This window comes from Erinaceus europaeus, chromosome 6 (genome assembly GCF_950295315.1).
Source record: "Erinaceus europaeus chromosome 6, mEriEur2.1, whole genome shotgun sequence".
NCBI classification, from domain to species: Eukaryota; Metazoa; Chordata; class Mammalia; order Eulipotyphla; family Erinaceidae; genus Erinaceus; species Erinaceus europaeus.
In genome coordinates this window covers 26,042,152-26,186,330 of record NC_080167.1, presented here as the reverse complement: position 1 = coordinate 26,186,330, position 144,179 = coordinate 26,042,152, and the positions used below count along the sequence as shown (strand labels likewise).

At 41.5% G+C, this 144,179-nt stretch overlaps 2 protein-coding genes and 1 pseudogene across 3 annotated transcripts in view; 2 read left to right on the top strand and 1 right to left on the bottom strand.

Annotated features, from left to right (window-relative positions):
- Positions 1–19,581, top strand: part of ACTN2 (actinin alpha 2) — a 109,925-nt gene extending 90,344 nt beyond the window's left edge. Inside the window, exons 16-21 of the mRNA XM_007527894.3 lie at positions 4,622–4,756; positions 5,832–6,011; positions 6,571–6,717; positions 11,134–11,199; positions 13,111–13,269; positions 19,367–19,581. Of these exons, the coding sequence (XP_007527956.1) occupies positions 4,622–4,756; positions 5,832–6,011; positions 6,571–6,717; positions 11,134–11,199; positions 13,111–13,269; positions 19,367–19,525 (846 nt within the window). The 3' untranslated portion in view covers positions 19,526–19,581. The remainder of the gene's footprint in view (positions 1–4,621; positions 4,757–5,831; positions 6,012–6,570; positions 6,718–11,133; positions 11,200–13,110; positions 13,270–19,366) is intronic.
- A 30,935-nt stretch (positions 19,582–50,516) lies between these two features.
- Positions 50,517–128,514, top strand: MTR (5-methyltetrahydrofolate-homocysteine methyltransferase). Of its 2 annotated transcripts, XM_060191941.1 has the most exons (22): positions 50,517–50,650; positions 57,727–57,953; positions 61,637–61,726; positions 65,825–65,894; positions 70,625–70,717; positions 72,374–72,480; positions 76,994–77,053; positions 78,477–78,571; positions 80,674–80,774; positions 82,530–82,591; positions 85,032–85,099; positions 86,790–86,869; positions 91,561–91,673; positions 95,865–96,005; positions 99,368–99,553; positions 111,267–111,446; positions 114,519–114,635; positions 115,922–116,062; positions 120,734–120,823; positions 123,469–123,621; positions 125,225–125,332; positions 128,410–128,514. In XM_060191941.1, the coding sequence occupies exons 2-22, from the start codon at positions 57,744–57,746 to the stop codon at positions 128,512–128,514; spliced, it is 2,370 nt and encodes a 789-aa protein (XP_060047924.1). In that variant the 5' UTR covers positions 50,517–50,650; positions 57,727–57,743. The 2 variants fall into 2 exon arrangements, with proteins under 2 accessions (XP_060047924.1, XP_060047925.1); XM_060191942.1 differs by lacking the exon at positions 128,410–128,514 and having other exon boundaries at positions 124,287–125,332.
- Positions 112,483–112,591, bottom strand: LOC132539114 (small nucleolar RNA U3; annotated as a pseudogene).
- Positions 128,515–144,179: the final 15,665 nt, after the last annotated feature.

Here is a 144,179-nt window from a genome sequence, read left to right as displayed (position 1 = left end):
CTGGATTTTGCTTGATAGTAAGGGCTTTTAATTGTCCCAGATTTTGCATGTGAGCTGTGTGAAACTCTGAAACGCTACTCAGCAATCTGTATGGTTTATAAGGAAAGAAAGTAGAGGTGGTGGTCTGGGAGGTGGCTCAGTGGATAAAGCGTGGGACTCTCAAGCATGAGGTCCTGAGTTCAATCCCTGGCAGCACATGTACCAGAGTGATGTCTTGCTCTTTCTCTCTCTTCCTATGTTTCTCATTAATAAATAAATAAAAATCTTAAAAGAGAAAGAAAGAAAGAAAGAAAGAAAGTAGAGGTGGTTTGCATTACGGAATTTTTTTAAATTTTTTAATTTTCTTTATTTATTTATTGGATAGAGACAGCCAGAAATCGAGAGGGAAGGAAGTAATATTGAGGAAGATTGACAGAGAGACACCTGCAGCACTGTTTCACCACTCACAAAGCTTTCCCCCTGCAGGTGGGGACTAGGGACTCGAACCTGGGTCCTTGTGCATTGTAACATGTGCGCTCAACCAGGTGCACCACCTAGCCCCCACATTAAGGGAAATTATGTCAAGGGGCCAGGTGGTGACACACCTGATTGAGCACACATATTACAATGTGCAAGGACCTGGGTTTGAGCCCCTGGTCCCCATCTACAAGGGAAAAGCAGCACTGCAGGTGTGTCTCTGTCTCTCTTCCTCTCTGTCTCCCCTTTCCCTCTTGACTTCTGGCTGTCTCTATCCAATAAATAAATAAAGATAATTAAGAAAAGGAAAATGATGTCAATATTCACAAGATCAGTACAGGTACTGAAACATAGTAATAAAATCCACAAAGAGGGGCTGTGTGGTGGTACACCTGGTTAAGTGCACATATTATAGTGTGCAAGGACCCAGATTCAAGCTCTCGGTCCCCACCTGTAGGGGGAAAGTTGCACAAGTAATGAAGCAGGGCTGCAGGTATCTCTCTGCTTCTCTCACTCTGTCTACCCCTTCCTCTCAAATTCTGGCTGTCTCTATCCTATAAATAAATAAAGATAATAATAATAATAAACCCACAGAGAAACTATTTTTAAAACCACAATTGAAAGTTTGGTGGGAAAAGCTTACTTGTAGTACTTCATTAAGAATTTTTAGCCTGTAGGACAGGCATGTCCCAAATGTGAATTTTAAATGCAAAAAAAAAAAAAAAAAAAAAAGCTTAGAAAACTATCTGAGGAAGGAATTTCTTTTTAAAATTATGTTTGTTTATTTATTGGATAGAGACAACCAGAAATTGAGAGGGAAGAGAGAGAGAGAGAGACCTGAAAACCTGCTTTACCATTTGTGAAGCTTTCCCCCTGTAGGTGCGGAATGGGGGCTCAAACCCAGGTCCTTGCGCATTGTGACATGTATACTCAAACAGGTGCACCACCACCCAGTCCCCAAAGAAAGTATTTCTACTAACTTGCTGCCTTTTCAGTTTTAAGAAATATTGAATACATGGGTTAGAAGTACACACTTCTATAAAAATGGGATCACTTGATTTTTTTGCTCTCATTTTTAAAACTCATTTTCATGGTTTAAATTATAGCACAGTATCTCAGTATAAGTATTAGCACAGTGAGCATGTGTATTTGTAGATATATATTGGGTTGTTAGAAAAGTTATAAAACATTTTTCTATGGTTTTCAATGCAAAAATGAGTCATGACTTTTCTGACAAATCAATAATATAGACTCTTTTTTTTTCTTTTTTTTTAATTTTTTTTTTTATTAAAGAAAGGATTAATTAACAAAACCATAGGGTAGGAGGGGTACAACTCCACACAATTCCCACCGCCCAATCTCCATATCCCACCCCCTCCCCCGATAGCTTTCCCATTCTCTATCCCTCTGGGAGCATAATAATATAGACTCTTTAAGGAATAAGTTCTCATGTGTCTTTGAAGTGACTTGCTATAAATACACACATGCGGGAGTCAGTGGTAGTAAAGTGGGTTAAGGGCACATAGTGCAAAGTGCAAGGACTGGTGTAAGGATCACGGTTCAAGCCCCTGGCTCCCCACCTGCAGGGGAGTCGCTTCACAAACAGTGAAGCAGGTCTACAGGCGTCTGTCTTTCTCTCCCCCTCTCTGTCTTCCCCTTCTCTCTCCATTTCTCTCTGTCCCATCTAACAATGATAATAACTATAACAACAATGAAAAAGCAACAAGGGCAACAAAAAAGGAATATATATATATATATATATATATATATGCATAGGGGCTGGGTAACCATGTACAAGGACCCAGGTTTGAGTCCCCCTCCCCACCTGCACGGAGGACACTTTGACAAGCAGTAAAGCACGTCTGTAGATGTCTATATTTCTCTTTCCCTATCTCCCGCTCTCTGTCCTAACAAACAAAATAGAAAGAAAAAAGAAAAGAAAAAAAGAAAAGGTGGCCACTGGGAATGGTAGATTCATAGTGCCAGCGCTGAGCCCCAGCAATAACCTTGGTGGCATGCACACACACAAACACATTGTTTTTGTTACAAACCAGGGGTGGAGAATGTCTGTTTGTCATTTGGTCTGGTCCTGCCAAAGCAGCCACAGGCAGGACACAAAATTCCACAAATTTTGGAACACTTTTCATAGTGACATTAAATGCTAAATCTTAAGTTTTATGACCCATTGATGATATTATAAATATCCAAACAGTCCTTAACAGAAAAAGTCTTCACCCCTGTTATAAACAAAGTAAAAGATATTGGAAAACAGTTAATAGGAAGAAAAATGATTTTCACCTAAGAGACACTAGTTAGTGATTGCATTTCAGCTTTAAATTTAGCACTATTCTTTTTTTAATTTTTATTTATTTATTTATTTTTACTCAGCTCTGGTTTATGGTGGTGTGGGGGATTGAACCGCAGACTTTGGAGCCTCAGGCATGAGAATCTCTTTGCATAACCATTATGCTATCTACCCCCACTCTGCACTATAGTGAAAAAGAGAAACATACTCAGCTAAGTAGTTTCCTCTGCAGGGGAAAGGGGAGTCTGTTATTTTTTTTAAATGAAACAGATTTTTTTCTGCCACCATGTTATAAAGCATATTGACCACATGCATTTCTGTGAAAGAAACATTGAGTAATAATATCTTTAGCCGTAGTTTTGCAGAAGAGACAAAAAAGACTTCTCAGTTACCTCTTTTGTCTGTTGATTCAAAGAGAGCTAGCATTAAGATGTAAGTTGCATTTTTAAAAGAAGATACTGTGTCCTTTGGGACAAAAACCAGTGGATCTAGAGTAGATTCTGCTTAGTGAAATAAGTAAGAAAGTGAAAAACACCTTGTACATGGTTTCACTTATGTGCGGAATTGAAGCTCATAAACTTGCAAGAAAATAAATAAATAAATAAATGTAACCAAACTATTTCTAAGACTTTCTGAGAACTATGGTGATGGTACCTAACTGTTGTGGCGGGTAGGATGTGGAACTATACCCCTGTAATATTATGATCTTATATTATAATCTTAATGCTACCATTAAATCATCAATAAAAATTTTAAGACATGAAACCGCAGAGCACAGATGCAGTAGAAGACATATAGGCCACATACAATCCTTTGCTGTGGTCCGATGTTATATAAAGTTGAGCTCATGAACTTAATAGAGTTTCTTAGTCTTAGGGTCTGTTTGGCAGTGTGGGCAGTCCTTTGAATCCCTTTTGATAATAATATTTGTATACTCATACATGTATTTTGAAGTTATGAAGGAAGCATAGTGTTAAAATGTAGATAATCAATTTTTCCCCCTATTGCCCTGACGAGGCTTTTATTAGTAATATTATGTTGAGTCATCATGGTGAGAGTAGACATCTTTGTCTTGTGCTTGATGTCAGAGGGCTAGGTGGCACCCAGTTGAGCATATATATTCGAGTGCTTAAGGACCCAGGCTCAAAGCCCTGGTCTATATACGTCTGTGAATCTGCTGTCCACATTTATAACTAGAGGAAATACTAACTTTCTTTTTTTTTTTTTTTTTTTTTTGCCTCCAAGGTTATCGCTGGGGGCTGCACTATGAATCCACTGCTTTTGTGGCTTTTTTTTTTTTTTTTGGATAGGACAGAGAGAAATTGAGAGGGGAGAAGATAGAGAAGGATAGACACCTGCAGACCTGCTTCACTGCTTTGTGAAATGACCCGCACACACACACACAGGTGGGGAGCCAGGGGCTCAAACCAGGACCCTTGCACTTTTTACTACGTGCGCTTAACCCAGTGTGCCACCGCCCGGTCCCCAGAAATGCTAACTTCCAATTAGAGATAATGAAGACAAAGGTGTTCGTTTTCTTCCTCTGCACTCTGGATGTAGTGCTTGAGTTTAGTACTACTGGCCCAGAGACTCTGACTGAAAGAAAGGTCAGTGTCCCTGATGCCACAGTACCTGGTCTTTGGCAGTACTCGCTGGCACTGAGTCGTGATAAAGGCTAAACTGAACTCCCCCTTTAGTCCCTAGAGTAGGAATTTTCTCTCCTCTTCCCACTTTGCCTTCATCCCCTCTTCTCCCTCTCTCCACCCCTCTGTCTCTGTTTGCACTCCTTGAGGTGCTAACTGGGTCATGTCACCTGGACCAAAGCTGTCCACTAACCTTGTTAACCTTGATCCCTGGTAGGTGAAGCAGCTGGTGCCCATCCGGGATCAATCCCTGCAGGAGGAACTAGCCCGCCAGCACACCAATGAGCGTCTGCGGCGCCAATTTGCTGCACAGGCAAATGCTGTGGGGCCTTGGATCCAGAACAAGATGGAGGTAGGTTGGTGCCTTTTAGAGAGCTTTTCACCAACCTCAGAATTGGTGCCTGAGGTGACCGAATAATAATACTGTTTGAAACAGGTTGACTTCTTACTCCTTGTTTAGCCTCTGCAGAACCTAGATTTTTAATCTCCCATCCCTGGGGAACACACGTGAAGCATTACAAATACTTTGTATTATTAGAAGATTTAAGGAGAAGTGATCTTTGAGTGACACTAATATCTGGGTTCACTTCATCACCGAGAACAACCAAGAGCCGCTTATGGATTTATCTGTTTATTTGTTTGTTTGTTTCAAATTTCCTTTTGGAAATAATATGTTAATGATAAGGAGAGAAAACCTAGAGATATACAAAATTATTTTGCCCTCAATTGGAGTTGCCAGTGGTCTGAGGCCTATCTGGCAGCTTTATTCATGCAGTTCATACCTTCCAGGACATGGCAGTTCTAACCCAGCTCCATCCTCACAGGAAGAAGACTGACATTCTCATTTTTTTTTTAAATCCCCTCCAAAAAAAATTTCCCTTTTGTTGCCCTTTTTTTCAATTGTTGTCATAGTTCGTAGTTATTGTTGTTGTTGTTGATGCCATCATTGTTGGATAGGACAAAGAGAGAAATGGAGAGAGGAGGGGAAGACAGAGATGGGGAGATAAAGACTGACACCTGCAGACCTGCTTCACTGCGTTGTGAAGTGACCTCCCTGCAGGTGGGGAGTTGGGGGCTCGAACCAGGATCCTTAACACCAGTCCTTGCACTTTGCACCATGTGCAATTAACCCACTATGTTATGGCCCAACCCCCATGACATTCTCATTTCTTATCCCCTTTTATTAGTTGTTTTGGATCTTGGTTGATTCCTCCTCACCCCTATTCTCTAGACAGAGTCGAACTAGAACTTGTCTCATCTGTGGTACTGCCCTTTTCTCCCCTTTCACCTGAGACAATCAGTTGTCACCTTACCTGCCAACTAATGCCAGTAGAGCATCTGAAGCAGATTCAGGAGTGATGGCTTCCAGGTAGTTACCTAAGAGGCTGACCTGCCTTATTTCTCTCCCCTGTCCTTGCCTCCATCAGGAGATTGCCCGGAGCTCCATCCAGATCACAGGAGCCCTGGAAGACCAGATGAATCAGCTGAAACAGTATGAACACAACATCATTAACTACAAGAACAACATCGACAAGCTGGAAGGAGATCACCAGCTCATCCAGGAGGCCCTGGTCTTTGACAACAAGCACACTAACTACACCATGGAGGTACAGGGCCAGGCCGCCAGCCCTGTGCTGCTATTACTTCAAGGACTATGTCACCTTCTCAGGCTGTCTCCTGATAAGTTGTACAAGTACAAAAGTTAGGGATTACTGTGATCTTTTTTCCCCCTGTCAGTCAACCTGAAAAATTATAACAGGCACTATGTAATTCTTAGTGCACATCATCATTTTCATAATCCGAACAATGATTTGTACTGCTCCAGAAATTGGACTGTTACATTTCTACCAGTTGGGTTCCACTTGGCTATAATTAAGTGTAATCTGTGGCCCATTCTGCTACTTGGTAAATGGAAAGATATCTCTAGTGACAAATTGATGAGGCATTGTACAGGCCATCTACAAAGTGCCAGTTGTCACTATAAAGAGAACTCAGCACTATCGAATTTGGCAACAACAACAACAAAAAAGTCAGGATTCAGGAATGCTTAGAGAATAAGCCCTAATTATCTCCCTTTGGACTGACTGACCTTTTTATGACTATGAGGAAGCAAGGCTGATGTGGTCAAAAAGCCTAGAGCTGATCGTTTCCCTCTTTCCTTGGTAGCACATTCGTGTCGGATGGGAGCTGCTGCTGACAACTATCGCTAGAACCATCAATGAAGTGGAGACCCAGATCCTGACGAGGGACGCAAAGGGCATCACCCAGGAGCAGATGAATGAGTTCAGGGCCTCCTTCAACCACTTTGACAGGGTACTTCTCTCCCTCTGGCTACCTGAAAGGCAATGCTGGGGATATTTTCAAATGTATTTGTGCTCCTGGAGGCCATTTTTTTTCCCTTTTGCTACCCTTGTTGTAGCCTTGTTATGGTTATCATTGTTGTCATTGATGTCATTCATTGTTGGATAGGACAGAGAGAAATCGAGAGAGGAGGGGAAAACAGAGAGGAGGAGAGAAAGATAGACACCTGCAGACCTGCCTCATAGTCTGTGAAGTGACTCCCCTGCAGGTGGGGAGCCAGGGGCTCAAATTAGGATCCCCACGGCTGGTCCCGGCGCTTTGCATCAAGTGCACTTTAACCTGATATGCTACTGCCCAACCCCCGTATTTTGCTTTAAATAATATTGCATGCAATCAAGTATTTATATGAAAAATTCCCAATGTATTTGTCATATGACTAAAGTGGTTTTTAAGACCACATTCCATTTGCTGAAGATTCACAAAATAGATAATCCCATCACTTTATATCAGACCCTATTAAGACTTACAGATATATTACTTTTGACATGCCTTGGGCTAGGCCAACCGGATCTGAGTTCAGGTACATTTTTAGACAGAAAACTAAGGCATAAGTAAAGAATTATATGTTGATATTAGCATAACTTTTTTTTTTTTTTTAACCAGAGCACTGTTCAGCTCTGGTTTATGGTGGTGAAGGGGATTGAACCTGGACTTTAGAGCCTCAGGCATGAGAGTCTGTTTGCATAACCATTATGCTATCTACCCTTCGCCCCTTGACATTAGCATAACTTCAACACACGTTTTTTTTTTCCCTGTGGGGGTAAAAAAAAAAAAAAAAAAAGCTCTTATATAGCCCAGATTTCATTCATTGAATTTCAAGTCAATTTTTTTTACCCTATAGAGTAAAATAACTGATCCTTGTCTCTATAACTGATCACTGTCCCTTCAGGCTTTCTTAGAGAACATTTCTCACAAAAAGCACATTTATTTCAATCCAAGATAATGACTAAATTTTGTAGGGGAAAAAAAAAAGTCTAGAGGAGGACTGTGTGAAACATGCCAAGTTTAAACACTTGCTTAAATATTAGGTATTCGATATCAAGAGGGGGGACAAAGTTTGTTTGAGAAAGTGGGGGAGAGGTGTGAAGGCTATGGATCCACTTTGTCTTATCATCTCATGAAAAAGTAAAAATAGAAACAGCTGGGAGCAGAGGCTATGACCTGAGGAGTACTTACTGAATGTTCTAGAACACAAGTGTAACATGATCAAAGCTGTGCTTTTAAAAAAAAAAAAAATGTGACTGGCAGCTGTGGGTAAAATGGAGCGGGGAGAGAGGGAAAGGGAAAGGGAACCTAAAGGTCAGACTGGAGACTCATGGAGAAGTGAGAATAGGAAAGTATGAACCTCTGGGCTGTGGGCCAGGAGCTGCAGGCATGAAGAAAAGAGGCTAGAGCTGAGGTGGATTGAGATAGACATCTGGCCGCCGACTGTAGCATGATTTAAGAGCTAGAGGAAAGGGAAGATGAAAATTGATCTGAGGGCTAGGGAGATAGCATAATGGTTATGCAAGAAGACCCTCATGTCTGAGGTTCCAAGATCCCAGGTTCAATCCCCAGAACCATCATAAGCCATGAGTGGTGAAGCAAGTACTGCAGGTGTCTGTCTCTCTCTCTCACTCCTTTTCTCTATCAAACTCCCCCTAGTTTTTCCATTTCTCTCTGGCCTATCAAATAAAGGAAAGGGGAAAAGTGGCCACCAGGAATGCTAGGCACCAAGGCCCAGTGATAACTCTGGTGTCAATAAAATAATAATGAAGGAAGGAAGAGAGAAATAACTTTGTAGTGCTAGGGAGATAGCATATGGTTATGTGAAAAGACTTTCATGCCTGAGGCTGAAAAAGTCCCCCATTTCAGACCCTAGCATGCTGATGCCAGAGCTCAGCAGTGCTTTGATAAAATAACAACAATAATAATAATGATCTTCTATTTAACTATTAGCTTCCTCAATAGCTTTTTGGTAGTGGACATGCTAAGGATATCAAATTCAGGGCCTCGTCTATGTAAAGTTCTGCCACTGAACAGTATCCCAAGCTCTAAAGCATTTTTTTTCCTTCCCAGAGCACTGCTTATCTCTAGCTTGTGGTAGTGCTGGGGATTGAACCTGGGGCTTGGAGCCTTAGGTATGAGAGTCTCTTTGCATAATCATTATGCTATCTACCTGCTAAAGTATTTTCTTATCTTTAATTTTTGATACTTTTTATTATATTTATTGGATAAAGACAAAGAGATATTGGGAGGGAATGGGGAGATAGAGAGGCCAAGTGGTGGGGCCTCTGGTTGAGTGCACATGCTACAGTGCACAACGACCTGAGTTCAAGCCGTTGGTCCCCAGCTGCAGGGAGGAAGGTTGCAAAGGGTAAAGGAGTAATGCAGGTGTCTCTCTTTTCTCCCTATCTCTCCTTTCCCTCTCAATTTCTGTTTCTATCCAATAAATAAATAAATATTTAAAAATAACAAAAAATTAAATGAAAAGAGAGGGAGACACCTACAGCACTGCTTCACTGCTCTTGAAACTTTTCCCCCTGTAGGTGGGGACTTGGGGTTTGAACCTGGATCTTTGCACATTGTAACACATGCACTTATCCAGGTACACCACTGCCCAGCCCCCTTTAAATTTGCAGTGATGAGGAGTCGGGTGATAGCGCAATGGGTTAAGCGCACGTGGTGCAAAGTGCAAGGACCCGCGTAAGGATCCCGGTTCGAGTCCCCGGCTCCCCAGCTGTAGGGGAGTCACTTCACAAGTGGCGAAGCAGGTCTGCTGGTGTCTGTCTTTCTCTTCCCCTCTCTGTCTTCCCCTCCTCTCTCTATTTCTCTCTGCCCTATCCAACAACAGTGACATCAGCAACAACAATAAAAACTACAACAATAAAAAAAAACAAGGGCAACAAAAGGAAAAATAAATAAATAAATATTTTTTTAAAATTGCAGTGATGCTTGAATCTGAGTTGTCCTCTCAGAGCCTTCAGGAAAATCTTCAGTGCTGCCTTATACTTTTTTCATATCTATGGCCTTATGTGAAAAAACATTATTTTCAGTAGAATTTGGGTCTCTGCCCCTCACCTGACATTTTCTTGACTGGGTAGCAGCATTCTCTCAGACCATCTTCTCGGGAAGGCTGAGTTTATGTTAGGATGAGTCATTCTGCAGGCCTGAGAGTCTGTGAGGGTGACTTTCCATTTGTTTGAATTCTAGGAATGCTGAGGTCTTTCTTCTTTAATTATTTCTTCACTGGGGGATTAATGTTTTACGGTCGACAGTAAATACAATAGTTTGTACATGCATAACATTTTCCAGTTTTCCACATGACAGTACAACCCCTACTAGGTCTTCTGCCAACCTGTTCCAGGACCTGAACTCTCTTCCCTACCCACCCCAGAGTCTTTTATTTTGGTGCATTACACTAGGAATGCTGACACCTTTAAGGGGATTTTAGTAAAGATTTATTTACCAATGAGAAGGAACCAGAGCATTGCTCTGGGACAAGTGATGCTGGGGATTGAAGTCAGGATTTCATGCTTGCTGGTCCAAAACTTTATCTACTGTACCACCTCCCAGGTCACACACTCTACTTTGTTCTTTTTTTTTTATTATTACTGTTTTTTTCCCCCTTTTTGTTGCCCTTGCTTATCATTGTCTTTGTTGTTGTCGTCGTCGTTCCTGTCGTTGTTGTTGGAAAGGATAGAGAGAAATCAAGAGAGCTGAGGAAGACAGAGAGGGAGAGAGAAAGATAAACACCTGCAGACCTGCTTCACCACCTGTGAAGCGACTCCCCTGCAGGTGGGAGCCGGGGGTTCAAACTGGGATCCTTACGCTGGTCCTTGTGCTTTGCGCCACGTGCACTCAACTGGCTGCGCCACCGCCTGGCTCCCTCTATTTTATTCTTAAGAAATCATTTTGGGGGAGTCAGGTGGTAGCGCAGCAGGTTAAGCGCATGTGGTGCAAAGCTCAAGGACCGGCATAAGGATCCCGGTTCGAGTCCTTGGCTCCCCACCTGCAGGGCATCACAAGTGGTGAAGCAGGTCTGCAGGTGTCTTTCTCTCCCCCTCTCTGGCTTCCCCTCCCCTCTCCATTTCTCTCTGTCCTGTCCAACAACGACGACATCAGTAACAACCACAATAATAACTACAACAATAAAAGAACAAGGGCAACAAATGGGGATAAATAAATATTAGTAAAAAAATCTTTTTGGTTGTCACCTGTTGTTATACTGTCCTTTTCTAAACCCCAAGGGAGAACTTTCACTGTCTTCTTGGCAGAGCTCCAAGTGGCCTTTTTCTTACTGGATTTAGTTTACTTTGGTAGAGTTGCTTACCTTGCCTGATTCTCACCTTCTCTCTCTCTTTCTCTCACTTTTGTATTTATTGGCAGAGGAAGAATGGCCTGATGGATCATGAGGATTTCAGAGCCTGCTTGATTTCCATGGGTTATGATTTGGTAAGATAGAAGCTGACATTTTACTGGGATGGGATTTGTCTGATAAGGATGACTGACTTAAAGTATGAGAGCACACTTGGGATTGGTTCACTTTTCACCATGTAGAATAATATTTTTGAAGCGTTGCCTGCTACTGTCTAAAAGTAGCGGAGCCAGGTGGTGGTGCATCTGGTGAGCGTGTGTGTGTTACAGTGCAAAAGGGCCCAGGTTCAAGCCCCCAGTCCCCACCTGCAGAGGAAAAGTTTTGCAAGTGGTGAAGCAGTATGACAGGTGTCTCTCTGTCTCTCACCCTCTTTATCTCCCCCTTCCCTCTCGATTTATGGCTGTGCCTATCCAGTGAATAAAGATTTAAAAATGTACACATCAGGGCTGGGAATGGCATACCCGGTAGAGCACACAAGTTACCTTTGGGTGGCCCAAGGCTCTGGTGTTCATCTGTACGAGGGGTGGTGGAGCACAAGGGGTGGAGCAGTGTTGCAAGTGTCTCTCCTGCTCTCTGTCTCTCCCTCTATCTCTCATCCTCTGTCAAGAAAAAAACGTGGGGGGGGGGGGGTCGAATGGTCACCAGGAACGGTGGTGTCACATAGGCAACAAACCCCATCAGTAACAAAGGGAGAAAGGAAAAAGAAATTAAAGTGTACAGTTCAATATCTTTTAATATGTTGGTGATTTTTTAAAATAATTTCTCCTGGACTGGAGAGATGATTTTTTTATTATATTTTATTTTTTTATATTTCTTTATTGGGGGATTAATGTTTTACAGTCAACAGTAAATACAATAGTTTTTACATGCATAACATTTCTCAGTTTTCCACATAACAATACAACCCCCACTAGGTCATCTGTCAGCCTTTTCCAGGACCTGTACTCTCACCCTACCCCCACCCACCCTAGAGTCTTTTACTTTGGTGTATAATACATCAACTCCAGTTCAGGTTCTACTTGTGTTTTCTCTTCTGATCTTGTTTTTCAACTTCTACCTGTGAGTGAGATCATCCCATATTCATCCTTCTGTTTCTGACTTATTTCATGTAACATGATTTCTTTAAACTTCATCCAAGATGGGCTGAAAACAGTGAAATCACCATTTTTAATAGCTGAGTAGTATTCCATTATGTTTATATACCACAACTTGCTCAGCCACTCATCTGTTGTTGGACACCTGGGTTGCTTCCAGGTTTTGGCTATTACAAATTGTGCTGCTATGAACAAAGTTATACACATGAATTTTTATTTATTCTCATGAATAAATAAAACTAAAGAAAAAAAGAAAAATTCATATAAACATAGATAAATAGTTGTAGAAATAATAGTTAACCCATATCTGCAACCTTAGAAAAACTGTTATGGATTATAAGGGAGGAGTAGCCCTTGTTTTATTGTTGTAGATATTATTGTTATTGATGTTGTCATTATTGGATAGGACAGAGAGAAATGGAGAGAGGAGGGGGACAGAGGGGGAGAGGAAGATAGACACCTGCAGACCTGCTTCACTGCTTGTGAAGTGACTCCACTGCAGGTGGAGAGCCAGGGGCTTGAACCAGGATCCTTAAGCTGGTCCTTGCACTTTGCACCACGTGCGCTTAACCCGCTGCTCTACCGCCCAACTCCCAGCTTTCCTGTTCTTTATCCCTCTGGGAGCATAGACCCAGGATCATTAAGTTCTTTTTTTTAAATAAATATTTTTTAATATTTTTATTTATTCATTTATGAGAAAGGTAGGAGAGAAAGAAAGAACTAGACATCACTCTGGTACACATGCTTTTTGAGATTGAACTCAAGACCTCATGCTTGAGAGTCCAATGCTTTATCCACGGTGCCACCTTCCGGACCACATCATTAAGGTCTTAAACAGGAAGGAACTTGTCTGTTTATTGTTGAAGTAAAAGTTTCTTTGTCACTTTTCCTCAGGGTGAAGCCGAGTTCGCCCGAATTATGACCCTGGTGGATCCCAACGGACAGGGCACAGTCACCTTCCAGTCCTTCATCGATTTCATGACCAGAGAAACGGCCGACACAGACACAGCTGAGCAGGTCATCGCCTCCTTCCGCATCCTGGCTTCCGATAAGGTCTGCACTGACAGATTGTCTTCTGCTTGTGCAATAGTCCAATCCATTCTTCTAAGACAAGCAAATAAAAAAATGACTTTTCAAATCCAATAGGAATGCAGGGGAAATAGCTTAATGGTTATGTTGATACTCTAATGCCTGAAGCTCCAGAGTCCTGGGTTCAATCCCTTGCACCACCATAAGCCACAGTTGAGCAGTGCTTTGGTAAATAAATAAATAAATAATAATAATAATAAAGCAAACAGCAAGAGGCTTTGGAGATAAGCATAATAGGGGGCCAGGTGGTAGTAGACGCGGTTAAGCACAAATGCTACCAAGCTCAAGGACCCAGGTTTGAGCCTCCTCCCCCAATTTCTCTCTGTCCTAGCAAATAAATAATAAATAAATAAATAAATAGCATAATGGATATGCAAAAAGACTTTCATACCTGATCCTGCAAGATCCTAGGCTTAAATCCTTGTAGGGAAGGGGAAGAAGAGAGAGAGCAGAAAGTAAAAAAAAAAAAAAAAAAAAAAAATGCGGGGGAGGGAACCAGGGGCCAGATGGTGATGCACCTAGTTAAGCAATCACATTACAGTACACAAGGACCCAGGTTCAAGCCTCTGGTCCCCTGCTTCATGAGTGGTGAAGCAGGCCTGCAGGTGTCTCTCTCCTTCCCCTCAATTTCTCTGTCTCTATCTAATAAATAAATAATTTTTAAAACATTAAAAAAAAGAAACCATATTCCAAGTGAAAGCCAGTTTGCTACTAACCACATTGTGCCACATGGGGATTGAATTCAGAGAACAGTGCATAAACGTTACTATGTTAAAATGTCCTGTGCAGACATTTTATGCCTGGCATTTGCACTTGGGACTTCTAGAAGGAAGCAAGAGTGTGATTTTATAGAATTTTTGTGTGATTTTTTTTTTTTTTTTTTTTACTGGTTCAACATCATTTTGCATTCCAGGTTGGTAGGTTTGGTTCAAAAAGAAGAAACCAAAAACTACAACAATAAAAAACAACAAGGGCAACAAAAGGGAAAATAGATAGATAGATAGATAGATAGATAGATACAAAGGAAGGAGGAGGAGAAGGAGAAGGAGAAGAAGAAACCATAGTGGTCCAGCAGGTGGCGCAGTGAATACAGCATTGAACATTGTGAGGTCCTGAGTTCAGTCCCCAGCATTTTCCAGAGTGTTATCTGGTTCTTTTTCTTTCTCTCTCCTCCTATGCTTTTCATGAATAAATCTTAGGAAGGAAAGAAGGAAGGAAGGAAGGAAAGAGAAAGGGAGAGAAAAAGAGCACACCGGAAAAAAAAAAGAAAAGAAAAGAAAGATAGAGAGAAAGGAAGAAAGAATCTTTCTTGGGGCTTGGCACTACAAGATGCATTGGATCGACCTTCCCGTGGTGCATCCCGTGAGTACCCATTCATTGGGGAAACTGACGATCCTTCCTAGCCGACTGAATCCACATGGATCCCAGTCACTTTCAAAGCCAGTAACAAGCAGCTCCTGACAGCTTTCAACCTGACCTGTTGACTGGCAACGCTAGAAGAAGAAGGCACTACAACTTTTGGAGACTTTTTTTTTTTTTTTTTTAAGTTAGGACAGAAATTGAAAGAGGAAGGGAAGATAGAGGGAGAGAAAGATATACACCTGCAGACCTGCTTCACTACCTGTGAAGCAACCCCCCTGCAGGTGGGAAGCTGGGGGCTCAAACCAGGATCTGTGCCTACCCTTGTGGTTCGTACTGTGTGCACTTAACCAGGTGCATCACTGCCCAGCCCCCAGCCAAGAACTTTCTGTGCTTGATGGTACTGACTTCTGCTCCCTGTCCCTGAAGCAAGGTTCATTGTAGCTACTCAGTTACTTCAAAAATCGAAGCTTTCTATTTATTACATGTAGACTAGAAATGTAAAAGTTTGATTGCAAATTTAGATTTTTTTTTTCAGAGCCAGGGCCTCATGCATACATGACAGAAAGAGAAAGATAGGGAAGGAGAGATAAAGACCACAGCGCTGGAACTTCTTCCAATGCCATAGCGCCTCCCATGTGGCACCAGGACTCCAGACTGAGCAGCATGCACAGAGAGGCATATACCTGACCTACTGGGCTACCTCTCTGGCCCCAAGTTCAACACTTTTGAATCTCATTCCTCACACAATAAAAATACCTCAGCCTACATAAATTTGGGTCTGGGACATCATTAATTTATTCTGTGCTCTAAGAAGAGAAAGGAAGTCAGGGTGCATATATCAACAAAGCCTTGCTTATTACCTTAAAACAGACAAGATGGGAGTTGAGCGGTAACACAGCGGGTTAAGCACAGGTGGTGCAAAGTGCAAGAAGCAGCATAAGGATCCCAGTTCAAGCCCCCAGCTCCCCACCTACAGGGGAATCACTTCACAGGCCGTGAAGCAGGTCTGCAGGTGTTTCTCTCCCTCTCTCTTCCCCTCCTCTCTCCATTTCTCTTTGTCCTATCCAACAACAATGACAATAATAGTAATTACAATAATAAAACAATAAGGGCCACAAAAGGGAATAAAAAAAAAATCAGACAGGATTATCTTAAAAGGAATGTTTGTTTTTAAAAGGAAGCTTTTATTATGGGGGTGGAGGGGAAAGGGAGGTAGCCCAACAGATGTGAGGAGATAGTCAACCATGACTAATCAACACCCCCACCCCCAATCCCTACCCTAAATTGCAGCATGTTTTGATAAACTGAATACGAAAAAATTAACCCATTTCCTCTCCCCCCATCCCCTCCCACCAGGAAGTTTACACTGTCAGCAGATTTTTTTTTTTAAATCCTTTTAATTTCAGATAAAAACAGGAGAGAGACAGTAAGGAAACACATGGCACAGTGAATAAAGTGTTGGACTCTCAAACATGAGGTCCTGAGTTCGATCCCCAGAAGCACATGTAGCTGAGTGATGTCTGGCTCTTTCTCTCTCTCTGTCCTCCTATCCCTCTCATTAATAAGTAACTTAATTAATTTTAAAAAAGAAAGTAAGGAGACACTACAGTACCTGCGATAGTGCAGGTGTTCCCATGTGGTGCTGGATCCTTGCACATGGCTATTTCTGTTTTCTACCTGGTGAAATATCACCTAGTCCTGACTCTATTTTCTTAAAGCATGTGTCACATATCTTAAAAACAAAACAAGGGTGGGAGTAGATAGCATAATGGTTACGCAAACAGACTCTCATGCCTGAGGCTCCACAGTCCCAGGTTCACTGCCCCGCACCACCATAAGCCAGAGCTGAGCAGGGCTCTGGTGTTTCTCTCTGTGTCTTTCTCTCTCTGCATCTGTCACAAAAATAAATAAATAAATAAATACTTTAAAATTAAAAAAAAAAGTTTAAAGCAAACAGAAGAACAAGGGAGGCAGATAGTGACTCACATGTTACCATGTGAAAAAACTTAAGGTCAAACTCTTGGTCCCTACCTGCAGGCAGAGAGTTTTATGAGCAGTAGAATAGTACTGGAGCTATCTCTCTTTCTCTCTTAGCCTCTCTATGTCTCACCCTCTGACAAAAGAAAAAAAAAAAGTTGATTATACCATGTTAAATATCCCTATGTTCTCAAGTGAATTATTTAAGCCAAGTTCCCCCTCACCTTTCTTTTTATTTTTTCATATTTTATTTATTAATGAGAAACATAGGAAGAGAGAGAGAAAAAGAACTAGACATCATTCTGGTACATGTGCTGCCAGGGATTAAACTCAGGACCTCCTGCTTAAGAGTCCAGTGCTGTGGTCCAGGAGGTGGCACAGTGTATAAAGCATCAGACTTTCAAGCATGAGGTCCTGAGTTCAGTCCCCAGCAGCACATGTACCAGAGTGATATCTGGCTCTTTCTCTCTCCTCCTATGTTTCTCATTAATAAATAAATAAAAATCTTAAAAAAAAAAAAAAAAAAAGCCCAGTGCTTTATCCACTGTGCCACGTCCCAGACCACTCCCCTCACCTTTCTGATATGAAATTTATCATCATCATCATCATTATTAGCACTGATCAATTATGAGTCGTAGTGCGGTGGGATTGAAAAAAGATAGTGGGGAGTCCGGTGGTAGTGCAGCAGGTTAAGCACACATGGCGCAAAGCACAAAGACCAGCTTAAGGATCCCGGTTCAAGCCCCCACCTCCCCACCTGCAGGGGAGTCGCTTCACAAGCGGTGAAGCAGGTCCGTAGGTGTCTATCTTTCTCTCGCCCTCTCTATCTTTCCCTGCTCTTTCCATTTCTCTCTGTCCTATCTAACAAGGATGACATCAATAACAACAACAATAATAACTACAACAACAGTAAAAACCAAGGGCAACAAAAGGGAAAATAAATAATTTAAAAAATTTAAAATAAAACAATAATGCACTTTTTTTTTTGTTAGCAGAGCACTGCTCAGCTCTGGCTTTTGGTGGTGCAGGGGACTGAACCTGGGACTTTGGAATCTCAGGCATGAGAGTCTCTTTGCATAATCATTATGCTATCTACCCCTGACAAATGTTTATTTATTCCTTTTTGTTGCTTTTTATTGTTGGATAGGACAGAGAGAAATGGAGAGAGGGGGAGAGAAAGATAGACACCTGCAGACTTGCTTCACCACCTGTGAAGTGACTCCCCTGCAGGTGGGGAGCTGGGGGGCTTGAACCGGGATCCTTACGTCGGTCCTTGCTCTTTATGCCACCTGCGCTTAACCCTTTGCGCTACTGCCCAACTCCCATATAGATTTTGTTTTAATTATCTTCATTGGTTAGACACAGCCAGAAATTGAAAGCAGATGGGGGAGACTGTGAGAGGGAGAGGAAAAGAGACACCTACAAACCTGCTTCACCACTCGCAAAACTTTCCCTCTGCAGGTGGGGACCGGGGGGCTCGAACCCGGGTCCTTACACATTGTAACATGTGCACTCAACCAGGTATTCCACCACTTAGTCCCTCCATTATGAAATTAAACCTGGAAATTCATAGCCTCAGGAATGAAAGTCTTTTGCGTAACTGTTAAGCTATCTCCTCAGCACACAGGTTGTTATGAGTAAACCTCAGTGTTTTGTGCGTTACTTATACTAAAGTCTACTTGATGCTCTGCTCTTTATCCTTTTTAAATTTAAGCAAGTAGATTAGAGGCAGCTAAGCCTACTAGAGCACAGAACTTGCATGCCTGAAGCCCTAAACTTTATTCTTTTCTCACAATAAATAAGTATATAAAAAAAAAACGTAAACAAGATTCAAGCAACATGTATTTAAAACTTTTTTTAATTTAAAAAAAAAATTTTATTTATTTATTTTATTTATTCCCTTTTGTTGCCCTTGTTGTTTTATTGTTGTAGTTATTATTGTTGTTGTCGTTGTTGGATAGGACAGAGAGAAATGGAGAGAGGAGGGGAAGACAGAGAGGAGGAGAGAAAGATAGACACCTGCAGACCTGCTTCACTGCCTGTGAAGCGACTCCCCTGCAGGTGGGGAGCCAGGGTTCGAACCGGGATCCTTATGCCGGTCCTTGTGCTTTGCACCACATGTGCTTAACCCGCTGCGCTACAGCCCGACTCCCAACATGTATTTGAAACTTATATGGAGGTCAGGCAGTGGCACAATGGGTTAAGTGCACATAGTACAAAGTACAACGACTGCAGAGGGGCTCACTTCATAAGTGGTGATGCAGGTCTGCAGGTGTTTTTCTCCCTTCCTTCCATCTTTCCTTCTTTCCTTCCTTCCTTCCTTCCTTCCTTCCTTCCTCCCTCCCTCCCTCCCTCCCTCCCTCCCTCCCTTCCTTCCTTTCTTTCTTCCTTCCTATCTCTTCCTCCTCTCTCAATTTCTCTGTCCTATCTAATAATAATAAAATTAAAGGGGCCGGGTGGTAGCGCACCAGTTACAATGCACAAGGACCCAGGTTCAAGCCCCCAGCCCCCACCTGCAGGGGGAAAGCTTTGTGAATGGTGAAGCAGTGCTGCAGGTGTCTCTCTCTCTCTCCCTCTCTATCTCCCCTATCCCTCTTGACTTCTGACTGTGTATCCAAATAAAGATAATTAAAAAGAATTTTTTTTAATTAAATTGAAAAATAAACTTCTGTGTTCTCCTGTTTGCTGCAACTGATTTTGTGACCATCTGTGTATTTTCCAGCCTTACATCCTGGCTGAAGAGCTGCGCCGAGAGCTGCCCCCAGACCAGGCTCAGTACTGTATCAAGAGGATGCCCGCCTACTCGGGCCCAGGCAGCGTGCCCGGCGCCCTGGATTATACCGCATTCTCCTCTGCGCTCTATGGGGAGAGTGATCTGTGATGCCGAGGTTCTGTAACCATTTACCGCCAACAGAATACAATAAAAGGCTGAAGTCAGTTTGTTTCTTGAGAACTTAAACAAAATTTATTATGTTACAAGAAAGGGGGGAGGATCACAGCTCATTAACTGCCAGCAGCATCACCAAAGTTTCTGTCACGTGTAACTATGTGCTTCAAAAACTGGGTTCTTCTAAATTTTTGGCTGATTGTGATGAAACATCAGATGGCCATTTTTTTTGTAATTTGAGAAAGCAAGTTACTTGTGGTAGTATGAAATTAGAAAGGACGACAGGTGAATGGTAGCACAGCGGGTTAAGCACACATGGCACGAAGCACAAGGACTTGAGTAAGGATCCCGAGCCAAGCCCCCAGGTCGCTTCACAGGAAGTGAAGCAGGTCTGCAGGTGTCTATCTTTCTTCCTCCCTCTCTTCCTCTCCTTTCTCGATTTCTTTCTGTCCTATCCAGCAACAACAACAACAACAATAATAACAACAACAATAAACAACAAGGGCAACAAAAGGGGAAAAATGGCCTCCAGGAGCAGTGGATTTGTAGCAGCGATAACCTCGGAGGCAAAAAAAAAAGAAAGAAATTATAAAGGACAGAATCAGGAACAAGTGGTGGGGCATCTGGTTGAGCATAACTGTGAGAATGTGCAAGAACCCAGGTTCAAATCCCCAGTCCCCACCTGCAGGGGGAAGCTTCATGAGTGGTGAAGCAGGGCTGCAGGTGTCTCTCTGTCTCTCCTTCTCTGTCACCTACTTCCCTCTCGATTTCTGGCTGTCTCTAGCCAATAAATAAATAAGTAAATATCAAAAAAAAATTAAATATCTAATAGAATCCAAAAGAAAAGAAAAACAGTCCTAAAATAGCCAAGATTCAAGACCAGGAAAGAGAAATCACAAATTTGCTAAATGTTTGCTATATTAAAAATTCTCTCCATATTTAATATACTTCTGTGATTATCCCAGGCTGTGTATGCTTGAAATATTAGTATTTTACTTTATTAATTTTGCAAAAATTGACTATATTTTAAAGTATAAATGGTACTATAATTGCTGGGGGGTTTTAAATTTTTTATATTTTATTTATTTATTTTTCCCTTTTGTTGACCTTGTTTTTTATTGTTGATTTATAGTTATTATTGTTGTTGTTATTGATGTTGTCATTGTTGGATAGGACAGAGAGAAGTGGAGCGAGGAGGGGAAGACAGAGAGGGGGAGAGAAAGACACCTACAGACCTACTTCACTGCCTGTGAAGCATCTCCCCTGCAGGTGCGGAGCCGAGGGCTCGAACCGGGATCCTTACACATGTCCTTATGCACTACCGCTCAACTTCCTATAATTGCTGTTTTTAATTTAGCAGTTTAAGACTAATAAATGGTAGCATGATAGTTATACCAAACAACATTCGTGCCTGAGGCTATGAGCTTCTAGATTCTTTCTCCAGTACCATCACAAACCAAAGTCAAGTGGTGCTGGTGGTTGTGGAGGAGTGGAACCTTCCAGAAAATATACAAAAACTACTTGAAGTAACTTTATTTTTTAAAGATTTTATTTATTTATTAATGAAAAAGATAGGAGGAGAGAGAGAAAGAAACAGACATCACTCTGGTACATGTGCTGTCAGGGATCGAACTCAGGACCTCATGCTTGAGAGTCCAATGCTTTATCCACTGCACCACCTCCCTGACCACTTGAAGTAACTTTAATACATACATAAAATTTGGGCTGGGGAAACTGTTGTTAAAATTCGGTGGCTCTAGCGACTGAGCTAGCCGGGCTAGCTTCACGGGCGGGTAACAGAGACAACCAGACACACGGCTGGGCAGGGAAGCTGTATTTCTTTATTCAGGAACAAAGATTCATAAACTAAGACAAACTAATCACCAAACAGAACTCTGCTGCCTCTTTCCCCCCGCGGCGGCGCCAAGCACTCTCTAACTCTGCAACTCTCCAACTCTCCAACTCTGGAACTCTGGAACCCTCCCGGGGTTCTTTTGGGGTGGGGCCAAGCGGGCCCACGAAATTAGCAAGACTGATCCAATTTTCTTGGCGGGGGAGAGCTAGAACAACCCAATGTGAAGCATACAACAATTCCCCCTTTTCTTTTTAACTAAATGACTACAGTATCAAGGGTGTGGGGTGAACAGAAACCTATATCGTACAGGCATTTTTAAAAAAAGAAACTGGCACAAACATGGAGAAACATGTAAGCAAGTAACAAGAACCAGTGTGCTGCCAAGGGAAGGCCTGAGGGGGCCATATTTTGCCTCTGTGGGCAAAGCTTTATCAGCTTAAAAAAACATTTCTTGCCTCTGGCGGGCGTACTTGTCTCGACAGGCATTTGTATGGGGGCGGGGAACAGCCTAGAGTTCCAAAGGCAGCTGGCTGCAATTACTTACTATGAAACAAAACTTCTTATTAGCATAACCACAGCACAATCTAAAATTTATAATAGAGAAGGAATTTGAGACTTTTACATATCAACAACGTCTTTTTAACCTTTTGTTACACCCATTCAAGATGGAGACACACCCAACGTGTGCTCAGGAAAGAAAACCTCAGGCATGAGAATAATTAGCATAGCCATTGTGCGATCTACCATTTCTAATAGAGAAGGTAATGGAGAGTTTTACATATCAACAAGTCTATTTAACCTTTTGTTTAGACCAACTTAGTTAAAATATATTGATTGTTAACTAATTTTTACCTCAGACTTTAAATGTAAGTTAATTTTATCTTTATGAGAATTACGTTGAAAGCCTTTTTCATTTAACTTTGACTAGTAAGAATTTAGCCTTAAAGTTACTGTTTACCAAACTTTAAACATACACATAAACATGGTCATTAATGTACAAGGAGAGAAACCTTTGTTACGAAGACATGTCATTTCAAACACGAATTTAGATATGTACTGTCTTAGTTGTTGGGGGGGGGGTGCGTTGTCCAGTGGTGGTCTCTTGGGCAGCTTCACTTCTAGGAATTGCAGGTTGCGATCTCTGCACAAATCTCTGCGTACTCCAGCTTGTCTGCCTTCAGACCGGACCGGCAGCTGGAGATCTCGTGTGCCCAGTTTCGGCAGGGAGCCCGGGGGTCCGGGAGGTCCAGAATCGTTCCAGAATTCATAGCATGAGGGCGGGCAGGCCAGCCTTGTAGAAGGCGCGGGCAGAGGTGCCCAGGGGTGGCGACCATGATAGGCCGCCGCGGCCCTGCCCCATGGCCCTGCCATGTCTGCTGCCCTGTTCCATGGCCCTGTCATATCTGCTGCCCTGCTCGCAGTGGCCAAGCAGCGTGGAGGGATCACGCGTCCAGTGCCCTGCGCCACGCAGTGGAGAGCCGGCTCCTGTGGGCTGGCCTGCGTGCTGGCATTGGGCTCCTGCGTGGTGGCATCAGGCTCCTGCGTGTTGGCATTGGGCTCCAGCGTGTTGGCATCGGGCTCCTGTGTGGTGGCATCGGCCTCCTGCGGGCTGCAGGGCTGCGGGGATGCGGGCGCGGTGCACGGGGTTGTCTGGGCGCAGCCGGCTGGCTGGCTGTTTAACCAGGTGGAAACAGCAGCTCCGCGCCTTGCCTCCCACCCGCTGGCTCTTCCCGCTGGCTGTTCTGAGTGTGCCCGAGTGAGTGGAAACCACAGAGTGGTCAAGAGATAAATGTTCCAGAAACAGCAAAACAGTCTCGTGAAGAAAGAGCAGAGGCCTTTGGAGATCTCTTCACAAGCAGAAGAGAAGGCCATAGTACATAGGTAGCCAAATTATCTTCACTTATCTGAGAGATGCGCAGGTCAGCCCCACGTTGGGCGCTATTTGTTGTTAAAATTCGGTGGCTCTAGCGACTGAGCTAGCCGGGCTAGCTTCACGGGCGGGTAACAGAGACGACCAGACACACGGCTGGGCAGGGAAGCTGTATTTCTTTATTCAGGAACAACGATTCATAAACTAAGACAAACTAATCACCAAACAGAACTCTGCTGCCTCTTTCCCCCCGCGGCGGCGCCAAGCACTCTCTAACTCTGCAACTCTCCAACTCTCCAACTCTGGAACTCTGGAACCCTCCCGGGGTTCTTTTGGGGTGGGGCCAAGCGGGCCCACGAAATTAGCAAGACTGATCCAATTTTCTTGGCGGGGGAGAGCTAGAACAACCCAATGTAAAGTATACAACAGGAAACAATATAATGGTATGCAAAAGATTTTCATGCTTGAGGCTCTGAGGTCACAGGTTCAACCCATAGCACCACCATAAGTTATAGAGTTGATCAGTAACCTAGTTGCAAAAAAAAAAAAAAAAAACTGAATGAATTTTAAGCAGAGACTGTAGTCAGCTCTTCATTGCTTAGTACTCTGTAGTCCTATTAGAGGATGTGGATTTCAGTGTCTTCCTCCAGTGTAGGGATCTCAGCAAACACAAAATCAGTTCAATTGCTAGAATAGAAGGGGGAATCTCTAGGTAAAATAAGCCTTTCAAAATATTTTCTTGATTTCAGATTCCTGTGCTTTTTCTAGAGCTTATTAGTACAGGTTCCCAAGACTTGACTTTCCATGGTCTGTTTTTCTGTTTGTTTTTTGTTTTGGTTTTGACTCCAGGGTTACCGCTGGGGCTTTGTGCCTGCACTACAAATCCACTGGTCTTGGCGGTCATCTTTTTTTCCACTGTTGTTGATGCTACTATTGTTATTATTGGGTAGGACAGAGAGAAATTGAGAGAGGAGGGGAAGACAGAGAAGGGGAGAGATGATAGATAACTGTAGACCTGCTTCACCACTTGTGAATCAACCCCTCTATAGGTGGAGAGCCAAGGGCTGGAACTGGAATCCTTGTGCTTTGCACTATGTGCACTTTACCCAGTGCGCTACTACCCAGAACCTCATGGCCTGTTTTTTAATAAAAAATTGTCTGTAGTAAAAGTTCTTAAGAAGAGACAAATCAAGAGCGCATAGCTCTCCAAGTAGAGGTCCTCCTTCATGCCTTTAGTTTTATGAAGTAGGAAAGTAGGAGGAGTTAATAGAAAAGGACTAATACCCAGAAACAGTTGAGGTAAGTTCTCCCAGTGCAGAACATTTACATATTTTTGGATTCACTTTGTCTTGTGGCGATTGCTTGATGTTTTTGCTGGCACAGGGCATGGGCATATGTTCACCACTGTGATTTGGTAACTTGTTCTAACAAACCTGAGTTCTGCTCTGTCCACATCTAAAGCCCCATTATACTTCATGAAGCCTGAGCTAATGCCGTCACCTGGGTCTTAAGCAGCTTTGCAACAGTACAGAAGGACTGGTGAGAGAGAGAATGGCCAAGAACAAACGAAGAGTACAAAAGCCCAAGAGTATATTTCACATAGCCAGCCAAAAAAAAAAAAAAAAACTAAAAGCTAAAACAAATCAAAACCAGTTACCACTAATCTTAAAGGGATAATGAATAATGAAAAGGTTGACAAGAGTGTTTCTAGATAAACAAAAGGAACTTGCACATTTCTCAACATTTCTTTTCTTTTGAACCTCAGCAGAAACAGTTGGTTCCATAGAAGTGTCACAAAAATGAGCTAGCTAATATTGACGAAGCCACAAGATTAATGGTTCAGTTGTAGTACACTGCTGATGAATCTAATTCTTTCCCCAAAAGACCAATAAATGAAGTGTTTTATAAAAAAATAATAATAGGGAGTTGGGTGGTAGCACAGCGGGTTAAGCACACGTGGCGCAAAGCGCAAGGACTGGTGTAAGGATCCCCAGTTCAAGCCACCGGCTCCCCAACTGCAGGGGAGTCGCTTCATAGGCGGTGAAGCAGGTCTGCAGGTGTCTTATCTTTCTCTCCCCCTCTCTATCTTCCCCTCTCTCCATTTCTCTCTGTCTTATCCAATGACAGCAACAACAACAACAATAATAATAACCACAACAATGATTTAAAAAAAAGGGCAACAAAAGGGGGAAAAAATGGTCTCCAGGAGCAGTGGATTCATGGTGCAGGCACCGAGCCGGGCAATGACCCTGGTGGCAAAATAATAATAATAATAATAATAATAATAATAATAATAATGGGACTGGGCGATGGTGCACTGGGTTAGGTGCACATAGTACAAAGCTCAAGGACTGCACAGGGATGCCAGTTCAAGTCCCCAGCTCCCCATCTGCAGGGGAATCACTTCACAAGTGCTGAAGCAGGTTTGTTGGTGTCTCTCTGTCTCTCTCCCTCTCTATTTCCCCTCCCCTCTCAATTTCTCTCCTATCACAAAAAAAAAAAGAATCAAAAACATGGCCACAGGAGCAGTGGATTCCTAGAGTAGGCCCTGAGCCCCTGCGATATCCCTGGAGGCAAAATAAATAAGAAAGCCCCATTACAGAAGACACCATGTGTAAATCTCAGATTGGAGCCCAGCTCTTAAAAAACCTACCAACCTAAAGGAAGCTTCAGGGCTTGGAAGACAGCATAATGGTTGTGTAAAATACTTTTATACTTTGAGGCTTCAAGGTCCCAGGTTTAATCCCCAGCACCACCAGACCTGAGCAGAGCTGTGGTTAAAGAAGGGAAAAAAGGAGCTTCAATGCTGTTAATATATATTAATATATTATATAATATATTTATATATAATAATATGTATTTCATTATTGGATAAGAGACAGAGAAACTGAAAGGGGAGGGGGAAGTAAGTAGAGAGGGAGAAAGACACCTGCAGCACTGCTTAACCATCCATGAAGCTTTCCCCTGCAGGTGGGGACCAAGGCCTTGAACCTGGATCCTTGTGTACTTTAATGTGTGAGCTTAACCAAGTGCACCACCACCAACAGCTGGCCCCTTAGTATTATCTCTTTCACTTCTCTCTGCATCTCTGTCTCAAAATAAAAATCCTAAAATAGATCAAAAAGCTTGCACTGGAAAGGTTAATAGTAGGGCCATGTGATTAGGCAAACTCTTGCATCCTCTGGATAACAGAAATGCTTGGTGATAACTTTAATTTATTGGCTAAAGACAGAAATTGAGGGGCCGTGTGGTGGTGCATTTGGTTGAGCACACATGTTACAATATGCAAGGACCCAGGTTCGAAAACCCTAGTCCCCACCTTCAGGTAGAAAGCTTTGCGAATGGTGAAGCAGTGTTGCAAGTGTCTCTCTGTCTTTCTCCCTCTCTCTATCATCTCCTTCCCTTTCAGTTTCTAGTTGTCTCTATCCACTAAATAAAGATAATAAATTTCTGTAAAAAACCAAATACTTTCAAGAAAAAAATAAACTTAGAAATATGTATATTAGAAGAAGCTAATAATTACCAAGCTCACAAAGATTTCACTCAGTTTCACAGAATTACTTGAGAAGATAGCATTGTCAACCATTTCCTTGAACTTTCCCAAATACCTCAGAGTCAAAATAGTGACGCATATTAAATTTTAAGGAAAAAAAAGAAAGATGGGCAGAAGAAATGCTTGGGGGTCCATGAAGACACACTTCAATTCTTTTTTTATTATTTATTTATTTATTTGTTTATTGGGGAATTAATGTTTTACATTCAACAGTAAATACAATAGTTTGTACATGCATAACATTCCCCAGGACACACTTCAATTCTGAAACCACAGTGGCAGATCTACATTAACCAATCACGATGTTTCTTTCTAATACTATCTTCCAATGTAGCAAAGGAGGTGGCACAGTGGCTAAAGTGTCTTGACTTATACAGTAATGAGTGAGGTCCCAAGTTCTATCCCCTGCATTGCGTGGGGCAGAATGATACTCTGGTTCTTTCTTTTTCTCTTTAATCAAAAAATTAAATCTTTGGTGTGGGCCAACCTGCCAACGTCCAGGTCCAGAGGAGAAAGCAATTACAGAAGCCAGAATTCCCACCTCTGCACCCCCAAAACAAATTTTGGTTCTGGTCCCTTCTTGGGGGTCATGATGAGCAGCAAGATGCCAGCAGAGTCTTTCAGATAGTCAAGCCACAGACTCCATTAATAAGGTTTCCTGGGAGTCAGACAGTAGTGCAGCGGGTTAAGCGCACATGGCACAAAGAGCAAGGACCAGCTTAAGGATCCCGGTTCGAGCTCCCAGCTCCCCACCTGCAGGGGAGTCGCTTCATAGGCGGTGAAGCAGGTCTGCAGGTGTCTCTCCCCCTCTCTGTCTTCCCCTCCTCTCTCCATTTCTCTCTGTCCTATCCAACAACAACAACAATAATAACTACAACAATAACAACAACAAGGGCAACAAAAGGGAATAAATAAATATTTAAAAAATAATAAGGTTTCCTGATAGAAGAGACCATCCTAAACCCACTTTATCAGAAGCTTTGGGAGCAGCAGGACTGCCATCTCACTCTTTAATTTCACAGTATATATGTATATATATAATTTATTTTATTTTTGAGAAAGATGCAGAGAGAGAGAGAGATACACAGAGATCAACATCAGAGCACTGCTCAGCTCTGGCTTATAGTGGTGCAGGGGATTGAACCTGGGACTTTAGAGCCTCAGGCATGAGAGTCTGTTTGCATAACCATTATGCTATTTCCCCCAACCAATTTCACAGCATTCTAAGAGAAGTAAAACATCTAACAGGTTGATACATCAGGGTCTACCAGACACTGCAGAAATACTAAAAACAATACCTCAGAAATAAAGAAGAAAACTTATGTCTCAAGATGAAATGGAATATACCCTTGCACTCGCCATGTGACGTGAGCTTAACCCGCTGTGCTACCGCCCGACTCCCTAAATGGAATATACCCAACATGGAGGTCTGGAATAATCACGGACAGTATGGCTGCTGTTTGTCATCAAATGAAATAACAGTCTTTCTAATGAGCTTCCAAAACGGTGGTGCAGGAGGTGACACAATCGATAAAGCATCAGAACCTCAAGCTTGAGGTCCCGAATTCAATCCCCAGCAGCACATGCACCAGAGTGATATCTGGTTCTTTCTCTCTCTCTTCCTAACTTTATCATTCATAAATAAATAAATAAATAAATACCTTTTTTTAAAAAAAAACTTACAAAATGGAAAAAATATTTTTTGGTCTATATTCCCAGAGGGAAAGAAATGTTTAGGGAAGATGACTAGAGGAATCTGAAACCCAATTCCATCAGATCGCAGACAGAAAAAAGACAAAAGGAAAGACATTTGGAAGTAGTGATAGGTGTAGGTGTGGTTTAGAAAGGAAGAGAAAGTAGAACCATAGAAACATGGGCAAAAGGCAGGGCTAGTAGATAGCATAATAGCTATCTATTATCATATTATAATTATCTATCATAATAGCCTCATGCCTGAAGCTCCAAAGCCCCAGGTTCAATCCCCTAAACCACCATAAGTCAAAGTTGAGCAGTTCTCTGGTAAAAAAATTAATAAAAACAATAATAGTAATAACTCAAAAAAAGAAAACGATACTTCACAGTCAATAGCTATCTCACTCATATCATGTTCAAAGTTTAAGCCCCCACTCCCCAGTTGTGTGTGTGTGTGTGTGTGTGTGTGTGAAGCTTCATAAACTGTGGTAGTACTACATGTGTTTCTCCTCTCTTTCACCCTGTGCAAAAGAAAGAAAAGAAAGAAAGAAAGAAGGAAGGAAGGAAGGAAGGAAAGAAAGAAGGAAAGAATTCATTCATTCATTCATTCATTCATTCATTCCTGGGAGCAATGAAGGCACTGCACCCCAGCAATAACCCTGGAGGTAAAACAAAAACAAACAAACAGGATATTTCACATAGATACAACCCTGTAGAGCTTGGAGTGAGATTTGTTCTTTAAAAAAAAAAAAAAAGTCTTGCTTGACGATTTTATGATTGTGTGCAACATCAGCAGAGGTTTTTATACAACTAGGGTCCACGACTAATAAAACGTGAAATTAAATCAAGTACAGGAAAAAATGACGTGAATCAAGAGATGCATAGATGTGAATTACATGAAGCTGTAGCCATAATAAAAAGCTGCAATGGTAGACCAGCTGTGATGTCACTATGCAACAGAAATTTGGGGGACAAACTGGGTGGTGGTGCACCTGGTTGAGCGCACACATTACAGTGCACAAGGACCTGGGTTCAAGCTCTGGGTCCCCACCTGCTGGGGGAAAGCAGTGTTGCAGGACTCTCTCTCCCACCACCACCCCCCATCTCTTCTGTCTTCTCTTCTCTCCTCCTCCTCCTTCTCCCCCTCCCCTCCTCCTCCTCCTCTTCCCCCTCCTCTTCCTCCTCTTCCCCCTCCTCCTCCTCCTCCTCCTCCTCCTTCTTCTTCTTCTTCTCTCTCTCTCTCTCTTTTTCTGTCTCATATACACACTTTTGTTTTATATTGTTTACCAGAGCACTGCTCAGCTCTGGTTTATGGTGGTATGGAGGATTGATCCTGAGACTATGAAGCCTCAGGCATAAGAATTTATTTGCGGGAGTCAGGCGGTAGCGCAGCAGGTTAAGCGCATGTGGCGCAAAGCACAAGGACCGGTGTAAGGATCCCCGGTTCGAGCCCGGCTCCCCACCCGCAGGGGAGTCGCTTCACAGGCGGTGAAGCAGGTCTGCTGGTGTCTGTCTCTCCCCCTCTCTGTCTTCCCCTCCTCTCTCCATTTCTCTCTGTCCTGTCCTGTTGTTTTCGACGGGTTATGTTGTTTTCACCGGGCGGGTAACAGACGACCAGGGATTCATGGTTGAGCTGTAGGCAGTATTTCTTTATTCATGCAGGACGCAGCACAATCTAAGCCGAGCTAAGCTAAACTAAAGGTACCCTAAAACTCACAATGCTGTCGTTATATATACTTGCCAAGTAGGGTGGAAACAGAATGTGACATAGAGAGGGTGGAGAGAAAAGTGACTGGTGAAAATCAGAGTGTGACAAGGAGGGGGTGGAACAGGCGAGAATCCTATCACTGAACCACCAATGCCCTGGAGGGAGTGCTTTATGTAAATGTAAAAGTGATTTATGTAAATAGACCAAAGCTTTGAATGGGATCAGTAAATCCCTATATAGGCATATGGTTAAGCAGAAGCCAGGGGGAGGTGGCATACTACCCAACACTGTCCAACAACGACATCAATAACAACAATAACTATAACAATAAAACAACAAGGGCAACAAAAAGGGAATAAGTAAATAAATAAATATTTTAAAAAAGAATTTATTTGCATAAAAATTATGTTATCTACCCAGACCCTTTCTCTTTCTCTGTCTCCCTCTTCCCTCTCAATTTCTATCTGCCTCTATCCAAAAATAAATAAATTAAATATTTTAAAAAATAGGAGGCCAAGAGATGGCAGCACACCTGGTTAAGTGTACATCCTACAGTACACAAGGACCTAGGTTCAAGCCCCTGGTCCCCACCTACAGGGGGGGAAGCTTCACAAGTGGTGAAGCATGGCTTCAGGTGTCTCTTTGTCTCTTTCTCTCTCTATCTCCTCCTCCCATCTCAATTTCTCTCTTTCTGTCCAATAATAAATAAATAAATATATTTTTAAAAAATATATTAAAAATAAATACATTTGGGGAGTGTCCATGGTTTTCACTGAATGAATTACTGCCATACATAACTATAGGAACCAAAGAAGTACTGAAGTAACTGTTACTGTCTTACCAAACAATTTAATGAAAACAAGCTTATAAAAGGTAAAGGAAACCTGCAAAACTTAAAAGATTATACAGTAAGAAAATATAGCAGATAAAAACCCCACAGCTGACTCCATAAGTACATAAAGCAAAAATAGACAGGATTTAGGACAGAACTAGATAATTATATAATAATATTTACACACACACACACACACACACACACACACCCTCTTTCTTGAGAGCTTGTTTGGAGGTTCTAGCAGGGGAGCACAGCTACCCTCAACCTAAGACCGGTCTGTCTCTATTCCGGGAAGGCCGTCCTCTTCAACAGAGCGTGCAGCTTCGGAAGGGATGCACATGGAGCGGTGAGGGAGGAAGGGGACACCCGCCTAGCCAGCCAGATCAGCCGAATCAACCCTGGCAATCAATGGGGTGATAGATGTCTCAGCTGGATCGCCCTCACATCCAAACACCCCCTCTTTCTTTCCCCCTCAGAGCACTGCTCAGCTCTGGCTCATAGTAGTATGGGTGATTGAACCTGGAACCCTTGAATTGGTGATTGAACCTGGTGCCTCAGGCATGAGAGTCTTTTTGCATAACCATTATGCTGTCTCCCCAGCCCTAAGTCCCCTTTCATGGTCTGGAAGGTGGCACAGTGGAAAAAGCATTAGACTTTCAAGTGTGGGGTCCTGAGTTCAATCCCCAGAAGCACACGTACCAGAATGATAGCTGTTTCTCTCTCCCTCTCTCTGTCTCTCTGTCTCTCTGTCTCTCTCTCTCTCTCTCTTTCCCCTTGCAGGTGAGGACCAGGGGCTCGAACCCGGGTCCTTGAGCAATGTAACATGTAAGTTCAACCAAGTGTGCCACCACCCAGCCCCTGAAGTACAGCATTTTTTCATGTATTATGAACACTGGGTAGTAGTATAACCTTTTGTACCATTTTTCTTTTATTTTGACACAACTATCTCTTCTACTTGACAGGCTTTGGGACTCAGTCTGATTGTCTAGATAGGGCAAGCAAGAACTGTAGACTAATATTAATTAAACCTAAAGAATATCTGTGAGGGGGCCAGGTGTTGGCACACCTGGTTGAGTGCACATGTTGCAGTGTGCAAGGATCTGGGTTCAAGCCCCTGGTCCCCACCTGCAGGGGGAAATCTTTGCAACTGGTGAAGCAGTTCTGCAGGTGTCTCTCTGTCTCTCTATATAAATAACTCTCTTCCCTCTTGCTTTTTGTATCTAACAAATAAATAAGATAAAAATTAATATATGTGAGAACTATTAAAATGGATAATAAAACTTTAAAACTGGGTTATATAAAAAAGAGTGGCTCTCAAATTGAAACTATATATATATATATATATATAAATTTTTTTTTCAATCAGAACATTGATCAACTCTGGTTTATGTTGGTATGGAAGGTTGAACTTGGGACTTTGGAGCCTCAGGCTTGAGAGTCTCTTTGCATAACTATTATGCTATCTACCCCTGCCCCAATAATTTTTTTTTTTTTTGCCTCCAGGGTTATTGCTGGGGCTCAGTGCCTGCACCATGAATCCACTGCTCCTGGAGGCCATTTTCCCCCCTTTTTGTTGCCCTTGTTAGCCTTGTTGTGGCTATTATTGTTGTTGTTGATGTCATTCATTGTTCTACAGGACAGAGAGAAATGGAGAGAGGAGGGGAAGACAGAGAGGGGGAGAGAAAGATAGACACCTGCAGACCTGCTTCACCGCTTGTGAAGTGACTCTCCTACAGGTGGGGAGCTGAGGACTCGAACCGAGATCCTTAAGCCGGTCCTTGCACTTTGCACCAGGTGCCCTTAACCCACTGTGCTACCTACCAAACCCCCCCCCCTTTTCTTTTCTTTCTTTCTTTTTTCTTTTCTTTCTTTCTTTTTTCTTTTCTTTTCTTTCTTTCTTTTTTTTTTTTTTTTTACCAGAGCACTGCTCAGCTCTGGCTTATAGTGGTGCAAAGGATTGAACTTGAGACTTTGGAACCTCAGGCATGAGAATCTCTGCATAATCATTATGCTCTCTACCTCTGCCCCAGATCTAACCTTGAGTTAAGAAAGAAATATATTTAAGTTTGTAGAGGGATCTAAATTAACTTCAGGTTTTAATATTAATTTGTTTAATAATTATAATAGTGGGTTTCTTAAGGACAGCAATTGTCTAAGGCTAAATAATAAATACTTAGGGGAGGGATTTATAGTTTTATTAGGCTGCTTATTAGGTCTGATTTAGTTATAGGAGACCACTAGTCACTCTGAAAGCATAGAAATGCCCGTAACATAAAGATGAGGGCAGTCCCCACTCATGAAAACATTATTTGAAAGCACAAGTGGACCTAAAGAATGGGCCCATGGAATATATCTAAAATGGACTGCATAGCTTTCTCCCACACCAAGACCCTTAGTTCCATCTGCTCTATTCTTACCTTTAGGGTCCTGATTATTAAGCAAATTGTCCTGCTTTATATTGTTAAAGAATTTTGCTGTAAATCAAGAAAACTGGAGCCAAAGTGGGTGAAGGGAGAAAGGAAGTTTATTACATATGGGGCAAGAGTTCAGATCTCTCTGAGAACTCCAGCCTTGAACAAAGGAACAGTACAAGCTTATGTAGGAGCTGCAGGCTTGAGAGCAAAAAGCATCATTACAGAAGCAGAGGCTGCAAGGTTTTTGTTTGTCTGTTTGTTTTTTGCCTCCAGGGTTATTGCTGGAGCTTGGTGCCTGCACCATGAATCCACTGCTCCAAATGGAGAGAGGAAGGGAAGATAGAGAGGGGGAGAGAAAGATACCTGCAGACCTGCTTCACCGCCTGTGAAATGACTCCCCTGCAGGTGGGGGCGGGGGTCGGACAGGGATCCTTACGCGGGTCCTTGCAAGGGTCCTTGCCCTTTGTGCCACGTGCATTTAACCCGCTGTGTTACCGCCAACCCGGCTGCAAGGTTAAGGAGGTGGGACTTGGACCCATTGCTCAGGATCTGGTTGCCTTAGTTATTGCTATGGTTCCTGCATAGCTATGTCTGGGAAACTTTAGCCTTAGCATAAGATACACTACTGCGGGGTGGGTACCTTTTAGGAGGGCAGAAGCTAGCCAGGGTTACGGAAGCTGATGTGACAAGCAATTAAAGACAATACGACTGAGGTAGGGGTGGTGTGGGGTAGCGCAGTGGGTTAAGTGCATGTGGCGCCAAGCACAAGGACAGGAGTAAGGATCCGGGTTTGAGTCTTCCCCCTCCCTCCCACCTGCAGAGGTGTTTCTTCACAGGCGGTGAAGCAGGTCTGCAGGTGTGTCTATCTTTCTCTCGCCCTCTCTGCCTTCGCCTCCTCTCTCCATTTCTCTTTGTCCTATCCAACAACAACAACAACAATAACAACAACAATAATAACCACAACAACGATATAAAAAAAAAAAGACAATACAACAGTAACCTTGGTTACTATAGATACAGGTTGGAACATTTGCTTTCCTTATATCAAACTTCTTAACTTTCTTGGCCCTCTGCTGTGAGTTGGGGCCTTCTCAGTAAAAGTTCAGTCTGACCTTCATCATCTCAATTTTGTTTTCCCTTACTTCAGCCTTCCACTTTTACACAACTACCTGCTCTATCTCAAAGTTTCTGCCTCAGTCTTTCTACACATTCCTAATGCTTTATTCTCAGTTATTCTGTTCTGTGTTGAGGCCTTCTTACAAACAGACCACAGTCATATTATAAGCACATATTCTGAGGCTAAAATTTTGGATTTTTTTTTCTTTTTTTGCCTCCAGGGTTATCGCTGGGGTTCAGTGCCTGCACTATGAATCCATTGTTCCTGGAGGCCATTTTTCCCATTTTGTTGCCCTTATTGTTGTTGGATAGGACAGAGAGAAACAGAGAGAGGAGAGGAAGACAGACCTGCAGACCTGCAGACCTGCTTTACCTCCCGTGAAGCCAACCCCCCCACCCCGTGCATGTGTGGGTTGGGAGGCTACAACCAGGATCCTTGCGGGTTCTCGGTGCTTTGCGCCATGTGGCTTAACCTGCTGCACTACTGCAGCGCCTTGAATGTACCCCTCTTATCGTACTACCTTGTTAATTATTATTTAGACTTTTAAAATTATCTTTATTTTTTTATTGGCTAGAGACAGTCAGAAATTGAGAGCGTACAGGAGAGAGAGAGGGAAAGAGACAGAGAGATACCTGCAACTGTGATTCACCACTTGCAAAGCTTTTCCCTTACAGGAGGAAACTGGGGGCTCAAACCTGGGTCTTTGTGCATTGTAACATGTGCACTCAATCAGGTGTACCACCGCTCAGCCTCTTGTTAATCATTATTAAATCACTAATAATAATAATTAAAAGAATGGGGGTGGGTAGATAGCATAATGGTTATGCAAAGAGACCTTCATGCCTGAAGCTCCAAAGTCCCAGGTTCAATCCCCTACACCACCATAAGCCAGAGCTGAGCAGTGGTCTGGTAAAAAAAAAAAAAAAAAAAAAAGCACTAATGTATCCACCTAAAAAATTTATTGTTATTTTTGTAAAGGTTTTATTTATTTATTCATGAAGAAGATAGGTGGAGAGAAAAAGAACCAGAGATCACTCTGGTACATATGTTGCTGGGGACTGAACTCAGGATCTCAAGCTTGAGAGTCCAGTGTTTTATCCACTACACCACCTCCTGGATTACACAATAAATAAATAAATAAATAAATAAATAAATAGTAAATTTTCAGGTACAACTTTGATTTCTTGGCTATGACAATCAAAAATATAATACTTTAAAACTTAGACTTCAGCAAAATTTCAAAGTTTTGTGAATCAAAGTGTATCATCAGAAAGTGAAATGACAGTCCCTTGATAGAACTTAAGAAGTCACATTTAATAAGGAGTAAGATCAGAATATATAAGAAATTGACAGAATGTTAAAAGAAATAGACAAAGACTATAAGTAGAATATGATCAATCAACACGGGAAACTTGTTCAACATCACAAACGTCATTTAGAATAAAGCAACTAAAAATCACAAAGAGCTATCATTTTACTTCTATTGGCAATACGCTTAAACAACACTGGCAAGCATAAGTAATTTTTGGAAAAATGCAAAGACAATGAGACAAAATTAAGTAAAGAAAAATGAACTAGAGTCAGGGCCAGGTGGTGGCACAACTGGTTAAGTGCCTGTATTATCATGCACAAGGGCCCAGGTTCAAGCCCCAGGTCCCCACCTGCAGCGCTTCGTGATCAATGAAGTAGCACTACAGGTGTTTCTCTCTCTCTCTCTCTCTCTCTCTCTCAGTTTCTCTCTGTTCTATCAAACAGTAAAGTTAAAAAAAAATAATAATAAATGTTAAAAATAATGAAAATATTTTTTCAGGTTTTTGCTAGATCCAGTCCTTGTGTTAATCCCCCTCCCCCCCCAGAAGTGGAGCATCAAGGAGCAAGCTCAGTGGCCATTCACAGAAAGGAATTTGTTACTGTTTATTCTTTCTACCTTTTTTTTTTTTTTTTTCTATTTTATTGGTTAGGCCAGAGAGAAAAAGAGAGGGGAGATAGAAAGGGAGAAAGGGTCAGGGGGTAGGTAGCATAATGGTTATACAAAGAAATTCTCATTCCTGAGTCCAAAGCCCCAGGTTCAAACCTGCACCACCATAAACCAGAGCTGAGCAGTGCTCTGGTAAACAAAACAACAAAAACCTACATGTGACACGAAGCGCAAGGACCGGTGTAAGGATCCCAGTTCAATCCCCTGGCTCCTCACCTGTGGGGGGTGGGGGAGTCGCTTCACAATCAGTGAAGCAGGTCTGCAGGTGTCTGTCTTTCTCTCCCCCTCTCTGTCTCTTCCCCTCCCCTTTCGATTTCTCTGTCCTATCCAACAACAATGACAGCAATAATAATAATAATGATAAATAACCAGGGCAACAAAAGGGAAAAAAATAGCCTCCAGGAGCAGTGGATTTGTAGTGCAGGCACAGAGCCCCAGCGATAACCCCGGAGGCAACAACAACAACAACAAAATCAGTGGGGTAAACAGTTAATGTTATCTGTACATTATATATTTTCCTCATCTTTGGGAGCTACTTTCTGACCTAACCTAATCCAGTTTCCTAGCCCTATTCTCAACTCTGACACCATCTTCCCAGACAATATTTTTAGTCCGCTGGCATGTGAGCTATCAGGCCTCAGGCAAAAATTACTAAAGTTGTGGGCCCTTGAGACATACCTAAACTAAACTCCCTAGCTTTTTCCCACCCAAAGACCCCTAATTTCATCTGCTCTAGTCCTACCTTTGGGTTCCTGTTGATTAAACAATTTGTCTTGCTTTATATCTTACTGCCTTTCAGCCACCAAGTTGCAAACAACCCCCACCCCGCCCAACCTGTAATAACTTTACTACGTCATGGATTTTTAGGAGTTTCTGCGGTTAGGGATTTGGCATTTCTGCTTCTTGAACACCCTCATTCTGGCAGCAGTAGCACATCTCTTGAACTTTCCCTTCTCCTCTTCCCAGTGAACTTGTGTCATCCACCGTCAGACAATGATGCTTTTTTCTTTTCCAGGAATCCCATCTGTGCTCAGATGAAGTTCGCTGTAGTATTTCTTTTCTTTTTTTTAAAACATTTTATCTGTTACTTTTAAACATTTATTTATTTATTTTTACCAGAGCACTGCTTAGCTCTGGCTTATGGTGGTAGAAGGATTGAACTGCACAACCGTTAGGCTTTCTCTCCTGCCCTACCGATTACTTGTTGGATAAAGACAGAGAATTGGTAGGAAAGGGGGAGATAGAGAGAGAGACACCTGCAGCACTGCTTCACTGCTCATGAAGTTTACCCCCCTGCAGGTGGGGACCACAGGCTTGAACTAAGGTCCTTGCACACTGTAATAAGTACACTTAACCAAATGCACCACTGTCCAGCCCCAAATCAACATCTCTCCTACTGTCTCTCTCTCTTTGCATTTTCTTTTAAGTGAAAGATCAGAGCACATTGTACATCAATATTAAATCACTAATAAAATAAAAATTAAAAATTAAATAATGTTATGAATCTATTAAAATATTTGAAGTTTTGTGTTTAAAAAAAAAAAAAAGAAAAATCAGAGCACTGTCCAGCTCAGGTTTATGGTGGGTGCTGGGTATTGAAGCCTCAGGCATGAGAATCTTTTATATAGCTACTATGTTGTCACCTCAGCCCTGTTGTGATATTTGTCTTTTTTTCCTTCATTTTTTAATTTATTTATTGGGGAATTAATATTTTACATTCAACAGTAAATACAATAGTTTGTACATGCATAACATTCCCCAGTTTCCCATATAACAATACAACCCCCACCAGGTCCTCTGTCATCCTTCTTGGACCTGTATTCTCTTCACCCACCCACCCCAGAGTCTTTTACTTTGGTGTGATACACCAGTTCCAGTTCAGGTTCTACTTCTGTTTTCTTTTCTGATCTTGTTTTTAAACTTCTACCTGAGAGTGAGATCATCCCATATTCATCCTTCTGTTTCTAACTTATTTCACTTAACATGAATTTTTCAAGGTCCATCCAAGATTGGCTGAAAACAGTGAAGTCACCATTTTTTTAAAAAATAATTTATTTCTTTATTGGGGAATTAATGCTTTACATTCAACAGTAAATACAATAGTTTGAACATGCCTAACATTCCCCAGATTCCCATTTAACAATACAACCCCCACTATTTCATTCATCATTTTTCATGGACCTGTATTCTCCCCACCCACCCCAGAGTCTTTTACTTTGGTGTAATACTCCAATTCCATTTCAGGTTCGACTTGTGTTTTCTTTTCTGGTCTTGTTTTTCAACTTCGGCCTGAGAGTGAGATCATCCCATATTCATCCTTCTGTTTCTGACTTATTACACTCAACATGATTTTTTCAAGGTCCATCCAAGATGGGCTGAAAACGGTGAAGTCACCATTTTTTATAGCTGAGTAGTATTCCATTGTGTATATATACCACAACTTGCTCAGCCACTCATCTGTTGTTGGACACGTGGGTTGCTTCCAGGTTTTTGGCTATTACAAACTGTGCTGCCAAGAACATATGTGTACACAGATCTTTTTGGATGGATGTGTTGGGTTCCTTAGGATATATCCCTAGGAGAGGAATTGCAGGATCATAGGGTAGGTCCATTTCTAGCCTTCTGAGAGTTCTCCAGACTGTTCTCCACAGAGGTTGGACCAATTGACATTCCCACCAGCAGTGTAGGAGGGTTCCTTTGACCCCACACCCTCTCCAGCATTTGCTGCTGTTACCTTTTCTGATGTATGACATTCTCACAGGAGTGAAGTGGTATCTCATTGTTGTCTTTATTTGCATTTCTCTGACAATCAGAGACTTGGAGCATTTTTTCATGTGTTTCTCAGACTTTTGGATCTCTCCCAAGGTGAATATTCTGTCCAAGTCCTCCCCCCCATTTTTGGATGGGTTATTTGTTTTCTTGTGGTTGAGTTTGGCAAGCTCTTTATATATTCTGATTACTAGCCTCATGTCTGATGTAAAGATCTTCTCCCATTCTGTGAGGGGTCTCTTGGTTTGGGTAGTGGTTTCTTTTGCTGTGAAGAAGCTTTTTAATTTGATGTAGTCCCATAGGTTTATACTTGCCTTAGTCTTCTTTGTAATTGGATTCGTTTCATTGAAGATGTCTTTAAAATTTATGCGGAAAAGAGTTCTGCCAGTATTTTCCTCTAAGTATCTGATAGTTTGTGGTCTAACATCCAAGTCCTTGATCCACTTGGAATTTACTTTTGTATTTGGTGAAATACAGTGATTCAGTTTCATTCTTCTGCATGTTTCAACCCATTGTTTCCAACACCATTTGTTGAAGAGATTCTGCTTTCCCCATTTAATAGTCTGGGCCCCTTTGTCAAAGATTAGATGTCCATAGGTGTGGGGGCTCACTTCTGGGATCTCAGTTATATTCCACTGGTCAGTGTGTCTGTTCATGTTCCAGTACCAAGCAGTTTTGATGACAATGGCCCTATAATACAATTTGAGGTCTGGGAGTGTGATGCCTCCGGTTCTGTTCTTTTTTCTCAAGATTGTTTTGGCAATTCTAGGTCTTTTCTGGTTCCAGATAAACATTTGTATCATTTGTTCTATTCTCCTAAAAATGTGCTTGGAATCTTGATGGGGATAGCATTAAATTTGTATATGGCTCTGGGTAGTATATTCATTTTGATGATGTTAATTCTTCCAACCCGCCACTTCTTTGTGTCTTTTTCAATTTCCTTCAGTAGTGACTCATAATTTTCAGTATACAAGTCTTTCATTTCTTTGGTTAGGTTTACTCCTGGATATTTCATTGTTTTTGTTGCTATAGTAAAAGGAATTGATTTCTGGATTTCAATTTCTTCTAACTTAGTGTTTGCATAGAGGAATGCCACTGACTTTTGAATGTTAATTTTGTAGTCTGACACCGTACTGTATTGCCTGATGATTTCCAAAAGCTTCTTGCTGGATTCCTTAGGTTTTTCTGTGTATACTATCATGTCATCTGAAAATAGGGAGAGTTTGACTTCTTCTCTTCCAATCTGTAAGCCTTTAATTCCTTGCTCCTGCCTGATCCTTATGGCAAGAACTTCCAACACTATGTTGAATAGTAATGGTGATAGTGGGCAGCCCTGTCTAGTACCTGATCTGAGTGGAAATGCTTCTAGTTTTTCACCATTGAGTATGATGTTGGCTGTAGGTTTGCTATATATAAACTCCACTATCTTGAGGAAATTTCCATCTATTCCCATTTTTTGTAGTGTTCTGATCATAAAGGGATGTTGGAATTTGTCAAAGGCTTTTTCTGCATCTATTTGTTGTGATATTTCATTGTAATATTTGTTTTGTTAGGGGAGTAAAGTTCACAGTAGCAGGGGCACCTGGTTGAGGGCACATATCACAATGCACAAGGGCCCAGGTTCAAACCCTTGGTCTTCACCTGCAGAGGGAAGCTTCATGAGCAGTCAAACACTGCCGCATATGTCTTTATCTCTCTCCTTTTTTATCACCCGCGTCTCCTATCACCCGCGTGGAGGAGAAGGAGGAGTACACAATTGCTCTTCTAACTGAAAATCCACGGTTCTTCATATTTTAAATGAACTTCATTTCATTTATTTATTTTTCACTTTTATTATCTTTATTTATTTATTGGATAGAGACAGCTAGAAATCAAGAGGGAAGGGGGAGGTAGAGGGGCAGAGAGAAAGGCCCCTGCAGCACTGCTTCACCACTCACAAAGCTTCCCCCCTGCAGGTGGGGATGGGGGCTTGAACCCACCCAGCTCCTTGTGCATTGTAACATGTTTGTTCAACCAGGTGTGCCCCCACCTGTCCCCAATTTCATTTTATTTATTAGGCTGTGTTTTGTCTAATCTATTTATAATCTCTTGACCTATACTGAAAGATATTTGGGGGAGGAATCCTATTTGTTATTATTATCATTTCTTTATTGGAAGGGGTTAATGGTTTACAGTTGACAGTAGTTTGTACATGTATAACATTTCCACATAACAATACAACCCCTAACAGGCCTTCCTCTGCCATCATGTTCCAGGATCTGAACCCTCCCCCCAGCCCATCCCAGAATCTTTTACTTTGGTGCAGTACACCAAGGAATCGTAATTCAAATACCTTTTTTTAAATGTATTATTATTATTATTATTTATTGGATACAGAGAGATATATCAAGAAAGGAGGGTTAGAAAGTGAGGGAGAGAGAAAGAGAGACACCTGTTCACTGCTTCACAGCTCAAGCTTTCCCCCTGTAGGGGGAAAAGGACCCTGAGCGCTTGAACCTGGGTCCTGGTGCATAGTAACATGTGTACTCCACTAGGTTTGACACTGCCAGGCCCTGTATATCTAACATCTTTGTATATTTCAAAGAACCTGGTACAAAGCTTATGCAGTTCAGGTGTTTAACTGACACTTTTATTAAACTTTCTAAAGTTCTGATGTCAATATTAATTATGCATTTTGATAATCTGAACAATGACACTGGTTTCGATTTCCTTGAAATAATTAGTCCCTAATAAAAAAAAATCCAGGATTTTAACATAAGCAGAACTAACCCTACAGTGTAAATTAATGGTGTTTGACAAATCAAATGAATAACTGGAAATTAAATATTTACCTACAGAAAAACACACATCATTTACCTTTCATGTTTTCAGGCAACATTTTATCTCTGTGAAACATCTCAATGAAAGGTTTTCATAAGACATCCTATACTTATTAAGTATATTAAGTTTTTTTTTGTTACAGTGATTTATAATAGTATAAGTTAACAGGAGTGTATATTAACATCATTCCCACCACCAAAGGTCTGTGTCTCTACCCTACCCTTCCCATAGTGAAGCTGAAAATCTACCCTCACCCTCCACCCAGAGTTTTTTACTTTGGTGAAATACTCCAAACTCAGTCAAATTTTACTTTCCTATAATTCTGCTTTATATCAAGTTTTTAATAACAATTGGTCATCCAAGTGTAAAAGTTACTTAAAATACTATTCGAAGCACATGGTACTTGATGTTGAATGGAGTCAACTCCTATATTCTTATTTTCATGGAGGCAAAGATTTCAGCAGAGAGAAATATGGTTGCAGTCAGTAAAGATTTATTGATGAAGTCCAGGTGCAGATTAATTTATTACAGATAGTGCATCCCAAAGAAATGTAGAGTGGGGTTGGGACTGGGTGGTGAACATTAGGTGGAATGCACACATTACTATGCTCAAGGACCCAGGTTCAAGTCCCTGGTCTGTCCTGACCTGTAGGGGGAAAGATTCACAAGTGATGAAAAAGTGCTATGGTTCTTTGTTATTTATTTATTTATTTTCCCTTTTGTTGCCCTTGTTTTTTATTGTTGTAGTAGTTGTTGTTATTGTTACTGATGTTGTCGTTCTTAGGACAGAGAGAAATGGAGAACAGAGAGAGAGGAGAGACAGACACCTGCAGACCTGCTTCACTGCCTGTGAAGTGATTCCCCTGCAGGTGGGGAGCTGGGAGCTCAAACCCGGATCTTTATGCCGGTTGTGCTTTGTGCCATGTGCACTTAACCCGCTGTGCTACCACCTGACTCCCAGGGCTATGCTTCTCTCTCTCTTTCTCCACCCCCCCATCTGTCCCTTCCCTCTCAATTTCTGTCTCTTGTCAACAAAAGAAAGAAAAAAGAAAAGAAAAATGAACACATATCTATGGCCAACTGATTTCATTCATTCACCACTTGTGATGCTTTCTCCTTGTAGGTGGGGACCAGGGCCTTGAACCTGAGTTCTGGCACTCTGTAATGTAGCTCTGAACAAAGTGTCCCACCACCTGGCCCCGGCCAACTTTTTATTTTTTCTAAAAAGAGTATCAATGTCATCTAATGGGGGAAAGAATAGTCTTTTCAACAAATGGTGATGAAACAATTGATTATACAAGAACAAAGAAGAAAGTTGAACTATACTCACACCATAAAACAAAATGAACTCGAATTGGAGTCGGGTGTTAGCTCAGCGGGTTAAGCGCATGTGGTGTGAAGTGCAAGGACCCCTGGAATGATCCCGGTTCGAGCCCCCAGCTCCCCACCTGCAGGGGGGGTCGCTTCACAGGCGGTGAAACAGGCCTGAGGTGTCTTATCTTTCTCTCTCCCTCTCTGTCTTCCCCTCCTCTCTCCATTTCTCTCTGTCCTAACAACAACGACATTAATAACAACAACAATAAAAAACAACAAGGGCGGGAGTCAGGCGGTAGCACAGCGGGTTAAGTGCAGGTGGCGCGAAGTACAAGGATCAGCGGAAAGATCCTGGTTCAAGCCCTGGCTCCCCACCTGCATGGAGGTCGCTTCACAGCTGGTGAAGCAGGTCTGCAAGTGTCTATCTTTTTTTGCTCCCCCTCTCTGTCTTCCCCTCCTCTCACCATTTCTCTCTGTCCTACCCAACAATGACGACATCAATAACAACAACAATAAAAAAAAGAAGGGCAACAAAAGGGAAAATAAATATTAAAAAATATACTTAAAAAATAGGGGATCGGGTGGTAGCGTGGCGGGTTAAGCGCACGTGGCGCAAAGACAAGGGCTGGTGTAAGGAACCCGGTTCGAGCCCGGCTCCCCACCTGCAGGGGCGTCACTTTACAAGCGGTGAAGCAGGTCTGCAGGTGTCTATCTTTCTCTCCCCCTCTCTGTCTTCCCCTCCTCTCTTCGTTTCTCTCTGTCCTATCCAACAATGTCGTCAATAACAACAATAATAACTACAACAATAAAGTAACATGGGCAACAAAAGGGAAAATAAATAAATAAATATAAAAAATGTTTTTAAAAATGAACTTGAAACAGGTCAAAGACCCAAACGAGAGGACTAAAATCATAAAACTGTTCAAGCAGAGGAGTAAGTCCTCATGACTTTGGGTTCACTAATAGATTTTTAAATAGAACGTTTAGAAAAAAAAAAGAAAGGAAACAATGTGGAATAGGCTGTTTCTGAGGGAGGAAACAGCTGAGAGCTCTGGATGGTTTTCAAAGGATTTTGGTGCTGGTGGTGGTACCACTGCTGCTCTTGGTGGAGGGAGGTAGGGGTGAGGCAGGTTTGCTGTTACATATAAAGCACTGAACTTGCAATTACGAGTTAGATCCCTGGCAATGCATATGCCAGAGGGATGCCCCCCCATTAATAAATAAATGAGTCATAGAAAATGAGACTTTCTTGAGCTGAATAAAAAAAAAAAAGCATGTAAGGTAGCAGAGTACACAGTGTAGGAGGTTAGTTACCTAGGCCTGTGAAAACTCAGGAACTTTGGTGTACTGCACCAAATTAAAAGACTCTGGGGGGAGGGGGAGGGTTCAGGTCCTGGAACATGATGGCACAAGAGGACCTAGTGGGTTTGAATTGTTATGCGGAAAACTGGCAAATGTGGGGGCTGGGCGGTGGCACACCTGGCTCAGTGCACATGTGACAATGCACGAGGACCTGGGTTCGAGACCCCTGTCCCCACCTGCATGGGGAAAGCTTCACAAGTGGTGAAGCAGGGCTGCAGGTGTCTCTCTGTCTCTCTTTATCTTTCACTTCCCTCTTGATTTCTGGCTATCTCTATCCAATAAATAAAGATAATAAAAAAATAAAATTAAGGGAGTCGGGGCAGTAGCGCAGCATATGCATGTGGTGCAAACTGCAAGGACTGGAGTAAGGATCCCGGTTCAAGCCTCTGGCTTCCCACCTGCAGGGGAGTTGCTTCACAAGCAGTGAAGCAGGTCTGCAGGTCTCTATCTTTCTCTGCCCCTCTCTGTCTTACCCTCCTCTCTCCATTTCTCTCTGTCCTATCTAACAACAACATTAACAACAATAATAACTACAACTACAATAAAAAAGCAACAAGGGTAACAAAAAGGGGAAATATATATATACAAGGGCAACAAAAGGGAAAATAAATAAATATAAAAAATAAAAATAAAACTGTGAAATGTTATGCTTGTACAAACTACTATATTATACTATCAACTGTATTATACTATCAATCCCCCCAATAAAGAAATTAATAACAAAGAAACACTGGTCAAATCATTAAGAAATAAAGAATTTTTGGGAGTTGGGTGGTAGCGCAGCAGGTTAAGCACATGTGGCGCAAAGCGTAGGGACTGGTGTAAGGATCCCGGTTTGAGCCCCCGGCTCCCCACATACAGAGGAGTCGCTTCACAGGCGGTGAAGCAGGTCTGCAGGTGTCTATCTTTCTCTCCCCTCTCTCTCTGTCTTCCCCTCCTCTCTCCATTTCTCTCTGTCCTATCCAACAACAACATCAATATAACTATAACAATAAAAAACAGCAAGGGCAACAAAAGGGAATAAATAAATAAATAAATATTTTTAAAAAAAGAAATAAAGAATTTTTATTGCTTCAAAACAAGGAATTCTGGGGGGGAGGGGGATAGGGAGGAGAGGAAGAGAACTGTGGGGGCCGGGTGCATAATACAATTATATGCATGTGACAATGACTGCACTGTAAAGCATTAACTCCCTCAATAAAAAAATTCAGTTAATTAAAAAAATGAAAGTTCTTTGTATGCAGAGATCTACAGATCCAAGTGTTGGAATCCTATGAATTGTTACTGGATAAATGTTTGTTGACACTGTTGTGAGTCAGGTACAAGAGCTAAAATGAGACAGACAAGATCCAACTCCTGCAGGTTGAAGAGAACGAACAACATAATTAACAATAATTAAATGAATTAATATGGGGGTCGGGCAGCAGTGCAGCGGGTTAAGTGCATGTGGCACAAAGCGCAAGGACCTGTGTTAGGATCCCGGTTCAAACACCCGGCTCCCCACCTGCAGGGGAGTCACTTCACAGGCAGTGAAGCAGGTCTGCAGGTGTCCATCTTTCTCTCCCCCTCTCTGTCTTCCCCTCCTCTCTCCATTTCTCTCTGTCCTATCCAACAACGACAACAACAACATCAATAGCAACAATAATAATAACTACAGCAATAAACAATAATAATAAGACCTTTTTATATCCCCCATGATCTGGATTTTCAACCCTCCCTCCTCCAAGCTTCTGCAGAGGTCACAAAAGCTGGCATCCTACCCCCCAAAACCTGCCTCTGATCCTGTGGGTTATTGAGGGAGCACAGCTAGAGGGAACCCCTAAAAATAAGAAAAAATGTATTAATATAACCAATGTACTAATAGAGAGCCTCAAAAGAGTTCATTGGCTCCTGTGCTGTGAAGTGTGCTATTTTGCCATGTGAATGGCCCAGGTTCGAAACCAGCCCCCACTGCACTAAAGAAAGCCTTGGTGCTGGCCTCTTCCTCTCTGCAACTGTCTCATCTAAACAAAAAGGTAAATGATGTTATCAGTATAGTGCAAAAATGGTTCTATGGTGGAGGAGTTGTGTCATCTTGGTACCCGCCTCCCTCTCCCCTCTCAGTTTCTCTCTGTTTGGAACTCCAGTGGTGCAATCGTTTAGCTCGAGGTACTTATATGGCAGTTGCTCTCTGTTCTATCTAAAGAAAAAAAGGGGGAAAAAAAAAAAAAGGACACCAGGAACAGTGGGTTGTCATGCAGGCACTGAGCCCCAGTGTAACCCTCCTGGCAATAATAAATGAACAAACACTGAGTGGTCCAGGAAGTGGTACAGTGGATAAAGCTTATTCCCTTTTGTTGCCCTTGTTGTTTTATTGTTGTAGTTATTATTGTTGTCGTCATTGTTGGATAGGACAGAGAAAAATGGAGAGAGGAGGGGAAGACAGAGGGGGAGAGAAAGACAGACACCTGCAGACCTGCTTCACAGCCTGTTGAGGACTCCCCTGCAGGTGGGGAGCCGGGGCTCAAACTGGGATCCTTAAGCTGGTCCTTGCACTTGTCACATGTGATTAACCCGCTGCGCTACCGCCCGACTCCCTTGATGTGTCCTTTTTTAAAAGTCAAGAATCCTCTTTCAACAGCAATTTAAACAGAAGTATTAACTTAGTGCTTAGCGAGCCAGGCAGTGGCACACCTGGTTAAGCGCTCACATTAAAGTGCACAAGGACCCAGGATTAAGCCCCTGGTCCGCACCTGCAGAGGGAAAGCTTTGCAAGTGGTGAAGCAGGGGCTGCAGGTCTCTATCTATCTATCTTTCTATCTCCTCCTCCCTCAATTTCTTTCTGTCTCTGCCCACTAATAAATAAGTAAAACAAAACAAAACAAACAAAAAAACAACCTAGTGCTTAGGGAGTATGCATGAAGAACCAGTTTTCCCAGATTTGAGACAAAGTTGTAGCATTCATTAGAAGTGTGACCTTGGAAAGTTAACTTTGTCTTTTCTTTTTTCTTCTAGGTTGGTCAAGGGAAGCAGTGTGAGTGAAGAAGAAACAATGAAATCTATAGTTGACTGTGATCAGTTAACTGTAACACTATTGTGCTGGGACCAGCCAACTTCTTTTTAACTTGCTTTTCTGAAGGGGTAAAAAAAAATGCTTTTTATTTTATTTTTATGTTTTTTTAAGTATTCATTTATTTACTCCATTTTGCTGCCCCTGTTGTTTTATTGTTGTAGTTATTATTGTTGTTGTTGTTGTTGGCTAGGAGAGAAATGGAGAGAGGAGGGGAAGACAGAGAGGGGGGAGAGAAAGGTAGACACCTACAGACCTGCTTCACCACTTGTGAAGCCACCCCCCTGCAGGTGGGGATCCGGGGGCTCGAACCATATTTTATTTTATTTTATTGCCTCCAGGATTATCTCTGGGGCTTGGTGCTGGCACTACAAATCCACTACTCTCGGCAGCTATTTTTTCCCCCTAATTTTTTTTAAAACTTTTAAAAAAGAAATCTTTATCTGTTTATTTGATAGAGACAGCCAGAAATTGAGAAGGAAAGGGGAAATAGAGAGAAAGAGAAACAGAGAGACACCTGCAGCCCTGCTTCACCACTTGTGAAGCTTTACCCCTACAGGTGGGGACCAGGAGCTTGAACCAGGGTCCTTGTGTACTGTAGCATGTGCACTCAACCAGGTACACCACCAACCAGCCCCTCTAAATCTCTATACGAAAAAGAAAAAGAAACAAGTAAAAATGAAAGAAAAAGAGAAGAAAAGAATGAAGAAAGAAAGAGGAAAATGGCTACTGGGAATGCTGGAGTTGTGCAGGCGCTCAGCCCTCAACCTTAACCCTTGTAATAAAAACCAACAATGAAAACGGAAACTAAAGCAAAATATTTACTGGGTTTAGACTGCCAAATTCATTTTATTGTGGGGGGGGTAATGGATTACAGTACAGTTGCTGACACGTGTACAATTTCTTTTCTTTCTTTCTTTTTTTTTTTAGTATTTATTTCCTTTTTGTTGCCCTTGTTTCCATTGTTGTAGTTATTATTGTTGTTGATGTCATCGTTGTTGGATAGGACAGAGAGAAATGGAAAGAAGAGAGGAAGACAGAGAGGGGGCGAGAAAGATAGACACCTGCAGACCTGCTTCACCGCCTGTGAAGCGACTCCCCTGCAGGTGGGGAGCCGGGGGCTCGAACCGGGATCCTTACTCTGGTTCTTGTGCTTTGCGCCACGTGCGCTTAACCCGCTGAGCTACCGCCAGACTCCTCCCAATTTTTTTTTGTGTGGGCATTTCCCCTCCCCCCACACTTAAAAAAAAGTTTTTTTTTTTTTTTTTGGGAGTTGGGCAGTAGTGCAATGGGTTAAGCGCACGTGGTGCCAAGTGCAAGGACCAGAGCAAGGATCCCCGTTCGAGCCCCTGGCTCCCCACCTGCAGGGGAGTCGCTTCACAGGCGGTGAAGCAGGTCTGCAGGTGTCTATCTTTCTCTCTCCCTCTCTGTCTTCCCCTCCTCTCTCCATTTCTCCCTGTCCTATCCAACAACAACTACATCATCAACAACAGTAATAACTACAACAATAAAACAAGGGCAACAAAAGGGAATAAATAAATAAATATTAAAGTTTTTTTTTAATTGGGTAGGGGTAGATAGCACAATCAATAGTTATGCAAATAGACTCTCAAACCTGGGTCTCTGAAGTCTCAGCTTCAATCACCCACACCATTACAAGCCAGAGCTGAGCAATGCTCTAAAAAAAAAAAAAAAAAAAAAGAAAAAGAAAAGAAAAAATAATTTTTTAAAAATCTGTGATTAATAGTAGATTACAGCGTATAACATACCACCCCCACCCTCAAAGTTCTGTGTCCCATCTTCCTACCTCCCCAAATCTACGTTCTGGGTTTTTGACACCCTAGAAGTTGAAACCAGAGCCGACTTAGTACTGTTGTAGTTAGCATTGTTGTTGTTATTAATGTTGTCCTTGTTGGGTAGGACAGAGAGAAATGGGGACAGGAGGGGAAGAAGGGGGGGGAGGGGAGACACCTGTAGACCTGCTTGTGAAGCTACTCTCGTGCAGGTGGTGATCGGGGACTCGAACGGGGAGCCTTACGCTGGTCCTTGTGCTTTGTGTCACGTGCGCTCAACCCACTGCACTATGGCCCGAATCCCAGTACCAAGTCTTAAACTTGAAGAAGCTACCCGGGTCGCACTTCCGGATATTGGGCGCAGAGATGCCCAAAGGAAACCTGGGAGCCTGGACTACTTCTCCCAGAGAGCCCTGCGACAAAGCCGTAGGTGATTGGTTGAGATCGATCAGCCAATACAGTCACGAGGAGCTCTCACTAGCACAGGCTGGGAGCGAAGGGCCCGCCCCCTCCGTCGCTAGATTGCGCGCTGATCTAAGTTGTCCCCAAGCCCTCAGGACTGAGAGCCGTGGTCCTTCTTCCAGGACGCCACGTTGTCCTCCTCTGCTAGTCCACTCTCGCGTCCTTCACGCGGGTCGGCTTCTGGTGACACGTGCCCGGTCGCCAGGCCCGAGGGCAGCGCGGGCGAGGGGGACCGGGAAGCAAGCACGTGCTTGAGCGTCAGTCGCGGAGGAGGGTCCCGCTGTCGTCCCCGCGCCGCGCGCAGGCTCGCGGCGGACTCCGCGCACGGAAACCTCGGCGTCTCTGGGGAGTGGGGCCGCCGGGAGGCGTCGCGAGACCGGCTCCTGCAGTGGCCGCTCGCGGGGCGCCGGCTGCCGTCCGTCGCTCTGGGCGGCCACAGTGGCGACCGCGTGGGCCCCGCCGCGCCCCGTCCCGAGGAGGAGACTCGGCAGCCCGTCGCCTGCGCCCCAGGAGCACACACGCCCTCCGGTAACGCGGCGACTCTGCGGGTGGCTTGTTGATGGCTCGCTGCGGCCTTTCCGAGCCCCGGGGCGACTCTGCAGCTCTGGGAGAAGCCGGGGCACGTCTCCCCCGTGGGTGGTGGCGTCTTTGCACTTGATCGGGAGCCCCGAGGTCCCACTTTTTGTTGTTGTTGTTGTTACTGTCTTTTTCTCTTTCTCTCTCTTTCTTTCACTCCCGCCCCCATTTCATGCTTTTCTCCACCATCTCTCTTCGCTTCCTGTGCACACAAAGCCGCAAAAGCCCATTCGAGCGCTATACTCGCACTTAACACGTCAAAGGGGCTCAACTTTGTAGTTGGGCGGAGCAGGTTCCAGCAAAGTTGTCAGAATGTGACGCTCTAAATACAGAGAGTGGAGCTGCTGAGAGACAGATAAGGAAACCCAGAAAGCTGCTGAAAACTCGGGTGAACTTTACACTTTTTTTCCTTGTCACAGGTGCAGCCGCGGTGCATTGAGTGTTCAGATAGGTTCGCAGATACCGAGCAGGTCGGAGTGGGGAGTGGTGATCTCAGCCGATGGTGATGTGGGTGATTCTGGGATCAGCGTTGAGGAAAAACCAACAAACAAAAAACTTGATTACGTTCAGTAACAGAAATTCAGTTTTGTAATGAATGCGCTTTGGGCCCCCTAAGGTGATCCTGCTTAAAATTGTTGGACAAACACACCCACGAAAGCATGTGAGATGTGAGGTAGGAAGTGAGAAATTAGGGCAAGGGCAGATAGCATAGTGGTTATGCAAACTGAGGCTCCAGAGTCCCAAGTTCAGGCCCCCGCACCACTGGAAACCAGAGTAACTCTGGTGATTTAAAAAAAAAAAAAAATTGAGATGCGAGTATTCTGACAAAACGAGGGTGTTCAACTCTGAGACAAGAGTCGATACTACATTCATAACTAAGAAAGAAATTTAGAGAGTTGACCTAGTGACCCTCTTAGTTTTAGGGTTCTGACAGATGGGAGACTTGAGTTCATGAAACAGGTGGCGCAGGGAAAGAGACAGAGAGACACCTGCAGCCTTGCTTCACCACATGTGAAGATTTCCCCCTGCAGGTGGGGGCCAGGCGCTTTAGCCCCGGTGCTTGTGTGCGCCTAACCAGGTGCGCCGCTGCCTGGCCCCCTCATCCTGACTTTTTTTTTTTTGCCTCCGGGGTTACTGCTGGGGCTCAGTGCCTGCACCCTGAATCCACTGCTCCTAGAGGCCTTTTTTTTTTCTTTTCCCCCTTTTGTTGCCGTTGTTGTAGCCTTGTGGTTATTGTTGTTGACGTTGTTCGTTGTTGGATAGGACAGAGAGAAATGGAGACAGGAGGGGAAGACAGAGAGGGGGAGAGAAAGACCTCTTGTGAAGTGACTCCCCCGCAGCCCGCAGGTGGGGAGCCGGACGCTCAAACCGGGATCCTTAACACCTGTCCTTGCGCTTTGCGCCACGTGCGCTCAACTCGCAGTGCTACTGCCTGACCCCCCATCCTGACTCTTTTAAGATAAGACTTATTCCTCTCATAGGAATACCATGATTATTTGATTAATATATCTCTGTACTCATGACTTGAAACTTACCCCCACTGGGTTAATTAAAATAAGGAAATATGTGACTTCCCTTTCACCCAAATGTATTAGCAAAAATGCCTCTGAAGATTTGTAATATTTAAGAGTGAGAACTCTTTTTTTACAGAAAACGAAAGGAAAATTGCCTGTTTGGATCTAGAACTGACTCCTTCTTCTTCTAGCGTTTGCCCTTCTTCCGTAGCCAGTCAACAGCATCAGGTTGAGCTTGATGTAAAATTTCGAGACCTCCTTTGAATCTGGAGAGGTGGCAGTCGTATTCCAAGTCTCACCTCCACCCTTGGACCCCAAGCCAACTTTAATTAAGTCTAGAAGCATCTGCAGAAACACTGAACCTGGGTCTTGGATTTAGTTAAGACTTTAGATTTACTTGTGCTTATATGCTTGAAAGAGGAGTCAAGATTATTTTATTTCTGTCATTATGGGTCTTCACTCTGGGCTGGCTTTGCCGAATAGAAAAGATAGAGGGGAAAATACATCGTAGCTCTAAAGCCTCCTCTAATGGGGCAGGGGAATTCCATTTCAATTTAAGTCTTATGGAGGCTTGGTGCACACATCACAGTAGCAAGGGCCCGAGTTTGAGCCCCTGCTCCCCACCTGCGAGGGCTGGGAGCTTGGGGGTACTTCACAATTGGTAAAGCAGGTCTGTAGGTGTTTGTCTGTCTGTCTCTCTTTTTCCCTCCAGGGTTATCGCTGGGTTAAGTCCTGGAGGCCATTTTTTCCGTTTTATTGAGTAGGACAGAAAACAGTTGAGATGGGAGGGGCAGATTGAAAGGGAGAGAGAAAGACAGATACCTGCAGACTTGCTTTGCTGCTTGTGAAGCATCCCCCCTGTAGGTGGGGTGCCAGGACTGGAACCCAGATCCTTCCATGGGTCCTTGCACTTAGTACTAAGTGCACTTAATGAAGTATGCTTAAGAGGCTTTGCCAGCATACCACCTGTGTTTATCTTTCTCCCTCACTATCTCCTCTTCCCCTCTTAATTTCTCTTTGTCCTACCAAATTTAATTTTTTTTTTTAAAGGAAAGGTAGGGGGTTGGGTGGTGGCGCAGTGGGTTAAGCGCATGTGGTGTAAGGCGCAAGGACTGGCGTAAGGATCCCGGTTCGGGCGGGGCTCCCCACCTGCAGGGGAGTCGCTTCACCGCCAGGCGGTGAAGCAGGTCTGCAGGTGTCTATCTTTTTCTCCCCCTGTCTGTCTTCCCCTCCTCTCTCCATTTTCTCTCTGTCCTATCCAACAACAATGGCGATGGTGATGGCCACAATGAGGCTACAACAACAAGGGCAACAAAAAGGGGGAAAAATGGCCTCCAGGAGCGGTGGATTCATGGTGCAGGCACCGAGCCCAGCAATAACCCTGGAGGAAAAAAAAAAAAGGAAAGGAAGAAAAGTGGCCACTGGGAGTGGTGGATTTGTAGGCACCTAGCCGTGATGATAACTCTGGTGACAATAAAAAGAAAAGTCTTGCTGTGGAGCTGGGGGATTGGGAGTAGGTGAGAAGGAACAGGACAGTCAGGAAGGATGAGAGAAAGGGTGAAGATAATCCTATCAAGTGAGATACTTGGAGGCAATCTTGTGTAGAAAGAGACTCGGCTCACGACCAGTCAGTCACTTGATGATAAAAGACCTCAGTTCTGCCTTCCTATCCTTCCCTCCTTTCTGTTCTCCCTGTGAGATTGGGGTATGCACCCATCACCCCTCACCTGGCTACCAAGGGATAAATATGACCCATGGGCTTGAATTTTTACTTTGATTGGAAACTAAAGCTGCTGGGAAGTGTCTAAAAAATACAGATGGGGAGTCAGGCGGTAGTGCAGCAGGTGAAGCACAGGTGGCGCAAAGCGCAAGGACCAGTGTAAGCATCCCGGTTCGAGCCCCTGGCTTCCCACCTGGAGGGGAGCCGCTCCACAAGTGGTGAAGCAGGTCTTTCTCTCCCCCTCTCTGTCTTCCCCATCTCTCTCCATTTCTCTCTGTCCTATCCAACAACGACAACAATAATAACTACAACAATAAAACAACAAGGGCAACAAAAGGGAATAAACAAATAAATAAATACGGGTGTGTGGGGGCCTGGTGGTAACATACCTGGTTGAGTGCATGTTACCACGTGCAAGCACCTGGGTTTGAGCCCCTGCTCCCTACCTGCAGGGTGGACTGCTTCATGAGCCGTGAAGGAAATGCTACAGGTGTCTGTCTCTCTCCTTCTCTCTCTCCTGTTCCTCTCTCAATTTCTATCTTTCCTATAAAAAATAAAAAAGGAAAAAAAAAGTCCTTTGTCTGGGGACTAGGGGGAGAACTCACACATTATTACTGTGCTTGCGGACCTGGCCACCACCTGGGAGCACCGTGCAAAAGGAAAGCTTTACAAGTGCTAGAGCAGCGCTGTAGTAACTCTCTCTCTCTGCCTTTCCCTTTTTCTCCGAAAAAAAGCAGGCAAGCAAAAATACAGTCCACTGGGTGCAGTGGGGTGTGCAGGCATAAATCTTCAGTGAAACCAAGCAGGGGAAAAAAAAAAAGGAAAAGATAATCCCTTAATAAATAGTACCCTGTCTTAGTGATTTTTTTTTTTTTAAATTTAACAAGGAACTAGTAGCTAACTTCAGCATCCCAAAGTTGGACATAAGTCTAGATGTAGATCTCCTTAGAAAGGGGACTAAGTGAGCTAGCAAGTACATATATATATATATATATATATATATATATATATATGTATATATATATATTTATTCCCTTTTGTAATAGTCATTTTCCCTTTTTGTTGCCGTTGTTATTTTTATTGTTGTTGTTATTGATGTCATCATTGTTGGATAGGACAGAGAGAAATGGAGAGAGGAGGGGAGACGGGGGGAGAGAAAGACAGACAACTGCAGAGAAAGACAGACGCCTGTGAAGTGACTCTCCTGCAGGTGGGGAGCTGGGGGCTTGAACTGGGATCCTTATGCCAGTCCTTGCACTTTGGGCCACCTGCGCTTAACCCACTGCGCTACAGCCTGACTCCCTAGCAAGTACCTCTTGTGAGAATTTATTAACTACAGCTAAAATATGCTTATTTTTCATTCTTGCTCGGTCATCTGTAGCTTAGTTAATGAATGACTAATGAGTGAATGCATATTTTTATTTATTTATTTATTCCCTTTTACTACCCTTGTTTTATTGTTGTAATTATTGTTGTTGTTGGATAGGACAGAGAGAAATGGAGAGAGGAGGGGGAAGACAGTGAGGGAGAGAGAAAGATAGACACCTGCAGGCCTGCTTCACCTCTTGTGATGCGACTCCCCTGCAGGTGTTGCTCGAACCGGGATCCTTATGCCAGTCCTTGTGCTTTGCGCCACCTGCACTTAACCCGCTGCGCTACAGCCTGACTCCCGCATATTTTTATTTATTTATCAGAGAAAGAAAAATTGAGGAGGGAGAGCTAGAGGGAAAGAGACGGAGAGACACCGGTAGCCTTAGTTCTCTCTTGAAACTTTCCCCCTGCAGGTGGGGGTCCAGGGCCTTGAGCTTGGTGAAAGAGTGAATGAATGTATCTGGACTGATAAATTATCTCTAAGCCTTCCCTGTTTAATTAAAATCAAAGGGGAAGTAGTATGTTTCAGAAATGAAATTATGAACAAGCAAAGAGACGCTTATAATGCGTTCCAAATTGGTAGAAATCAGAGATTCAAAAACCAATGTGAGAAGTATTTTGCAAGGACCTTGGAGGTCAGCAATAAGGCATCTTTAACAGAGTGAAAGCAACACACTACTGAGAAAGCACTGGGGTCATTTGCTTATGTTACAGAAAATGAACTTTATTTTCATTGGTCTCTGTGTTCCCCATTTAGTGCAGTGGGAATGAAAATTTAAATCTTCTGGGCTTACGTGGGGTGATTATATCTCCTGAGGAGATGTGTTCTTGACGTTAATTTATTACTTATTTATTACACATTAGGGTTTATGTCTTTATATCATTCTTATTCTTATTTCTACCTTTTTTTTAAAAAAAAATTTTTTTTAACCAGAGCACTGCTCAGCTCTGGCTTATGGTGGTGTGGGGGATTGAACCTGGGACTTTGGAGCCTCAGGCATGAGAGTCTCTGCATAACTATTATGCTATCTAACCTCACCCCTCCATCTTCTTTTGCTACATCTTTTAAATACATTTTTAAAAATTTCCCCTTTTGTTGCCCTTGTTTTTTATTGTTGTTGTTATTGATGTCGTCGTCGTTGGATAGGACAGAGAGAAATGGAGAGAGGAGGGGAAGACAGAGGGGGAGAGAAAGATAGACACCTGCAGACCTGCTTCACCGCTTGTGAAGCGCCTCCCCTGCAGGTGGGGAGCCGGGGGTTTGAACCGGGATCCTTACGCTGGTCCTTGTGCTTTGCGCCACGTGCACTTAACCCATTGCGCTACCACCGACCCCCTGGAGCTTACGTTTTCAAATCAAACATTCTAGCCACTGTAAATAAATAAATTCCCTTAGGAATTTAATTTTTTTTTCCTGTGCACTGTGCAGCTCTGGTTTACAGTGGTGCTGGGGATTGAGCCTGGGGCTTCGGAGCCTCAGTCATGAAAGTTTCTTTGCATAATCATTAGTACTTGTCCACTCTCACAATACCACTTATTAAAGAGAATTTCCTTTCTCCATTGTATGTTCTTGGCATTGTTGTTGTAAATTTGGACTGTCTGTCTGGACTGTCTTTTCTGTTCCATTGATCTCTATCTTTTTAAAATTTCTCCTCCTCTTCTCCCTATTCTCTCTCTCTCTCTCCCTCCCTATTCTCATTCTTCTTCCTCTTTCTCTTCTTATTTATTTTAGAGACAGAAAAGAAAAAGGAATGAAAGGGAGAAGGCAGGGGGTGGGGGGGGAGAGAGACCACAACACTGAAACTTCCTTCAACACCTTGGGGGCTGGGATTGTAATCGGGTCACAAACATGATAAAGCTGCCTCCTATACAAGTGAACTAGTCCCCCATTCGTTTGTTTGTTTGTTTCCCCCACCTCAACTACCAAACTGCTTTGAGAATGCTGAAGGCAGCCCAGAAGAGGTAGCCTAAAGAAAATTAGGAATTTTCAGTGCCTGCAATCAGCATAGCTTTGTGCTTTGCCATAGTTGTGGAAACCAGCAATAGATCTGAAAGGAGTAGGCACTGGGGACTTCATAGGCCTGAGAATGAGGAGGAGAAGTCAGGGACATCAAGAGAACTGGGAAGTTTCAGGGTATTTGCAGGTTTTTTTTATTATGTAGATGGAATAAAGATGTCAGTAAATAAAGATGTCAGTAAATCTCTTGTCAGTTCTGGCAGCGGGTGTGGGAGATTGTCCATATTAACAGTTCAAATGGAAGATTGGAATTACTGATGATTTTAGTCATCTCTGCCACGTATCCCTAATAGTGAAATATGTGTATATTTAACAGTGAGCCCCGAAGACTTTTTTCTACAGCCTGACTCACTTCTCCTCCTATCATTTGGCTCACTGCTGTTTGCTTTCCATATCTCTGAATCAGGAATAACTACAGCCAACATGAAGAAAACCCAGCAGGATGAGATCGAAGCCATTCTGCGGGAGAGGATTATGGTTCTAGATGGAGGGATGGGGACCATGATCCAGCGGTACAGGCTAAGTGAAGAAGACTTCCGAGGTCAAGAATTTAAAGATCACACCAGACCACTGAAAGGCAACAATGACATTCTAAGTATAACTCAGCCTGACGTTATCTACCAGATCCATAAGGTAAATATCCACAACTCCTATTTTCATCACTCCATTATTCTTTAATTGATTTTGCACATCAAAGACAGATGTGTTCTTTGTTTTTGCCTCCAGGGTTATTGCTGGGTTCGATGCCTGCACTATGAATCCACTGCTCCTGGAGGCTATTTTTTCCCTTTTGTTGCCCTTGTTGTTTATCGTTGTTATTATTATTGTCGTCATTATTGTTGGGTAGGACAGAGAGGGGAGGGAAGACAGAAAGGGGGAGAGAAAGATAGACACCTACAGACCTGCTTCACCGCCTGTGAAGTGATCCCCCCCGCCACACACACACACAGGTGAGTAGCTGGGGGCTTATGCTGATCCTTGCGCTTCACACCATGTGCGCTTTACCCTCAGTGCTACTGCCTGGCCCCCAGACAGCGTGTTCTGAAAGATAATGGAGAGCTTGGTGATTTGATCAGAAGGCCAGTGTTGGATACTAAATCATAGCTAGGCACTATGTTGAATATTCAGGATAAGCTTGATAAGGAAAATAAACTTTTTGCTGTTGAGGCATTTCAACTCTACTAAAACCCCTGAAATCTTGGGCTAATAAATTAGGGGTTTTGAATATGCCATTTTATCAGAGTCACCATCACAACCCTGATAAAGCAAAGCCAAAAGGTAAAAGTTATTTTTCCCATTTTGTAAATTTGGAAACAGAATTGCAGATGATAAATTACTTGACTGGTGTTACCAAGATTGAAAGTCCCATTATTTTTGAAATTGCATTTTTCTGTTTCCAATAGAACTGATTAGCCAATAGAGAATAAAACCTAAGTCAATATTGCTAAGCAGGCTTATAAAATTTAAAAATAAGCACAAGGATAAATTGCTTTACAAGTTATCATTAAAATTTCATACACACACGAGCAGAAGAAATAATCAGGTGATTTGATCTGCTTTGTTGGTCTGAATTACATTAAATGGGCAAAGCTTGGAGCTGGGCAGTGGCTCGTGCAGCTGTGCAGTGGCTCGTGCGGTTGAGTGCACCCATTGCTAAGTTCAAAGACCAAGGTTCAAGCCCCAGTTTCCCACCTGCGGGGTGGGGAGAGCTTCAGAAGTGGAGAACAGAGAGCTACAACTGTCTCTCTTTATCTCTACTTCTCTCCCTTTTAATATTTGTATCTATTTTATTGGTTACAGACAGAGAGATCAAGAGAGAAAGGGGAGATAGAGAGGGAGAAAGGGACATCTACAGCACTGTTTTCACCACGTGTGAAGCTTCCCCCCTGCAGGTGGGACTTGGGGTTTGAATCCAAGTCCTTCTGCATTGTAGTGTGTTCACTCAACCTGGTGGACCACCACTGGGCCTTTATTTATCTTTCCTTTTCTATCTCACCCTCTTCTCTCAATTTTCTCTGTCCTATATATTTAAAAAAAAAAAAAGCCCTTGGGAGCAGTAGATTTGTCATGTAGGAAATGAGTCCCAGCTCTTAACCCTGGTGACAATTGAAAAAAAAGGGGGTGAGGGGCAGGTGAGTTAGTTTTATATATGTATCTTTTAAAATATTTATTTATTTATTTATTACTGAGAAAGATAGAAGGAGAGCGAACCAGACATCACTCCGGTATGTGTGCTGCCGGGGATTGAACTTAGGACCTCACACTTGAGAGTCTAGTGCCTTAGCCACTGCACCACCTCCCGGACCACTCTTTTTTAAATATTTATTTATTTTCCCTTTTGTTGCCCTTGTTGGTTTTCATTGTTGTTGTAGTTGTTATTGTTGTTGATGTCGTTGTTGTTACATAGGACAGAGAGAAATGGAGAGAGGAGGGGAAGACAGAGAGGGGGAGAGAAAGATAGACACCTGCAGACCTGCTTCACCTCCTGTGAAGTGATCCCCCTTTCCGCCGCAGGTGGGGATCTGGGGGCTCGAACCGGGATCCTTACTCTGGTTCTTGCACTTGGCACCATGTGCGCTTTACCTGCTGCAATACCGCCCAACTCCCAGTTTTATCTTTTATTATTATTATTATTATTAATTATTATTATTATTATTTACTCTTGGGTAGATACAGAGAGAAACTAATATGGGAGGGGGAAGACAGAGATGAAGAGAGACAGAGAAACACCTGCAGACTTACTTCACTGCTTGTGAAACTTTCTCCCCTGCAGGTGGGGACCAGGGACTTGAACCTGGGTCTTTGTGTACTGTAATGTTTGTGCTTAACCAGGTGCGCCACCACTTGGCCCTCAGTTTTATCTTCTAGAGAGTGGCATTATTATAAATGTTTCAGACTCTTTTGTTTTGTCATTGTGGGGACTGTGTTGCTCTGGGCTGACTTGGTCAGATAGAGATGTGTACACAGGGCCTGGTGAGTTCATATGCATATGTTATAATGCACAAGGACCTGGGCTCAAGCCCTCATTCCCACCTGCAGGGAGAAAGCTTCACAAGTGGCGAAGCAGTGCTGCAGGTGTCCCTCTGACTCTCTCCCTCTCTCCCTCCTTCCTCTTGATTTCTGGCTGTCTCTCAAAGATAATAAAAAAATTTTAATTTTTTTTTTAAACATACACACACACACACACACACACACACACACACACACACACACTCTCACACCAACAGCACTAAAGCTTCTCCTGGCGCTATGGGGGTATAGAGACTCAAACCCAGATCATGTGTATTGCCAAGTAGGCACCTTCCCACGTGAACTGTCTCACTGGCCTCAGATCCTTAAAGAAACAGTTGCCTCAACAAGTCACAATGATTGATTCATTGAGAATGTAAGCATGATTCTGCTGGAGTGGTTAAAACGGAGATGAGCCGTAGAATGGGGGTTTGGCTAGGCAACTTGCCTGGGATGGTGCTTGTTTTGCCATGTGCGACCCAACTTCAAGCCCCAGGTATACCACCTGGGAGTACAGTTGCACTGGAGATTTGTCTCGGTCTCTCTCATCATCATCTCTCTCTCTCTGTCTCTTTTCTCTGTCTCTTTCTGAAAAACATTGACTCTGAGTGAAGCCCTGGTAGTGACTTAAGAAGAATATCATAGCTTTCATTTGGAGAAAAACTAAGAATACCTTTCTTTTGGTCAGATTGGGAACGGTACTACTGGAAGACTGAAAATTGACCTTGAAGAGGTTTGGTTATACTGGAAGAATATTATCACCTTCAGTTTTCCTATCGGGGGCCAGCAAAGTAACTCACTTGTTTAGTGTGCTGCTTTGCCATATGCACAGCCCAGGTTTGAGCCTGGCCCCCACCACACTGATAAAACCTTCATGATTATGGACTCTTTCTCACTCTCTCTGCCTCTCTGTCTCTATCTTAGAAAAAGAAAAAAAGGAGTCGGGTGGTAGCTTAGTGGGTTAAGCGCAGGTGGCACAGAGTGCAAGGACTGGCGTAGAATCCCAGTTCGGGCACCCAGCTCCCCACCTACAGGAGAGTCACTTCACAAGTGGTGAAGCAGGTCTGCAGGTGTCTGTCTTTCTCTCCCCTCTCTTCCCCTCCTCTCTCCATTTCTCTCTGTCCTATCCAACAACAACGATGTTATATATATATATATATATATATTTATTTGCATCTCTGGCCTCTTGAGCAGTGCTTGATGTTTAGTAAATGATCAAAAGAAGTTGAAGATGAAATGACACATTTATTGTTGGGACAGCTAATCTAAAATACTTAACCTTCAGCCTTACCATTTCTTCATTGCAGGATTACTTGTTGGCTGGAGCAGATATTATTGAAACAAATACTTTTAGCAGCACTAGTATTGCTCAAGCTGACTATGGCCTTGAACACCTGGTAAGAATTTAATTTTTCAGGGGGCTGGGTAGTGGTACACCTGGTTGAGCAGTTACCTTACCATATGCAGGAAGATCTAGGTATAAGCCATCTTGCTACCTCGCAGGGGGAAGCTTCCCAAGTAGTAAAGCACTGACGTAGATGTCTCTCTTTAGCTCTCTTCCTATCTTCCCATCCTTCTTAGGTTTTCTCTGTCCTAGCAAATTATAACACAATATATATTTAGATTTTATTTATTTTTTTTCCAGGGAGGTGACTTAGTGGGTAGCTTTTGGACTCTCAAGCATGAGGCCCTGAGTTCAATCTCTGGCATCCCCTGTGCCATACGAATGCTCTGATATTCTCTTCCCCCGTCCCCCATCAATATACAAATGAGTATTAACAAAAAAAAAAAAAAGTTAACTTTTCCTTATATCTTGACATATTCTTGAACATTTGATGTATTGGAAATTGCTAGTAAGAGAACCACCGAACAACTCTTTTTTTTTTTTTTTTTTTTTTGCCTCCAGGGTTATCACTGGGGCTTAGTGCCTGCACCACAAATCCACTGCTCCTGGAGGCTATTTTTTCCATTTTGTTGCCGTTGTTGTTGTTGTTGGCTAGGACAGAGAGAAATCGAGAGAGGAAGGCAGAAAGGGGGCCCGGCCCCCTTAAATCTTTGAAAAAAAATTTAAATATATTTATTTATTTATTTATTCCCTTTTGTTGCCCTTGTTGTTTTATTGTTGTAGTTATCGTTGTTGTTGTTGTTGGATAGGACCGGGAGAAATGGAGAGAGATAGGGAAGACGGGGAGAGAAAGATACCTGCAGACCTGCTTCACCACCTGTGAAGTGACTCCCCTGCAAGTGGGGAGCGGGGAGCTTGAACTGGGATCCTTATGCCGGTCCTTGAGCTTTGCACCACCTGTGCTTAACTCGCTGCGCTACCGCCCAACTCCACCCCCCCATTTTTTTTATTACCTTTATTTATTTATTGGATAGAGGCAGCCAGAAGTCAAGAGGGAAGGGTTCAATAGAGAGGACGAGAGACAGAGACACCTGAAGCACCGCTTCACCACTCATCAAGCTTTCCCCCTGCAGGTAGGGACCGCGGACTCAGACCTGGGTCCTTCCACACTGTAACATGTGCACTCAGCTAGGTGCATCACCACCCGGCCCCGAAATCTTTTTTATATATTATTGGATAGAGACAGAGAAATTGAGAGGAGAGGGGGGAGAGAGACAAAGAGACACCTGTAGCCCTGCTTCACCACTTGTGAAGCTTTCCATCTGCAGTTAGGGACCAGGAGCTAGAACCCAGTCCTTGTGCACTGTAATGTGAGTGCTTACCCAGGTGTGCCACCGCCTGGCCCCTCCCAACAAATCTTCAGTCAATCTAATGCCCACTTAGTTATTGTTTGTGGTCAGGTAGGAAAAATATTTTGAATCTATTTCTGTAGTTAAGTCATCTGTCAACTAGCTTCTTTTATGGGCCAGTAGTAGTCAACTAAGAATGACACATACTATGCACTGGCCGTTAATATGGGTAAAATGAGAACTGGGTGGTTGGGCATACACATTGCCATGCACAAGGACCTGGGTTCAAGCCTCCAGTCCCCTTCTGCAGTGGGGAAGCTTCATGAACTTGAAGCAGTGCTACAGTGGTCTCTCTGCCTTTTTATCTCCCTTTCAATTTCTTTCCTGTCAAATGAATAAACTGTAATGATAGTGTATGTATAGTTTTATGAGATCTTGTGAAGTATTGAGTGTCAGAATCTTTTTAAATCCCCAAATTGTTGTCAAAATATGTGTAACAAAATGTACCACCTTAATCATTTTTTATTTTTGTTGCTTTTCCTTCAGGGCTATTTTGGGGGCTCAATGTCTGTTCGACCACTACACCGTTCCTAATGGCTTTTTTTTTTAAATAGAGGGTGAACCAGAGAGATAGGGAGAGAGACAGAGAGGAGGAGAGTTACCCGCAGCACTGCTTCACCCCTCATGAAACTTCCCCCTGAAAGTGGGGACTAGGGTCTTGAACCCGTGTCCTTGGCATCCTTGATCATTTACAATTATAGATTTCAGTGGGATAAAGTTATATTCACATTGTTTTGCTGCCATTGATTCATAGGACTCTCATTTATTTATTTTTATTATCTTTATTTATTTACTGGATAGAGACAGCCAGAAATCAAGAGGAAAGGCAGTGGTAGAGAGGAAGAGACAAGAGAGACACCTGCAGCCCTGCTTTACCACTTGTGAAGTTTCCCCTTGCAGGCGGGAACTGGGGGCTTGAACCCAGGTCCTTATGCATTGTAACATGTGTGTTCAACCAGGTGTGCCACCATCTGGCCCCTTATTTATTTATTTATTAATAGCACACTGCTTAGCTCACCTTAATAATGGTGTAGGAGACTGAATCTGGGACTTTGGAGCCTCAGGCATGAGAGTGTCTTTTGCATAACCATTTTGCTATGAAATATTTACCAAACTGAAAATGTATACCCATTAAACAGTAACTTTCCCATTTCCCTTCCTCTGAAAATCATTTTTTTGTCAAATTTTGCCAGTATTAATTTGATTGCTGTAGGTATCTCTTGTTTGTGATAGACTTACTTCGCTTGATTTAACCTACATTGTATCGTGTGTTGGCATTTTCTTTTTTAAGGCTACATGATGTGTGTGTTTGTGTGTGTGTGTATGTGTGTGTGTGTGTAATCACATTTTGTTCATTTATCTAATTAATTGGGTTGCTTCTGCCTTGGTGCTGTTGTGTATAATAACCTGATGAAACCCCTGCTTTAGTTTCTTTTGAGTATATACCCCAAAGTGAGAGTTACTGCATCATATAGTTTTCTCTAAACTTTGTAGAGAAAACACTGTTTGCCACAGCCTCTACCTACCATTTTATATTTTCATCTATACTGTAGAAGGATTCCAGATTTTCCATATCTTTGCCAACACATAACCATCTTGTTTTGTTTGCTTTTTTTTTTTTTTTGAGGGGATCAAACTGGGAGCATCAGGTATGAAAGCCAGATGCACTATCAATCACAGGACTTAATTCTTTTAAGTTCAACATTCTAGCCATGGTGCCACTTCCTGGACCTACACACTCTAAGTTCTCAGCTCTGTTACTCTAGTTTGAAGTGAATGGGTTTGACTGTATTCCAGTAAAACTTAATTTACAAACACTGGCAGCCAAGTAGTCTAGCCTTGGGAGATAGTTTGCTAACCACTATTCTCGGATACTCAGACTTCTTAATTAGTAGGTATCAGGACCCAAGGCATACTGGATCTTTAACTTAGAAGGAATTTTAGAGTCTGGGACTTCTTTAGTCTGTGGAAGAGCTTTAGGAAGTCTGTGAACCTGTTTAAATGGTAGGCAATACTTTGTATACTTGTATACCTTTCTGTTTATTTATTATTTATTGATTTATGTATTTTACTAGAGGACTGCTCAACTCTGGTTTATGGTGGTACAGGGGATTAAACCTGGGATTTTGGAGCCTCAGGTATGAGAGTCCCTTTGCATAACCATTATGCTATCTCCACTGCCAGCCTTTTATTTTCTAGTGAGAGAGTTCATTATGCTTTATACAAAATTCAGAAAAATTGATTTCAACCATTGTTTGGTATAGGAAGTCAGGGCCTGGAGCCTGGAGGAGGTGCTAAGGGAACTTTCCAAGCAACCAGTAAGAGAACTCAGGCAGCCAGATCCTAGAACTTGGGTTTCCTGTTTCTGAAGCCTGTGCTTCTTTCATTCTATACATTTTTTAAATACTTCAGAATACCTAACTTCACCAGTTTACTGGCTGACATGCCGGTGTCCAGAGATTGCTCTTCTGGACGGTGGGTAAAACCATCTACCTCACGGTTTGGGGAAAAAAGGGTTACACGCAGCTCCCAGAGTCTCCTCTTTTTCCTGCTACCTTCAAGTCCTGGCCGGGCAGTGGGCCTTCTAATTTGATTTCATTCATGACTTAGATGAATTCTCTCTATGTTTCTTTATTGAGTGAAATTGGCTTTCAGAGGGTTATAAATGTCCTATTACATTTATGGAATTACTTAATGTATGGAAAAGAAAGACAAGCTGATGTTTGTGGTTAATGTACCAGGCCTACAAGATGAACAAGTGCTCTGCGACAGTGGCCAGAAAAGCAGCCCAGGAGATTTCTCTCCAGACAGGTAAGGGACCCTTCTTTCTTTAAGGTAGGGACCTTTTATTTATTTTATTTACTTACTTATTATTTTTTTCAAAAGATTTTATTTATTTATTTATTTGAAAGGTAGGAGGAAAGAGAGAAGCAGACATCACTCTGGTACCTGTGCTGCCGGAAGATCAAACATAGGACCTTGTGCTTGAGAGTCCAATACTTTATTCACTGCACCACCTCCCATACCACCCCTTTTATTTTTTAAAATTTTAAATTTTTATTTATAAAAAGGAAACACTGGGGGAGTCGGGCGGTAGTGCGCAAGTGACGCAAAGCGCAAGGACTGGCAGAAGGATTCCCAGTTTGAGCCCCTGGCTCCCCACTTGCAGAGGAGTCGCTTCACAAGCGGTGAAGCAGGTCTGCAGGTGTCTATCTTTCTCTCCCTTCTGTCTTCCCCTCCTCTCTCCATTTCTCTCTGTCCTACCCAACAATGACGACATCAATAACAACAATAACTACAACAACAATAAAAACAAAGGCAACAAAAGGGAAATAAATATTTAAAAAAAAAAAGAAAGAAAAAGAAAACACTGATTAGACCATAGGATAAGAGGGGTTCAATTCCACACAGTTCCCACCACCAGAACTCCGTATCCCATCCCTTCCCCTGATAGTTAATCCTATTTTTTAATCCTCTGGGAGTATTTTTTTAAATCTATTTTTAAAAGATGGTTCCTTTGACATTCTTAACTGTAATGCTTTCCTATTCTTTAACCCTCTGGGAGTATTTTAAAAATATTTTTATATTTTTTTAAGAGATGATTCCTTTGGCATTGTCAACTATAATGTGTTGTCCTTACTGCATTTTTTAAATATTTATTTATTTTCCTTTTTGTTGCCCTTGTTTTTTTAAATATTTATTTATTCCCTTTTGTTGTCCTTTTTTTTTTTATTATTGTTGTAGTTCTTGATGTTGTTGTTGGATAGGACAGAGAGAAATGGAGAGAGGAGGGGAAAACTGAGAGGGGGAGAGAAAGACACCTGCAGACCTGCTTCACCGCTTGTGAAGCAACTCCCCTGCAGGTGGGGCGTCGGGGGCTTGAACCGGGATCCTTATGCTGGTCCTTGTGCTTTGCGCCACCTGTGCTTAACCCGCTATGCTACCACCCAACTCCCCATTTTTTTCTTTAATGACAATTGGATTGCTGGCAGCATTCAGCCACTATATTATCCTTGTTTGTAAGTGAATTCTCTATAGTTTCAATTTCTTTTGAAAGATTTTACTTATTTATTAATGAGAAAGATAGGAAGAGAGAGAGAGAACCAGACATCACTCTGGCACATGTGCTGTGGGGGGATGGGATTCAGGACCTCATGCTTGAGAGTTCGATGCTTTATCCATCTCCTGGGCCACAAAGGAAGCTGAATTTTTTAAAATTTAATTAATTAATTAATTTTTGCCACCAGGGTTAATTCTGGGGGTTTGGTGCCATCATTATGAATATACCACTCCTGGAAGCCATTTTTACCTTACTTGTTTTTTTTTCCTTTCTTGTTTTATTTGACAGAACAGAGAGAATTTCAGAAGGGAAGGGAGAAGAGAGAAAGAGAGAGAGAGAGAGAAAGAGAAAGAGAGACCTGCAGCCCTGCTTCACTGCTTGTGAAGCATCCTGCAGGTAGGGAACGGGGCCTCGAAACCAGATCCTTGAGCAGGTCCCTGCATTTAGTACTGTGTAAGCTTAACTGGGTGTGGTGTGCCACCACCCAGCCCCTTCTCTGTAGTTTCATAATCAAACATTCAGCATCTTCCCGAGTGACTCTCCCGGTGGGCCTTGTGCATAGGGTTTACTTAGGGCTTACTTTGTTTATTGACACTGCTGGGGACGACATTATAATGAAGTAGCTAGGTCCATCACTTAACGTACCTGTTTATTTCTAATGAAAAAGTTTTCTCTTCCTTGGAAAGCACACTGTGACATTAACTAAGCTGCTGACTGTTTTGGTTATTAAAATATTGGATCTTATCTTCTCAATACTGTGCTCATCCTTGTAATTGGCTTATTTAGGTAAAATGGTATTATCTTTGACAATATTCTGTTTCATACCACTAATGTCCTTGATGACTCTGTTTAGCACATGTAAGAGTGTGACATTCAGTTTAATCTTGCTGGGACTTGAACAATGGCTTTCCAGAATAACCAGTCTTCTGGCTGGCTGCCATAGAATACTTGGGTACCAGCTGGCAGGGAGAGAAAGGGATAGAAGAGATTTGTGGAGTTCTGAAGGTTTGGAAATAGGATATTGTCAACAGAAGCAATTGGAAAAACAGAATCGTTAGGAAGTTAGATAACAGCACACTAATGAAGACTGAAAGAATTTTTTTTTTTTTAGATGTTTTATCTATTTATTGCATTGAAGCAAAAAGAAATTGAAGTGAAGGGAAAGATTGATAGATAGGGAGAGCGAAAAACACCTGCAGCACTGCTTCACTTCTTAAAAAGCTTTCCCCCTACTGGGGTTTGAACCTGGGCCCTTGTGCATATTATAACATGTGCTCTCCGTTAGGCCCCCTCACTGGCCTCCTCACTAATATGTGCTCTTGCAGTCTGAGCCTCTGAAGACTAAAACAATTTACAAGAATTTTATTTCTGAAAGATAATGTTTAAGTCTGTGGAAATGCAGACTATTACCCCAGTAGCGTCGTAGGTCAGAGTACATTAAATCAGCTAAAGCATGTCCTTAAAGATAAGGACATTTTTTTGTAATAATTATTGTGTTTTTTTTTAAAGGTGTTACTTTTTATTATTGAGAAAGACAGGAATAGAGAGAGAAAGAACCAGACATCACTCTGGTACATGTGCTGCCAGGGATTGAACTCAGGACCTCAAGCATTAGAGTCTAATGCTTTATCCACTGCGCCACCTCCTGGACCACACATATCTACATTTTTGTTTAGTTTTGGGGAAGATAATGTTTAGACCTGGCTAAGGTGACTTCTTGAGGCTCTGGGGTCTCAGATTCAATCCTTGACACTATAAGCCAGAGAGCAGTGCTTTGCTTTGGTTACAACGACGTATCATGTATATAGTCTGCAACCTGTACCAAGACTGTGTTATTAACTAGTTGTTAATCTACTTCTGTTAAATTGTAAACCACAATCCAGGTTATGGAGTGGTTAGAATCACTGTAGGTAAAGAGCAAGTTAACACCTGACTTCTGTATAAGTAAATGAACTTAAGTCTTCGGTTTTTTTTAGAAGCACCCAGTTTCTACCCTGGAGTAAAAGTTAGTAAATAATTACTGACTAAATTATTAAAGTAAGCTTTGCTCTATTTCATGCTTTAATTTCAGGCTATTCATTTATGTATTTATTTTTTAAAGATTTTATTTATTTATTAATCAGAAACATAGGAGGAGAGAGAAAGAGCCAGACATCACTCTGGTACATGTGCTACCAGGCATTGAACTCAGTACCTCATGCTTAGAGTTCGGTGCTTTATCCACTCCGCCACTTCCCAGACCAGAGCATTGATCCTCTCTGGCTTATGGTGGTTCAGGGGATTGAACCTGGGACTTTGGAGCCTCAGGCACGAGAGTCTCTTTGTGTAACCATTATGCTATCTACCTCCACCCCAGACTTTCCAGTTATTAATCCTGATTTAATATTTCACACCACTAAAGATCCTATTAAATAATTTGGAGAGTATTTCAAGTTAAATGCTATTGTGAGGAACTTTTGCAGGATTTAAGTTCAGGACCATCAGTCTTAAAAATAGCAATAGTTATTTTTATTTGACTGTAGCATGTAGCTATGATGCTATAAAAAGGTTATTTGTGTGCCCTATAGAAATCTTTGGTCCATGGTCCAGGAGGTGGTACATTGATAAAGCTTTGGACTCTCAAGCATGAGGTCCTGAGTTCAATCCCTGGCAGCACATGTACCAGAGTGATGTCTGGCTCTTTCTCTCTCCTCCTATATTTCTCATAAATAAATAAATAAAAAAATCTTAAAAAAAAAAAAAAAAAGAAATCTTTGGTCCACACTCCCAAAGATAAAGAATAGGGACATTTCCAGTGGAGAGAATTGGATATGGCATTCAGGGGGTGGGATTTATATGAATTGTACCCCTCTTATTGCTACAATCATGTTGATCATTATTAAATCACTAATAATAATAAAGAAGTTAAACAATAAGATAACACAAAGCAGAACTTGGACTGGATTTGGTGTATTGCATCAAAGTAAAAGACTGTGGGGGTGGGGAGAAGAGTTCAGGTCCTGGAACATGATGGCAGAGGAGGACCTAGAGGGGGTTGAGTTGTTATATGGAAAACTGAGAAATATTGCATGTGTACATACTATTGTGTTTTACTGTTGACTGTAAACCATTGATCCCCCAATAAAGGAAAAAAAAAGGTTATTTGTTTAAAACCAGACATGTAGAAATTCGGAGTTCTTTTGATTGACCTGGTGATATCAATTAGTATGTGTACATCCCCTGTAATTAAGCATACAGTTCATTAGAACCTATTAATCTGTGAAGTGAGATAAAGAATATGAATAGACTCTTGTCAGTTCAGGAGAGGCCAAATTCTGTTCTCAAACGAATTAAGAAAATATTTATGCTTTGGTGCTTTTTGGATTTCATATATTGAGACAAAGGATTTAGACTTGTGTTATAGGGAAAATTTCATAGCCTTTTGATTCATGATGAAAAGTTGAGCTTTTTAGAGATTTCATATGTTTGCCTTTTCCCAAAGGAATTAAGAGGTTTGTGGCAGGAGCTCTTGGCCCAACTAATAAGACGCTCTCTGTGTCTCCATCTGTGGAAAGACCAGACTACAGAAATATCAGTAAGTATCAAAATATAATCACTGATCTTGGGAAAGAACCTTTGTGTTTCAGAAATCTTTAAATTTGTGAAACAGCCACAAACACAATCTATCTTAGGGTTATTGTGAGCTAGTCCACAGAAAGGGCTTACAGTAGCCTCTGGAATAGAGTAAACATTCAAGTAAAAACTTAACTGAATTTCTATTCAGCTTACTTTCAAGTCTTGCTAGTGTTTCTTTACCAGACATGGAAATAACTAGTCAGAATAGAACTTTAACTGAAGCGTTGGGGCTGGAGCGAGCTTACCAAGTAAAGTGCATACCTTGCTATGCATGCAATCCATGTTCATGCCCTGGCACTTGATGTCGTGCCCCAGTACCAAAGGAAGCTCTTCTCTCTCTCCCCCTCGCACCCTTTACCCCTCCCCCTCCCTCTTTTACCCCTTCTCCTCTTCTTCTCTCTCTCCCTCTTTCCCTCTCCCTCTTCCTCTCTTCTTCCTTTTTCTTTTATAAGACAGAAAAATTGAGAGAGGAAGAGGAGAGAGGGAGAGAGGAAGACAAACACCTGCAGACCTGTTTTACCACTTGTGAAGTGTCCCCTCTGCAGGTGGGGAGAGGGAACTCAACCAGGTGCACTAACTGCCTGGCTCTCCTCGAAATATTTCTAATAAAACTTTAACCTAGGAGTGACTGAGCATTTTTGTTTGAGCCTGAAATCTGACTGGTGATATCAAATGCTATGATTGCAACTTAAAAAAATTTTTTTTTAATTTACTTTTGTTTATTTATTTTTCCCTTTTGTTGCCCTTGTTTTTTATTGTTGTTGTAGTTATTATTGTTGTTGTTACTGATGTCGTCGTTGTTGGGTAGGACAGAGAGAAATGGAGAGAGGAGGGGAAGACGAGGAGAGAAAGATAGACACCTGCAGACCTGCTTCACTGCTTGTGAAGCGACTTCCCTGCAGGTGGGGAGCTGGGGTGGGGGTGGAGCTCGAACTGGTATCCTTATGCCAGTCCTTACGCTGTGCGCCACCTACACTTAACCCGCTGACTCCCTGACTGCAACTTTTTACCACAGTGAGAGTGAGGGGATATGACTTGGCATGTGATGTGTCCAAACCAGAGTGTCAGGTTGTTTTATACTTAATCCTCAAATTCATCCTTTGTTTAGAACAATGTCTAAGAACACAATCTTTTTTTTTTTTTTTAACCAGAGCACTGCTCAGCTCTGGCTTATGGTGGTGCAGGTGATTAAACCTGGGACTTCCGGAGCTTCAGGCATGAGAGTCTGTTTGCATAACCATTATGCTATCTACCCCTGCCCCACAATCTATTTTAAAGATGTTGAATGTAAGGTTCTGGGCTCACATGATTACTCACTCACTCAATTCACTAACTCAACTCACTCACTCACTCACTTTTGGCTCAGAGATGGGAACTGGAGGCTTTGTGGCCAGTGGTTAGGAGCAGCTTTGCTCAGTTACTGATTTAACCTCTATCATTGCCATATTTCTTTATTGTGTTTCTTACAGAAGGTGGCGTTGTCTTGAAAGTATACAGTATAAACCAGCAATGGTCAGTTGATGGATGCTAGACCTCATCTCAGCATGTCCTAACCATTTAGAGGATACTGACGACTGTGATCCTGTGTGATTTCTTTTTCGTTTTCTTTTTGCAGCATTTGATGAACTTGTAGAAGCATACAAAGAACAGGCCAGAGGACTTCTGGATGGTGGGGTTGATATCTTACTTGTCGAAACTATTTTTGATACTGCCAATGCCAAGGTGAGTGAAGGTAATAAAGAAGGCACAGTATTAGGAGGCTGTGACGAACTGCCCAGTCTAGTGAGAAGGCGATAATGTCCATTGCCAGATTTAAGTCAAATGCCCATTTTATTTCAAAATACATATTTTTTCCTGAGGCCAGTAGACTGGTTACACACTCAGTCACGGAGTGTACCATGCACGAAGACCAGGGTCAAGCCCTCAGCTCCCAAGGTGAGGATACCAGGTCGGGGAGGGAGGGGAAAGTTTCATGAACACTGAAGCAGTGCAGCAGGTATCTTTCTTTCTCTCTCACTCTTCTTTTCCTCTCTCTCTTTCTCTCTGTCTCTCTCCAGTTAATAAGTAAAAATGTTAAACAGTTGGTTTTTATCATGAAAGGAGACTTTCACATAAAACTACCACAAACACTTAAGTCTGCAGTATATTTATATAAGCATATACATAGGGAATGTTCATAGATGTATAGAGTGAACAGGAAATCTCCTTCCATATTCTGTTTCCTGAGTATCCAGCTCTCATCCTGGGGACAGCAACCCTTAAGACACTGGGTCTTGACAGATTCTTTGCAAACATAAAAATACACATATACACATAAGCTTGTATTTCTTTTTTTTTAAAAAAAATATATTTTAAACATTTTATTTATTTATGAGAAAGATAGGAGGAGAAAGAACCAGACATCACTCTGACAAATGTGCTGCTGGGGATCAAACTCGGGACCTCATGCTTGAGAGTCCAAAGCTTTACCACTGCGCTACCTCTCGGACCACTCTTTTTTCTTTTTTTTAACCAGAGCACTGCTCAGCATTGGCTTATGGTGGTGCAGGGGATTGAACCTGGGACTTTAGAGCCTCAGGCATGAGAGTCTCTTTGCATAAACATTATGCTATCTACCCCTGCCCCTGCTTGTATTTCTAACATATGTACAAAAGTGCATAGCCTAATGGAATGAGATGTGTGTGTTTGCACAATTTAACTAGATCATCACTTGCCTTGACTGCCTGCCTGCCTGCCTGCCTCCCTTCCTCCCTCCTTCCCTTCCTCCTTCCCTCCCTCCCTCCCTTCCTTCCTTCCTTCCTTCCTTCCTTCCTTCCTTCCTTCCTTCCTTCCTTCCTTTCGTCCTGTTGGGGCTTGGTGCTGATACTTCAAATCTACCACTCCTGACAACCATTTTTCCCTTTCTATTTTATTTGATACAGAGAGAAATTAAGAGGGAAAGGAGTGATAGGATGAGAGATAGTCTCCTGCAGACCTGCTTCACCACTTGTGTAGCATCCCCTACAGGAGGGGAGCGCAGCCTCTGACCTGGGTCCTTGTGCACGGTAATATGTGTGTTCAGGTGGGTGTGCCACCACCTGGCCCCCCTCTAGAAGATGGTCTTCTACTACAAGAGAGATTGGTTAGGTCAGAGGATATATCCACTGTTCTTTTTATGTGTGTGTGTTCACTTTTTATGTTTTTGTCGTGCCTGCATTGTTAATGTTGTTGTTCAGTGTAAAATTACCTTCCTTTAAGATTGTACTGATTTACACTTCTGTCAGTATACTTGACAGTGCACAATGATGCTGTTTTATCGCTTACCCCTCTGCCTTCTATTATAAAACTTAAAAAAAAATTCCCCCGTAGGAGTCCGGTGGTAGCGCAGTGGGTTAAACGCAGGTGGCGCAAAGCACAAGGACAGGTGTAAGGATCTTGGTTCAAGTCCCCAGCTCCCCACCTGCAGGGGAGTTGCTTCACAGGTGGTGAAGGAGGTTTGCAGGTGTCTATCTTTCTCTCCCCCTCTCTGTCTTCCCCTCCTCTCTTCATTTCTCTCTGTCCTATCCAACAACGACAACATCAACAACAACAACAATAGTAGCTACAACAATAAAACAACAAGGGCAACAAAAGGGAATAAAAAAAAAAAAACCCTCAATATGATAGGTGAAAAATGCTACCTCAGTATAGGTTTTTAAATATTTATTTATTTTTATATTTTATTTTTATATATATATTCTTTAAATATTTATTTATTTATTTATTTATTTATTTATCCAGACACTGCTCAGCTGTGGTTATGGTGATGAGGGATGGAGGGGAGTTGAATATGAATTTTTTTTTTTTTTAGTCTCAGACAGTAGTCTTTGCATAACTTTTCTGTTTCTCTTGCCCTCACTGTAGTTCTAAAATAATTATTATTATTTACTATAAAGTAACATCACATTTTGGCTTTATAACTCCTAAGATTCTTTTATTCTGGGAGTCAGGCAGTAGTGTAGTGCAGTGGGTTAAGCACACATGTCGTGAATTGCAAGGACCAGCACAGGGATCCCAGTTTAAGCCCCCAGCCCCCACCTGCAGGGGGGGTTGCTTCACAAGCAGTGAAGCAGGTCTGCAGGTGTCTTATCTTTCTCTCCCCTTTTCTGTCTTCCCCTTTCAGTTTCTCTCTATTCTGTCCCCCTCCCCCTCCCCCTCTCCCTCTCCCTCCCTCCCTCTCTCCCTCTCTCTTCCATCCCCCTCCCTTCCTTCCTCTTTCCCTCTTCTTGCCTCCCTCCCGACTCTATTCCCCTTTTTCTCTCAATGTCTGTATCCAAAATAAATATGTAAAATAATTTTTAAAAGATATATGTGAAATGGGATCCAGGTCTTCTTTTGAAAAGAGTCACAGTATTGTTTAGATTAGGAATGAAGTTGTATAATAACAGGGTAAAGCACTCAGGGTTTTAGTTTGTTCAGTTTTTAGGTTTTAGAATATGTCGCATAATTCAATTCTTTTTAAAAAATTTTTTTTATTTATAAAAAGGAAACATTGACTAAACCATAGGATAAGAGAGGTACAACTCCACACAATTCCCGCCACCAGAACTCTGTATCCCATCCCCTCCTCTGATAGCTTTCCTATTCTTTAACCCTCTGGGAGTATGGACCCAGGGTCATTGTGGGATGCAGAAGGTGGAAGGTCTGGCTTCTGTAATTGCTTCCCCGCTGAACATGGGCATTGACAGGTCCATTCATACTCCGCTGTCTCTCTCTTTCCCTAGTGGGGCGGGGCTCTGGGGAAGCAGACACATTGGTGGGTTCTTCTGTTCAGGGAAGTCTGGTCGGCATCATGCTAGCATCTAGAACCTGGTGGTTGAAAAGAGAGTTAGTTAAAGTACAAAGCCAAACAATTTGTTTATCAGTCATGGACCTAAAGGCTGGAATAGTGCAGGTGAAGAGTTGGGGGGTTCTCCATTTTGTAGATAGCTAGTAGGCATATTTTAGTTGTATTCCAAAGGGCCTGTGGCTATATTAGTTTCTCTTTTTTTTTTTCTTTTTCGTTTTTCCTTTGAGCCTGAAATCTGATATGCAGGTGGATCCAGGTTATTGTCTAGAGAGATGATGTCATGGCTGGAAAAAGGACTAGAAAACTGGATCAGGGAAGAGAGTAGCTCCCTAATATGGGAAAGGGGTATAAATATTGTTGACTGTAAACTCCATCGATTTGATGTGATCTGGGGCCCATCGTAATTTAATTCTCATAGAGGGATTGGTTTTCCTCGTGCTGCGTCTAGAATTTATTTTGGAGTGAAGAACAGGGCAGAGATTTAGCTACTGTTTTCCTCAAAGGTTACCTACTTTTCCTAACATAGTCTGTTAAACATTGTATTGGTTTCCAAAGATAGGACTGTTACCCATATCATCCTAAATTCAGGAGTGTGTCTGCGTCTATTCTAGTTCAGTAGTCTGTCTGCTGGCATCTCGCTACTGTTCTGCTGTTTGCCATGACTTTATAATTAAAGTACGTTTAAATAACCGGTAGGTTTTTCATCTGCCTCTCTCCCCTCTCAGAACTCTCTTTGTTTGTTAGACATATTATATCCGTAAAATTTTTAGGATTAGTTTTCATGGAGACACACACACACACAAACACACACACACACACACACACACCCCACCACCACCACCACCACCATCATAGTGAAGGTATACATTAATTATAGGTTATATTCTTATATTCAGAAAACTAATTATGAAAATATATACATTTTGGGACTCAAGTATAATAATAAAAAGGAAGAGAAGGCCAGTTGCCTGGAACTTCATAAAACATGAATAGTACAGTCACAGTATGGGGTGTGTACTGTACATTTACATCCCCTTCCAGGCTCACACTCTTTATTATGCAGTGATACATACTGGGTTCTTAACAGTGCATATAACCAGATGTCGATGTCAGGCATTCTTCCTTATCTAGTTTAAGTTTTGACTGACAGTAAATAGAGGAGTCCTTCAGTTCCTTCTCAAAGTTCTTGGGTGAACTTTGAGGTAGTATTGATTTTGTCTTAATGTATATACCGTGTTAACACTTGAGAAAAGGATGCCAGTTGTACATGATATTGAGGACGGGTTTCTTTTCAGGGACCATAATCTGTATCTTATTTAAACAGATCTTGGAAAAGGGAGCATTCTGATCGCCCCGTTTGACTGACTTTGGGCACTGTTTCTGTTATAAAGCTATTTTTCCTTTTTGTTTTTTTCCCTCGCTTCACAGGCGGCCTTGTTTGCACTCCAAAAACTTTTTGAAGAGGAATATGCCCCACAGCCTATTTTTGTAAGTTCGAAAATGCTTGCATGATGACTTTTTAAAATTTTAAATCGTTGTTTTGAATGTAAGAATAGTACTTGTCATAGTAGATCTGTGATGGTATCTTCTGGGAATCACCCATTTTAACTTCTGCTTATGTTCTTTCTGCCACAACCTGTAGACCCATAGAAAGTAGTTTTACCATACATATATATATATATATATATATATATATATATATATATATATATTAAAGTTGTCCAAAATGTAGGAATAGAAAGTAATTAAAGGTCTTCAACTAGATTCACTCGTTCACTAATAGCAAACAACTTGATAGGTAGGGCCTGGGAGTAAAGTACTTTGTGTAGTTTCTATAAAAAAGAAAGAAAGAAAAAAAAAAGAAAGAAAGAAAGAAAGAAGTTTTTTCCCTGGAAATGTAAAGAAAATGAATCTGTAAGTTATTGGTGGAAGACAGGCTGGTTAAATTGGTCCCCAGAAACTAAAGGCTTAGGGAGATGCTCTCTTATTAAGATCTAAGGCTTAGGGAGAGACCTGGATGGCAATTGTGAGAAACTCAATGCTGAAAACACTAGACTACCAGCTTATTAACTCTGGGCAGACCCACATGAGAATCTTAAATTGACGTGGTGAGAAACTAGAATCAAGTCCAGGGTTATTAGATTAGTTAGACGTTGACTAGCAGGAGGCCCAGATAACCTAAGGTGTCTGTGTGAAACACTTTTTCAGTAGAATTGGATGTCTGAATTTTAAAACTTTCTCCCTCCCTTCCTTCCTTCCTTCCTTCCTTCCTTCCTTCCTTCCTTCCTTCCTTCCTTCCTTCCAATAAAATTTTATTTATTTGAGTGAGAGAGATTGAGATTCAGGAGAGAGATCCAGACCACAGCATTGCTCAGCTCTGGCTTATGGTTGGGGGGTGGTGTGGGGTGTGTGTGTGTGTGGGGTGGGGTGGGGGTGTGTGTGAACCTGGGACTTTGGAGCCTCAGGTACAAAAGTCTTTTCGTATAACTATTATGATATCTCTCCCACCCTGAATTCTAAATTTTCTTTTTTTCTTTTCTTTTTTTTTTTTTAACCAGAGCACTGCTCAGCTCTGGCTTTTGGTGGTGCGGGTGATTGAACCTAGGACTTTGGATCCTCAGGCATGAGAGTCTGTTTACATAACTATTATGCTATCTACCCCCTGCCCTTATTATTATTATTATTATTGGCCATTTCTTTGATATTTTATGGGTGACTTTCCAATTCTTCCAGTCACCTTGTATTTGTGTGTTCTGACTGTTAGAAAAAGTGCTGTCTTTTGAGTTTGATTTCCATGGATCTTTTTTTCTTGTCAAAGAACAAAGAAAGTCAACTTGCCTATTCTTTATTTTGTCTTTGTGATTTTATTCTTAATTTGAGTCTGTATTGTTGATTGAGTTTATCACTTCAGATTTCAGGGACAATTGTTGATAAAAGTGGGCGGACTCTTTCTGGACAGACTGGAGAGGCTTTTGTCATCAGTGTGTCACATGCAAACCCCCTGTGGTGAGTGATCTTGTTTGACTTCATCCCTTCTTGGAGGATCTGTTATGTCACAAAATATGACCTGGGAGAATACTGTATCTATGTATTTCCACTGTATACAGTATACTTATACCATACATTGGCTTTTCTTGAAGCACTGAGTTGTCAAAAAAGTCATGACGTATTGAGCAAAAATGCACTGTGATTTTTCTGACAAATCAATACATATTTTCTAAGGCCATGAACAACCACAGCCTAATTGTCTATTTGAGAGATTCTCGGAGAATTTTTTATCTTCTAGGTTATCCAGATGGTTGCCTTTTTGTCTCTTAGTGCCTCCCTATAGTTTAGGATTATTCTTAGTAGTAATTCTTCGAGACTATTATCAGTGCTTGTATTTTTAGGGGAGTGCTTTGCAAAGTTTTTTGTTCCTTATGGAACCACCAGTAACAGTCTAACTTGAAATAAGATACCTCTATAAAGTTCAAATCTTTCCTTTTTTTTAATTTAACATTGGTTTAAGATATTATGATATCTCAGTGGTAAAACTTTATACCTTTGTATGTGTATAAATTAACATGATTGTTACATTCTGTTTTTATAAAATATTTGGACATCATGAGTGAAGTGGAATCACAGCCTAGGTAATAGCTAAAAAAGAGAGTGTCATTTTGGAGACAGACAGAAACATTCATGTTGCAGAAGATTTCAGTGGGTTAGCTTTGAACCTAGTTGAATAAAGGTGATTTGTACTGGAAAAGTAATTAATTACCTGCTTGATCCTTAGGTATATTCCTTTATCATAGTTGACATTATCATTGTCTTCTCCTCTCCTTACTTCTCCTTCTCTATTTTCTTTTCATTTTTCTTAATTAATTTTTTTTCTCTTATGGGGGATTAATGGTTTACAGTTGACAGTAAAATACAGTAGTTTGTACATGTGTAACATTTCTCAATTTTCCACATAACAGTTTAACCCCCTCTAGAACCTCCTCTGCCATCATGTTCCAGGACTTGAACTTTTCTCTCCCCTTAGTCTTTTACTTTGGTGTAATACACCAATTCCAGTTCAAGTTCTGCTTTGTGTTTTTTCCTTCTGTTTCTGACTTATCTACCTTTACATGACTCCTTCAAGCTCCATCTAAGAGGAGGTGAAGAAGGTGACTTCACCAATTTTAGTAGCTGTGTATGTAGACCAAAACTCACTCAGCCACTCATCTGTTGTTGGACACCTGGGTTGCTTCCAGGTTTTGGCTATTAGAAACTGTGCTGCTATGAACATAGGTATACACAGATCTTTTTTGTATGATTGTGTTTGGTTCCTTAGATTATATCCCCCGGAGAGGAATTGCAGGGCCATAGGGTAGGTTCACTTGTAGCCTTCTGAGGGTTCTCCAGACTGCTCTCCACAAGGCTTGGACTAATTGGCATTTCTACCAGTATTTCAGGAGGGTTCCTTTGTCTCCACAACCTCTCCAGCATTTGTTGTTGCTATATTTCCTTTTTCTATTAATCAGTCAATTAATTATTATTATCTTTCATCTATTTTGAATAGAGACTGAGAAATGGAGAAGGATTGAGGAGATAGCAAGGAAGAAAGAGAGAAACTTGAGTACTGCCTCGCCACTCCAGAAGTTTCCCCTGGGGACCTGGGGCTTGAACCAGGGTTCTTGCACATTGTACTATGTGCACTCTACCAGATGTGCCACTGCTTGTCTGTCCCCCCCCCCTTTTTCTTTCCTTTGCACCCTCAGGGCCTTACACTTGTATAATTTCATTGCTTCTAGGAATTTTATTTTATATAGAGAGATGGAGTCCTCTAGTGTTGTGACAATCCAGGATGATATTGGGACACAAATCCAGGGCTTCTGTATGGCAGGACATGTGACCTAAGAGTGAGCTATCTGCCAGCTTCCTAGCATAACTTAGTTACTTATTTTTCCAGAGTACTGCTCAGCTCTGGCTTATGGTAGTGCTAGGGATTGAACCTGGGACCTTTGGTACCTCTGGTGTGAGTCTTTTTGCATAACCATTATACTGTCTCCCTAGTCCAGTATAACTTGTTTTATGCATAAATATTGTGAATAAAAGATAATGCTCCCTACATCCTTTTATTTTTCTAGCATTGGATTAAACTGTGCTCTGGGTGCAGCTGAAATGAGACCTTTTATTGAAACAATCGGAAAATGTTCAACAGCTTATGTCCTCTGTTACCCAAATGCAGGTGCGTGTTTTAAGGTACTTATACACGGGGAAATCCAAATGCATAAACCTGGAAAGATTGGGTCAGAGGTCTTGACTGAGACTTTGCTTTGTAGGCCATGGTGTGTATTTCACATCTAATAGTAATTTTCTTTTAAGATTTTATTTATATATTAATGAGAAGGATAGGAGGAGAGACAGAAAGAACCAGACATCACTCTGGTATGTGTGCTGGGGAGCCAACTCAGGACCTCATGCTTGAGAGTCCAGTGCTTTATATACTGGGCCAACTGCTGGACCACCAGAATAGTAATTATTGAATGAAGAATTTTATTTTTTTCCCCTTTTGTTATTCTTGTTGTTTATTGTAGTAGTAGTTGTTGTTATTGCTGTCTGTTGTTGGATAGGACAGAGAGAAATGGAGAGAGATGGGAAAGACGGGGAGAGAAAGATAGACACCTGCAGACCTGCTTCACTGCCTGTGAAGTGAACCCCCTGCAGGTGGGGATCCAGGGGCTCAAACCAGGATCCTTACGCCAGTCCTTGCGCTTTGCACCATGTGCGCTTTACGCCATCACCCGGCTCCTGAATGGAGAGTTTTTTTAAGTCTAGATCATTGCTTTTTTTCTTTTCAGTTATTTATTTATTTGCCTCCAGAATTATCACTGGGGTTTGGTGCCAAACTATGAATCCCTTGCTCCTGGTGGCCATTTTCCCCCCCATTTTATTGGATAGGACAGAGAGAAATTTTGAGAAGGGTGGGGGGAGATAGAAAGGGAGAAAGATAGACACCTGCAGACCTGCTTCACTGCTCCTGAAGTGTCCCCCCTGTAGGTGGGGAGCAAGGGCTCGAACCCAGATCCTTGCATTTTGTACTATATGTGCTTAACGAGGTGCACCACTGCCCAATCCCCAATCACTGCTTTTTTGAAGACTTCAGAATTGTACAGAGCTTTGGAAAATAAGCCTGTGCTGGGTGGTGGCCCACCTGGTTGAGTGCACGTGTTATAACGTATAAGGACCTGGGTTCGAGCCCCTTCCCCACCTGCAGGGGATCGCTTCACAGGCCGTGAAGCAGGTCTTCAGGTGTTTCTCTCCCCCTCTCTGTCTTCCCCTCCTCTTCCTTCAGCTGGATTTCATCAAGAATTTCCCAGCAGGACCTCCGCAATTAAAAAAGATAATGTCATAGCAACAATAACAACAACAATAGTAACAACAAGGGCAACAAAAGGGAAAAAAAAAAATGGCCTTAGGGAGCAGTGGTTTTGTAGTGCAGGCACGCTCGCCCAGCTAGAACCCTGGAAGCAGAAAAGAAAAAAAAAAAAGATGCTGTGGAGGCCGGGCAGTAGTGCACCAGGTTAAGCACACATAATGTGAAATGCAAGGACCAGGACAAGGATCCCAGTTCGAGCCCCTGGCTCCCCACCTGAAGGGGTGGGGGGTAGCTTCACAAGTAGTAAAGTAGGTTTGCAGGCGTCTATCTTTCTTTCCCCCTTGTCTTCCCCTCCTCTCTCCATTTCTCTCTGTCCTATCCAACAACGATGACATCAATAACAACAACAATAATAACCACAACAAGGTCAACAAAAGGGAAAAAATTAGCCATCAGGAGCAGTAGATTCGTGGTGCAGACATCAAGCCCCAGCAGTAACCCTGGAGGCAAAAAAAGGAAAAAAATTTTTCTAATGTTATTTATTCTTTTAATCTAAAGCTTTTATAACTGTGTTGTCTACTTGTCAAAACAGCTCCCAATAATGGTTGAAATATGCTTTCTTAGGTCTTCCCAATACCTTCGGTGATTACGATGAAACTCCGCACATGATGGCCATGCATCTGAAGGTCAAGTATCCTATTTCATTTGGTTTTCAACAGCTAGAGAAATAAAATTCAGGTATTTAGAAATAGTGTTTCCCTCCTAAAGGAACTTGATGAATGCCCAGTGATAACCATGATGGCAATTAAAAAACTTGAGAAATAAAATAAAAGGTGTCTTTCCCTCTGGGGAAAAAAAAATAAGAAAGAAAGGAAGAAACTTGATGGATGCATAGGAAATAAAAACTTGAACTTGAATGAAGATGATAGGGAGGCAGTGGGAGAGACTAGCTGTCAACATCCTTTTCAGCAGTTGGTATTGGTGACTGATGGGAAATTCTTTAAAATGCATTTTACTGGGAGTCAGGCGGTAGCTCAGCGGGTTAAATGCACGTGGCGCAAAGCTCAAGGACCAGCAGAAGGATCCCAGTTCAAGCTTCCGGCTCCCCACCTGCAAGGGAGTTGCTTCATCGGTGGTGAAGCAGGTCTGCAGGTGTCTATCTTTCTCTCCTCTCTGTCTTCCCCTCCTCTCTCATTTCTCTCTGTCCTATCCAACAACAATAACATCAATAACAACAATAATAACCACAACAATAAAAAACAAGGGCAACAAAAGGGAATAAATAAATAAATAAAATATAAAAAAAGCATTTTATTGTAGAGATTTAATAGTGGCTTACAAGATTATAAGATCACAGGTTATAGTTTCACACTGCACCACAACCATCCCCAATGTTCTGTGACTTCCACTCTCCATGATAGCTGCACCATAGTTCTTTTAAAGTTTTAGAGACAGTTTGGTATTTTTTTTTAATTTTATTTTGCCAGTTTATGTATTTTAATTCCTTATACTCTATATATGTGTGAAAGCATCCAGAAGTTGACTTTCCTCACTCAGCTCACTAAGCATGAAGCATAATCGCCTCCAATTCCCAATTCCATTCATTTTACCCAAAGGACACAGTATCATTTTTTTTTTTTTTTGCCCCTAGGGTTATCACTAGGCCTTGGTGCCTGCACTATATATAAATCCACTGCTCCTGGCAGCCATCTCCCCCCCCCCCCCACCAATTTGTTGTTGTTGCTGTTTCTGCTATTGTTGTTGTTTGATAGAGAAATTGAGACAGGAGGGGAAGACAAGGGGGAAAGAAAGATAGACGCCTGCAAACCTACTTTACTACTTGTGAAGCTACCCCCCACCCCTTCAGGTGGGGAGCCAGGGGCTTGAACTGGGATCCTTGTCCTGGTCCTTGCATTTCACATTATGTGTGCTTAACCTGGTGCACTACTGCCCGGCCTCCACAGCATCTTTTTTTTTTTTTTTTTTTTTTTTTCCTGCTTCCAGGGTTCTAGCTGGGCTCGGTGCCTGCACTACAAAACCACTGCTCCCTAAGGCCATTTTTTTCCCATTTTGTTGCCCTTGTTGTTACTATTGCAGTTGTTATTGTTGCTATGACATCATCTTTTTTAATTGCGGAGGTCCTGCTGGGAAATTCTTGATGAAATCCAGCTGAAGGAATTGAAACTTGGCTCTTCTGCAGCTCTCGCATTGAGGGGGGGGAGGTCCTCCTACATAGTGCTGAGTGGAGTTGCTCTTTCCACCATCCTCCTCTCCCATGTACCTCCCATCTTTGAACCCCAGCTATTGGGACTATACTGTCAACTAGCTCCTACTCTCCACTATCAATCACTGAATCTCTTTAAGTTTTAGCCACTGACTTATTGATACCGTCTCCTATACTATTTCTGACTTCATACTTATGATTTCAGTACTTTCTTTTTTTATAAAATGGAAATATTGACAAGACGATAGGATAAGAGGGGTACAATTCCCACCACTAGAACTCTGTATCCCATCCTCTCCCTTGAAAGCTTTTTTATTCTGTATCCCTCTGGGAGTATGGACCCAGGATCATTATGGGGTGCAGAAGGTGGAAGGTCTGGCTTCTGTAATTGCTGTCTGTTGAGGTTCTTCTCAGTACTCTGATGCTTAGTTTCTTGATTTCTTCTCTGTCATTGTCCTTCACAAACTGGCCTGCATTTAAATCCTATTCCCACCCTGTCTGTTGTCCTATATCTATCACATGCTGTTGGAGTACTTGAAATATGGCTGCTGTAGCTGAAGAACAGGGTTTCTTTAAAACGTTTCAATTATTTTCAATTTAAAAAACTGATAATTTATGTGTTACTGGAGAGTAATGGTCCCTGTTGAGCTCATATTCAATAAATCGTGATGGCTAGATAGGTAAGTAAATATCTCATTGCACTTTAGATGGTGTGTAGGATTTTATAGTATCTGAGCTTTTCTGTGCTTTTAGCCTTCCGTCTAGGGCATGTGAAGGCTTGTGTGTAATTCTCTTTTTAGTGCAAGATTAATTATTTGGGATATGTAGATCTTCTTTCCTGTTGAGTTGCCAATGGTGAATTCTAATGAATTCTTTGAGACGCTTTATTTTGCTAACTGCAGGACTTTGCAACTGATGGCTTGGTCAATATAGTTGGTGGATGTTGTGGTACGACACCAGATCACATCAGGTAATAGTAATTTCGAAATGTTTTACCTTCGGTGTGGGTTGAGTTGTGTTTCTATCCCCTTCCAGTGTCATATGTTGAAATGTTAACCCCTGTGTTGTGTAAATATTTGAATATTAATATTCACATGTTCAAATATTAAAATCAAGAAATCAAGGTGAAATGAGGTTAAGTTAGATAGGCTGTAATTGCGCATAACAGATGTCCTTATAAGAAGAGAGATTAGGACGTAGCTCACAAAGAGGAAGGGAAGATGTAATGATTCAGCAAGAAGACAGCCTTTATTCAAGCCAAGGAGGAGCACCTTTGTGCCCTGCCAACAGCTTGATCTTGGATGCCTCGATTCCGGAATTAATTAATTAATTTTTTTTTTTTTTCCCCTCCTCCAGGGTTATTGCTGGGCTCGGTGCCTGCACCATGAATCCACCGCTCCTGGAGGCCATTTTCCCCCCCCTTTTGTTGCCCTTGTTGTAGCTTCGTTGTGGTTATTATTATTGCCCTTGTTGACGCAATTCGTTGTTGGATAGGACAGAGAGAAATGGAGAGAGGAGGGGAAGACAGAGAAGGGGAGAGAAAGATAGACACCTGCAGACCTGCTTCACCGCCTGTGAAGCGACTCCCCTGCAGGTGGGGAGCCGGGGGCTCGAACCGGGATCCTTACGCCGGTTCCTGCACTTTGCGCCACATGCGCTTAACCCACTGCGCCACTGCCCGACCCCCTAATTAATTAATTAATTAAACTTTATTTATTAATTAGAAAGATAGGAGAGAGAGAAAGAACCAGATATCACTCTGGCATATATGCTGCTGGGTCATTGAACTTAGGACCTCATGGTTCAGAGTAGTGCTTTATCCACTGCGCCACTTCCTGGACCACCTCTACTATGATGATGATGATGATGATGATGATGATGATGATGATGATGAGGCCTGATCACCCTCACATCCAAGATCCTCTGTTCCTAACATCTGCTCTCCTATTTATCTTCAACAATGAAATCTTTTTTAATTTTAAAATACTCAGTAAGGGACAAAGAAATATTCATGTGTGGATTTGGTAAAGAATGCCTGTGTGCTTAGAAAAGAGTGAACATTTGCTATTTCCCCTTGCGCAGACTAATCACACATCTCTCACTAGGTTTATGTCTCCTAGTGGTAAAGCTGGTATAGTCCAGACTGACCAGACACAAAACATTGAAATTGATATTGATAGTCCCATATTTTTATAATAATGAGAAAACTAAAAGTCTTAATTGTTGCTTCATATTGGGAACTAAGTATGTAGTTATGTGAAACTTAATTTGAGGGGGCTGGGCAGTAGTGCAGTGGGGTAAGTGCAATGGTGTGAAGCACAAGGACCGGCGTAAGGATCCGGTTCCAGCCCCTGGCTCCTCACCTGCAGGGGGGTCACTTCACAAGCGGTGAAGCAGGTCTGCAGGTATCTTTCTCTCCCTCTCTCTGTCTTCCCCTCCTCTCTTTATTTCTCTCTGTCCTATCCAACATCAATGGCAACAATGAGAAAAAAAAAAAAGGCCTCCAGGAGCAGTGGGTTTGTAGTGCAGGCACCGAGCCCCAGCAATAACCCTAGAGGCAAAAAATAAAATAAAATGAAATAAATTTAATTTGACAAGTAGAAGTTTTATTGAATTAATTTTGCCCTGAATTATTCAGCATGTTTTCTCTTTTAACCCAGGGAAATTGCTGAGGCTGTGAAAAACTATAAGCCTAGAGTTCCACCTGCCACTGTTTTTGATGGATATATGTTACTGTCTGGTAAGTCATAACGGCATGCTTTTCATAATTTCAAAAAACTCTTGTAGACTAATTTAGAATGCTTATACTTAGTAGTGATAGTGATTTGTGCCAACCAATTTTTTTTATTAGATCAAAGAATATTATTCACACATTCTTTTTGGCACTTAACATTAACTTTTTTTTTCTTTAAAGTAATTTTTTTTTTGTAGATGATCCTCTTTTTTTCTCCAACTTTATTTATTTATTGGATAGAATCAAATATCAAGAGGAAAGGAAGAGATAGTGAGGGACAGAGATACCTATAGTACTGCTTTCACTGCTCATTCAATTTCCCCCCGGCAGATGGAGGCTGGGGTTTGAACTTGGGTCCTTCTGCATTATAATATATGGGCTTTACCAGGTGTGCCCCTGGCTGGCTCCATACGTGAATTCTTGTGAAGAATCCTTGTCTTTTTTTTGGGGGGGTGGGGGGGTCAGGGGGCATGGGGCAGTGAGAAGACATCAATTTGGAGGAATTTGAAGTCTTGGGGCTTGTTCAGATTAGAGTTAGAGCTCACATGATCCTACCTCTACTGTACTGCTTTGAAAATATTCTTGGCCACACCATAAAATTTATGTTATCAGATTTGTGATTAGTATTGAAAGTTCAAAATGTGGGGGCTGGGTGATAGCACAGCGGTTTAAGCTCATGTGGTACGAAACACAAGGACAGGTGTAAGGATCCCCGTTTGAGCCCCCAGTTCCCCACCTGCAGGGAGACGCTTCTCAGGCAGTGAAGCAGGTCTCTAGGTGTCTATCTTTCTCTCCCCCTCTCTGTCTTCCCCTCCTCTCTTCATTTCTCTCTGTCCTATCCAACAACGACGAGATCAACAACACCAATAATAACTATAACAACAATAAAAAAACAAGGGCAACAAAAAGGAAAATAAACAATAATAGTAAAGAAGAAAATTGAAAATGCTAATAGTGTTTCTTTTACTTTTTGCCTCTAGGCTTATCACTGGGGCTCGGTGCCTACACTATGAATCCACTGCTCCTGGAGGCCATTTTTCCCATTTTTGTTGCCATTATTGCTCTGGTTGTTATTATTGTTATTTCTGTTATTGGTGTTGTTAGACAGGACAGAGAAATTGAGAGAGAAGGGGAAAACGGGAAAGAAAGATAGACATCTGCAGACCTGCCGCGACCCTCCTGCAGGTGAGGATCTGGGGGCTCAAACCAGGACGGGTCCTTGGGCTTCATGCCATGTGTGCATAACCCACTGTGCTGCCATCTGGCTCCCAGTCAGTGTTGTTTAATGATTACAAGCCTCTCTGCTGAAAATTTTGTTTTGCTTCTAAAAGTATGTTATGATCTTTCATTTGCCATGTGTTCAGGACTTTATAAAGAGTTGTGGTATTTAGTGATCTGTTTGCTTTCAGCACTTTGTGAGGTAGCATACCTCCCTGATTTTCAAAATCCTTTGTGATGCTCAAATAAGAAACATTAGTAAAACAAGTCACTATTAAGTATTAGAAAAAAATAACTTTCAAAAATTCCCCACAATACTTTTTATGATGTTTATTTCAATTTTATCTTTAGAGATTTTATTCACTTTATTTTTAATAAGTGAGTGATACAGAAAGAAAGATAGAGGGGGAGAGAGAGACCAGAGCACTGATCAGCTCTGGCTTATGGTGGTGCTTGGGATTGAACCCAGGACCTTAGAGCCTTTGTATTGAAAGTCTTTTGCATAACCATTGAGATGTCTTCCCCAGCCCATTATATATTTTTTAAAATATTTATTTATTTATTCTCTTTGTTGCCCTTGTTTTATTGTTGTAGTTATTGTTGTTGATGTTGTCGTTGTTGGATAGGACAGAGAGAAATGGAGAGAGGAGGGGAGGACAGAGAGGAGGAGAGAAAGACAGACACCTGCAGACCTGCTTCACCGCCTGTGAAGTGACTCCCCTGCAGGTGGGGAGCCGGGGGCTTTAACCGGGATCCTTATTCAGGTCCTTGGTGCTTTGCGCCACTTGCACTTAACCCACTGCGCTACCACCCGACTCCCCCCAGCCCATGATATTTTTAGATAAATCTCTAAACAGAAAGAAAAAGGTAGAAGCAGATTCTCAGAGATTCTGGGAATAGCACATATGAGGAATTGTGCATCCTCATAATCTAGAACTTAGCATTTGAGATATTTTTGTTCCTTATATTCTTATAAGAAGGTCAGAGTAAAGTATAAGGGATAGTGAAAGCACTGTTTACTTTTCCCAGTCAGTAGATATTGTGTAGAATTAATCTCTCAGTGAAGTTGTGTAGAAAATATTTCTTGGGGGTCAGGTGGTAGCACAATGGGTTAAGCTCACATGGCACAAAGTGCAAGGACTGACGTAAGGATCCTGGTTCGAGCCCCTGGCTCCCCACCTGTGGGAGGGGGGGGTCACTTCACAAGTGGTGAAGCAGGTTTTGCAGGTGTCTATCTTTCTCCCCCTCTGTATTCCCTCCTCTCTCCATTTCTTTCTGTTCCATCCACCAACAATAATGACATCAGTAACAGTGATAATAACCACAGCAATGATTAAAAAAAAAAAAAAAGCCAGGGCAACAAAATGGAAAAAGAACAAGGAAAATATTTCTTCAGACTGTACTTCCCCCCACACCCTTTTCCTTTTTGTTCTCCAGAAGACAATGGAATTCAAGGAAGGGAGATTTATAATTTATGACACATCCCTTACCTGGTAAAAAGTGAATTTTGCTAGAGGTATAGTAGAAGTCATTTCATTCTTAGATTTTAGAGCTATCAATTGATGTTAGCTAAGAACCAACAAGTTAAATGGTTGGCCTTTGCCACAATTGACACATGTGGAGAACCATTTAGTTAGTGTTTAAAAGAAAATTTATATGTAAGAATGAAAAAAATCCTTTTTTATTTTTTTTTTTTCTGATTTGAATTTCATGTGCTGTTTCTAAATTACTTTTTAAAAATCACCTTCAGGACCGGGGAGATAACATAATGGCTATGCAAAAAGGAGGTCTCGAAACTTTACATCAGGCTCAACCTGATGCTGTTGACTGGCTACGGAAGAAGGGCAAACGCTAGAAGAAGAAGCAGGGCAGTTTTGCAGGGTTTTTTCAGCATTTAGATGCTGACAAGTCTGCTTATTTATACTCCAAATTTTAGAGTCTGTCTCAGGAGCTAGGGCTACTCTGTGGCTACCATGGCTGGGGCTGGGGAGAGGCCTTTTGAAGATCATTACCAATGCAAAGGGATATTATCAACCCAATCTGGGAGGTAAAGACAGTGACTTGGGACAGCTTCATAACTGCCCATCTTATATTAATTTTCCTCTTTCCTCCTTCAACTAATTAAGTAATGACAACTTTTTTTATTGCTATTTTTTAAATATTTATTTCCCCTTTTGTTGCCCTTGTTGTATATTGTTATAGTTATTATTGTTGTTGTTATTGATGCCATTGTTGTTGGATAGGACAGAGAGAAATGGAGAGAGGAGTGGAAGACAGAGAGGGGGAGAGAAAGATAGACACCTGCAGACCTGCTTCACCGCCTGTGAAGTGACTCCCCTGCAGGTTGGGAGCCAGGTGCTCGAACGAACTGGGATCCTTAGGCCGGTCCTTGAGCTTTGTGCCGCGTGTGCTTAACCTGCTGCGCTACCGTCTGATTCCCGTAATGACAACTTTTATGATTGCTAGTGTTAATTTTATGCTTAGCAATGCTACCAAGTCACCTTTTTACATTATAATAACGTTATAAGGGAGGCACTCTTACTATCTGCTTTCTAAGCTTGGAGGCTATGAGGGAAGTCACTTTTCTGGTTTTTCACTGAGCTGAATTGAAGAGCTTTGAACTTGAGACTGGCTGTCTCCAGAGCCCTTTGTAATCATGTAGCAGGACTCCTCATTATACCTTAAATGTAATTAGTAGAACAAAAACAGTTAAAGTCCTTTCCTGTGGTGATACTTTATACTACATGTTACTTTTTTCTCTTTAGCCTGCTGCGCTGCACTCGACTCCTCCCTTTTGTAAATTCTAATGAACCTCTCTAGTAGTAGAGTATAATGTATACTCTGAGTATAATGTATCCATATTATTACATGTGTCCGTAAATTGACCTATAACTGGAGATATTATCACCCTTCAGCGAATAAGAAGTGCAAAAAAAAAAGTCCAAGTGACTTGTGCAAAGTTGGTACCCAATAGTGGACCTATCATGGGGACTCCTGTCTCCCAGGGATCTGCCTGGGTCCTTCCTGTGATCCCACGTGGTCTTGCTTTTAAGGGTTGAAAACTCTGAACACAGTAGTGCAACTATTAAGAAAGCTTGCTTCTTCTCACTCCCAGTTGATGTCTGAGTGGGTAGCTGTTACACTGATTTTTGCCTCACTCTTAGTCAAATAGGAATATAATAGTAAATTGTCCTTGTTTCACAGAGCTGGTATGATTCAGACTTTTAGAGAAATTTGCAGTTTACAACTCTAAAATTTTTCTCCCTTTCTCCCTTTCATATTTAACTACAACAAATAACTTTCTTTTGTTTTAATCTGTATTCCTGTGGGAGGGAGAAAGCACACTTGGTCTTGTTTTCACATTGACTCAACTATCTAGATAGATGGACTACAGTAGAGAAACTTCTTCATAAAAATATTTCTTTTTGTCTATCTCACATCATCATCATATGAATTTTCCAACTTTTTCTCCTTTTAAGGTCTGGAGCCCTTCCGGATTGGACCATACACTAACTTTGTTAACATTGGAGAACGCTGTAATGTAGCAGGATCCAGGAAGTTCGCTAAACTCATTATGGCTGGAAACTATGAAGTGAGCATCTGAATAAGACCCTTGTAACATATCCTATGCTTTGGCTAGACAGCATGTAGATGATGAAACACTTCTTTGATAGTGTCATTAACAGAACTTGTGGAAGTGTGAAAACAATGGTAAACTATACAGTTTACCATTGTTCTCGAGCAGGCTGGACTGGTAGGAAGATGAGTTCCAAAAAAATCAGAGCTGCTACTGTTAATATCTGTTAAAAAATAAATAAATAAAAAGCACTGTGTTTGGGGTCTGAAATAGGATGAGTTAGGGAGTGGGGACCCAGGTTCTAGCTGTTTATGTTAATTGTGAAGTGTTTAAACATTTGGGAAAATTTTTCACTTTGTTATTTGATCTAGGTCTTAATAATGATTTCTCTCTCTCTCTCTCTTTCTCTCCCTCTCTTTAAGATTTTAGTTATTTATTAATGAGAAAGATAGGAGGATAGAGAGAAAGAACCAGACACCACTCTGGTACATGTGCTGCCAGGAATTGAGCTCAGCACCTCATGCTTGAGAATCCAGTGTTTTATCCACTATGCCACCTCCCGGATCACATAATGGTTTTTCTTTTTAAGATTCATTTATTTATTTACTTACAGGAGAGTGAGAGAGTGGAAGAAGTATCAGAGCACTGTTTAGCTTTGCTACTAGGAATTAAACTTATAGCAAGTTTTGTACTTAATAGGCTGAGTTGCATGGTTTTTTTAAAAGATTTTATTTATTTATTTTTTTAATGTATCCTTTTTAAAAGAAATAATTTAGGCCCACTACTAAGCTTTGTTTTTAAAAGTATTTTATTTATTTTTAAGAGAGATGAAGAGAGAGAAAGACACACAGAGAAGTACTGTACAGCTCTGGCTTATGATGGTGTGGGATTTGAACTTGGTCATGAAAGTCTCTTTGCATAACCATTATGCTACCTATCCCCACCCCCCCCCTTTTTTTTTTTTAAGATTTTATAATCTTTAGGCAATAGATCTTCCAGAAATAAGTATTAAAACAGATCTAATTTTGTTCACAGAAGGACCCCATTTATCATTCTTTATGAACTTGTTAATTACAACTTCTTGACATCCCTGAGAGGTATTCCCTCTCTGGGTACATTATAAGGGCCTGGTTGCTTGGTTACCTGGTTCCTGACAGCTCTGATAATTTCTTAACCATTCATTCTTGCTAATGCACAGTGCTGCCAGGTGCTGCTATCATGTTCTTTCTCTGAAGCGTTCACAGGGTGACTTTCTGCATATAGTATAACAATTCACATTCTTTAGGTTGTCATTCACTTAGGTAACAAAGTGTCTCTTAATCTGTCAGAACATTCCAGGAGGATGTTCATTCCAGCTTCTGCCTCTGTGACCTTGTTCATGTTCATTTCTTTTGAAAATTCTTTTTTTTAATAAATTTTTCAAATATTTATTTATTTTCCCTTTTGTTGCCCTTGTTGTTTCTTTTATTGTTGTTGTAGTTATTGTTGTTAAGACAGAGAGAAATGGAGAGAGGAGGGGAAGACAGAGAGGGGGAGAGAAAGATAGACACCTGCAGACCTGCTTCACTGCTTGTGAAGTGACCCCCCTGAAGGTGGGGAGCCGGGGACTCAAACCGGGATCCTTATGCCAGTCCTTGTGCTTCGCACCACATGCACTTAACCCACTACGCTGCACTCGACTCCTCTCTTTTGGAAATTCTAATGAACCTCCATAGTAGAGTGTTCTTTGGTTGACAGTGTTTATTTTACCGTTTTGGTGCTTGTGACAACCTATAGTGTCCTTTACAACTCTCAGATAGAAGTATCTGATACTGAGAGCACGGGAATCTTTGGAAAGAAGCAGACAGGCAAGAGTAATAATAATTATTACAGGATTTTACCATGCCAGTTGGTGTGCTAAACTTTGCATCATTGCTCATATAACCTTCACAGAATTAAGAGCTTGGTGATGTTACTATATTACCTTCACTTTACAGAACATAGTTAATAAATTGGACCCAGTGAAGTTAAAGTACTTGCTTGTTGCTGGGTAACACATACGTGATAGATCTCAGGCCACCAAACCTCTGCCTTTAACCATTCTCTCTCTCTTTAGAGGACTGGCAGTAGAAGCAGGTAGGGGACAGGGAGGAGTGGCGTCAATATTTGAGCCAAGTTTTTCATGAGTTTTTGACCTTTTATGACTCTGGTTGGATGGCTAGAGCACTTAGCCACTAAGAAATCCCAGTCGTGTCTTTTTGCTCAGTTTGCTCATCTTTAAATGATTTATATCATTTCTCATAGACCCTTTGGGAAGGTTGGATCCTCAAGCTGTTATCCTTTATCTCTTATTGAATAGGTTAGTTTCTGTCAATCCTTATTTCTTCATTCTCTAAGCTAAGTGGAGGAGTTTACCTGAGTATGTTGTATCCATTAGGTGTAGGTGTGATTTTGAGAGGAAGAGAAGGCAGAACCATAGAAAAACAGGCTTCACTCTGGCACATGTGCGCTGGGGATTGAACTTGAGATCTTATGCTCAAGAGTCCAGTGATTTATCACTGCACTGCTTCCTTGGCTGCTTAGCTCATATTTCCTTTCCTTTAATTCCTATAAATAGCCTGCAATGAATGTTTTACATGGTTTGGTAAACACTGAGATGTTCTATCAGTTTTGGTTAGTACTCTTAGGACTTTTCTTGGACAAAATGGGACGTGAGATGGGCCTTTTAAAAAAAATTTTATTTATTTATTTATTTTTGCCTCCATGTGTTATTGCTGGGACTTGGTGCCTGCACTACGAATCCACTGCTCCTAGAGGCCATCCATTTCCTCCATTTTGTTGTCCTTGTTGTTGCGCTTGTTGTAGTTGCTATTGTTATTGTTGTTGTAGCTGTTGTTGTTGTTGGATAGGACAGAGAGAAATCGAGCGAGATGGGGAAGACAGGAGAAGAGAGTGATAGACATCTGCAGACCTACTTCACCTCTTGTGAAGTGACCCCCCCTGGAGGTGGGGAGCTGGGGACTTGAACCAGCATCCTTATGCTGGTCCTTGCACTTTGAACCATGTGCGCTTGACCCACTGCGCAACCACCCAGCCCCCCGAGATGGGCCATTTAAAAAAATTATTGGGAGTTGGGCCGTAGCGCAGTGGGTTAAGTGCACGTGGTGCAAAGTGCAAGGATCGGAGTAAGGATCCCGGTTCAAGCCCCCCGGTTCCCCACCTGCAGGGGAGTTACTTCACAGGCAGTGAAGCAGGACTGCAGGTGTCTATCTTTTTCTCCCCCTCTCTTGTCTTCCTCATCTCTCTCTGTCCTATCTAATAACAACATCAATAACAATAATAATAACTACAACAACAATTAAAAAAAACAAGGGCAACAAAAGAGAAAATAAATAAGTATAAAAAATTATTTATGGTGTATTACACCAAAGTAAAAGACTCTAGGGTGGGTGGGGGAGTTCAGGTCCTGTAACAGAATGGCAGAGTTCCTAGTGGGGGTTGTATTGTGTGGAAAACTGAGAAATGTTATGTATGTACAAACGATTGTATTTACTGTTGACTGTAAATCATCAATCCCCCAATAAAGAAATTAAAAAATGGAATAAAAATATTATTTATTTATTTTTAATGAAAGAGAGACAGAGAGATGAGGATAGACACCAGAACACTGTTTAGTTCTGGCCTATGGTGGTGCTGGGGACTGAATCTGGGACGTCAGAGCCTCAGACATGAATGGCTTTTACATTACCATTATGCTGTCTCCCCAGGCCCTGTAATGGTTCTTAAAATAGTAGTAATAATAATAATAATAATAAAAAGGATGAGTGTTATGTTTTAAGCAGAAGAAACAGTATCATCTGTGACACAGATGGAAATAAAAAAACTGGCTAGGTCAAGGGTACCAACTGAGAAGTGAGAAGTTCAATTAGGTGAACAGATGGGGGCCAGGCCACAGAAAGCCTTGAATACCAGATTATGCAGTTTAGCGTCTTAACAGAGGAAAACAGCCTTGATAGATGCTGTATAGTAAAGGCATATCAAAGAAGAAATACTTAGAAGTTAATCTGTGATGACTGATTAGAAGACAGTAGGCCTAGAGTCAGGGAGGCTAACTAGTATTAGTATATTCTAATGTAATTTGAAAGGACAGCTAAGGTACTAGAGGATTACTTTTGTTAGCCTTCTTTGAGTCACCCTCTCCTAATACTTTCTCTTGCCTTTCCTCAGGAAGCACTGAGTGTTGCTAAGGTGCAGGTGGAAATGGGAGCCCAAGTACTGGATATCAACATGGATGATGGCATGCTAGATGGCCCAAGTGCTATGACCAGATTTTGCAACTTCATTGCTTCCGAGCCTGACATTGCCAAGGTTGTAAAACTTTCTCAGTTGATCTTTCTCAGTTTTGACCTGTGATCTAACACTGGTTTTCTGTCTGTGTTGAAGCATAATGGTTTCTGATTGTGTGTGTGTGTGTGTGTGTGTGTGTGTGTGTGTGTGTGTGTGTGTGTGTGTGTGTGTTTTCCTTAATGGAAGCCTTTACATATAAACCAGACTTAAGATGTGATTTCATCTTAACTTACTTCCAAAGCTTCTGGAATTAGAATGTTCATGAGAATTCATTTGGGTTTCCTCTAATGCTTGGGTACATTAAGAACCTACCCTTTATGTCTCTGAAGGATGTACTTATCTCTTCTGCATACCAAATCATTCTTTCCATTTCTACCATATTCAAGAGAGCTCAGTTAAGCCTTCCTTAGTGCAGAAGAAGAGATGCTTTTAAATATATCAGAGTAAGACAAAATCACAAACCAGTATTTAACCAAGTATTGTGTCAGTCTATGTTTTCCCTTAATAAAGCTAAAAAAATTTTTTTTAAATTAGATGAATTCTAAAAACAATTACACTTCATCTTGGTACCAATGAATTCGCAATGGAGAACAATTTTTTTTTTTTTTACTTTTATTTATAAAAAGGAAACATTGACAAAACCCATAGGATAAGAGGGGTACAACTCCACACAATTCCCACCACCAGAACTCCATATCCCATCCCCTCCCGATAGCTTTCCTATTCTTTATCCTTCTGGGAGTATGGACCCAGGGACATTTTAGGGTGCAGAAGGTGGAAGGTCTGGCTTCTGTAATTACTTTCCTGCTGAACATGGGCATTGGCAGATCGACCTGATCCATTCTCCCAGCCTGTCTCTCTCATGTAGAATGATTTTTTTTTAAAGAAATGGTCTTATAACGTTAACAGCCCACCCCCCACTGTTCAACAAATATTTAAGTTAGAAATCCTGTGGCAAGCAGTGATTTACATTATTGTATCATTTATTTATGACGTACAACTTCTCACTTAGAAAGTCCTGCTCCTCCGCTTCCCCAGAGACCCACCCTACTAGGGAAAGAGAGAGGCAGACTGGGAATATGGACCGACCAGTCAATGCCCATGTTCAGCGGGGAAGCAATTACAGAAGCCAGACCTTCTACCTTCTGCAACCCACAATGACCCTGGGTCCATGCTCCCAGAGGGATAGAGAATGGGAAAGCTATCAGGGGAGGGGGTGGGTTATGGAGATTGGGTGGTGGGAATTGTGTGGAGTTGTACCCCTCCTACCTTATGGTTTTGTTAATTAATCCTTTCTTAAATAAAAAAATTAAATTAAATTAAAAAAAAGAAAGTCCTGCTCCTCTAGGAGTAAATATTTTGAGACCTCAAGGTCTAAAGAGACTAGATTAGTTGTCCAAATTAGTAAGAATTAGAAGTCATTTATAAATTGAGTTGTTTGAGTTAAAAAAACAAAACAACAACAAAAAAACTTACCTGATAGTCCCAAGCAAGTTGATTAACTACTACTGGCCCAAGTTTTCTTAAGGTGGCAGTAATCATACCTGCTTTGTCTGATTTCTAAACTGAAAAGAGAAAAGTACCTTTTTCACCATGAAAGGCCAGTAACATTTAAAATATTATTACATAGTGCTTTGATTGCTACAATGATTTTCATTATCTCTTCCGACTTGGACCCAATCCTGAAGTTTGAAGTCAAAATTTGAGTCATTGAAGTACAGCTTAAAAATATCTACCCACCATGTTTTTTTTTTTTTTTTTTTTTTTTTTTTTTCCACCAGCAGGTCTGGGATACCAAACTGCCCATAAGTGCTTGGTATTGTCATTGCATTTGACCCTTTTCCTAGCAAACCTCTTAACTACTAGCATGCTAAGAAGGAAGTCAGTGGATGCATTGCTCTGGTGTTCTCCTCTGGAAGACATGGCTTGAAGAGCAGATTATCCTGAGAACCTTTCTGTGAATTCTTCTTTGCTGTGCTCCCTGTGCCATAGATTGGGTTGATGCCCATACTTTCATGGCGGTCTGCCTCTCTGGACCCTAGCATTTACCACACTTTATGCTATAATTTGTTTAATCATTTAAAGTATTAAACTTTCTCCAAACATGATAACTTTATAAGTTCAGTGAGACAAGGAATCTAGCTTTCCTTATTCATCGTCCCTGAGTCTATATGATGGTCACTTAGTGGTTCACTGGATGAATTAAATAATTCATAGAGCCTAGATGAGCTGCCCTATTTTTACTTATTTGCATTAAGTGAAGTTTTTCCTCAAAGTTTTTTTCTTTCACCCTTCCTGGAACAGAAGAAAGAGTACATGGAAAATAATTTTTAAATATTTTTTTGTATCATCTTTACTTATTTATTGAATAGTCAGAAATCGAGAGGGAAGGGGGTGATACAGAGACAGAGAGACACCTACAGCCCTGCTTCACCACTTGCAAAGCTTTCCCCTGCAGGTGGGGACTAGGGGCTCAAACTCGGGTCCTTGCACATTGTAACATGTGCACTCAACCAGGTGTGCCATCACCTGGCCCCGAAATTATTTTTTAAAAACAAGCCTTTTATTCTTTCTCTTTTCCTGCTTCTCCTTCTCCTCCTATTATTATTATTATTGCCACTACCAAGGTTATCACTCCTGACAGTCTTTTTAAATATTTTATTTGATAGGACAGGGAGCAATTGAGATGGGAAAGGGAGATAGGGAGAAAGAGAGAGATCTGCAGCACTGCTTCACCACTTAACGTGAGGATTGAATTTCACTTCAAGTGACGATTGAATTTGAATAACCTTGATTGGAAGGTGGTTATTAAGAACAAGAAGCTAAGCATTAATTTCAGTGCCAGACCAGGAATGTCTGACTCCTGCTTAAGGTATTTGCTGCAGGCCTGAGGCACTTGAAAGTATAAACTAGTAATGGAGTCAGCACGTACACCTCACTGGTTCAGATCTGACGTTTGGCTATGATCTTCCAGTTCTGTGTATTCCCAGCTCATGTATGGAGTTACTTTAAAGACTGAGATTGCTTCAAGTATTTTAAGCTTCAAGGACAGGATTATTAAAATCCTATCTTTCTCTAAACTGTTTTAATTTATTTATTTATTGGAGACAGCCAGCAATCTATAGGGAAAGGGGAGATAGAGAGACACCTGCAACACTGCTTCCCCACTTGCAAAGCTTTCCCCCTGGGTCCTTGAACATTGTAACGTGCGCTGAACCAGGTGCGCCACCACTGGCCCCTTAAAATCCCATCTCTATCAAACTATTATTAGTTCATCGTTTCAAAAAAAAAGAGAGAGAGAGGGAGAATATTTGGTAGCCTGTGGAAGGGAATGTGTGACGTCTTGTAACCTGTCTGCTGCTGTCTTGTTATTCTGATCTCAGGTGCCCTTATGCATCGACTCTTCCAATTTTGCTGTGATTGAAGCTGGCTTAAAGTGCTGCCAAGGGAAGTGCATTGTCAATAGCATTAGTCTGAAAGAGGGAGAAGATGACTTTTTGGAGAAGGCCGGAAAGATTAAAAAGTTTGGAGCTGCCGTAGTGGTCATGGCTTTTGATGAAGAAGGGCAGGTAAGTGATGTCATTTGATCCGGCTCTGATGTGTTACACAGAACAGACAGATCAGAACGGGAGTCTCCATAGCAAAACACATCCACCCTTACCTAGCTTCATATATACATTGCATTTAACTCAATAAATTCTACTATTTATTTATTGGATAGAGACAGGAGGGGGAAATAGCAAGGAAACGAGAAAGACATTTTCAGCACCACTTCACTATTCGTAAAGCTTTCCCCCTGCAGGTGAGGACCTGGTTTTGAATCCTTGCACAATGTAATGTGTGTGTTTAACCAAGTGCACCAATTTGGATACTTTTAAAATTAAAAAAAAAAAAAATTTTTTTTTCCTTATTAACCAGAGCTCAGCTCTGGCATATTGTAGTGTAAGGGATTGAACCTGGGACTCTGGAATCTCGGGCATGAGTCTTTTTGTATAGCCACTATGCTATCTCTCCTACCCTATATGCTTTTGGAATCTAATAAAGTTAAAGCCTCATTGTCTGCATATGCAGAGATGAAGTATACATCAGATCTAAATGTAAAAATTAAATTCAAAAGACTATATGGCAGGGTGGTATACCCGGTTGAGAACACACATTACAGTGTCCAGGTACCCAAGTTCAAACCCCTGAGCCTGCCCCACCTGCAGGGTAAAACTTCCTAAGTGGTGAAGCAATGTTGTAGAGATCTCTTTTCCTCTCTCTCTCCTCTTCTCTCCATTTTTGTATGTCTCTATCTAATAATAAACAAACAAACAAACAAGTAAATACATAAATAAGGGAATGGAATGTTTTGTGCTTTGCATATCTGTGATGCTTCACCAAGAGTACAAAGCAGAAACACCCCCACAGGGAAGTGTTGTCTCTGTCTCTTTCTTTTCCTCCCACTTTTTTTTTTTAATACTTTAATTAGAGATACAGCGATCGAGCACTGCTGAGCGCTGGCTTAAGGTAGCACTGGGGATTGAACCGGAGATCCCAGAGCCTCAGGCATGAGAGTCTTTTGCATAAGCATTATGCTATCTCCCCAGCCCCCACCCTTTCTATTTTTATATATATATTATTTATTTTCCCTTTTGTTGCCCTTGTTTTTTTTTTATTATTGTTGTTATTGATGTCGTTGTTGTTGGATAGGACAGAGAGAAATGGAGAGGGGGGAAGGCAGAGAGGGGGAGAGAAAGATAGACACCTGCAGACCTGCTTCACCGCCTGTGAAGCGACTCCCTGCAGGTGGGGAGCTGGGGGCTCCAACCAGGATCCTTAAGCCAGTCCTTGCGCTTAACCTGCTGTGCTACCACCCAACTCCCACCCTTTCTTTCTTTTAATTTTTTTTAAAGAAACATTTAAAAAAATGTTTATTCTCTGGGAGTCCGGTGGTAGCACAGCGGTTAAGTGCAGGCGGAGCAAAGCACAAGGGCCATCTCAAGGATCCCGGTTCGAGCCCCTGGCTCCCCACTTGTAGGGGAGTCGCTTCACAGGCGGTGAAGCAGGTCTGCAGGTGTCTATCTTTCTCTCCCCCGCTCTGTCTTCCCCATCTCTCTCCATTTCTCTCTGTCCTATCTTAACAACGACGACATCAATAACAACAATAATAACTATAACAACAATAAAAATACAACAAGGGCAACAAAAGGGAAAAAAATTAAAAAAAAAGTTGATTCCCTTTTGTTGCCCTTGTTGTTTTATTGTTGTAGTTATTATTGATGTCGTCATTGTTGGATAGGACAGAGAGAAATGGAGAGAGGAGGGGAAGACAGGGAGAGAAAGATAGACACCTGCAGACCTGCTTCACCCCTTTTGAAGTGACTCCCCTGCAGGTGGGGAGCTAGGGGCTTGAACCGGGATCCTTGTGCCAGTTCTTGTGCTTTGCTCTACAAGCACTGTACCCACTGCACTACTGCCCGACTCCCTGTTTCTTTTAATTTAAATCTACTGACTGAAGAAATGTTGGCTTATGGAGATGATGGTGGTGTTATAGGCAGGCATTTACAAAGATGGCTGTGAGCACACCTCTTCCATCCTTTACCAGACTGTCATTCACCTCCCCCCCATAAAGCTCTAGGGTTCTAGGTCTCTATCTCTCTCTTTGTTAAGACAAGAGAGAGAAGGTGAGAGGGATGGGGGGTGCAGGGAAGAGAGGGAAGGAGAGAGGAAAAGGGAGAGTGAGAATATCCCTGGCACATGGAATGCTGGGTTTCTAACTCATGTTCATAGTTTAGCATCCTACTCACTGTGTCACCTCCCAGGCTCCCTCCAGCCACCCATAACAACCCACGTCTCTCAACTCTGAGTTCCCAGATCTGCTCCTTTATTTATTAGGTCCCACCTGTGAGTGAGATTATTCAATATTCCTCCCCCCTTTGCATTTCCAGTGCTTTTAAAAAACATCCCATGGCATCTGTCTCCTTGAGTTTCTAACCCTTTTGGTCTGGGATAAGACCTGGATTTCATAGTTTAAAAGCCAGAAGGCAATCCCTATGAGTACTATGGCTGAAAACCCCCCACAGGGTTTAAGAGCTAGCATAATGATTGTACACAAAGATTTTCATGTGTGAGGCACCAGAATTCTCAAGTTCAAGCCCCTTTGCCACCATAAGCCAGAGCTGAGTGGTATTTCTCTTGCTACAAAAAATAAAATAAGTAAAAATGTGAAAAAGGAAAACCAGCTATTATAGAGTTGATCTCAGTCCTTTTAGTAACCACCTGGGGTAGCTGTTGTCCCATTTTACAGTGAGTCATGGACAAATGGCTAGGATGGAGTAGAGCCAAGTTTTAATCCCTGATCTTCATAGCTTGAAGACTGGTGCATCTTTCCAAATCCTGTTTTATGCCATGCATTGTCTGTTGGCACTGCGCAATGCTTGATCTTGTCTGAGAACAAGCTTTTCCCAGTTCTTATTTGAATGAGATCACAGACAAAAAATAAATGTAGGGGAGATTTTTATTTTTAATTGTTCTTTCTTGTTGGTAGTGAAAGAATGTTTTATCCTTACTAACTTGGTAAATGGAAACTTAAAAATATTCTCAATTCATGCTGATCCAGCAATGGTAAACAGAAAGCCTTATTTGTTGTAGAGTTGGGTGTAAATTCATATAAGTGTATTGGAAAATTCTATAAAGGAAAGTAATTGTTTAGTAACACTGTGAAATTAAACTTCCTTTTTAACCACTACTTTTCCTAATTAAAATATTATTCCACATGACTACTGATTTATGTGATTACTGTAGAATTTTTAAATATTGAAAGTTATAAAGATCAAAGCAGGGGCAGGGGTAGATAGCATAATGGTTATGCATACAGACTATTATGCCTGAGGCTCCGAAGTCCCAAGTTCAAATCCCCTGCACCACCATAAGCCAGAGCTAAGCAGTGCTATGGTGTAAAAAAAAAAAAAAGGAAAAATTCATATATATTGGCAATTTGGGTATTTTGCTATAAAGTATGTCTTCTGTTGATTGAATTCTCATAATGTTGTTGTATAACAATTAAGAACTAAATTTGTTAGTTTTTTTCTCTCTCTCTTTTTTTTAAATGGTGTTAGGGGGATTGAACCTGGGACTTTGGTGCCTTGCATAACCATTATGTTGTCTTCCCCCATTCTCAATTAGTTCTAACTAAGAATAAATTGCAATTGAGTATCTTGACAGTATTTTGATTTGTCATTTAGAAACATGCTATTTTTCAAATTACTATACAATTAAGCTTTATAGTTTTTCTTAAAATAGTGAATCTTAAGGTCATTCCATGTTTTTTTTTTTTTTTGGGGGGTGACTAGTTTATTTTTCCTTTAGATTTTTATTTCATAACCAGCCTCTTTTTGAATTTAGATGAAGTGATACTGTTTTTTTTCAGTTGAAGATCTAATTTTTCAGTAGGATATACACCACAGCTTTTAAGTTCTAGGAAATTGAAATTAATATTTCATAGTTTACCCTTTATTTTCACCTTAAGTCACTCAAGCCTAGTAGTTTCTCAGATTTCTCCTATGAGACACTGAGCTTTGTTTAAATCTGACATATTTCAGCTTCCTCTTTTTTAAGTGGTTAGAGAGGCCACCACTCCCTGGCTAACATTACACAATTATGAGTATTCTTATTGTTGAAATTTTTCTTATATGGTAGAATATATTTTAAATTCTTTCTAAGAAAGAGAAAAAATTCCATATTACCCTCAGAGATGGGCTTTCAGGGCAGGCATATGAGGAATACAAGGTTTCCGAGCCACTCTTTTCTCTCCAACTCCTCATTCACCCCGAACTTGTACCCTTTCCTAGAAGGTGATGTTTGAAACAACGTTGCCTTTGTTAAAAATGAACAGATTTTCATCAGTGACACATGCAGTTCCTAAACTGTAACTGAGCTTCTTTTTTTCCCCCTCACTAGTATTTGCTGCGTGGAGATTGCTTCCCAGATTCGTTTTAGTCTTAAATCCTGTCCAGTATCTCTTCAACTGTGAGTTCCTGGTACCCAGTTCTACCTGTCTTGAGTTCTGGCATGGACAGAGTCTCCACTCTTTTGGGTGAAGAGTGAACTGGGAAACATCCCAAGTTGACCTGGGTTTCTCACAAGCCCAGCTCAGTGCTATTTTCTGCACTGCACTGCACTGCACTGCACTGCACTGCAGGTAGGACCTCAGCCACCTTTATGTCTGCCCTTATAGCTGCTGCTTCTGCCCAGGCTCAGGATTCCCAGCAGTTGTGTTCAGCTCTTGTGTGCACACACTTGACACAGTAGAGAGTTCATTTGAAAGATTTCTAAACTAAACATTTATCCTCACTGAGTTTCTTGTAGAGCCAAGGTTGTGCAAGATTGTGTGTGTGTGTGTGTGTGTTTAGAGGGAGAGGAAGAGAGAGAGAGAGAGAAAGCGAGAGACCATTGCATCAAAGCTTTCTTTAATGCAAAAGGGGCCTGGCTTACACCAGGGTCAGGCACATGGCAAAGCATCTTAGTATTCAGGTGAGTTATTTTGCTGACACCTTATAACTTTTTTTCCCCCTACTAAAGCACTGTTCAGCTCTGGCCTATGGTGATGCCAGGGATTGAACCTGGGACCTCAGAGCCTCAGGCATGAAAGTCTTGCATAACCACTAGTCTCCTCAGAGCCTCAGGCATGAAAGTCGTACATAACCACTAGTCTATCTTCTCAGCCCTTTGAGGGTTCTTTTTTTTTTTTTCCTTGTCAAATGATTTTCTTGTGAAAACTGTCTTTCAGCTCTTTTTCTTTGGATTTGTTAGGGTCTATCTGATGTTAATACAACCTCCCTTTTGAACTCTATTGTAGCAGAATGAACCTCTTTGACCCATGTTAAGCTAGGTCAACTGGATGCGAAACTTTAATCTACTTTCAGTGTTGGTCCTGCTTCCACTCTTTTTTTTTTTTTTTTGCCTACAGGGTTATCGCTGGGGCTTGGTGCCTACAATACAAGAATCTATTGCTCCTGGAAGCCACTTTCTCAATTTTGTTGTTATTGTTGTTGTTGGATAGGACAAAGAAATTGAGGGAGGAAGGGAAGACAGAGAGGAGGAGAGAAAGACACCTTCAGACCTTCACTACTTGTGAAGCAACTTCCCTGCAGGTGGGAAGGTGGAGGCTCGAACTGGGATCCTTAGGTCAGTCCCATGTGCGTTTAACCCAGTGTCTACTGCCTGCCCCTTTTTACTCTACATTTTTTTTAAAAAAATTATTTATTTTTAAAAAAAAAATTATTTATTTAGAGAAATTATTATTACAGAGAGAAATGGAGAGAGGAGGGGAAGATACCTACAGACCTACTTCACCGCTTGTGAAGCAACTCCCCTGCAGGTGGGGAGCCGGGGGCTTGAACCGGGATCCTTATGCTGGTCCTTACGCTATGCACCACATGCACTTAAACCACTGCGCTACTGCCCAACTCCCTCTACTCTACATTTTTACAGAACCTTAACATCTACTATTTTTCCTCTAGTTCATAGTTTCTGTGTCGGTGTGACTAAGTAAAAAAACAGAAAGCAAATAAGTTTATATATGATAATATATAAAATACATACTTTAAATTTATTTCATTTCTCCTTAAGGCTTTTGTAGCAAAAATTGAACATTGGATTTTAAAAAAAAATTTTTTAACATCATCATGATGTATGTTGAAAAATAGAGAACTATCTTTAGTGCAAAAACTTTTTAATTTTTTAACCAGAGTTTAGCTCTGGCTTATGGTGGTGTGGGGTGGGGGGCGGGGATTGAACCTGGGACTTTGGAGCCTCAGGCATGAGAGTCTGTTTGCATAACCATTATGCTATCTACCCTCCGCTGGAACATTGGATTTCTTAATTGAGGTTTTCTACACACTGATTGTTGTCAAACTTTTCTACTTAAATATGAACCTGGCAGATCACAAAGGATATTTATTTCTTCCTTCTTGGGTTTTAGATTTGTCGGATTGTCACTGAATTCCCCCCCCCCCCCAAATTAGGAAGGTGCCATGATACCTGTAAGTGGTTCTGATTCTCCTTGTATACAAGAATCATCAACAAGAATCATCAGAATCACTTTGAAAGTACTGTTGTTTCATTCTCACTCCAGGGTTCTGATTTGACTGGTCTATAGTGAAATTCAGGTTTAATTATCAGAAAACAAAACAAAAACCTCTTGTGGTTGCTGTAAATGTATAACCAGAGCTGAGAGCTTTCCCTAACAGAGCAAGGCTCCATTATATTCTTTCACTAAACCTCTGTTCCTGGTCTGTGAAATCCACAAGCAAAACTTGTATAGTTCACAAGCATAGTTCATTAGCATGTTTATTTCACAGTCTTATCTGAGAAACACGACAAATAGAATCTTGGTGAATCTGTCATGATATAACCTGCTCCTGGTAAAAGCCCTTAAATTGAATCTCTGGCCATCATCAGATTTGGTAATCTGTTTCAGCAGACTGTAGTATTTAGTCTGGTAACGAGACAATGTGCCAAGTGCCTTGAAAACAATTTGCAAGGGTCTTATCTTTGTTTTTGTTTTTTTTTAATTTATAAAAAGGAAACACTGACAAAACCATAGGATAAGAGGGGTACAACTCCACACAGTTCTCACCACCAGAACTCTGTATCCCATCCCCTCCCTTGATAGCTTTCCTATCCTTTAACCCTCTGGGAATATGTGAGATGCAGAAGGTGGAAGGTCTGGCTTCTGTAATTGCTTCCCTCCTGAACATGGGCATTGACAGTTCGATCCATACTCCCAACCTGTCTCTCTCTTTTTCCCTGGGGCGGGGTCTGGGGGAATCGGAACTCCAGGACACTACTAGCTATCTACAAAATGGAGACCCCCCCCCCCCAACTCTTCATCTGCACTATTCCAGCCTTTAGGTTCATGATTAGTCAACAATTTGTTTGGCTTTGTATGGTAACTTTCTTTTCAGCCACCAGGTTCCAGATGCTAGCATCATGCGCATCTACCAGACTTCCCAGGACAGAAAACTCCACCAGTGTGTCAAGGGCCTTATCTTTGTGGTGCTGATAGTTGATGATCCTGTTTTGGTCCTAGAAGTGAACTCATGACCCACAAGAACTCTCCTTGTTGCACATGCAGTGTGGGCTTGCTACACAGAGGGACCCCGCTCCCCCATTTTCTTACATATGACACACTTAGTGTGCCAAATGCAGCAAGAGGTTATGGCTCACCTCTGGTCAAGGGAATGTTCCCTCAAAGAAGTCAGCTTGGAGAACTCAACTTTAAAACAATATTTGCTTAAAAAAAATCACTGCTTGGTGCTGTACCTTGTAAGCCCTACCTATAACCATAAGCAAGGACCTAGGTTGAAGCCTCTGGTCCTCATCTGCAGGGGGAAGCTTCACGGTGAAGCGGTACTGCAGGTGTCTCTCTTCCTCCCCCTCCCCCCATTCTCTCCTCTCCTCAATTTCTCTGTGACTCTACCAAGAAAAGAAGAAGCAGAAAGAGAAAGGGGGGGGGGGGTTACTAGGGCAGTAGATTCCATTATGTAGGCATCAGCCCTAGTGATAACCTTGGTAGCAAAAAAAAAAAAAAAAAAAAAAAGGTGGCATAACATTGCATTTTAACATTATGTGAGTCTCAGGTGTGCATCATTGAAACATGTATATATACTAAGTCCACCACTTAAAGCTTGATTCTATTCTTTCTTTTCTTTTTCTTTATTGTCTCTGGGGCTTGGTACCTGCACCATGAATCCTGCATGGCAGCTTTTTCCATTTGTTGTTGTTGTTGGATAGGACAGAGAGAAATGGAGAGAGGAAGGGAAGACAGAGACAGGGAGAGAAAGGTAGACACCTGCAGTCTTGCTTCATCACTTGCGAAGCGCACACACACACACACACACACACACACACACACACCCCCGCTGCAGTTGGAGAGCGGGGGGCTTGAACCATGATACCTGTGCTGGTCCTTGTGCTTCATACCATGTGCGCTTAACCCGGTGCACTACTGCCTAGCCCCCTTGATTCTGTTTTTAATTTAGTGGTGTTGGGCAATTTTCAAGAACATTTTCCCCATCATCTAATAATGTGCTTGACTTTGTTTTTGAGTCATTATAGTGGTAGCAAGTATTCTTTTTTTTTTTTTTTTCTACAGAGCAGATTTTGTTTTATTTCTTTATATATCCAGAGAGGATTCTGAGAATTTATTGAGTAAACCCTGCCTGTGTTGAGATTGTAAACTTGATCTGAAGACAGTTTCTCTGATGGAGTTCAAAATTGCTTTGAGTAAGAACATGAATCATTCAATAAATAATGTTGAACCACATGCTCTGGCAGTGCTCTGAGCACTGGAGTTGCAGGAAGATTGGTGCTGTAACCCAAGTCGGCAAATGAATAATGACTAAACAATAAAAACAATAGACAAATCATTAGATGAATATATTATTTTCAAGGAGAGATGCCATGAAGACTAGACTTTCTAGTTCGAAAGATGATAGGAAGCAACTGGGGCTGGGTGACAGAATGAGCAACATTCTTTTTTTTTTTTTTTTTTGCCTCCAGGGTTATTGCTGGGGTTCAGTGCTTGCACTACGAATTCACTGCACCTGGAGGCCATTTTTCCCCTTTTGTTGCCCTTGTTTATCGTTCTTGTTGTTATTACTGTCCTTGTTGTTGGATATGAGAGAGAGAGAAAGACAGAGAGTGGGAGAGAAAGATAGACACCTGCAGACCTGCTTCACTACTTGTGAAGTGATCCCCCCTGCAGGTGGGGAGCCGGGGGCTCGAACCAGGATCCGATTCTTGGCGCTACTTCCTAGTCCTGCGAGCAACATTGTTTATGGGGTGTAGAAGGTCTGGCTTCTGTAATTGCTTCTCTGTTGGACATGGGCAATGGCAGATTGATCCATATCCCCAGCCTGCTTCTGTCTCCCTGGTGGGATAGAGCTTTGGAGAGGTGAGGTTCCAGGAAGCACTGGCGAGGTCGTCTGCTGGGCTATGTGGTGGAATACTGCAGACAAAATAAATATGTACATAAACAGGCAAACAAATACTGTAGACAGATCTGGAGTTTTTTAAAAAGTATTTTATTTGCAGTTCTTCCAATCAAACAGTTGCTTATTGACGCTCCCCCACCCCCACGGGATAACTCATTACCAAAGCCATAAGTCCTTTACAAGGAGCCTCTATAAGGAAATAATTGGTTAGGCCCTTGCCCCACTGCTCACATGGGCTAGAGGTTATGTTTCTGGTATAATCATGTGGTTTTTGGTCTTGCTTTTATTGATGTGGTGGATCACATTGATTGATTTATGTATGTTAAACGAACCCTGCATCTCTGAGATAAATACCATTTGGTCATGATGAACAATCTTTTTAATATACTGCAATATCTGGTTGGTTAGAATTTTGTTCAGTATTTCAGCATCTATGTTCATCATAGATATTTATTATTGGATAGAGACATAGAAATTGAGAGGGGGGGGTGTCAGGCAGTAGCGCAGTGGGTTAAGTGCATGTGGCGCAAAGCACAAGGACCAGTGTGAGGATCCCGGTTCGAGCCCCTGGCTTCCCACCAGCAGGGGAGTTGCTTCACAGGTGGTGAAGCAGGTCTGCAGGTGTTTTATCTTTCTCCCCCTTCTCTGTCTTCCCCTCCTGTCTTCATTTCTCTCTGTCCTATCCAACAATGACAACATCAATAACAATAATAACTACAATAACAACAAAACAACAAGGGCAATAAAAAGGAAGTAAATAAATACTTTAAAAAATTAAAAAAAAAAAAAAGAAATCGAGAGGGGAGGAAACAGACCCCTGCAGCCCTCTTTCACCACTTGTGACGCTTTCCTCCTGCATGTGGACCAGGGGCTTGAACCCAGGTCCTTGCACACTGTAATGTGAATGATTAACCAGGTGTGCCACCACCTTGCTCAAGGACAGTTTTTTAAAAATATATTTTTATTAATGACTTACTAATGGGTTTCAAGACTGTAAGATTGTAGGGGCACTGTTCCATATAGTGCCCATCACCAAACTTATCAAAAAAAGTCTTAAAACAGTTGCTCCTTAATTTTTTTTTGTAAGTTACCATTTTATCCTTTTCATATTTAAATTTTATTTTATTTTTTATAAGAGAGAGATATAGAGAAAGAGACACCAGAGCTCTATTCATCTCTGGCTTATGATATTTCTGGGAATTGAACCTGGGGCCTCAGAGCCTCAGGCATGAGAGTATCTTTGCTTAACAATTATGCTATTTCTTCACCCCCCCATTTCTATTTTCTTTATTACACATATAGAAAAAACCATGTGGAGCTCTAAGGAGTCTTGTTAAATGAGATAAGCTAGAAAAGAAGGATGAATATAGGATGACTTCATTCATGGACAGAACTTGTGAAAGGGCAAACACAAAGTAGAACTTGGACTTGGTTTGGTGTATAGGATTATGCGGGTGGGGGTAGAGCAGAAGCTTTCAAGTCCTGGTGCGTGATGATGGAGTAGGACCTAGGCTGGGGGTGAAAGTATTTTGCAGAAAACTGAGAAATTTTACACATGTATCAACAACTATATTTACTGTAACCATTAATCCCCTTCAAATAAAAAAATAAACCACTTATCTTTTTCAAACAGTTTTATTTATTTATTAGTGAGAAAGATGGAAGGAGAGAGAGAAAAACGCAGACATCACTCTGGTCCATGTGTTGCCAGGGATTCAACTCAGGGCCTCATGCTTGAGAGTCCAGTGTTTTATCCATTGCACCACCTCCTAGACCATGAGCCACTGATTTCTTAACTTGCTCTTTACTGTTTGAATTTTTACCATTGTGTGTGTTTATTTTTTAAATGCCTATTAGCATACAGTATATACACTGGTGTGTGTACTATTTGATTTTTACAGAGGCAGTACAGATAGATGTTGTGTTGATGAAAATGCAAATGGACTTGTGATCCAGGAGGTGGCATAATGGATAAGGCATTGAATTCTCAAATGTGGGGTCCTGAGTTCAATCCCTGGTATCAGATGTGCCAGAGTGATGTCTGATTCTTTTGCTCTCTCTCCTCCTGTCTTCTCAATAAATACATAAATAAATAAGTAAATAGTCAAAAAAAAACATAAATGGACTTGAAACCTATTTCCCCTCTGAGATAATTTGATGAATTAATCAAATGACATTTGAATGTCAGTGGAATCAAAGCACTGATACATAAGTGCTTTAGGTAAGTGAAATGTGCTTCTGTTCTCATAGATAACACTTCATTTTTCTGTTTCAAATGACATTATTTTGCTCCTTCCTCTAGGCAACAGAAACAGATGCAAAAATTAGAGTGTGTACCCGGGCCTACCACTTACTGGTGGAAAACCTGGGCTTCAATCCAAATGACATCATCTTCGACCCTAATATCCTTACCATTGGTACAGGACTGGAAGAACACAACTTATATGCTGTTAATTTTATTAATGCAACAAAAGTCATTAAAGTAAGTATCAGTGTTTTCTTTCCTACTTAAGCCATTGTTCATGTTATTTTATGATTCATTTGCGTAAATCGTTTGTGCTCACAGAGATATTGTTTGGAAATTTGGAAATGCTCATTCCTAGTAAATTGATTTTCTGAAATTTATGGACCTTTATTGTTTTTCTTTTTTTTTTTTTTTTATTCTTTTTACAGAGCACTGCTCAGCTCTGGCTTATGGTGGTGTGGGGGACTGAACCTGGGACTTCCATTAGTTTTCCTTTATATGCCCTTTTATTGATTTATTTACTTCTTTATTATTAATTTCTTTTTGTTTTTTGCTACCAGGGTTATCTCTGGGGCTCGGTGGTGGCACTACAAATCCATCTGCTTTTTTTTTTTCTTTCTATTTCATTTGACAGGACAGAGAGAATGGGAGACAGAGAGGAAGACAGAAAAATAGACACCGGCAGATCTGAGTCACCACTTGTGAAGCAGCCCTCCTACAGATGGGGAGTGGGGCTGGAAACTGGGTCCTTATGCACGTTGCTATGTGCGCTTAACAGGGTGCGCCACCGCCCAGGCCCTATTACCCTATTATTAATATTTTAAAAATAACGACAGGCAGTGGGAGGAGGAAGAGAGAGATAGAGATAGGTAGAGAGAAAGACTATAATACTGAATGAAGCTTTTCCTTTAACACTGTGGGGGTCAGGCTTGAACCCGGGTCACACACATGACAAAGCATCACACTATCCAAACAAGCTATTTCCCGAGTCCTTATATGTAGTTTTAACCTATCATGTGAACACACTGGGGCATGGATGCAGTTTATAGTAAATAATAAATCATTAAGTATGTCATAGCTTTCATTTAGTCCTAAGGTAGAACATGGCTGTTACCCCTGCTTCTCTAATAAGATCCATATTTTGAATTTGATGAAGTAATCATCTTCCTGAGTATCATGATAATAATTCGTTGCTTTTCTTTATAACTTTATAATCCAAGCTATCTGTAGACTTTGTGTTTGTGAATTCGACTGCTGTCTCAACTTAATTGTGACCCTTCATTTCCAGTCAATGCTTCTAGGGCTTTTGCAGTCTTTTGTTGACAGAGTAGCAAAGAAATCTAGTAACATACTATAGATATGATCCCTGAAAGTATAGTCTTGGCAAAGAAATCTGAATGGCCTAACCCACATGTTCTTCTTTTGAAGTCAGCAAGAAAATGCTTTCTGATTATGATGCTCAGTCTATAACAAGTTTTCTTTTCCTGGTCTACTTAATACCATCTTTTACTGTATTCTTTTTTTAATTTTTATATTTATTTATTCCCTTTTGTTGTCTTTGTTGCTTTATTGTTGTAGTTATTATTGATGTCGTCGTTGTTGTATAGGACAGAGAGAAATGGAGAGAGGAGGGGAAGACAGGGGGAGAGAAAGACAGACGCCTGCAGACCTGCTTCACCGCCTGTGAAGCAACTCCCCTGCAGGTGGGGAGCCGGGAGCTCAAACCGGGATCCTTACTCTGGTCCTTGTGCTTTGCGCCACGTGCACTTAACCCGCTGCGCTACAGCCTGGCTCCCCTTTTACTATATTCTTGAGCTTCTTATGATTTTCTGACTTTTAAAAATTGTTTTTCCTATTTTGTTTTTTCTTTCTTATTTGACAGGACAGAAAGAAGTTGAGAGGGAAGGGGAGGCAGAGAGAGAGAGAGAGAGAGAGAGAGAGAGAAAGACGCCTGCAGACCTGCTTCACCATTCATGAAGCATCTTCCCTGCACGTGGGGAGAGGAAAGGGTGCTTAAACCCAGATCCTTACCCATGGTGATATATGTCCTTAACCAAGTATGTCAAATAACTTCCTTTAGATCTAAGTTACAGTGCCATTCTCTCTGTGTGCTCTTGTTAGTAAGTCAAGTATATATATCAAGCAAGGTATCTTTAGAGACAAACATCCAAAAAGAAGATTATGTCTTAATCAGCAGGGAGCATGTTGTGACCTGAGGCTCATAAGAACCTAAATCTGTGTCTCCTTCAGGAACAAGGACTTTCAGTATTTCCTGATTCGGTAGTCTGGTGATTTTATTGAAAATACCACGGGAGGTCAGGAGGTGGCATACCTGGTTGAACATACACGTGACAGGGCACAAGGTCTTGGGTTCAAGCCCCTGGTCCCCACCTGCAGGGGGAAAGCTTAATGAGTGGTGAAGAAGGGCTGCAGGTATCCCTCTGTCTCTCTCCCTCTCTGTCTCCCCCTCCACTCTCAATTTCTCTCTGTCTCTATCCAATAATAAATCAGTAAAAAAAAAATTTTTTTTTTTAAAAAAGAAAATACCACAAATAGCGACAATCAGTTGTATAAACAACATAGTTTAGCTTTCTTGTTTTCCAGCTTAATACAGATAGAATCTGAAGACATCTAGGTGGACCATAATGGTTATGCAAAAAGACATTTGTATCTAAGGCTCTGGAAGTCACAGGTTCAGTTCCCTGAGCATATCATAAATAAGCCAGAGCTTATTTATGTGAGGTACTCTAATAAAAAAAATAAGAAAACTCAGTTAACTTTTTTTTAGTTATTTATTTTTATATTACAGAATTAAGTGTCAGCAGGGGTTTGAACCCAAACCATTCCCACTACCAGAGTTCTGAATCTTCAGTTGCCTCACTGCAATCCACCACAGTTCCCCTAAGGTTGTAGACATGGACCAACCATCATCTCTACAACAGTCTGTCCACATTTATACATAGTTTCTCCCTTTTTTTCTCCTTCAGCCCTCTCTTCCCCTCCAACCCACTCATGACAACATAACTACCTCCCTATGTATACTTTTGTAAATAAGTATTAAGTCACTAATTAATTTTTTTTTCCCCTAGGAAGGTTAGAACTATGAAACAATGGCTTTGTGATGTTATAATATGACAAGGTTTGGTTTATATCTAGCTATAGTAATCCCTGAATTTCTTCTAACTTACATGTTTTTTTTTTAATTATTATTCTTTGTTCCTCTCTCTGTGGATAATCTCTTGAAAGATATAACTGCCCATTTCAACAAAAAAAGGGGAGTCTTTTCACAGTTTTTTAAATTTGTTCTAGGAAACATTACCTGGAGCCAAAATAAGTGGAGGTCTTTCCAACTTGTCCTTTTCCTTCAGAGGAATGGAAGCCATTCGAGAAGCCATGCACGGGGTTTTCCTTTATCATGCAATCCAGGTATGGTAGAAGGCCACTTTGCCCTGATGAACTCACCCTTTGCTTCTTTGCTTGGGGCAAAGTAACTATCCTTTCCTCGTCCTCGTCCTCCTTTTTAAATTGGGAGGTTAATGATTGATAATATAGTTGTTGGCACATAGGTACAATTTCTCACCTCCCGAATAAGGTCCATCATAGAGTTCCAGGACTCGAAAGCCTCCCCTCCTTCCACCCCCCCTTTCTGCCCTCCTTCTCCGGAGTCTTTTTTTTTTTTTTTTTTTTTAAATATATTTTATTTATTTTCCCTTTTGTTGCCCTTGTTATTTTCTTTTAATTTTTTTTATTATCTTTATTTATTTATTTATTTATTAGATAGAGACAGCCAGAAATTGAGAGGAGGAGAGAAGCTAGAGAGGGAGAGAGACAGAGAGACACCTGCAGCCCTGCTTCACCACTCGTAAAGCTTTCCCCCTGCAGGTGGGGACCGCGGGCTCGAACCCAGGTCTTTGTGCACTGTAGCATCTGCGCTCGACCAGAGGCGCCACCACCCGGCCCCATTCCCCTTGTTTTTTATTGTTGTTGTAGTTATTATTGTTTATTTTTTATTTTATTTTATTTTTTTTTACCAGAGCACTGTTCAGCTCTGTCTTATGGTGGTGCGGGGGATTGAACCTGGGACTTTGGAACCTCAGGCATGAGAGTCTGTTTGCATAACCATTATGCTATCTACCCTCCGCCCATTGTTGTTGTTATTAATGACATCGTTGTTAGATAGGACAGAGAGAAATGGAGAGAGGAGGGGAAGACAGAGTGGGGGGGGGTGAGAAAGATAGACACCTGCAGACCTACTTCACCGTCTGTAAAGCGATTCCCTGCTGGTGGGGAGCTGGGGGCTCGAACCGGGATCCTTATGCTAGTCCTTGTGCTTCACGCCACATATGCTTAACCCGCTGTGCCCGACTCCCCCAGAGTATTTTGTTTTGGTGCATTCAAACCAGCAAGTTTTACTTCATGATTCCCCATTCTGTTTCTTAAGTTGTGCCCATGAGTGAGATCACCCCATATTCGCCCTTCTCTTAACTCTACCCTGCTACTAGTTTCTGGAGTGAAGTTTTGTTGGGGACAGGGCCAGACCCACTTGCTTGTATATTGTCTGCAGCTGCTTTGTGCGACAGCAGCAGAGATGAGAAGTTGCAACAGAGACTTGGTCCAAAATATCTTTCTATCTGAACCTCTGAGCAGATAGATGTTTGCCTTACCCAGATTTAATGCATTACTGTTTCTTATTTTTCTTTTACTGAACTTAGTTTGGCATGGACATGGGAATAGTGAACGCCGGGAACCTTCCCGTATATGATGACATCCATAGGGAACTTCTCCAGCTCTGTGAAGATCTCATCTGGAATAAGGACCCTGAAGCCACTGAGAAGCTCTTACGTTACGCCCAGGTAAAGAGAAGCATGTTCTGGGCCAGGGCACTGGCATGCTTGGTTAAGTGCACAGGTAACCACATGCAAGAACCCAGGTTTGAGCTCCTCTTCCCCACCTACAAAGGAGGAGCTTCACAGGAGACAGAACAGTGCTGCAGGTCTCTCTCTCCTTCTCTCTCTCCCTCTCCTCTAAATTTCTCTCTATTCTATCAAATAAAGACCAAAAAAAAAAAAAAAAAAAAAAAAAGGCCACCACAAGCAGTGAATTCATCCTGCAGGGACCAAGCCCCAGCAGTAATTCTGGTGGCAGAGAAGGAAAAGAATTAAACAGTGTTGAGATATTATAACAGTAATTAAACTATTTGTTTTCCAAATTATTTTTATTATCTTTATTTGGTAGATACAGCCAGAAATCAAGAGAAGAAGGTGATAGAGAGGGAGTGAGACACTTGTAACACTGCTTCACCACTCACAAAACTTTGCCCCTGCAGACGCTTGGACCCAGGTCCTTGCACATTGTAACATGTGTGCTCAACCAGTTGTGCCACCACCCAGACCCCTAAAAAAACTTTCTTTAACAGTTTACTTATTTATTTACTTATTTATTAGAGGTGAAAAGAATGAACTAGAATATTATTCTTGCACTTGCATTTTTAGGGATCAAACTTAAAACGTCTTATTTGAGATAAGAGAATTTTATCTACTACTTCCAGTAGCTAGCTTGCATTCTTTCTTTCTTTCTTTCTTTCTTTCTTTCTTTCTTTCTTTCTTTCTTTCTTCCTTCCTTCCTTCCTTCCTTCCTTCCTTTCTTTCTTTCTCTCTCTCTCTCTTTTTCTTTCATTTTTCTCTTTTTCTTTTTGATAGAGATAGAGAAATTGGGGTAGGAGTAGAGAAATACACCTGCCACACTGCTCCACTGCTCGTGAAGATTTCTCCCTGCAGGTGGGGTCCAGGGGCTTGAACTCGGCCCCTTGCACACATTTGTTTATTTGTTTGTTTTTAACAAAAATAGAACTGTACTGCAGTGCTGCTTTGTTAATCTATTTAGCATTGTACTGGGAACATCATTCCACTTTATTAGTTTTTTTTCTATTTTATCCCTTATAATTAGTCTTTTAGATTTATTATCTATCTGGTTATTATCTGGTTCCCACTATTATATGTTTATATTTGTATGCCTGTTATATTAGGATCTGTTCCATCTGTGACAAGGTTTTGCACTTTAGGTCTTGAGGGCTATACACATTTGAAATAAAAACATAAAAATAATTGTATCACTTCCTTGTTTCCCATTTAGTTTGTATGTGCTGGGCAGAAGTAGGTGTGTTAAGTATCTGTCATAGTTACTTGTTTCCTAGAATTCACAGAAAGCTGAAAGTTTCCTTCAAAAAGACCCTTTTAATTTGTTTCTGAAAATGGGGGCTTTGGAACCCATTTTTTTCCTCACAAATTATGTTGGGAAAGTGGTAGCCCAACTTTGTTAATGTTGTTTCTGTTAAAATGTGAATTCCACTCTGACAGAGCTGCTGGCTTTTCCTCTTCCACTGAAGAATATTAAACTATCCTGGCAGAGGATAAATTAGAATTAACTATATTCCTGATTTATCAGTTTCAAGGGTTACAAGATCAAGTTGTCTGAAATTGTTCATGTTAGCCTCAGTCTCAGTTAAGCTAATGAGAGTTTAGACTGCAACATTGAACACATGGCCCTCTTCTCAGAATCTTGAGAATGTTTTTGATTTTTCTGATGGACCCAGGACACATCTTAGGTTTTAGTTGTTGCACATTTAATCACATTCTGATTCTCAGCACATTGCTTAACCAACAGTCCCTAGATTTCTCTTTTCTCCTCTCCTCTCCTCTCCTCTCCTCTCCTCTCCTCTCCTCTCCTCTCCTCTCCTCTCCTCTCCTCTCCTCTCCTCTCCTCCCCTCCCCTCCCCTCCCCTCCCCTCCCCTCCCCTCCCCTCCCTTTTCCCGCTCCCTTCCTCCTTTCCCCTCCCATCCCCTCTCCTCGCCTTCCCTTTCCCCTCCCCTCCCCCTTCTTCATCTCCTTCCCCTCCTCCTCCCCTCCCCTTCTCCCTCCCCCTCCTCTCCCCCACCCCCCTCCTCCTTTTCCTCTTTCTTTCCCTTTGTCACCAGGGTTGTTGCTGGGGCTCTGTGCTTGCATGTTCCCCATGTCCATTATTTTTCCCTTTCTTTCTATTTGATAGAGGGCAAGAGACAAGGAGATAGAAGAAAGAGAGACAGAGAGGAGAGACACCTACATCACTACTCTAATGCTTGTGAAGCTTCTCCCCTGAAGGTGGAGACCAAGGACTTGAACCTGGGTCCCTGTGCGTGGTAATACGTACACTCTTCAGGATATACTACCTGATACAGGAGCACCTAGATTTCTTTTTCTATGGCAGTTTTTGCTCATGCAGATAAGGAAAGTCCTTTTATTCTGTGAGCATTATGACCTTTACTTTTCAGTCTTAACTTATCTTCTAGTGGTGCTAAGTCTGTCTTTAAGAGCTGATGAAGAGGGAGTCAGGCGGTAGCGCAGCGGGTTAAGTGCACGTGGCGTGAAGCGCAAGGACCTATGTAAGGATCCTGGTTCGAGCCCCCGGCTCCTCACCTTCAAGGGAGTTGCTTCACAGGCGGTGAAGTGTCTTACCTTTCTCTCCCCCTCTCTGTCTTCCCTCTCTCCCCCTCTCTGTCTTCCCCTCCTCTCTCCATTTCTCTCTGTCCTATTTAACAAAGATGACATCAATAACAACAATAATAGCTACAGCAACAATAAAAAAAAACAAGGGCAACAAAAGGGAATATAAATAAATAAATATTTTTAAAAAAACAAAAAAGAGCTGATGAAGGGGGCCAGGAGTTAGCTCACCCAGTAGGGTATTGCCATACTCCTAACTTGGGTTTGAGTCCCTGACACCACATGGGATTACCATGCAAAGAGGATGCTTTACAGTCAGTGGAACAGTGCTGTTATGTCTCTCCTCCTTCTCCCTGTCTCTCTGTCTTTCACTCTCTACTTGGAGCAGGGTGGTTGGGGAGGTGAGGGTGGTTTACTGGGAGTGATGGAACCAGTCAGGCTCAAAGCCCTCAGCAAGGTCTTGGTAGGAAAGGAAAACTCTCTAAACATGTTCTGTTTAAGTCCAAAAGGACATCACAGTATCTATAAACCTGAAATTATACTAGAGAGTTATGAATTTTGACCCATAAAATGGTATGTTACTTCATCATTCCCTCCACTACCCATGTGAGACATCTCTTTCACTTATGACAGATAGGGCTCCCCATTTATATGACTATTGTCATTTAAGGTTTTGTTGACTTTGGATTTTATATCAGTCATTTGTTTTGGTCTGTATTCACTTTCAGAATTTGTTTACAAGTTTCTGTTTTTGTATATCATGCTGAGCTGCCAAGAGGTTTTACCCCTGGGTCACAGTTGTATCAAGGGAAAACTTAACAGCAATTGCAAGAACTTAGCAGTCCATCATATAAGAAATTTCCTCCATCTTACTGTAACCATTACGGCTTGTCACAAGCTGTTGACCCCTTTGTCATGTTAGCTAACTCTCAACCTTCAAGGAAACTTCTTTTTACCACGAAAGGGATTAAGAGTCAAAGCAGGTATGCTTTAATAATTCTCAAGAGTCACCAGCTTAGAGAAATTCTTCAGGATTTACCAAGTGCAAATGGAGCAAGAAAAGTAGAAACATCACGAGGTTTAAAAAAAAAAAAAGGTTAAAGAATATTTTTTTCTTTGAAAGAAAATGATCAACTCTTTCAATTAAATGATGAAGTCTACATCCAAGTTCTTGCCCAATATGTTATAGTAAATGGTGGGCAAAGTCCAATTTCACATGTTCCAAAGCTCTTTAACTCCATTTTTGGAGAGCAGTGAACTTGTTGAAGAAAGCAGGAAAGCAATTCCAGAAGCCAGACCTTCCACCTTCTGCATCCCACAAGGACTTTGGGTCCATACTCCCAGAGGGTTAAAGAATAGGAAAGCTATCAGGAGAGGGGATGCGATACAGAGTTCTGGTGGTGGGAATTGTGTGGAGTTGTACCCCTATTATCCTATGATTTAGACAATGTTTCCTTTTTATAAATAAAAATTAATAAATAAAATGTCCCTTTACCTTGTTAATTTGTGATGATCACCTCTTCAAGATTCCTAGACTTGTTTGGATCATCTTCTACTGATTGAGTCCCTGGCACTTTTCTTCATATGCTTTCTACCTGCCTTATGAGACCGCCAGGTTCTTGAGCAGCCATGTAGTCTGTCGTATGCCTCTTAGTGGGCATACTTTCAGGATGGCGTCTGGCTTAGGTTTATGTACAATCTGTCTGCAGATGTTTCTGTGGTAATGATGATCCTTGCCGAGAATTCTAAAAGCCTATTAGGTGCAGATAGCTCTTCTTTTACTGTCCTGGGTATCTTTTAATCCTAAATTGTTATCTTTTAAGAAAGGAAAAATAAATTGAACCTCATTCTGTCCCTTTACTAAATAAAGACTCTAATCCTAAAAGATTCTTTCCTTCCCTCAGATATCTATTGAGATCTTAATTCATGTCAGGTACTCTAGGGACTGGAAACTGAGAAGGAGAATATGGCACCATTTTTTTTTTTCCTGCCATAGAGTTCAAGATCTATTGTGCCCATCTCTCTTTGTTCTAATTTTAATTTAGACCCATGGCAAAGGAGGCAAGAAAGTCATCCAGACTGATGAGTGGAGGAACAGCTCCATTGAAGAACGTCTTGAGTATGCCCTTGTGAAGGTACGTGTAGATACAAGTGAGTGTGAACTGGAGGGCTGGAAGCTCTTTCATGGTAGTTGTCCGATGCCGTTGCTTGAGAGGTGGTGCTGATAGCAACTTGCAAGGAGATTCCTCTGACCACCTCCCAGTTAATTTTATCCTTACCTCTTTCCCTGCCCTCACCTCCACCTCTGACACAGTTGATAGTACTGAGAGACATTTTTTTTTCTTCAGTTTTTTATTTGTTTACCTATTTTTTTTTTAATGAGTTTTTAGAGAAAAAGTTTGAGAGAGCGCTCAGAGCGCTGCTCAGCTCTGCCTTTGGGTGGGCCTGGGGAGTGACCCTGGCATCTCAAAGTCTCAGGCTTGAAAGTCTTTTGCTTAACTACAATGCCATCTCCCTAGCCTTAGATACATATTTTTAGTTATTTGTTTATAAAATGGAAACACTGACAAGACCATAAGATAAGAGGGGTACAACTCCACACAAGTCCCACCACCAGAGTTGCGTATCCCATCCCCTCCCCTGATAGCTTTCCTATTCTCTTTTTTTTGAAATTTTAAAAATATTTATTTATTTATTCCCTTTTGTTGCCCTTGTTGTTTTATTGTTGTAGTTATTATTATTGTTGTTGTAGTTGATGTTGTCGTTGTTGGTTAGGACAGAGAGAAATGGAGATAGGAAGGGAGGACAGAGAGAAATGGAGAGAGGAAGGGAAGACAAAGAGGGGGAGAGAAAGATAGACACCTGCAGACCTGCTTCACTGCCTGTGAAATGATTCCCCTGCAGGTGGGGAGCCGGGGCCTTGAACTGGGATCCTTATGCCAATCCTTGCGCTTTGCACCATGTACGTTTAAACCACTGCACTCTACTGCCAGACTCCCAGCTTTTCTATTTTTTATCCCTCTGGGAGCATGGACCCAGGGGAATTATGGGGTGCGGAATGTGGAAGGTCTGGCTTCTGTAATTGCTTCCCTGCTGAACATTGGCATTGACAGGTCGATCCATACTCCCAGCCTGTCCTGAGAGACATTTTTGATTGGTAAAGCTGGGTATGAGACATGTTACTGTTATACAGATGCTAAATATCTACAGTGCAGAGGACAGGCCCACACAGAAGAGAACACTTCAACTTAGAATGGCAATATTGCTAATCTCCTTGACCAAGTTGTTGATACAGCCATATTATTGAGAGTAGACTTCCTTCCTTCCTTCCTTCCTTCCTTCCTTCCTTCCTTCCTTCCTTCCTTCCTTCCATTCTTCTTTCCATCCATCCATCCATCCATCCATCCATCCCTCTTTCCTTTCTCCTCCTCCTCCAACTCCTCCACCTCTTCCTCCTTTTCTCCCTCCTCCTCCGATTCCTCCTCCTCCTCTCTTTCTCCCCCCACCTCTTTTTTGTTTGTTTGTTTTATTTTAAACAAAATACACACAGGAAGAAAGAGAGAGAAATAGAGCACTGCTTAGCTCTGGCTTATGGTGGTGTTGGGGATTGAACCTGGGACCCCAGAGCTTCAGACACCAATATTATGCTGTGTCCCTAGCTCCTCCTTTTTCTTTTTTGAAAAACAGAGACAGAGAGGGAGACTGGCAGAAAGAGAGTGAAAGAGATCACAGCATCACAGCTTCCTCCAGGGCAGTGGGGGCCAGGGCTTAAGCGGTGGGTTTCACATCTGGCAAAGCAGCACTCTGTCCACATAAGCTATTCTGCCATCTCTTCATGTTTTCATTTTATTTGTGTAATAGACGGTTGTGTGTATGAACCACATCTTCTTTGCTCAATAGTGGGTACTTGGATTGATTCCAGTTCTTGCCTATACATACAAAGGCACAGATCTTTGTGAAAAATTTTAATGCTTGCTGAGTAAGTACCCAGAAACAGAGTATCTGGACTGTATGGATTTCCATCTTTAATTTTCTGAGGATTCTTCATACTTATGTTCATAATCGCTACACCAGTTTACATTCCCAGCCAAGGGCTCTGTTCCATCCACCTCCTCTCCAATACTTGTTACTTGTCTTTTGAATAACAAGCATTCTTATAGGCATGAGGTGATATGATATCTCACTGTTGTTTTGATTGCCATTTCTCCTAGTAATAAGTAGCGATGGGGGAGTTGGGCAGCAGGTTAAGCGCACGTGGCGCAAAGCACAAGGACCGGCATAAGGATCCCGGTTTGAACCCTGGGCTCCCCACCTGCAGGGGAGTCACTTCACAAGTGGTGAAGCAGGTCTGCAGGTGTCTTTATCTTTCTCTCCTCCTCGAGTCTTCCCCTCCTCTCTCCATTTCTCTCTGTCCCATCCAACAATGACATCAACAGCAACAACAATAATAGTTTCAAAAATAAAAAACAAGGGCAACAAAAGGGAAAATAGGTAAATATAAAAAAATAAGAAGTGATGAACATTTTTTCACATGCCAATTAGTCATCTAACGTCTTCTTTGGAAAAGTGTCTGTTCTGCTCTAATGTCTACTAATTGTGGAGTTTTGTGTTACTTGTATTATCTTGAATATTAACCCTTTGTTGGATGTTTGATGTGGAAACATCTACATTTTTTTACTTAGATGTATGTTTCTTTTGCTTTACAGAAAACTTTTAGTTTGATATCGGCCCATTTGTTTATTCTTGTAAGGACAAGTCTCAATGTGATTTTTTTTTGAAGGGCATTGAAAAATATATTGTTGAGGATACTGAGGAAGCCAGGCTGAACCAGAAAAAATATCCTCGGCCTCTGAATATAATTGAAGGGCCCCTGATGAATGGCATGAAAACTGTTGGTGACCTTTTTGGAGCTGGAAAAATGTTTCTACCTCAGGTTTGTAAGAAGATGGGGCCTGAGGGAAGGGGTTCTCACAACTGAAAGAAAAGAACATTTTTAAATTTTGTGTCAGTTTTTCAGCTTTTAATTTTTATAGGAATTCAGGCTTTGAGATCTAGTCAGGTTTTTAATACATTTATGAATAGTCTGTAAAAATCCATTTCTAGGGCCCTTCAGTTGAAAAGAAAAGTCAATATATATAATGTCTGTAATATTAGATTTAATTTGACCAGCCAATATTCCTCCTTAAGTGTAAGTATTTTGAGGTCAGTAGTGTGCACCTGATTTTGTGTACACGTCACTTTGAGCAAGGACCTGGGTTCAAAATCCCACATCCCCACCTGCAGGGCGGAAGCTTTATGAGTAGTGAAGCTGCAGGTATCTTTTTCTTTCTCCTTCACACCTCAACTTTTCTCTGTCCTATGAAAAGTAAATGAAAAAGGGGGTAGGAGGGAGAAGAAGAAAAACATACTACTTAGCAAATTGTGAAGAATAGGAATAGGAAAAATTAGGGTTGTGAAGAATAGAAAAATCTAAAACATCCTGTTCTCCCCCACCCCCCCACCTCTGGTTTCCTCATTCTGTTTTTAGTTATTAATTACCCAGTGTCCCTCATGCATTCATCAGCTCCTCCCTCCATCCCCCCCCCTTTTTTTAACCAGACCGGTGCTCAGTTGTGGCTTATGGTGGTGCTGGTGATTGAACCTGGGAGCTCAGAAACTCAAGCATTAAAGTTATCTGCATAAACATTATACTGTCTCTCCACCCCTACAGCTTTATACTGGGATACAGTTGGACAAGTTTTAACATGTTAATGTGGAAACCTTCACAACTGAGATAAGGAATCTCATTCTCTTTAATCTGCTCCAATCTGTGGCACTTTCTCAGTCTTTAGCGATTCCTAATTTAATTTGAACTTTTTCATTTTTCATTTTAGACTTAAAGACAGGCTTGCAAATGGAGTTCAAAAGTATTCATGCATCTCTCACCCAGCTTCTACCCATTATGATATATTTTTATATGATCACAGACAGTGGTCAGAACCAAGAAATTAACAGTGGTATATAGCTGTTAACCGAAGACCGTATCCTGGGGAAGTAGTGCTGCATGTGTATCTCTGTCTTTATTGCCCTATCTCCCCACCCCTCTCAATTTCTCTCTGTCTCTATCATATAAGTAAATAATAACAAAAAAGGACTGAATTCATGTCTCATCAGCCTTTCTACTACTTTTTAGGTTTTGGGATCTTATGTTGCTTTAATTATGTCATTTGAGACCATGCACATCTTTTTTCACTCCTGAACTTTATTTAGCAGACAGTGATGAATTTTATAAAAGACCCTGTTCTGTTTTTTTCTTCTTTTTTTTTTTTTTTTTGCCTCCAGGCTTATCACTGGGGCTCAGAGAAGGGGAGGATAGAGAGGGAGAAAGAGACACCTGCAGACCTGCTTCACTGCTTGTAAAGCGACCCCACCCCCACCCCCTGCAAGTGGGGAGCCAGGGGCTCAAACCAGGATCTTTGTGTGGGTCCTTGCAAGTGTCCATTAGCAATCATTGAGGTCGCTTGGTAAAGATTCCTGACTCTTTGTATTTTTCCCAGGTTATAAAATCAGCTCGAGTCATGAAGAAGGCTGTCAGTCATCTTATTCCTTTCATGGAAAAAGAAAGAGAAGAAGCTAAAGTGCTTAATGACACAGTAGAAGAAGAGGCAAGTCATTTTATCCAGCCTTGGGGCCCTCTGAAGAATTGACGTTGGAGAGCCTAAATGGGGTGGTGGTGGCGACCAAAGCCAAGTATCAGAATACCCAAGGGTTTTTAAGGTGTGTTTAACTTGCTGCGCTACCACCCAGGTCTCCTCAAGGGTTTTCTTTTGAATGTGGCTTCTTGAAAATGTTTTTAAATGTTTGTTTATTTATTTATTTATTTGATAAAGACAGAGAGAAAATACAGAGAAATACTTGTAATAGGGGCTGGGTGGTGGTGGATGAGCACATATGTTACAGTGCACAAGGACCCCCAGCCCCCACCTGTGGGGGAAAGCTTTGTGAGTGGTGGAGCAGTGTTGCAGGTGTCTCTCTGTCTCTCATCCTCTCTATCTTTATTTCTGGCTGTCTCTATACAATAAATAAAGATAATTTTTTTTTATATTCCAAAAAAAAAAAAATACTTGAAACATTGCTTCACCACTCATGAAAGCTTTCTTCCTGCAGGTGGGAACTGGAGGCTTGAAACTGGGTCCTTGCACACAGTAACATACACATACATTCAATTGGGTGTACCACCACCTGGCTTCCATTTTGAAGTTTTCTTATATGAGCATAATTTTTCTTTTTTAGCTTAATTTAATTTTACTTGTTGGACAGAGACAGAAATAAGCCAAGAGAAAAGGGGGAGGTAGGTAGAAAAAAAGAAAGACACCTGCAGCATTGCTTCATTGCTCATGGAAGGGGGGTCATGAGTTTTAACTCAGGTCCTTGTACACTATAACGTGGGCTTAATTAGGTGCACCTCTGCCCAGCCCCTGAGCATAGTCTTTCCAATGCAGCCCATAAATTATTTATTTATTTATTTATTTATTTTTAGTTTATCAAAAGGAAGCATTGACAAAACCATAGGATAAGAGGGGTACAGCTTCTCACAGTTCCCACCACCAGATCTCCGTATCCCATCCCTTCCCCTGATAGCTTTCCTATTCTTTAACTCTCTGGGAGTATGGACCCAAGGTCATTGTGGGATGCAGAAGGTGGAAGGTCTGGCTTCTGTAATTGCTTCCCCACTGAACATGGGCATTGACAGGTCGATCCATACTCCCAGCCTGCCTCCCTCTTTCCCTAGTGGGGAAGGTCTCTGGGGAAGCTGAGCTCCAGGACACATTGGTGGGGTTGTCTGTCCAAGGAGGTCTGGTCGGCATCAAGCTAGCATCTGGAACCTGGTGGCTGAAAAGAGAGTTAACATACAAAGCCAAGCAAATTGTTGACCAGTCATGAACCTAAAGTCTGGATTAGTACAGATGAAGAGTTGGGGGAGGGGGAGTCCTCCATTTTGTAGATAGCTAGCAGGCATATTTTAGTTATATTCCAAAGAGCTTGTGGCTATACTAGTTTGTCCCCCCCCCCCCCCCCGAGCCTGACATCTGATATGCAGGTGAATCCAAGTTACTGTCTGGTGAGATGATATCATGGCTGGAAAAGGAACAGAAAGTTGGATCAGGGAAGAGAGTAGCTCCCTAATATGGGAAAGGGGTATAAATATTATTGACTGTAAACCCCATCAATTTGATCTGGTCTGGGGCCCATATTCAGTTTAGGAGCCTATGTGACCTCTGCATCCCTGTAGATCTGAGCTCACATTTTGTGGTCATGACTAGGAACGTTCCAAGCTGCCCCAATATCAGGACCCATCTTCCTCAGGTGTAGCATAGAGTATGCTGTCTATCCTTCCATTGGAGGATGGGACATTCTCTACCATTGTTGATCCAAGTTGAGGGCAAGGTACTATGGGGCCCACAAAGGGGTCTAGTTTGTTGTTCCCATAACTCATTTTCTTTCTTTCTTTTTTGCCACTAGACTATCACTGGGGCTCACTGCCTTCATGACTCTGCCATTTGGAGTGTCTATTCCCTTTTGATTCAGTTTGAGAGATAGGGGGAGAGAAGGACAGAAACAGAGAGGAGACACCTCCAGTACTGCTTTATTGTTTGTGACACCCCCCTCCCCCACCCGCATGTAAGAACCAGGGACTTGAACCCAGATCCTTGCATTTGGTAATGTGTGCACTATACTGGCTGTGCCACCATCTGACCCCAAAGCCCATAATTTCAAGACATAAACCATTTCATCCCTTCAGCTTCTACTATGTGCCAGGTACTGTGTGCTAGATACTGTAGCTATGAAAATCTATTCCTGCCCTTGAAGTAATTAAGTAAGTAATGTTTGGTTTTGCGAAACCTTAATTGAATATTCTTTGTATACTGGTAATGTCCTTGGCACCTTTTCTGCATTCAATTTAATTCTCCTTGGCTGTACTGCCATAGTAAATCATCATGCTTTTGACCTTGTTTAACTCCCTGTGAAGCTCAGTGAGCTTTGGCTCCTGTGATTCCGAATTCCTGAGCTGATCTGAGCTTATCGATAGTAGACAGGAATAGTGTTTACAAAAGTCTCCCATGCCCTGTATGCCTTTTTCTTCTCTCTTCCTTTTTTTTTTTTTTTTGGGGGGGGGGTCTTCTTTCTCCTATCTTTTCCTTTTGAGGGAGGAGAGGGGATGCTTACAATGCAATAGTCCGTCAATGTTGAAGAAATAAGATGGTAAATCATATATCTGTTTGCCATGCCATTGGTTTTAGTTGTTCAGATTCTGATGTGACATATGCAGTTCATTAGGTACTGCTTCACCTGCCCAAACCCCACCACCACCCCCATCTTTCTACCCTTTCCTGGTAGTAATAGTGTTTGTCTTCTTTTTTCCCCCTTGATTAAGCATATGGTCTTCAACTATAGTATTGTTTTGTGTTTGAACTTCAGCTGTTCCTTGAAGTGATCGAGCCTCTCATTTGGGATGTGTGACCCTGAGCTAACCAACCTAGCTATCCCTCCTTTAAACTTTTTGGGCTTCCAGTTTTCTGCTTGCAAAATACATGATTGGACTTCTGGATCAGTTGTCAAGACTATCTTAGTTGTGTTAAGTTGCTTTTGGTCTTGAGACCTGTTCATCTCTAGGGTACTAAGTGATTTACATTAAAATGAGCACAGAAATCCTTAGCTCTTTAACTGACTTTTTCCACAGGACCCTTACCAAGGCACTATTGTGTTGGCAACTGTTAAAGGTGATGTGCATGACATAGGCAAAAACATAGTTGGAGTGGTCCTAGGCTGCAATAATTTCAGGTAAGTTAAAACTTACCCATGTCAACCCTTTTTCTTGTTTAAAAATGCAAGTATTGCCAGGCTTGTTCTTATATCATGGGAGGTGGAGGATATATATATTCCCTCAGATCACTGAGCAGTACTAGGGAACATGGGATTTTTTTTTTTTCTTTACTGAGGGATTAATTTTTTTCTTTACTGAGGTTTACAGTCAACATAAAACACAAGTAGTTTTGTACATGCGTAACATTTCTCAGTTTTCCACATAACGATTCAACTCCCACTAGGTCTTCCTGCCATCATGTTCCAGGACCTGAACACTCTCCTTCACCCCAGAGTCTTTTACTTTAGTGCAATACACCAACTCCTGTCCAAGTTCTGCTTAGTTTTTCCCATTCGGATCTTGTTTTTCAACTTCTGTCTATGAGTGAGAGCATCCCATATTCATCCTTGTCTTCCAGATGATCTCACTTAACATGATTCCTTCAAGGTCCATTCAAGATGAGGTGAAGAAGGTGAATTCACCAGTTTTAATATCTGAGTAGTATTCCATTGTGTATATTATGGACCACAACTTAACTCAGCCACTCATCTGTTTTTGGAATCCTGTGTTGCTTCCAAGTTTTGGCTATTATGAATTGTGCTGCTTTGAACATAGGTAGACACTAATTTTTTTGGATGGGTATATTTGGTTCCCTAAGATATATCCCCTGGAGAGGAATTTCAGGATCATAGGGTAGGCTCACTTTTAGTATTCTGAGAGTTCTCCAGACTGCTGACCATAGTGGTTAGGCCAATTTACATTCCCACCAGTAGTTCAGGACGGTTCCTTTGTCCCCATAACCTCTCTAGCATTTGTCACTGCTATCTTTTCTGATGTATAACATTCTCATAGGAGTGAAGTGGTATCTCATTGTTGTCTTTATTTGCATTTCTCTGACAATCAGTGACTTGGTGCATTTTCTCATGTTTGTTGGCCTTTTGGATTTCTTCTGTTGTGAATATTCTGTTCATATCTTCTCCCCATTTTTGGATGGGGTCATTTGTTTTCTTGTTGCTGAGTTTGGTGAGCCCTTTATATATTTTAGTTATTAGCCTCTTTTCTGATATATGGCGTGTAAATATCTTCTCCCATTCTGTAATGGGTCTCTTGAACCTGGGATTTTTGATTCTTTAGACATGAACGTCTTTCTGCCTAACCATTATATTGTCTCCCCAGCCCACTTTGCTTTTTTAAAAATTTTCTACATTGTGAGTATACTTTATTTATTTATTTATTCCCTTTTCTTGCCCTTGTTTAATTGTTGTAGTTGTTGTTATTGATGTCATCATTGCTAGATAGGACAGAGAGAAATGGAGAGTGGAGGAGAGAAAGATAGACACCTGTAGGCCTGCTTCACTGCCTGTGAAGCGACTCCCCTGCAGGTGGGGAGCTGGGGCCTCGAACCGGGATCCTTACACCGGTCCTCGCGCTTCATTCCACGTATGCTTAACCCGCTGCACTACCACCCGACTCCCTGAGTATACTTTTTAAAAGCAAGTTAAACTAATCGTTATTCAATCTGTATTATGTTCAATATGGGCAAAAATAATAGTAAAAATAATCAAGCAACAACAAAGCAACCAAGAAGCTTTTTGAAAATTGCCATTGGGCCAGAGTTTCTAGTAGCTAAGACATTGGCCTTTTCCCAAAGCAGGTGACATTGCACATGCTCCTTTTATTTGGGGGGGGGGGGGTGAAGGCTCAATAAAATTGTCATATTTATTTGTTTGCCACCAGGTTTATCCCTGGGACTTTATACCTGCACAATTCCTCTATTCCCCATGGATTTTTTTTTAAGGATAAGAGAGAGAAAGAGATAGAAACAAAGAAAGATAAGAGGAGACATCATACCAGTGTTCTACCACTCATGAAGCTTCGTTGGTGCAGGTCTGAAAGGCAGGTTCTTGGTGCTTGGTAAAGTTTCTACTCTACTAGGTGAGCTATTTCCACACCCCTTGCCATGTTTTAGAGCCCTTGACTAGTTAAGAGTTATATGTATAAGGACTTGACTATGTAATCCTCTTTCCTTTACCTAGTGTAGGGCCGGACATGCTCTTTGGTAATAATAGTTAGTTTTTGACATGTTGTATACAAGAAAATCCCTCTCCGATATATCTCGTTAAAAAAAGAATTCAGCGGGGAGTTGGGCAGTAGCGCAGCGGGTTAAGTGCAAGTGGCGCAAAGCGCAAGGACCGGCATAAGGATCACGGTTCGAGCCCCTGGCTCCCTACCTGCAGGGGAGTCGCTTCATAGGCAGTGAAGCAGATCTGCAGGTGTCTGTCTTTCTCTCCCCCTCTCTGTCTTCCCCTCCTCTCTCCATTTCTCTCTGTCCTATCCAACAACAACGACATCAATAATAACTACAGCAATAAAACAACAAGGACAACAAAAAGGAATAAGTAAATAAATAAATAAATAAGAATTCAGCTTAAGTCATTTCTTTGTGAAAGCTGACAAACTACAGAAAGTGCATTTTGCTCAGATTTCAACATATTGTAATTATTTTTTTGTAATGAGAAGTCTGATATCACTAATGTCTTCTCTGGCTCATGTCCAACCAGTAGTCCTTTTGAGTCACAGACATCTTTTCAATGTCAAGCCAAGAGAGACTTAACTACGGCTGTAGTGGCACCCCTTAGAATTCTCACCTAATTTTCAGGTAATAATTCAGCTAATTCTCAGGTAATAATTCCTATTTTAGTCTTCTTACTTATTCATAGTCCTGGAAATGAGAGCTATAGTTCCTAGGATATATTTATTTTAAAAATATATACACATGCTATAAATATAGTAGAGGCTATTACAGTGAGATTTTGTTTGGGATGCCAAGGAGGTAGATTGCATGTCTTGCCTGCATGAAATCCTGGGTTTGATCCTTGGCACTATCTGTGAGAGCAACAAAAACAGCAACAAGTAGAACTCCAAGGATATAGAGCATTGTTTGTCTCATAAAACAACAAATAACCTTTATAATATGTATTTGGATAAAGACATTGTGTCCCTAACATTATTATCACTGCAATTGTTTCTCCATTTTCATGCCTGTTGTTGCTTTGTATTGATCACTGCTAGTTTAATTTTTTTTTTAATTTTTTTATTAGTATCTTTATTTGTTGGATAGAGACAGCCAGAAACTGAGAGGAAGGGGGAGACAGAGACAGAGACACCTGCAGCCCTGCTCCACCACTCATGAAGCTTCCTCTTGCAGGTGGGGCCCAGGAACTTAAACCTAGGTCCTTGCACTTAGTACTATGTGCACTCAACCAGGTGTGCCACCGCCTGCCCCCTTTTTTGAGCTACAAAATGTTTGTACCAGGCATTGCACTCCAGGCCTCAAAATAGTCCAGTTGACATTTTGTCCATTCAAGAAATTAACTTTTTTTTTTTTTTGGTTGTTTTTCAAAGAACAGGTGTGTTTCTCTTTTGTTGTTCCACCACCTGTCCCCATGCTCCATCTTCTCCCCTTCCTATCCCTACTTCCCCCCCACGTCTTCCTTCCTTCCTTCCTTCCTTCCTTCCTTCCTCCCTCCCTCCCTCCCTCCCTCCCTCCCTCCCTTCCTTGCAGAGAATGAAAGAGATCACAGCACTGAAGCTTCCTCCAACTTGTCTGGGGGCTGGGCTTAAACCTGGCTTTAGCTCAGGGCAGAGCCAGGGTAGGGGACACTCTATAGTTCCCGTTACCGGAACCCTGAACTGTAAGTCAGATGCACACACTTTAGGTCATTCATCCCAAAGGATGGGATTTGATCAAAAATCACTCAACCCTCATTTATTCTTCAACCAGTTCAGTCTGTTCCCGACTCTCTTGTGGTGCTGTTGGCCTGGAGTCAAGCAGAAGGATTTGTCTGCTTTTACTGAAAACTTGAGGTTAACTTTTTAACAGAATAATAACTACGTATTCAGCTGTCATAATGGGACAGGAGTTAATTGAAAAGGTGACTCATAGGCAACACTTCCTAAAAACAATTCTTGAGATACTACTGTCATGTATTTATCTTTTTTGTTGTTGTTCTGAGAGGACCATACTAGCGGTCTTTTTCCTCCAGTAAAGACGTACAAAATGGCCAAGGAAAACTGTGGCATTTCTCCAGGGTGCTACTAGAACTGAATGTCAAAAGTTGGGAAAGCCTGCTTATTAAACCCGAGGCTTTTCTCTAGCACATCCAGTTCTTTTGCCTCGCGCATTAAAGTCTGCTTATCTTTGCTACGAAGTCTTAAGTGGAGAACCGCTTCCCATTAAAACTTTTACTTGCTGTTTTTACAAAAATGTGAAATAAATGTGCAAACTTCTTATTAAGTCAGATACCCCTTTGGAACCTATGTCTGTAACACATGAACTCTTTTGGCACCGGTGAGATTAATTTTGTGCTATCAACTAACAGATACTGCTCTGGAGATCTGTCTGTATTGTGTGAGTGCCTTGTTTGAGGCTGGATTCTAAAGTAAATCCTATGACTAGTGAATCAGTCTAGCAAACCATCCAGTACCAAATCCTAATGTAACTTTCTGGGTTCTGGCTCTTTCTTATTGGTGCAGTAAATCTCACAATGACAAGAAGAGGTTTTCTTTTCTTTTTTCTTTTTTCTTCCTTTGTGGAGTAAAAAGCAGTATAAAGGACTAAAAGTGATGGTTATTTCTAGCCAGAAAATATATTATTATGAGATAATGCAATAGATTCTGCAGTGTAATGTAATTTGCAACCTTGAGAATTGGAATAGATCTAGTGCTCTATCCACCAAGAATCTAGTAATATCTGACATTTGTTTATTGCTTCAAAATGTATTTACTTCGTTATTGTCTTTGTGATTTTTCCCCCTTTTTCTTCCAACTTTCTTTTCCTCCTCCCCCCCATCATCATCATCTTCTTCTCTTCCTCCTCTTTCTTCTTTGTGGTTGATCCTGCTGCTCAATTTTGACCTTTTTCAACTATTGCATTTTTAATGAGAAAACTGAGGCAATAAGGGAGATTTAGAGAAGTTAAAATGATTTTATTTTTTTCATTGTTGTTGCTGGAGTATCACCACTCTGGGATGACTTGTTAGATAAAAAGAGAGACAGGTTGAAAGAAAGCATAGCCCCAAACCTGCCTACAAACCTTCTTTACAGTGTGATGGGAACCAGGCTTGAACCTGGGCTATATGCACATGGTAAAGCAGCACACTATCCATGTGAGCTATTTTGCCTGCCTAGTGAATGATTTCCTTATGGTCACACAGCTAGCAAGTGCTAGGCCAACTCAGGGCTCCTGGTTACAAACGTCGAAACTACGTCCTATGTTAGTTTGCCATCTGACTTCTAATAGATATTCCAGTTGTTAAGTAACTTGTACTGTAAATGCTTCCTACGCCCCCCCCCCCCCCCGAGTACTGATCACTCTGGCTTATGGTAGTGTGGGGGACTGAACCTGGGACTTTGGATAACCATTATGCTATCTACCCCTGCCCTAAATGTTTACTATTAACACTCCAGTTAAATTCACTATTAAATCATTTGATGACTTCTTAAAGATATTATTGCCTTTGAAAAAGTTATATGCAGTATTTATGAATATTTTTGATAGGGTGTTTTATTTCATAATTCATTTTAGGTACATTCTTCTGTAATTATGTAAAAAGTTGATACAGACTACACCTACTGAGCAACACATACTATGATACCATGTAAGAAAAAGCAGGCCATATTAGTAGAAAAAATTTAAATTAGTTAGAACACAATCAGTACTTAAAAAATATGGATCTTGTGCAACAGATAATGAAGTATATTTATATTTTAATTAGTGGTTCTTAGAACTGTAGTGTGTATAAAAATACAATATATGGCTAAGAAACACTTTGAGACTGTATTCAGATTTTCATCTAAATGAGAAAAATGACTATTTCTAAATCAAGAGTATACTAAGCTAGTCACTGCTAATTGTGCTCACTTAATTATTTAGAGGTTTAATGCCCCAAAATCCCTGTTGTCACAATTGACAGAATTTCTTTTTTGTGAAGTATAGTTCATGGTATATACTACATTTTCTTTATTTTCTTAGCTTGACAGTTTATTGGGCATTTGGAAAAGTCATGACATATCTTTTTTTCTTTTTCTTTTCTTGAAATATTATTTATTAATGAGAAATATAGGAGGAGACAGAGAAAGAACCAGACATCACTCTGGTACATGTGCTGCTGGGAATTGAACTCAGGATCTCATGCTTGGGGGTCTAATGCTCTATCCACTGTGTCAATTCCCAGATCACATGACCTCTTTTTTCTACATTTTATATGCAAAAAAATGCATCATGACTTTTCTGACAACCCAATATTTATTTTTTAAAAAGGGGGAGGAGTGCAGTGGGTTAAGCGCATATGGCATAAAGTGTAAGGAACAGCATAAGGATCCTGGTTTGGTAGTGCAGTGGTTTAAGCGCAGATGGCACAAAGTGCAAGGAACGGCGTAAGGATCCTGGTTCGAACCCCCAGCTCCCCACCTGCAGGAGAAACTTTACAAGCAGTGAAACAAGTCTGCAGGTGTCTTTCTCTCCCCCTCTCTGTCTTCCCCATTCTCCATTTCTCTCTGTCCTATCCAACAATAAGGACATCAATAACAACAACAATAAAAAACAACAAGGGCAACAAAAGGGAATAAATAAATATTTAAAAAGACAAAAGAGCTGCTGAAGATTGCACTTGCTGCCTCTCATGTACACTTTACTGCTGAGCCATTTCTGGAGTCTAGGTTTTTTTTTGTTTTTTGTAGAGCAGGAGCTATAAAAACAGCTCTGCTACTTATGGAGTTATTATTATTCACATGTATGTTCTCTGAGAGTTAAACTCAGTGCCTCACGTACACAAGGTGGATAGGTGGGTGGGTGTTCTTGTCACTTGAGAGAAGGATCTGACATAAAGGTGGTTTATCTTGTGGAGTCTGAACCTCACACACACATTATTTCATCGCTCTGAGCTACTTATTTGTTTAGATAGACAGGGAGAGATATCATCAGCACCAGAGCCTCCATGGGGTCATAGCACCTCACATGTGGAGCTCCCTACTATCCTCATGTAGCCTTTTTTTTTTTTTTTTTTGCCATCAGTGTATTTGCTGGCGTTGGGTACCCACATGTCTCCACCATTCATTCCCAGTGACCTTCCCCTAACCCCCTTTTCTTTCTTTATAACAGAGGGTAAGAAATAGAAAGGAAGAGTGAGACAGAGAGACAACCACCCCTCATGAAGCTTTCCCCCCTACAAGTGGGGACCAAGGACTTGAACCCAGGTCCACTCATGGTAATGTGTACATTCTAGTAGGTCAAGCACCACCTAATCCCTTATCCCTATTATTTTATAATCCTATAAATCACTATTAACTCATTAATATAAAAGTTATTTTAAAAAATGAGGGGCCTAGACCTCTAACAGATCCTCCTCTCCACTGTCATTGGTCATCTCTATCAGGAACAACATAATGGACCCCTATGTGGACCCATACAGAACGTTGTCCTTAATGCCGATCAACAATGGTCAGGACTCTCAGAAGGGAGGTTGCGCCAAAATACTCTACCAGTCAAGGAAGATGGGCCCGGCAACGGGTGCAGCCTAGAATGTTCCCAGCTATAACCACAGGATGTGAGCTCAGACCTACAGGGGTGCGGAGGTTACACAGGCTCCTGCACTGAATATGGCCCCAGATCAAATCAGTGGGGTTTTCAGTTAACACGATTTATATACTTTTCCCACTCGGTTGGCTAGGTCCTCTGCCATTGTGTTCCAGGCCCTGAGTCCTCACCCACTCCAGAGTCTTTTACTTTCGTGCAATACAACAACTCCAGTCTGAGAACTGTTTAGTCTTTCCCCTTCTGATCTTGCTTTTCAACTTCTGCCTATGAGTGAGATCATCCTATGTTCATCCTTTGTTGTTTTCGACAGGTTATGTTGTTTTCGCCGGGCTGGCTTCACGGGTGGGTAACAGACGACCAGGGACTCATGGTTGAGCTGTAGGCAGTATCTCTTTATTCATGCAGGACGCAGCACAATCTAAGCCGAGCTGAGCTAAACTAAAGGTACCCTAAAACTCACAATGCTGTCTTTATATATACTTGCGAAGTAGTGTGGAAACAGGATGTGACATAGAGAGGGTGGAGAGAAAAGTGACTGGTGAAAATCAGAGTGTGACAAGGAGGGGGCAGAGCAGGTGAGAATCCTATCACTGAACCACCAATGCCCTGGAGGGAAGGTGGTACTTGTTAACAGTGGTTATGTAAATAGAATGAAGTGGTTATGTAAATAGAATAGTGTTAAGCAGGGGGGATTTAAACCAAATGAAACAGAAGGAGTCTCATGCATACCAACAATCCTTCTGTTTCTGACTTATCTCACTTAACATGATTCCTTCAAGCTCCATCCAAGATGAGGCGAAAAATGTGAAATCACCATTTTTAATATCTCAATAGTAATAATATTCCATTGTGTATATAGACCACAATTTGCTCAGCCACTCATCTGTTGTTGGACACCTGTGTTGCTTCCAAGTTTTGGCTATTACAAAATTGTGCTTCTATGATCATAAGTATACAGAAAATCTTTTTTTCTCTCTATTTATTTATTTATTTTAATTTCTTTATTGGGGGGATTAGTGGTTTACAGTCAACAGTAAAATATAATAGTTTGTACATGTGTAACATTTCCCAGATTTCCACATAACATTTCAGACAAGTTCGGGCATGTTCAGGGTGGCATGGCCATAGAGCCATATAACATTCAAACCCCACTAGGTCCTCATTTGCCATCATGTTCCAGGATCTGAATCCTCCCCCCAAGAGCCTTTTACTTTTTTTTTTTTAATTTCTTTATTGGGGAATTAATGTTTTACATTCAACAGTAAATACAATAGTTTGTACATGTATAACATTTCCTAGTTTTCCATATAACAGTACAACCCCCACTAGGTCCTCATCATTCTGTTTGGACCTATATTCTCCCCTCTGCCCACCCCAAAGTCTTTTACTTTGGTGCAATACACCAAGGGAGCAAATCTTTCCCTTTGACAGCAGTCTCTTTGTCCGTGCCACCTGGCTTTCTTTTGCTGTTCATTCATCTGAGACCTAAGCTTGTTTCTATACTGGTTATTATATGTGTGTTATCATTGTGGGTAACAAGAACAGACGCCTCGGGGCTGGGTGGTGGCACACCTGGTTGAACGCACATGTCACAGTGTGCAAGGACCCAGGTTCAGGCCCCCAGCCCCCACTTGCAGGGGGGAAATTTTGCAAATGGTGAAGCATTGTTGCAGGTGTCTCTCTGTCTCTCTTCTTCTCTATCACCCCCCTTCCCTCTGGATTCCTTGCTGTGTCTATCCAATAAATAAATAAAGATTCTACAAACAAACAAACAAACAAACAAACACCAGAGGCCTCTAGTATGCTTCTATATTGTCTAGAACTCTGCCCCAAAAACCCACTTTTGAACTAGCCAAGTTCAAAGTTAGAAGGGAGCAACTTCAGGAGTTGGGCAGTAGCGCAGCGGGTTAAGTGCTCCTGGCACCAAGCGCAAGGACCAGCGTAAGGATCCCAGTTCGAGCCCCCGACTCCCGACCTGTCGGGGAGTCGCTTCACAAGTGGTGAAGCCGGTCTGCAGGTGTCTATTTTCCCCCATCTCTGTCTTCCCCTCCTCTCTTCATTTCTCTCTGTCCTATCCAATGACATCAACAACAGCAATAATAACTACAACAATAAAACAATAAGGGAAACAAAAGGGAATAAATGCAAAAAGAAAGGGAGCAACTTCAGTCTAGCATAGTACCTCTGTATCTAACTCAAAGCCACTGATCATGTGAGCAGTATCCCAGTTCGTCTCTCTGAGTCCTAGTATGATTTTTTTTGTCCCCTAGTAAGATTTAAGACGGGCTTATATATTCAGAATTGAACTCAGTTGCCTGGCTCATTGTTCTTAGATCTCTTCACTACCTACAGTTAGCTTCTCTCTCTTGCTGGATTAACCTTTTCTGTATAACCCCTAAACAGGAGAATGCTCCCAAACTCAGTTTTTGGGTCTCTTCTCTGTTTTCAGCACCTTGCTTAGTACCTTTCGAAATGTAATATGTATTTGGATTACCTAGGTCTGGACCTAGGGTTCTGCATTTCAGAGACACTCCCAGGTATTGTTGGTGTTGCTGGGCCAAGGAACACAGCTAAGGTAGCAGATTCTAGGCCAGTTCCTTATCAATTCATCCAGTCTCCTAAGTTGAAACACCTTTCAGTCTTCTACAAACCCCACATTATTGGTTTATTTATTTTCCCTTTTGTTGCCTTTGTTGTTTTATTGTTGTAGTTATTATTGTTGTTGCTATTGATGTCATTGTTGTTAGGGCAGAGAGAAGTGGAGAGAGGAGGGGAAGACAGAGAGAAAGACAGACACCTGCAGACCTGCTTCACCACCTTTGAATCGACTCCCCTGCAGGTGGGGAGTTGGGGGCTCGAACCAGGATCCTTACATCAGTCCTTGTGATTTGCGCCACGTGTACTAACCCGCTGCACTACCTCCTGACTCCCAAATCCCATATTTTTATCTCTAACGTGGATCTCTCACCTCAACTCAGATCTACCCAGCAGTCCAATAGATAGCAAAAGAAATCTCAATCTCAGTGTTTGAAAATTGAACAAAATGCTGCTCTCTTATGGACAATTCCCTGGTGCTCTCTAGTTTAATGCACAGAAAATTCAGTTTTCTTGTTGTCTAGACCAAAACACTTGAGTCATCATTGACTCTTGCCTTTGTTCATCCCACACAGGAAAACTGTCAGCAACTCTCATCATTTCTGCTTTCACAGTGTCTCCAAAATCTAGTCATTTCTTAAGAAAATATTATCAACTAATAAATTTCAAGTAAAAAAAATGTTTATTTATTGACAAGAGAGAAAAAACTAGAGTATCACTCTGGTACATTTGATGCTAGAGATCAAACTTGGGACCTCATGCTTCTAAACCTAATACTCTGTTCACTGAATCACTTCCTGAGCTGCTGTCAATTAGTTTTTTTTTTAAATATTTATTTATTCCCTTTTGTTGCCCTTATTTTATTGTTGTAGTTCTTATTATTGTTGTTACTGATGTCGTTGTTGGATTGGACACAGAGAAATGGGGAGGGGAGAGAAAGACAGACACCTGCAGACCTGTTTCACCACCTGTGAAGCGACTTCCCTACAGGTGGGAAGCTGGGGGCTTGAACCGGGATCGGTCCTTGTGCTTTGCGCCACATGCACTTAACCTGCTGCATCACCGCCCGACTCCCCGTCAAGTAATTTTTTTGTTTTTTTTTGTCAAGTAGTTTTTAAACATTGATTTCATTGGGAAATTTTTTATTACCTCTTTAACTTTTATCAGAAAAGCAAAAATGCATGATATGATTTTTAAACATCTTTTAAATAAGTATGCATGCTAGAATTGAATCTTTTAAATGGGGGGCCAGCCAGTGAGATAGCTCAGCTGGGAGTTCACGTGCTTCGCCATGTACCTGAACCAAAAGTTTGAGTTTACTACGTGCGAGCACTGTGACACTGGGGGAAGCTTTACTGCTGTGGTGCAGTTTTCAAGTGACACTAATTATTACTGATTCACAAAGTTAAACAGTTATCACGACTGTTTCATATGTATATATATGTATTACTAGAGCCTGAAACAACAATATGACATGCAGAAACTATTATATCAATGATTTGTGTTCTATGTGAATTATGTAGTAAAGTAACTATTTCAAGAAGCTTAGCATAGTACCTAGCATATAATGAGTACCTGAAAAGTGATAGTTTTAGTTGTGGTTATTGACGTTTAGTGAGGGTTCCAATGGGAATCCAGTTTATAATGGAGTAGTTAGTATTCAGTGTCAAAAAAAAAAAAATGTTGATATCAGCTTTGTTTACAGTGACTTCTTCTTAATTTTCTGACATCTCATTTCTGTGTCTCAGGGTTATTGATCTAGGAGTCATGACGCCCTGTGACAAGATACTGAAAGCTGCTCTTGACCACAAAGCAGGTACTGTACAACTGGACTAATGTTACTAAATGTCACTTTCCCCAGTGTCGGTCAGTGACTACTAGTGTCCCAGCTCATGGGGGACCAGTGGGACACTTAGTTTCATGCCAGTCCCTACTTGGGGGCTGCTTCCACTGCCATTTGTAATGGGGACTAAAGAGGAGAGGTGAATCCTTTTATAACACTGAAGATGGGGAGTGGGCACAGACTTACAAGAGAACAGTGTTATATTAGATCTTTTCTGTCTCTTTCTTTCTCTCTCTCTGTGTAGTTATTTTTATGTTTCTTTTAAAAAATATTTTATTTATTTTGCCTTTGGTTGCCCTTGTTTTTTATTGATGTTGTAGTTATTATTGTTGTTGCTATTGATGCCATCATTGTTAGATAGGACAGAGAGAAATGGAGAGAGAAAGGGAAGACAAAGAGGGGGAGAGAAAGATAGACATCTGTAGACCTGCTTCACCACTTGTGAAGTGATTCCCCTGCAGGTGGGGAGCCGGGGGCTTGAACCGGGATCCTTATGCCGGTCCTTGCGCTTTATGCCACGTGCACTTAACTGGCTGCGCTAACACCCAACTCCCTGTTTTTATGTTTCTTAAGACACTGACACTTTCCAATTTGGGAGCTCATGGACTAACAGTATATTCTATTATATGGTTTCCCAAAACTGTGGTAAGTAAATTATTGCAAATTTGAATTACAAATAATTTTTACTACTCAGAGAAAACAATGAATTGAAACCCCAATCAGGAAATAATATTGTAAAATTAGAAATTGGGAACTTGGGAGCTGGGCGGTAGCACAGTGGGTTAAGTGCACGTGGCACAAAGTGCAAGGACCAGCATAAGGATCTTGGTTCGAGCCCCCAGCTCCCCACCTGCAGGGGAATCACTTCACAAGTGGTGAAGCAGGTCTGCAGATGTCTATCTTTCTCTCCTCTCTATCTTCCCGTCTCTTGATTTCTCTCTGTCCTAAAAAAAAAAAAGGAAAAAGAAAAAGAAAAAGAAATACTCATATTGGGTGCCATGGTCTTTCACACAAAGTTTTTAAAATGAGGCTTTATGCTTACTTACCCTTTTTTTTACCCTCTCATCATCCTTTGCATTGTCCTCTCTCTCTCTCTTTAAATAATAGATATAATTGGCCTATCAGGACTCATCACTCCTTCCCTAGATGAAATGATATTTGTTGCCAAGGAAATGGAGAGATTAGCTATAAAGATTCCATTATTGATCGGAGGAGCAACCACATCAAGGTGAGTCATGCTAATGAGCTTTGGTCTTTATTTTAAATTCATTTAATGCTCCTGTTTAAATGTGATGATAAAACCTAGGATTTTTTTTTTCTTTCCCTACACTTAAGACTCTTATATAAACATAGGAGTTTCTTCAACTTCATTTGGACAGGAGCCAGGAGCATGTTGTAGGAAATTCAGTTGTGATCTACCCACCCTTACCTTTTTTAAAAGTTTCCTTAGACTTGCAATAAGTCTTTTCTGGACTTTTTAGCTCCCATTCAGTTTCTGATGCATAGTTACTCTTAAAATCAAAGTAAATAGAGAAATTAGGTTATTTTGTTTCTTGGCACAAAGGCATGCTGAATTTTAACATTCTATCTTGAAGCAGGTGTTTAATTGAATAGCTATAAATTCCCTCAAAGAAACTTTTGACTTTGTTAAGACTCAAAGTAAATCCAAGAAAAATGAATGAAAAGATCACTTTTGGAAGTTGTTTTGGAAAGGGAAGTCTCAGGAATCCTTTGAGTTAAATAATTTGAAGATGGTGGTGCATTGGGCTGAGCGCACTAATTACAATACACAAAGACCTGGGTTCAAGCTCCTGGTCCCCACCTGCAGGGGGAAAGCGTCACAAGTAGTGAAGCAGAACTGAAGATATCTCTATCTCTCTGCCTCTCTGTCTCCCCATTCCTCTCGATTTCTGGCTGTCTCTATCTAATAAATCAATAAAAAAGATAGTAAAAATTTTTAAAAATTTTAGAGAGTCAGGCAGTAGCACAGCAGGTTAAGCGCATGTGGCGCTAAGTGCGAGGACCAACATAAGGATCCCGGTTCGAGCCCCTGGCTCTCCACCTGCAGGGGAGTCACTTCACAGGCAGTGAAGCAGGTCTGCAGGTGTCTATCTTTCTCTCCCCCTCTGTCTTCCCCTCCTGTCCACATTTATCTCTGTCGTATCCAACAACAACAGCAACAACAGTTATAAAAACAACAACAAGGGCAACAAAAATGATAAAATGGCCTCCAGGAGCACAGGATTCATGGTGCAGGCATTGAGCCCCAGCAATAACCCTGGGAAATTTTTTTTTTTTAAATTTTGAAGAAGAGAAAGTTCAAATGGGGTCACATGATCGTTCAGTTTGTCAGATTGCTTTTTCCTTAGATGATTGTAATATGATCATATGATATTTGTTGAGATATACACTGTTTTGAGTATTAGATTTATTTTTAAAAAGAGACAGAGATAGAGAATGAAAGAGAACATAGCACCAAAGCTTCCTTCAGTGTGGTGGGAGCTGGGCTCAAACCTGGCTCTTGCACATGGCAACGCAGTGCACCTCCCATGGAAGCTATTTTGCCAGCCTGATACTCAATTTTTTTTCATGTTGTCAACATTTTTCTTTATTGATTTTATAATGAATACTCAACTTTTTATGAAACATTCCTTATACCTCATATTATTTACGCTTCCAAAGGAGTGCTATCTAGGTAAAGCCCTAAACTTGATACAGTTTTTTTCTGATACCAAAATAAAATGGCATTTTGTTCAGAATCATTCCAGAGTTCCTTTTACATTAGAAACAACTGTATTTGGGTCATTTATAGTCCTCTAGGTTCTCACAGAAACAAAATCAGTAGGGTGTGTGTGTGTGTGTACGTACACACATACCTTTCTCTGAGACCTTTAACTGATGAGGCCCGTACTCATCTGATGATGGAAGGTAGTCTGCTTCACTCAAAGTCTACTGATTACATCTAAAAAATATCACCTTCCCAGAAATATCTAGATGGATATTTGACCCAAAAATATGACATAGTATTGTATGTCATTTCCCCATGAATTGCTTTTCATACTTGAAAGGCTCGTAATGTGGTTATTGTAGCTGACATTAGGAAACTGGATTTGTTTTTTCTGTGAAGGAACTATCCACTAGGATATGTGGCAGATTGTTCCCCAGGGAAATGAGTGAAATTTCAGCGAACACAGTCTTAGGGCATTGATAATTGTAGTGTGAATATTCATTAGGGTAGTAAAGAATATGGTAAGAGAATCTATAGACCATTATCATAATGAAAGACACTTTGAAATCATGCTTGTAGTTAGAATAAATGTTGAAATGAGCACATATGATGAGAAGCATTACAAGTTGAGTAAATGTGGATTGACTTCCAGTAAGAATCATTGTGTATGGTAAGAAACTGTACTCAAAAGTTCAGGATCAGGAAACTACACATCACCCCGTATACAGATTATTCCGTTCTGTTCCATGTCTTACCAAGTAGGAAACACCAGATAAAGTGATTTAAATAAATACATATAAATATCCAGAAACAGCTGACTACATCACTGGCAAAAATCCATAAGTGTTAAAACAAAAAATTACTTCTTTTCTTTAATGGGTTTG

What these genes read in the sequence shown, in the direction of transcription:
- MTR (XM_060191941.1), top strand. Translation starts at nt 57,744, where the DNA reads ATGAAGAAAACCCAGCAGGATGAGATCGAAGCCATTCTGCGGGAGAGG. An exon ending in TGATGGCCATGCATCTGAAG is followed by an intron (nt 82,592 to 85,031) that starts GTCAAGTATCCT and finishes TGCTAACTGCAG; the next exon opens with GACTTTGCAACTGATGGCTT. An exon ending in TTGAGTATGCCCTTGTGAAG is followed by an intron (nt 120,824 to 123,468) that starts GTACGTGTAGAT and finishes TTTTTTTTGAAG; the next exon opens with GGCATTGAAAAATATATTGT.